Below are 144179 nucleotides of genomic sequence, written 5' to 3'. Positions count from 1 at the left end.
GCTGTTTACCCTTTGATTTTAAAATCTTGCAGACTTTAGTGTGGTGGGTGTGTGTAGCTGTGAGGGTATCGATTCGATTCATTCATATATGCCAACAACAACAGCATCAACAACAACAACAGAAAAATGGAACAACCGTTTTATCATGACGACTCGTTTCTCTCTGCTTATGGCCACCCAGACGCTGCTCTGCACGACTACAAGCGGCTAAAGCAGAACATGAGCGCCGGCTTCGCCGAGCCATACCGGAGCCTCAAGTGCCTGCGGCCGGACAGCGACTTCTACGCGGCTGGAGCCGGAGGAGCAGGGGACCCGGTTTCTCTGAAGCTCGCTTCTCCCGAGTTGGAGAGGCTCATCGGCGGCGGCGGAGGCGGCGGAGTGATCACCAGCCCGAGCCCGGGCACTGGCACCGGAGCCGGTGCCGCACCGGTCCAGCAGCACGTGTACGCGCGCACGATCGCCGAGGATCAAGAGTGCTTCGCGGACGGCTTCGTGAAGGCGCTGGACGAGCTGCACAAGATGAACCACGTGCCTCCACCCAACGTGGCTCTCGGAGGAGCCGGCGGCGGCTCCTCGTGCGCCGGTGCACCTGTGTTCCCGGACGCCCCGGTGTACGCTACGCTGAACAGCTGCCATCCCAACACTACCCTGCCTCCGGCGGCGAGCTACCCCACGGCAACTATCAGCTACCTGCCCCAGTACCACCACCACCATCAGCACCAGCACCACCACCACCAGCCCCATCACTTCCAGCACGCGGCCAGGCTCGCCGGCTTGAAAGAGGAGCCGCAGACCGTGCCGGACCTGCAGGGAGACGGCTCTCCGCCTACGTCGCCCGTGGACCTGGAGGACCAAGAGCGGATGAAGGCGGAGCGCAAGCGGCTGCGCAACCGGCTCGCGGCCACCAAGTGCCGGCGACGGAAGCTGGAGCGCATCTCGCGCTTGGAGGACAAGGTGAAGGTGCTCAAGTCCGACAACGCGGGGCTCTCGAGCGCCGCCACGCTTCTGCGCGAGCAGGTGGCACAGCTCAAGCAGAAAGTCATGACGCACGTCAGCAGCGGGTGCCAGCTGATGCTCGCGCCCAAAGTCAAGACGTACTGAAAATGGACATTATCGAGAGGGACAGTGACTTTTTTACAAAAGTACAAATGTTTGTGATGAAAATGCATTGTGTGTGTGTGTGTGTGTGTGTGTGTGTGTGTGTGTGTGTGTGTTTGGTGATGGGCCAGATCAAGTCTTACTGAACGGACAGTGACTTTAAAAGGTGTCAGTGTTGAGGTCTGCTCGCGCACAAGATCAAGTCTCCCTCAAAGGACAATGACTTTTTAAAAAGAGTGGTTGTGCGCGCGCGTGTCTGGAAGAGGATGCGGTGCAAAAAATGCATTTTTCATGCAAACAGTACTTCAGCACTTTTGTGCATTTGTGTGTGTTTTCCTGTAGAAAACTATATTGTGTTGCTGCCTCTTGTTTTGTAAAGCATTTCCTTACTAAAAAATACTTTGTTCGTCTGGTACTTCCAAATGAAATGAAATGAAATGCGTAGGAAAGCAATCCTGGGACTGTAGAAGCACTGACTTTAAAAAAAATGAGGGATAGAAAGAGAGAAAGAAAAAGGAAAACATCTTAAAATGAATTTGTTCACATGTACTTGTGCGTGATATCCTATGAATACATTACAGTAAGTTATTGTCACTGTTTACGTCTGGTTGATCCGGACAAAACACTGTAAATGTTTCTTTTTTGTTTGTTTGTTTTTGTTTTTTTGGGGATTTTGTATTTAAGTAAAAGCCTTTGAAACAACATCCAAATGCTTACGAGTTGTCTGTGATAAAACAGTGGTATTAATATATTTACATTCAAGATGAAAAATATGTGAGGTGTAAAAAAACAAAAAACAAAAAAAAAAAACTAGTCGTGCGTGTTCACGTGGGCAGCTTTACGCTCGCGACGTGCCCACGTGGGGGCAGTTTCTTGCTGACGTAGAGTCCAAATAAGGGCAGATGTGAAGCACGTGCGTCACTGGTGGTAGATGTGCCGGGAACCCCCGCCCACACAGTTTTTTTTTTACACTTTATTTTTTTCGATTATTTCCCCTTTGAAGTGACGTGCGAGTGAATGAGGCATGTTGTGTGAATGAGAGAAGCTTTTGGGGAATTTCCCCCCCGCACACTCAGCGCGCTCTCAACTTCCCAAAACAGTTTCAGCGAAAAGAAAACGAGATAAAAATAAGAGCGCAGGCCATTTTCCAGGTAGCTGGCACAAAATTAGAGCTATCGCAAGCACAAATAAGATAAAAGAGCTGAAAAACAGGTTAGAGAAACCGGAGAAAAACACGTCCTTGATCCTAAATATAGATAAATATAGTTGCTTGTATTGGCATTTTATACAGGCCCTGTATAAACGCCGGATTAGGGCCCTGTGGGCGATATGGCAAAAATAAAACATCACGATTCTTCAAGATTATTTGATACTTATCATGTATCACAACATTTAGCTTGTCTGGGGTTTCATAAAGTAAGGCAGCTGAATAAAAAGGAACAGTATTTGTCCACCACAGCTGTACATTTTAAAAATACTATTAAAAACTATGAATATCATGATTTATATTATATATCTCACATACACTGAACTACAGCCCAAGCTAATTAGAGCTAATTATGCTCCCTTTGTACTGTAGTATTAAGTTGGTCAGCATTAAGTACTATCTACATATCCACTGTATATGCTCAGAAAAGCGTATCGTGACGTAATATCCCGTTACTGAGAGATATTATATGGTCACACGGCCCAGCGCCCCCAACACACACAAGGTTGTTTCATATTGGCTTTGTATAAATACAAATACACGGTCTAGAGAGAGAACACGGATGACGTCATAACGGACAACCCGATAGAATTATGACGTCATAATATAATACATGCCTTCGCCTTATTCCCAGATAGCAAGCAGATATGGGTCCGCTGGCTTGAAAAGGTCAGCACCCCACTGACTGTATACCACAGCTGGTCCACATTCAGACCACCCAGAATATTGTCCTGCATACCCCTGATAGCAAGAGGATAGTGGACCACTGTTGGCCGGCTGATGGCAAAGCTGGCAGTCCACTGGCGTTTTGCTCAGCGTTTTCTGGGGGGGGCCCACCGGTGTTTAAGCAGAGTATTAGACAAAATTCCACTTATCATCGCTCATTTTCCACTCACAGACCAATTTACTTATACTTCATCATTTTAATCTAGAACAGTGTCACCAACAACGGATTTTCTATAAAATCATTTTATATCAGGCCTAGTCATTATTTTTTTCCTCAGTTGTTTGATATTTGTTTATTTTCTAAACTAAAAGTCTGAGTGCTTTTAAAATTTGTTTGAGGAGATTAAAAAACTAGTTAGAGCTTGTAAGCAGGAAAATAATTTGGCCAGCGGACCGATATATGCTCGCTATCTGGGTACAAGCTCTAACTAGTTTTTAAGCTCCCTGAACAGATCTTAAATGCACACAGACTTTAATTTAGAAAATAAACTTAGACAATTATTACAACTGAGAGAAAAAACAAATAGAAGTAGGCCTAATGTAAATGATTCTATAGAAAATGTTGTTGCTGACACTGAACCAGATTAAAACTATTTACTAATTTACTTAGTATAACTAAAGAAAAGAAGGAAGGAAAAATAAGTAAATCGAACTGTGATTCTCTGAAATGAGCGATGATAAGTGGAAGTTTGTCTAATATTCTGTTTAACCACCGGTGGGCCGTCCGGAAAACACAGAGCAAAACGTCAGTGGACCGCCAGCTTTGCCATCAGCGGGCCAACAGTGGTCCCCTATCCTCTTGCTATCAGGAGTCTTATGCCCCATGATGCTTTGAGTGACTTGTGAACAAAACTTCAGGCAAGGTGTAAACAAGACAAATGTTAAAAACAAAATTAACACCCTAATACGATAGAAATGTGGGAATAAATAAAAATAGAAATATAAATGATCTTTGTTGTTGGGATGCTTCAACGCTTGTGTGCTGATCTATCAACAGAAACCATAGACTGTATATGACAGAAAGCTGAACCTGTGTGAGAGAAACTGTTTAGTCAGAGGATTCTGTTTATAGCCTACACAGTTCTTATAAAGTCATTTTATTTCAGTATCAGATACAGGAATAAAACTGTAAAGTAGAAAACTGTTAATCGCTTAAGGTTTTTTTAAAATGACCACCACAGTTAGTGCCAGGCTAGCATGGTTTGCACATCACTGAATTCAACTTTGAGGTCAGTTCTAGTTTTAAAAGATACTGTAAGCTCACAGCAGTAACCTTTTTTTACTTTGTATGTCTCAGTTTTTAAGCAACCCCTTCTGTGAAGGCTTGAACTCAAATTCTGTGTATGATTGGATCATTAGCCTGTTAGCTTTCTGCTCATCTGCTCAGCCTTCTCTGGTGAGGGCTGAGCATATCTAGAGAATATAATGTGTAACCCTGTTAAAGACAGTCTGTTAGCAGCAACCAGTGTCTTTGGTGTCACAGGTGCTCACCAGGCTATTCTGGGTTACCCATTTGAGACATATATAATTTAATGTTATTACGTAACTGAACAACAACTCCGTGCCTTTTCCAAGGTAGCATTAGTGAGCCAAGCCCAGTCTGTGTGGCCATAAACAGAACTATGACAGCACCGTGCTAAAGAAAGCGCTACTCAGGAATCACTGCAAATGAGGATGGTCTTTAGTATTGCAGTAAGAAATGGCTCAAATATGTTTACCATGCTGTTACTTACAGAGGACTTTGTTCTGATGTGACAAATTTAAGATAAAGTGCTCCTCATACAACGCAGATTACGCCTCTTTCTGTGTGTTGGTGGTTGGACACACTCAGAATGATGGACAGAACTCATGTGGGGCATCGAATTGTGCACATCTAATGCATTTTCTGAAAAATAAAGACTCACTCCCAAAACTGTAACACATACAAAACCGATAATGTATTTCTCCTTGAATTGATGAAATACCTCCATCTAGTGGCCAGTATGCTCATTACATTTTAGAAATCCAAATTCTTTCTTCCTCGTCCTCCTCCACCCAGTACTAAAGTGAAAAAGGTGACAGGGATTTGGAATAAATATTCCCTAATATTCCTAATCAGTAATCAAATAGATTAGATATTGTAATCAATAACCAAATAAGTAGTATTGGCTAACAAAGAATATTAATTCTCTCACAAAGGGTAGGCCTTAGTCTGTCTGCATAGGAGATTCTAGACACAGGAAAGCCCCTGGGTTCACAGAGAGGCCTGTATGTACCTACTGACCCAGTGAAGAGAGGGGGAAGTTGACCTTAAAAGGTAAAGCAGACTGATAAAAACCGGTTGAAACCAGTTTTTAGGAGTGATCTCAACATGCAATGACCAAATTGATGGACGAAGAGATGCACCTATTAGAGAATGAGCTAATATCAAAATTTGATAAGGTGGGAGGATATCAAATTACCCCACATTAATGGAATATAAACTGTTGTTTGGAACACTGTATTTGCATAGTTGGGTCTCTCGAGACCCTGTGCCATCTGATGCTGAAATAGAGAAGAAGCTTTTTTCCCTCTTCCACAAACTCAGCGTCTGAAGACTCATTCCTTTTTGACATCTTTTGAGGAGTTAGACTTAGAACAGTTATGAGTGAAAGTGTTCAGCCAGTATTAAAAGATTTCTTTTTTTATTCATAATATTATGTTGGAGGCCTGGGGTTGAAAGGGATAGTCTCTGGTCCCGACAAAGGTCATGTCAGTCTCAACTGAGAAACTACAAGTTTATGTAACACCATCTTCTTTATTCGACAACTTCAGCATGTTTAACAACTTCAGATGGCAGGCTTTGACGATCAAGTACAAAATGCTTCCCAATCTTCAACAGAATGAATGAAACTGAGACAAAAACTACAGAAATTTCAGTGCATGGGACTACCGACTTACCAGATAACGTATTTAGATGAGGTAAAGGGAGACGGGAACAGTGTTAATGTGGAAATCTCTGTCTAAGGCTTGTAAAGGGGAGAAAAAGAACACCAGGGTTGCCAGGACTAACAAGAGCTCAGTGAGTAGCGTTAAGTGCTTCAGTAGTTCCCTGCTGTATCGGAGTCTATGGGGCTGACACAGCAAAGGGGTTACTGCTTGGAGAAGAACTCCTTGCTCTTCTGAACGTCAGGGATAATAGTGTCGCTTCCGGGCTTCCACCCAGCAGGGCAGACTGTAAATAAAATAAAAAATAAATAAATAAATATTTTATTTACAATATATTGGCAATAGCTGATTGGACAACATCACTGCACTTTTTTGTGTTTTTTTCCCTGCTTTAGCTCAAGTAAATTAGTGAAATTAGTGCAGTATAATGATTTTGTTCATTTTCTAAGTGAAAATAATCCTCTACTGAGAACACACGTCTGCACATTTTAATACAGTTACTGTTTTTTTTTGTTTTGTTTTGGTTTTTTTTTGCTGAGTTTAACATATTGGGGAAAAATTAAGCAGAAAATGAGGGCTGTGTAAGAGTTACAGCACATTTTATATTTTCTTTTTTCCCTAATATGTTAAACTCAGCACATGCATAGAAACTGTGCACTACTTGCAGAAAAAATGCATATTTAAATGTGTTCTCAGTAGAGGATGCATTAACAATTTTTTACTTAGAAAATCAATAAAACATGCAACAATGTGACGGGGGGGTGTTCAAGCTTTTGCATATGACTCAGTTACTGTGTACGTTAGCAGCAGTAAAAGCAGCATACTGAACTCACCTTCTCCGTGCTTGTCAGTGTGCTGGAAGGCTTGGACCAGCCTGAGGGTCTCATCAACTGAGCGACCCACTGGCAGGTCATTAATGGTGATCTGTCGCAGGATGCCCTTATCGTCAATCACAAACAGCCCTCTGCACAAGAGTGGACCAGACAGTTGACTGACAAGGTAAATGCTATCATACTGTTACAATATCATGCTTCCAAGTTATAAACAAACCAACAGAAGTCAGGTTGGGGACTATGCTGCAAGCTTATCAGTCTTTGACTACAAGTTCATGTCAGCTTGCATGTGATTATGTTGCACTCTGATAAATAACTTCAACATTCACATACCTGTATTACATGATATGTGTACCACTAAACAGCAAGCATAAGCTGACAGCGTGCATAAATCATATTCATCCAGCACTCAAACATTTACTGGCTCTTTTGTTCAGACTGAAAATATAGCACAACTGCATCAGAAGCTAACAGTGTAACCTCAGTACATACCTGTAGGCAATGCCCTCATCCTCCTTCAACACACCGTAATCATGGGAGATAGACTGGGTCAGGTCAGCCACCAGGGGGATTTTCATGGAGCCCAGTCCACCCTGTTTTCTTGGGGTGTTGGTCCTAGAGAGAGAGAGAGAGAGAGAGAGAGAGAGAGAGAGAGAGAGAGAGAGAGAGAGAGAGAGAGAGAGAGAGAGAGAGAGAGATGATGACACTATGGACAATCAGCAGACAGAACACTAATGATGTCACAATGGCGAAAAGGAATATTTCGTTTGTTTGCCAATCAGCAGACAGAACACTAATGATGTCACAATGCGAAAAGGAATATTTGGTCTGTTGTCCAATCAGCAGACAGAACACTGATGTCACAATGGTCAATTGAACACTAATGTGCTGGACCCCATCTGTACACATATCATTCATTTTTACACTCTAATCGTATAAATTTCATTAAATGAAACTTCAGTTTCAGCGTAAGTTTACTACCTTGTCACAAACTTACTGTTTCTGAGCTAAAAAAAGATATGTAATGAAAAAAGTCTAGAATGTTTCTAGCAAATCAGGCAGTTTGAAAGGTGTTTCAAGAGAAGGAACGTGTTAAGTGAAGGTCATAAGCAGTCCTAAACTCAATAGTTTTCTATGAAGCACCACCATACATCAGATTTTGAATTCACAGTCTGTTTAAATTAGTTCTGAATAATTTGAATACTCAAGTATTTGTTATGCAAAGGCCTTGAGATGAAAGAGGTACTGTTAACATACGGAAAATGTTAAAAGCTGATTTAGTTATAAAGGTTAAGAGTGCAACAAACCACAGAGCGATGAGACGATAAGATAAATGCCCCATGCAAATTGTGCGATAACAGGTTTTTACACCATGGAGGCACAAGTTTGAAACAAGTCATAACTATTATACATGCCTTAGATGCAACTCATCAGCTGCACGTAAGTGCAGCATAAGTGAAACGCAAGCAACTGGTGCTTCAGCTCAGTCATTTAACCACTTCAGGTGGAACATTCCTCTCTTTTTCTTCTTTTCTTTTCAAATTAAGTGAAAATTAAATAAGCCTGATCTGTAAAAAAAAGCAGCAGAATGGAAGAACAAGGCATGTGTCTAGCATAGCCTGTGTGAACTAATACACTGATTTAAACAGAAGCGCATCTATTCCGTCAGCTGCCTATTGGATAAATATTGAACTACAGTAATTAAAATTGTGGTTAGTTATTAAATGTATAGACTGTTTTAAAAGGTGATTTTGAGAATAGGTATTCAGGTGCTCACTGCAGAAGCACCAATGGGTAGTCAAAGTCTGTAAAATGCAGTTTGGGCCATCCTAATAACCTCTATTACTTAATTTACAAAAAAGACGTTCTTGATAATTAGACGGGAATTTGCATGATGATAATGCATATTTTAAATTCTCCCACTGTGCTCTCACAGTTAGAAATAGAACCTAATGGACATGCCCATTTATGTGAAGTCTTTTTGAAGTGTTCCTTGTTTCTCCTTTTTTCAATCAATTATTTTAAATATTTGGAAACACAGTGTGTGGTCTGTTATTGTTTATTAACATTTATACATTTCACTGTCCAGCATTTTGAAAGGTTCTGATTAATCATCAAAAACAGACAATTATTAATGCAACTGACAGTGACAGTCCTAGTTTGAATAAAGGTCTGCAGAAAGATCTAGAAAGCACAGCCGTTACTCTTTGCCCCTATATTCATGCAGCTCTGCCTTCTTGTCTGCTCTTGTTGGTCTTATCAGAGAGAAGCAGGTTAAGGAGGGCAAAATTAGATAAAAGCAGTGGCTGGCAAAGTTCCAGAGAGTGCAGTGAGTGACACGTACACATGTGCATGCACAGCACAGTGAAAGGTTCACTAGGTGTCCTAACGGTCTCCATTGTGAAAGCATTTGCTACTTGAAGGTTTAAAACTAAGAAATAAAGAAGTCTATATTTCCACCCTTAGTTAGCCCATAATACCTCAGGTTTGTCCCCACAAATCGGGCCTCATTCACCAACCATTCTTAAGAGGAAATGCCTTCTTAAAACCCATTTCTGCAGTTTTCACAAAGATTCTGAAATTCACCAGTGTTTTCTTATTTGGGATTTGTTCTTAGGTGAGAACAGAATCTGCACACACAAATCTGACACAGACGTTTTCTTAGGGCTTTTCTCAGTAACAGATATTGGTGAATGAGACCTTTTCTTATTAGGAGATCATGTTTGGCCCCATGAGACTAGAAACACTGCAGTTTCCACCCACATCCAAACAAAATCCAAACCAAAGCAGGCTATGCCCCAGTACTCCAGTCTATGACTATCTTTAGGACAAAAATGACATCTATATTGACTTCAGCTCCTCCTTCTCCCCCTTAAGTCTATCTACATTAAGTAAAAGTACCTTTCAGTTCAACTCTTTCTACCAGCTTGCCAGCTTCATCAGATGGCATACTAGTCAATATATTTACTTTCACCATTACGGTGAAAAACCACGAGCAAAGACACATACCATCTAACATACTGCAGTGGCTGGAACTGAAACGTACAAGAGGAAACCACTGAAAACAGGTAGTCACCAAATACACCTGAATCTGTCACAAAGGCATCATTTCATTCATGTGCGAGTACTCAGATTTTGAACAGTGGCAGCCTCCAGAGAGGTTTCTGCAAGCTTATCCAAAAAGCAATGGCAAAAAGACAACAGCGAAACAGAAAGTGAAGGCACAGGTAAATAAAACAAGCTGCCACCAAATGCCCTGTGTGGCCAAGCTGGTTTGGCCAGTGAAACAGAAACTGCCCTCCATCGATGCCAAAACATACTTGCCACTAGAAAATGCTGATTTTATGCCCTGGGTTAGAAGCAAACCTTTACTGGGGGTGTTTAGTACAACGAGTCATCTGAAATATCTAAATTAAATGACCTAAACAACCATGAAGTATTCTTCTCTGTCAACAGTAGTTACTAACACTTCACCCAAGCTGATACTATCCAAAACAAAAGCTAACATTATTAGTAACAATGTAACAATTAGATGTATTTTCTTTTACCAAAGTGTTTTGCAGCATATTTTATTGTATCGTTGCACTGTGACTAGCATGGTAGCTTGGACGTAACATAGTAGCTTGTGGCAAGAGCGTTAGTGTGGGAAACTGTAGAGCACAGCTTTTGCTTTAAAAAAAAAAATCACTTTTATGAACATTGCATAATGTTATGATTAATGCATACATTACCATATTAAAATATCTTATTTCTGCATTGAAAAATGTATTAAGACACCACTTTACCATATCTAACGAATTCTGCATTTTGTGTATCATCATACCCTAATTATTAGTAAACACAAACAAGATTAAGCTAATAATATAATAAGGTAAAGACTAGTTTTCACTCTGTTAATTCTGTTACACTGTACCTTTTTTAGTATTTAAACCAATAGCATCCAGCCCTGCAGATATGAAGGGAAATATTAGGTAAATAAAACGATTAAGTTTAGATTTAGAGTTAGCTACTTTCCTAACCGTGTTAGTTAGTGTAAACTATTCCTTCAAAACAAAAGAGTTAGTCAGTATTACAGATATGGTTACCTACAAAACCAACCAGTTTAGGTAGTTAGCTATCTAACACTCAACTCTTATTATATAATTATAATGATTATGGTTATGTCGCTACAATATGTGCTAACAAACATCTACCATTTAGCTAGCTAATTTAGACCATGTGCACTCTAGCTGCCTAGCTTCCACCTAAGCTTAAGCTCTGTCCAGCCTGGGGTTTGGCCTTAAGGGTTGCAGCTATACATTATGCTAGTGCTGAAATAAATAAAACTGATAGAGGCCTTTTTTCCATATCCTGTGTCCCATCCTGCTGTCCTGTGATGTTACTACCTCACATCTTTATAGGGAATGTGTTACCACTTCAAATCACACACTGTGGAGGGGACTGGAAATGTATGAGAAGACCTCACCAGGCCAGGTGGCTGAAGTGGGAGTCGGTGGAGGCAGCGATCACCTCACAGCCAATCTTGCGGAACTCCTCAGCACGGTCACTGAAGGCAATGATCTCAGTCGGGCACACGAAGGTGAAGTCCAGGGGATAGAAGAACAACACCACATATTTCCCTGTGTCAAAGAAAGCGTGAAATAAGATAAGATGAGAAATCTGCCAAAATTCCTCTCAATACATTACATCTATCTATGCAGGAGACAGAAAGTGAAAGAATAGTGAAAGAAGCAGGCATCCAAGCATAACAGAATGAATTAAATAAATCTAACGTCAGCTGTGGCTACACATTCCTGTGGCACCAATTAACACAACACACCTTAATCACTTAATACCTGACCGGTCACAGTTTAGCTAAACATGCATGGCTATATAAATACTACCTTTAAGAAATCATACCTAATAACTCCTAAATGACCAATGACTGGTCAAAGCCAACTATGCCAATCACTAACACTTTGGTCATTTTCCACTGGTTCTACATGTACAACAGTTTTCCCTCCATTTGGCTTCACTTTACCTCTGTAGTCGGACAGCTGGACTTCTTTAAACTCGCCATTCACCACTGCTGTGGCCTTGAACTGAGGAGCAGGCTGTCCAATTTTAGCGTTTCCAGCAGACATCTTCTGAGTCGATTGCTGCTGCAGGTCCAAAATAATTTAGAACAGTGCAGTTAGTAATCATACATCATCATATGTTATCATTATTGTTATAAAAGTCCCAACGTGGTATTCTCAGTTCTTCTGAAAAACTGCTTAACTGCATGTTTTATTTAAAAGGAGGTTATGATGGAGCTACCATCATACCATCGTGGCATGCCTGTCTAAGGTTTCACCATATTGTTCAAATCCTGCTGGGAGACTAAGGCTCTGTCTAAAAGCGCACACTACCATACAAAACAGCATGTCAAAAACAGTACACCACCAATAGAAGTCCATTCATTAGTGTAGTATGAGTAGTATAGTAGCATGTGGTTTTGAAAGCAGCTTAAAAATGCAATACTAGTATGGTTTTATTGGCAGTAGTGCCTTATATCATGTAAAAAACTGAATTTAAAAGAAACTACTGTACTATTTTTGAAAACTGTTTTGCTGATGCATTACATCTGTTCTGACCTACCAAACCTCAGAAAAGCAAAATGCAGTCGAATTAATCACATATTGTGAAAATGTTTTCAAGTACTGTGATATCTTTGCAATATGACCTGCCCCTACTGGCTTGGCATTTTGAACAGATGTACAATGGGGTACAAACAAGCCACAAACTGGCAACCAGAGGCAGACTTTCCATTACACAACAGTGATCCCTCTCTTTGTGGTACAACTAATATGTCTCTCCTTGATGACCTACCAAACATGCCCTTGATATCTGTACACTGAAGTAAATTTAAAGGAGAACTCCACCAATTTTTAAAAGTTCCACATTTGAAATGCACTGTTCTAGAGAAACTTGCTGAGTCAGAACTGTTCACAGTGGTGGTGATCGGAACCAGATGTCCAAAGAGTTTAATGCCTCTAAAACCTCCCTCACAGAAAGTCAATACACAAAATGGTTATGAATGTGCTGCCTGATATATTGTTTTATTATAGATTTGTGATAAAACTTTGGCTTAAAATGTCTTGTCAATCTGTTCATTTTAATCCAATTCATGGTGGAGGGGTACATGCAGGGTGTTCGAAGGCAAAATAGTCCCCAAAAATCCAGATTTTCCACCATTTTATCATCATCAACATTACATATACCAACTCAGAAGGCATGCATAGTTCACTGGTGGTTTTGGATAGCACATAATAGTTGTGTTGGTTATATTTGTGTTGTAGACATGTTGGCTTCCGTGTCCTATCACCACCACTGTAAAGAAATATTGACCCTCCACAACGAACCTTTTCACATCAAACCACTCTGAACGGCTTTGTTTACACGGAATTATGCAAAAAAAAATTCAGTGGACTTCCCCTTTAAGGCTAAACTCGTAACATACCAAAACCTAACAAGCATGCAAGAGCGCTCCCTCCCACCCACACTCGCAGCAAGACCACACACTGCAGGTCACATGCCTGTCAGTTGCTTTGCAGGGGCTTAAAGGAACAATGGGCTTCTCAAGACCCCTTATTCAACACTTGGATACAGCCAAGCAGCTCATTTCTGGAGGGATCAGACCCCAGACTAGAAGACAGGTGCATATCTGAAGCTAGAAAAGGTCAATGTGGGCCGTTCGTTGTTAACTTTTCTCAGAAACAGTTCACGCCCCTTCGTTGTTGGGTCGAGGACACTTGATACGACCTGGCACCATGACAAAGCACAATTTCTGGAGACCATTAGGCTGATGGTGTGGAAACCCGATAACTAGATAACTGGGCAGGTCAACGGACGAACAGATAGCGGCTAAGTCGGTCACACTGATATGAAGGCCACGGCTAGGGCGAGCTAACGACTTAGGTTAGCTAACGACAGCCAAAAGCAGTAACTTCACATTAGCCTGACTAAGGTCACTTTTCTAAACGTTCGGGTTTAAAGCAGGATAAAAGATCATTTTCCACAAATTTCTACATTTACAGCCCAAAGCTGCAGCTATGCAAGTGTTTCTTAGCAGCTAGCCACAGATAAGCTACGACAACATGCAGCTAAGAAGCTGCAGCCAGCTTCTTGTTCGAATTCCCCCGTTCCACCTTAAATGGTGCAGCGGTTACATGCTGGAGCCTCAGCAGCCAGCATGTAACTGCGGCACCATTTAAGGTGGAACGGGGGAATTCGAACAAGGAGCCAACTTCAGCCTCGTCCTGCAGCTGTGCAAAAAAAGCGAGAATATAAATCCAGTGCATGCATGAGAAACACAAACTAGGTGCTAATAACTGCAAATAATAATAATAATAATAATAAACGCATGGACCACCGCCACCACGCATGTGCAGAGCACTTTCTTTTGTCTGATAGTACAAACTTTAAGCTCTGAACCAGCCGAAGTTATTTAGCCTCGGTGGCCTCGCGTGATGCAACAGCGCTAAACTGCCATATAAACTTACATTTGGTGATCTTGAAAACTGAAAGCGGTTTTAGTTCGGCTGCTGCAGCTCCTTCTCTCAGTCAGTCTCTCCACACCGCACTCGAAGCACCGGCGAAGGAAGCTGCTCTCAGCCGGGGCTCGGGGAGTACAGCGGCGGAGGCGGATCTTGGGCGGACCCGCATATTAGAGGGCGGGGTTATGATTATCGCTGCTCACGATGCATTTAAACTGACACAATAATGAACTGCCTTTTAGGTCAGACAGGCAATTATTTATTATTATTAAAGGTAAAAAAGTCTACACAGTGATATTTAAGCGATAGGACACCAGAGGGAGTGTGTTATGGCGAAATAACATCATGGCTGTGATTTGGTCGCAAGCATGAGCCGTACATCATCACAGCCGTGATGTTTTTCGCGATAACACACGACCTCGAGTGTTTTATTGTTTTTATACAACAGTTAAATAAATAAAGTAAGAAATTAATAAACTGGGCCGTGAACGCGGCGTTTAATGTGTTTTAATGTTAGCAATTCCTTCCGCCAAATTATAGTTCCTTAAACAAGCAGCTCGTTGCTACGTCACACTCTAGTTTTTTCCTTGTCGGCTTGTTTTCTTCTATTCTATTCTTCTTGTTTCTTCCATTTCTATCCTTGCTCAGGGCGGTTACCTTAATTCTTGGTTCGTTATTTATACTTTCACTGCACTAATTCCTGTCTTACTTTGGCTTGAGCGTCTCCTACGGCTGTCAAAGTCGTTGCTTAGCAACGGCGTCTCAGAGGAGTGATACAGCTTCTCAACCAATCAGCTTGCGTGGCCGGAGCTAACTGTTGTATAATAAACGAATGACTTAGTAAGATCTTGGAAAACCAGGTCGTTGTGATGTCACGTCACGTCACAATACACTGTTCTGAGTACGTCCTGGATGACGTCATCGCTTAAAGAACACCGAGCAACTGCATGTTCCATCACAGAGAGAGCGTAATTAGGCCTGTTCGAGTTTTCGAGCTGTGCAGAGTGTGAAGTATGAAATAAAATGATTGTGTACATAGTTTTTGCTAGCGTTTAAATGTGCCACTGCTATTTCTTCTTTTCAACTTTTCAAACCTCAGAAAAACAAAATATTGTGACACATATTGTGATTATTTATTTATTTATTTATTTATTTAGCTTTTTGCTCTATCCGCTACACCTAAGCAGAAAAGGCAGCTTTTTTAAATCATACTGTTTTGTTTTTTGTTTTTTTGTTTTTTTTTTAGGCCTGTTTAGCTGAATTTCATGCTATGCAGAGTGTGAAGTATGAAATAGAATCATTGTATACATAGTTTTTGCTAGCGTTTAAATGTGCCACTGCTATTTCTTCTTGTTTATCACAACTTTTGAAACCTCAGGAAAACGAAATATCATAATGCATATTGTGATTTTATTTATTTATATATTTATTTATTTTATCTTTTTTGCCCTATTCCCTACACCTAAGCAGAAAAAGCAGCTTTTTAAAAATCATACTGTTTTTTTTTTTTTGTTTGTTTGTGGCCCTCAGTCTACATTGCCTTTTGGCCCCCTCAAGGCAAAGAGTACGTCTGGTTTAATGCTACTCATGGCAGCTATACACTGACATTTAAAGCTGGTAAGACATGTAAATTGTTTTCACTTTGCAGCCCTGGACTGTTAGGCTGTTAGGTTTGACACTGAGACACTGTCAGTCAAGGTAAGAAAATGCAATTTGTTCACACCCACACAGACGTTTTTGCTGAAATCTCTATTATACATATATAAAACCATAGTTTTTTTTTTTGTCAAAGTTCTGCACAGTTAAATAGTTAAGATGGAAACAAAGCAGTTCACAGTGATTTGATGTAAGATGGTGCTATAGGAACCAGAGCTTGTAAGAGACTGTTCTATGATCATTTTCAAATAAGGTTTTCAAGATGGAGAAGTTCTAGCAGGGAAGCAGGGATGGCGAACTGCAGTCCTGGAGGGCCAGCGTCCAGCACAGTTTGGTGATTTCCTTGCTCTTAACACCTCTACTAAACCTGGCAGAGTTGAATCAGGTGTGTTTGAATGGGAAAGCCACCAAACTGTGCAGGGCTCTGGCCCTCCAGGACTGCAGTTTGCCACCCCTGACCTAAAGAGAACATTTTCCCCCAGATTTTACTATCATGAACATCACATATATAAACTCAAAAGATGGGTGTAGGTCCACTGGTCATTTTGGATAGTACGTAAAATGGTTATAATTGCATTTTAGGCATCATGACCCCTGGTTCCTACCACCACCACTGCAAAGAAATCAGTCTGTATGTTTCTCTGTAAACCGCTATGAATGACTTTGTTTAAATTGTGGAGAAATTTTGAAAAATCAGTGGATTTCCCCTTTAAGCTATACTTGCAGAGTCAGTTTCTTTGCAATTAAATTAAGACATTCTGAATAAAAATGTCTCGATGACTTTGCATATCAGTGACCTTCCCCTTTAAAAGCGCTGCTGCTGGGCCTTTAAGAAAAACACGCTTGGAACTAGAACCAGAGCCGGTTCTCCGCTAGAACGTCGCACGCAGAGCGTCACGTGACAGGTTCGCGCCAATTCGAGAGTTTGCAACATCCGGGTCTCTTCTACTCTGCTGCACAGGTCAGATTAGCTCCGTCTGTTTGGTTTCTGTCTAAAGTCTGTGTTTCATAACTGTAGCTATGCATTTTGCAGCACAAACCTGCACTAATGAATCGGCACTGATCTGTGTTGAGATTCGGATCAGATATATGAAGTTCTGAACATGCAAACCTGCAGATTGTTGTCGTATAACACCCAGAGCGCCGGGCTTTTCAGGCTTTCTCTAACCTTTGTTTTCTAATGTAACCTTAGTCTTCTGAGAGTTCTGCTCACTACAAGCCACGAGCTGAGCCAGTTGGTCCCTTTTCGTTTTCAGCAGAGAGTATTCTCGTCTTTTGGTGATGCTAAACTATCAGTATTTCACCCTGTTTTTAGCAGCAGGGCCATTCACACACTGTGCTGTGCTGTGTGTCTCCAGTAGAGCTGGGATAAAACTCAATATCACGATATTTTCCGGATGTATCACAGTATCAGGTTATGTGTAAGTCTGAATTAATAACCTGGCATAGACCGTTCTGACACAAAACTACCTACTTTGTTGTTTTCCTTCTCTGGATTTTTTTAAACTATTCTTTCAAAACAATCTTAGGCGCCCAGTACATGACATGCATTACAGTTAAAGGGGCATTCCACCAATTTTTCAAAAGTTCTCAATAATTCAGTCCTTGAGATGTAAACAGAGTCATTCAGAGTGGCTTGTGTGAAACGGTTTATTGTAGAGAAACTTACTGACTCAGATTTCTTCACAGTGGTGGTGATAGGAACCAGGAGATCACGATGGCTACAACACAAATATAGCCATTTTATTTACTATCCAAAATGACCAGTGCACGTACATATGCCTTCTGAGTTTTATGTGTAATGTTGAAGATGGTAAAATAGTCATAAATCTGAAAATTTCTTTGGGGGACTATTTTGCCTTACAACACCCTGCAGGCACTCCTCATTGCGAATGGATTAAAATACATTTTAAGCCAAGCATAATCAGAAAACTGTCATAAAACAATGCCTCAGACTGTATTAATAACCATTTCATGGTTCGACTTTGTGAGGGAGCTTTTAGCAGTGGCTGCTTTTCAATTATACTGTACTATTTTTCAATTTTAATAATATTTTTAGAGATATATTCAGTAGATAATGAGCATTACATCCATGTCCCCCAGTATAACCCAGCTCTCTCTAATGTGACCATATCAGACAAAAACTGATTCATTAAAAAATGCTATGAAACATAAATCATTAAGTCTGATATTTAGTTGTAGTAATACATTCTTATTGTTCACAGTCTATCTAAAGTTTTCCGCTGTGTCAGTAGTTGAACTTCACAGTAGTGCAGTTTAATAAAATCTGAAGAAATGTGGAACGTTTTCAGAGATTAAGCTTTTTTTCTCTGCATCCTCTAAAGACATGAACCCATTGTCTTTTCTTTTGGGGCAGAATCAGCCACCTTTGAACAGCCATGGACTTGAGTGATTTTGAAACGGACAATTCAGTCAGCTGCCGTCTGGCCTCTGCTGTACCAGAGGCCTGCAAGAGCGAGGACTGTTGTCTGGGTATCGATGAGGCTGGAAGGGGTCCTGTTCTGGGTGAGGAGACATAAAGCCTTGCGTGTGATTAAATGTTTTGATTATTTCATCTGTATGATCCAGATGAGTAAACCGCCCATTAAGATTTTACAGTTTGCCTATGACTCTGTTCTTTGTCTTTTAGGTCCGATGGTTTATGGAATATGTTTCTGTCCTGTGTCCAGAAAGGAGGACTTAAAGGACCTAAAAGTGGCAGGTCAGATTAAAGTGCATGGATTTCCTTTGCTCTAATAATATACTGCATGTTGTATTTAGGGTCAAACATCTCTATAATATAACTTTACATGAGCATTTTATCCCTTAGAATTAAACAGGCTGTTTATGTTCCTGTGCTTTGAGACTGATATATGTAAATTATCTCTGACTGGTTGCCCTGGATTCAAAATTAGTCCAGGTAGAAACACTCCTTATAACTTCAGGGTGGGGTTAAACTGCTGTATGTAAACATGTTGGTTTTCATATCACAGAAACAATTAATTGATGACAGGCTGTTTTTTGCAGCTTAGTTTCCATATATGGACCGAGAAGTGAACGGTGTGCTTTGAAACTTTAGCAATGATTTTATACAACATTTAACTCTTATTTGGGAAAAGTGATGGAAATTCTGTTTTCCTTGATGGAGCTTCTTTAAATAGCATTTTTAAAATGTGGCACTACTGTTTTGTGTCTGTTCCAACTTTTCAAATCTCCCAAAAATGACTGTGATGCAGGTTATGTTCCATAAAAATGTCTTCAAGCCGGGATGTTATATTTTGCTATGTTGGCCACACATAGATGCATCCACACTATAATATTCTGCTGGTCTTGTGTGCAGATTCAAAGACTCTGTCAGAGACAGAGAGGGAAAATCTGTTTCTGAAGCTGGACGGAGCAAAGAGCTTTGTGGGCTGGGCACTTCAGATCCTCTCCCCCAATACCATCTCCACCAGCATGTTACAGAGGTACACACAGGGATCAGTGACGCATAAGGCTTTCAAAATGATGATAATGGGAAAAGAGATTATTTAAAAAGATTATGATGTGCCCTTTTTGTGTCTGTAATACTCTGTTCAATGTGTTGATATTTATTTCATAGCTTTTATCATATTGTAAATTAATTATTAATCAGGATCATACATTTTAAAAGCCTGAAAATGTCGGGTGTTGCAACACACATGAATGAAAAATATTAGATTTTTTAAATATTTGTGAGAGGGCTACAGACCTTGGCATTGTAACATGAATATGTACATGTATATATAGTTGGATGGTTGCACCACCCGACATTTTTAGACTTTATTAATAGCTAAAATGTATTTTATTTTAAATGCAATGAAAATGTATTTACATAAGGAGGTATAGTAGAATTACGTTGTATGTCATGTATTTTTTTACATTTATGAAATACGAAAAGAATGGACTTGCATCAATGTCAGTGACCCACTCACAGATACAGTAACATCTTTATCAGTTTGTTACAGACAGTAGGTGCTGTTAATTAGCTTGTGTTAGTTCAGTTAGTTATACTTTTGCCGCAGTACTTTAACATTAATGTGAATCGGAAATCACTTTTCTTCCTTTACATTATGCTTTTCTGAGCAAAACACGATGCTTGGGTGGCAAATAGTTGTAGGCGGGACATGATTTTATTCTTTAGGATTTGAATGGATCGTGAAACGTGGTTGTTCCGAAATGAACATGCAGTCAGACTCTGTCAGTCAGCAGAATCAAATGTTTTGTAGAAAAGCCAAAAATAAAATATAAAAATAAACACATTTCATCAACAATTGAATACGATGACTTTTTTTATTCTATTTATGTGATTTTTATTTATTATTATTATTTAAAAAAAAAAACGCAGATGAAGTGACACCTGTTAGCGGTCTAGCCTTTAATATCCACATTGCTTTCACTTTTCTTATGCTTTCACCACAAAAGCAAGAAAAAAAGACTTCAGGAAAAAAGAATTCGGGTCATCATTAAAATAAACCATGTATAAATGTAAAAAAAGTCCATTTTGATTTCAGGTTGACTTTAACTAAAAGGCCATAAGAGTAACATCCCCTTTAGCATTATGCAGTGGTATACACACACACACACACACACACACACAAACCAAAAAACTGTAGACACTGAGACACAGTAGTGTCCATAAGTACGCTGCAAACGTAAACAGACACAAAATACCAGCTCAACAAGTATTTTTTTTGGAACCACCCACACACGTGTCATCTTACTGATGATTTTGGTGGTTTTGCAATCAAAGAATAAATGTAATGTGATTTTGCATCAGTAGAGAATGTGTAATCTATTTCTCTCTCTCTCTGTTTTTGTTCAGGGCTAAGTATAATTTAAATGCTCTCTCTCATGATGCTGCCATTGGGCTGGTGCAGTATGCTCTGGACTGTGGGGTACAACTCAAAGAGGTAGGAACTGGAAAGATAATAAGGTTTAGTTTTACAATTGAGCCAATACTGGAGGGATCACTCCCAGCACAGTTGCGATTTTTAAGTACAGTAAATCAGAAGCATCTTCAATCACCTTGATCATTAGCTGATGAATTTGATCAGTGTGTAAACATAGGGTGAGCTCTAAATAAATGTGGCAGTTTTAACCTTCTTTTCTGTTCAAATAGCCAAATTCTTATACAAATAATATTCAAAAATCCCAGTGAGAAAATATTTGTATTGTTATGAATAAATAACAAATATGCAAAAGGTTTAACACGTGTTTATTGCATCTAGCTAACATAAGAGGCCATGTTTACCTGATCATGTCATGATTTAGTCATTTAACTTTGTGTTTGTGACAGTTAACATTTTTTGCTTTAGAAAATTCCATATACAGCTCTGTTTAGATGTTGCTTTCTGGGAGACACAATATCACTTGCGTGACTCTCTTTATTCTTGTCTATACTGCACAGCTTCATTAGTAAATAACTGGCCAGTAAAGGCTAAATAACACTTGTTATCAAAACAGTGAAGAATGTTAGCGTCTCTTTTCTTACAGGTGTTTGTGGACACAGTGGGGCCAGCAGAAAAGTATGAGCAGAAGCTCTCTCAGCGTTTCCCCGGAATTAAAGTGACTGTGCGCCCCAAAGCTGACTCACTCTTCCCCATCGTCAGCGCAGCCAGTATCTGTGCCAAGGTGACAACAATGCAATGCAGGGCTGAGGAGTTATTCATTTTAAAATTTAAATGCTGATTTTGATAGAACACGATTTTCAAATCGCCAGATCTGCGATTTTAATTAATGCGTTAGTAGCATCATTGTCTTAAGTTTTAAGAGGGGAAATTTAGCTCAGTAACTATGAGCTGCCTGTAGATGAGTTTGATGGGAACCAATTGACACCCCACTGATGTGCACCAAACAAAACCAAACCAAAACCTTCCGTCACCTCAGAAAAAGCAGTTCTACTGCTCCCCAGCCCATTACTGGGGGGGCTGTATACCCCTAACTGACACTTGGCATTTGACATGGTGACCTTAGGCTTAGTACATGTGGAGATCTTATAAACTGTATATGTGCAATAGATAACCTCAGCAGTGGGTACAATTGAAAGTAGCTGAAAGAATAATAATAATAATAATAATAACTTTGTTGATAAAGCACTTTTCACACTAGTGGCAGCTCAAAGTGCAGGTGGCAAAACTCAATAGTAAGATAACAAATATGAGTGAAAATAGAAATCATATAAGGCAATGTCATAGATCGAATTTTAAACATAAATAACAAAAGAGAAGTAGAGTTTTAATTAAATGCTAAATTAAAAAGATGCGTTTTCATGTTTCCTAAAAGTGAGCGCTGGGCTTGGCTGTCTAATAAAAGGTGGAATTGAGTTTCACAGTTAAGAGGCATAATAACTAAAAGAGGCCTCTCCTTGCTATCTGGATTTTATGGAAGGTATATGCAAAAGGCCAGTAACTGCAGATCTAAGATTGCATGCTGGAACATAAACAGACCAACATTTTGTGATATAAGCGGGTGCTAGGTCATTTAGAGCCTTAAAATCTAGAACTTTAAAATCCATACTAGAAGATACAAGCAGCCAGTGAAGTTCTTTCAAAACTTGGATGATATGAGCTCTTTTTTTGTTTATTGTTAGGATCCATGCTGCTGTGTTTTGTACAAGTTGTAGAAGATGGATTGGTTCATTAATTAGACGGACTGACTGGGGACACGTATGAGAAAACATCCTTCACACTATTAGAGCTGGATTTATTTTACTCAGGGTGCCTCTGTGGCCTAACATGTGGGATTCAACAGGCTGAGTCACACTGGATAACGTATTTGTGTAATTTCCCCAAATTCCCATGGATAGTGTTACACTACAGGACACGCTCAGTAACAACACTGTGCACTACCGTGTCTGTTAGCAGGTTTTGTTAGTCCATTAGCTTGAGATTAATCAGAACAGGACTACTATCACTGAGGGTTCAGGCAGTTACAGAAGATGATTTACTCCACAATTATTACTGTCAGACTGTAAAAACTACACACACTAGATTCATACTGGATTAAAATCACTCCACAATTATTACTGTCAGACTGTAAAAACTACACACACTAGATTCATACTGGATTAAAATCACTCCACAATTATTACTGTCAGACAGTAAAAACGTTAAAAAAAAACATTTTTTAAATAGCCACTGTCTTCTTTTCTGTCCTCCTCTACTTCTTATCTTCCTCTGTTAGGTGGCCAGAGACCATGTTGTGAAAGGCTGGAAGTTTGCTGAAGATCTGGGGGAAGTGGACTCAGAATACGGCTCAGGATATCCCAATGGTCAGCACCCACACACACCCTTCCTCTTCTGATTTCCTCACTGTAAACATGTTATATAAGCACAATAAGGCTGCACAAGACATTGTTTATGAATTATCACAGTATCATCCTTTCAAAGTGCTACAATATGAGCAAATGAGCTTTCTAAAAAAAACACACAATTACTACTACAGTGCTGTGAAAAAGTATTTGCCCTCTTCCCAATTTCTTTTATTTTTGCGTATTTGTCACACTTGACTGTTTCAGATCATCAAATTACTTTTAATATTAGACAAAAATAACCCAAATAAACTCAAAATGCTTTTTAAATGATGATGACTTCATATATTGAAGGAAAAATGTTTTTCAGCCCTACCTCGTCCCTATGTGAAAAAATGATTGCCCCCTTAGCTACTAAATCAACCAGTTAATCAAATTCAATTGACTGTTTGGTTCCATTTCACTGTCCACACCCAGGAATGATTACTGCCAGACCTGTTAAATCTAAACATCACCTAAATAGAACCTATCTGGCAATGTGAAGCACACTAGAAGGTCTCAAAAAGCAGCACAGGATGCCACGTTCGAAAAGAGATTCAAATACAGATTTAAAACAAAGTCATAATATAAGAGGCAAGTGTGTTGCATCTGAACTCTCTAGGACCAGGAATGGGCATAGATCTGTCCATCAAATGAGTCAGTCAAGATCATATTGAAGCTCACTGATTCTTCTGGATGGTGTGTGTGTTTTAGATCCGAAGACTAAAAGCTGGCTGTTGAAGTATCTGGACCCCGTGTTTGGTTATCCTCAGTTTGTACGGTTTAGCTGGAGTACAGCACAGACACTGCTGGACAGCAAAGCGGTCACTGTGCACTGGTAAGTCCACCAGCAGGGGGCAGTGTTTTACAGCTTGGCAAGATAAAAGGAAAGGCATTGGACTACTGTTAAGTAGCCCTATACATTTTTTAATGTCTGTATGTTGGCTGTTTAATGCCTTTATGGCAGGGCTATCCAGTCTTATCTGCATAGGGCCTGTGTGGCTGGGGGTTTTCATGTCAAGCAATCAGCAGCACACTTGTTTCTGATCAGGTGTGCTCCTGCTTTGTTGAAATAAAAACCTATAACTGAGTCCAGGCCCTTCACAGACAACACTAGACAGTCACATTGTGTTTATTCATAAGAAAATAATGGAGTAGGAATGTAAAATTGGACCAATCTGAAGGTAGTGATTCAACTGCATCGACTTTGTAAAGTTAAAATTGATTGCAGTTAGTCATAATATTCAGTAAAGTATGCGTTCATTTTTAGGCCAAAATATAGTTCACAGGCTATTTTCAAATGTAATTTTTTTGGCTGTCTATATATCAGTACTGTGTAAATATTTCATGCAGTCATATTTGTATATCTGGTGTATTTTTACTGAACTGTGCAAAAATAGTCAAATGGGGGAAAAAAATCAAATTGACCTGTGGAGAAATTTAAGACTTCATGATGCATGGAACCAATTTCAATTCATAATGTAATTAAAGGGCCCATATCATGGAAAGCTTTCCCCTTACTTTCTTTAAACAAGAGTTTGATGTAAACATAGTTAATGTTTCCAAATGTACCATTCTCTTCCCAGTCCATACATGGAAAGCAGTTATACCTTTATGTAAATGATATGTAAATTAGTCAAGCTGCATAAGCAATTTCTGATTCATCATTATAAATCAAAACTATTATAATGCAGACTTTGATTGGTTTAAAAACATAACTGAACACAGTGTTATTGGTGAGATTAAGTCAACAAAGACATTGTCCCTCATGCGCATCTTAATGATGTCAGCAAGAGTCGCTCTCAGTCAGGCTTGAGGCCTTGAAGGTTCCCGAATGGTCACCTTTCACTCAGTTTTACGGTGATGGGAATAACCAGTTCCAACTCCTGTACCATAGGCCTCCGTCATGTCTGGTAGGATAGATTGGAGATGGGCATAAACAAGTCCTTACATCATGTCACAGCATCCTTCTCAGGGGACATATCATAAGCCGTAGAGAGACACAAAGGTCAAAGAACTATATTCCTAGGTGGAAGAAATAGATTCTTAAGAGAAAATATTTTATATTAAGAAAATGCAAACTTGATTACGGGAGATTATCTGTATCTATATCAACCGGATTGTGCGATATGGGCCCTTATTTGTGTTATATTTGTATCCTATTGCAACACAGCCATTTTTAAATGTGTGCGTGCGCGTGTGTGTGCGTGTGTGTAGGGATGACGATGAGGAAGACGGGGAGAAAGCAGCAGCTCGGCAAAATAACACTTCCATGCTGTCGTACTTCAGCCGCAGCAAACCTACCAGTGCACCAACACGGGACACACACCGCTTCTTTACCGAGCGCAGATTACAGAGCATCGACACACTCTGAATACGCGTTCACACGCGTACACAATCATACAGACACACAATCAGAGACTGCAGAGGTCACAGAAATGTGCTCATTGTGTATAGATCTCAACCAACACTGTACCGTATGTTCTCAGAACCAGCTCCACAGCTTCAGCGCCGTCCAGAGTCTGCTGGACATGTCATACGTTTCATGTGTTTTATACATAATTTCTTAATGTTCAAGTAATAAATTGCATATTTTATACATTATGAACTTGGATTCATTAATGATTTCTCCCCACTCATTGTTTTTGTTGTTTATTTGAAAGTGAAAATTTCCCTTTTTGTACGTCATGCAAAATATTGGTGCTTTCCATCTTCTAAATATCTTTTACTTACCGAGAAAATGATTATAGGGGAATTCACCTGATTTTTCTATATTTCTGCTAAATTAAATCCTTGAGATGGAAACAAAGTCATTCAGAGTGTTTTGATGTGAAAAGCTTTATTTTAGAGTTCAGATTTCTTTACAGTGGTGCTGATGGGAACCAGGGGTCACAATGTCCACAACACAGATACAGCCATTTTATTTATTATGCAAAACCACCAGTGAACCTACACATCTGAATTCTAGATGTAATGCCGATAAAGTATAATAGTGATAAATATGATGGGGAAAAAAGCATTTCTAACACCTCTCAGCCCTCAAAGGCTGTTTTAAAGTACATTTTAGACCAAAACTCTAACTCATTATCATAAAACAACATCTCGGGCATCAGGCAGCATATTTTGTTAGTGTTTTATTTTGGGATTTTGTGTGTTTTTCATTTAATTTTTTTTTTCCTTAAGGGGAAAGTACCTTGTCCTTTTTGTACCTAGGCTTTTTTTTTACTTTCCCCACATATTTTCTGTTTTTTGTTGTTGTTTTTCCTTTGTATTTACTGTACCTTCTTGTACAAATAATAATAATACTAACCATTTCATGCAATAACTTTCTATGAGGGAGCCTTTAGGGGCTTTGACCCGTGGGTGGTGTTGATGTTTTTGTTACTCAGTGGTCTGGTGGACTCACCGCATTATTGTTTTTTTAAATCAATACAGCAATAAAAATGTATGTAAAAATATCAGATGTTTAAAATATCACAAGTGGTCAGCGTAGGGTCCACCCTCACATACACACACACACTAACAGCAGGCTATGTAGGAGGAGAACAGAGTGAAGGACACAGCACCTCCACACTCTTAAGAATCTGAGGTTCTAATAATAATAAATCACATTAATTATTCTTTTGGTAAGCATTGAAAACGGGTCCCACAGACCTGAACACCACACAGAGGTTAAAGCATTCAGATGTATTGAATATATTTCAATATTTGAAAATTTGATTATGTTCAAATATTAGTATTTAAATCCAATAGTTGGTATTAAAGGAAATCCACCTATCAAAATTCCTGCATAATTAACTATTTTATAAACAGAGTGGTTTGGAGTGAAATGCTCTGTTCTAGAGAAACTTACAGAGTCAGAGTTGCTCACAGTGCTGGTGATAAGAACCAGACGTCTGAAGAGTTTAACGCCTCTAAAAGCTACATTACATAAACATAATACATTAAATGGTTTAAGATATGCTGCCTGATGTCTGAGACAATGTTTTATGATACATTTTGGAAAGGATTTTATCCTAAAATGTATTTTTAAGAATGCATAGAACCCTTTTTTTCCACAGATGTATGACCATTTTTTCTTTATCAACATTACATATATACACTCAGAAGACTATATAGGTTCACTGGTGATTTTGGATCGTAAATAAAATTGCTGTATCTACGCTGTGGGCATTTTGACCCCTGGTTCCTATCAGCACCACTGTAAAGAAATAGGAGTTGGTTAAGTTTCTCAAAAGAGAACCAATTCACATCACACCGCTCTGAATGAGAGCTTATATTTCAACGATTGAATTATGTGGGGGTTTTCATCAGTCGGTGGATTTCCCGTTTATATACTTGAGTGAAGTACAGAGATGTGCTCACAGCGCTGTTCATCAAGGCTCCGCTCGTTCCTCCAGTACAGCAGGCGGCGCCACATACACCTTCAAAACAGAGTCAACAGAACCAACAAGCGCTTTCCGGCAGAGCCCAAGTGTGGTAAGTTAAATAACTTCACACATTCATTCAGAAATTAGCTTTATTTGGGTTTAATTGTCTTATGTGCTTATAGTTTTATTTCACTGTATACAGTGCCATAATAAGGTCCTTTGATTCTTCAGCCAGGTCAGCCAGCAGACTGCAGACTGCAGGACACCGTGCTGATATTTTATTAGCCAGTTAGCTAACCGGGCTGTAGATTTTCTCCGTTCCACCTTAAATGCTGCAGCAGTTCCATTCTGGCGCCTGAGCCGATGTAATAATAAATGCTTCATTATTTAAGGTGGAACGGCGAAATTCGAACGGGCTGGCTGGCGAATAGGAAGCTAACTTCAGCCTCGTCTGTCTGTCTTCGCTCCTTTGTGCTGATTTGTCGTCCTTATTGCAGATCAGTCTTCCTTCAGAGCTCAAACAACATGGATATTCGACCCAACCACACCATCTACATCAACAACGTCAATGATAAGATAAAGAAAGAAGGTGGGTGTAAAGGCATGCTCTAGCTCTCTGCTCAGGCTCTGCAGTTAATGAGTGCTGGAAGATGACCGCCTCAGTGCTGGAGACTGGATGTAACAGTACTCTACACTGCTGTTCTGTTGGGCCAGACTTGTGTAAAACCAGCCTCCAGTAAAACGTGTCGCTGCTTAAATGAAACATGAGTAAAGAAGAAGGAAAAAGTAGCCCACAAAATCCAGCCTGAGCCAAGAAAAACACCTCATGGAGTTGTAGGGGTGGGCAATATGGCAAAAAGACAACATGCGATACTTTTTCGCGATACTTTTTCACAATACACCATACACCTTTTGATATTTTTTTAGGTTCGAGACGTCTGAACTACTGAGCCTCTAAAGTACCACTGCAAAAAAATTGCAACAACACTGTGTTTTCTTGCATTAAAAAAGCATTTACAAGGGAATGTAAGTTTATTGAGAAAGTGGGGCACTCATATCCATATTTTTCATGTTCATCATTTTATCAGTGTTGATTCTATATGGTTTTATGTCTATATGCATTTATGAAAAGTAGAACTTGTGAATAAGTCCGCCTGGGTGTGCATTACAGAGCAATGCAACATTTGCATTAAAACAAATGAATTACAGATGTTTTAGCACAGTAATCCTGTGTCACCTTAACATTCTGCTCTTCTCAAGTCAATAAATGTATCATCAGATATCCATATAAAATAATATCCAGTCGAGTCAAAACGTCTTTCTGGTGCTGCTAATTTATTTATTTATTTTGAGTCGTCATGCATCCCTACCCGTAAGTGCCACATTTAAAAAAAATGCTGTCAAAAGTTTGACTGCAAGGACTTTTATTCTACATTCATGTCCAATTAAACAGGACTAATTATGCTTTTATTTAATGAAACATGCAGTTCTTCTGTGTTCTATAAGTACCCAACGTATGCATAAGAAGGTGTCACGATTTTATCATGATGACAATGAGTGTGTTTACATGCACTTAATAATCCGATAACTGCGGAAAATCAGATTTTGTCAGTAATCCGATCAACACGTTTACATGCACTTGAGTAATCAGATAATGGGAAACTCTGGGTCTACATGAGTCAGGCAGTAAGCAGATTTCTGCTTTGCAACCAGCCAATAGACTCACAGAAGAAGACGTGATGTAAACATAACTTAAAACTCAAACTTCATGCTGTTTTTGTTTTTAAACATCGAGCCGCTTTACCTGAAAATATGAACACACATCATCTAGAAGATGAAGAATATTTAAATCCTTCAATTCATGTTTGGATTCAGCGCCTCTCCAACAGTGTTTTGCTGCGTCTCGCGACATCGACCGTCTGATCTCATGCGTGCGCAGACTGAGAAATCCGATAGAAATAGGAGTACAAGTTTACATGCGCTGAGAAATCTGATTACTGAGCTAAAATGCAGCTCTCTTTATCGGGTTTCTTAATCGGATTTCTAGATCTGAGTATGGTGTTTACGTGACCATTTGAATAATCGGATAACTGCAGAAATCCGATTATGATCGGATTATTGAATGCTTGTGTACGAATGTATTCAAGTATAAATATGTGTTGTCATTTTAAAATGCTCAGAAAAGTGCATTTTTCCCCTTAGTGCATGGAATGGGGTACATATCACTTGCGAATGTTTGGTATTGACTAAAGAATCCTGTTTTTCCTCAGAGCTGAAGAGGTCACTCTACGCCCTGTTCTCCCAGTTCGGACAAATCATTGAAATAGTAGCACTGAAGACCATGAAAATGAGGGGGCAGGCGTTTGTCGTCTTTAAAGAACTTGCTGCAGCCACAAACGCACTGAGACAACTACAAGGTTTCCCTTTCTACAACAAGCCCATGGTCAGTATTAGAGGATTTATTAATGTTTATCTGTGGTCAGAATTCAGGGCACCTTTCACTGATAAGGCATTGAGGAATGTTATGAAGATAAATGGATGAGGCTGGTTGGAGATCAGAGCTGCTCCAAAAGTAACCATAAGTGAAATGGCATAGCATGTAAGCTAGTTTTGAAATATTTAAAGAATGTTTATAATGCACTGCATGTTCAAAAGTATCCAGACACTTGTGCTAATTAGTGAGTTCAGCTACTTTAAGGTGCACCCACTGCTAATCACAGGCTTTCTATTGCACACATACAGCTTGTATGAGCTCCATAGAAGAGCATTGACCCATAGTGTGGGATGTTCTGGAGCAGCTGCCCATGTCAAGTGTCGGCTAGAGGGGTATAAGGCCCCTGAGCAGTGGGCTGTGGAGCAGTAGAAGTGCATTTTCTACAGTGATGGAGCTAAAAATGAAAAATATTTAATGTTTTATCTCATCAACTTCATTATTTATTTTAAATGTATGCTCTTTCTGAAATTGGTGCTAATTCTTGTATACCATTCGTTTATAGCGAATCCAGTACGCTAAAACAGACTCGGACATAATCGCTAAGATGAGAGGCACATTTGGAGACAAGGAGAAGAAGAAGGAGAAAAAGAAGAAAGCTCAAGAGCAGGCAGCCAACGCTGCCAAGAAACCAGTGGTGAGTTGAGTTGCGAAGGTTAATAAGTCGATAAGAACAAAAAACAAGTCCACTGCTTAATGGGTTGTGTTTTCTGATAAACCTGCAGTGTTGCTTTTGATCTTATTTCAAAGTTAATGAAGTAATTTCCTGCATTTCATTGCTAATTTTTGATTACTAAACTTTGTGGACCAGTTTCTCAGACCCAGATTAAGCCCAAACCTAGATTAAAAGCAATTACCAGTGGTGATTCACCATTAGCACTGCAGTTTAGTCCAAGACTAGGCCTAATCCATCATGAATGTGTCTTTGTTTATGGATGGTGGAGTCTGTAAAAACATTTACTGGTGCAGTTCATTGGGTGTCTTATAGTGGTGCTTGAAAGTTTGTGAACCCTTTAGAATTTTCAATATTTCTGCATAAATTTGACCTAAAACTTCATCAGATTTTCACACAAGTCCTAAAAGTACATGAAGAGAACCAAATTAAACAAATGAGACAAAATATGAGACTTGAGGAAAATGATCCAATGTTATGTATCTGTGAGTGACAATAATATGTGAACCTTTAGGATTAGCAGATAATTTGAAGGTGAAATTAGAGTCAGGTGTTTTTTTTATTATAATTGCTGTAATACTGTATGAAAGTCTTTCAGAAACACTTTCAGAAACAAGCTTGCTCATTGTATAAATTCCTGACTGGAGGTTTAACTTGCTAAAAGTTGCTGATGTAAATATATTTTGACAGAATGCCTTGAACACACAGCCAGCTCCACCTGCTACAGTCCAGGTACGTGCATCCTTTAATTCTGTTGACATGTTTTTCTGACTTCCTTTATGGGCTGTTACATTATGCATCACTTCCATCTGTACTGTTTTACGGAACAGCACAGCATAACAGCACTGTGTTGAGCACCTTTTGTCCTCTTGTTTTAGGTTCCTGATAATCCACCCAACTACATTCTGTTCCTGAACAACCTACCTGAGGAGACCAATGAGATGATGCTGTCAATGTTGTTTAACCAGTGAGTACATTTTGAGCACTTTTCCTCACTAAATGTCTTAAATGTTTGGTTCAAAGGATTACAGTTTCCAGATTTTTCATCTGCAAATCTACTTTTCCACCACCCTGTAACTGTCATCTCGATGAACTGAACCATTATAAGTGATAACATCTGGTTTCAGTACAACCTCATTAGAGTGTGGTGAGTTTGAGTTTGAAGGGCAGAGGCAGTAAATCTTGTCTTAACATGTCTCTGCAGTCATTTAATTTTCCAACAATAAATGACTGGATTGTGCTTGAAACAACTTCTTCATCCCATCATTCCATTCCACAGTCAGATAATACAGGCATCTGGATAGATGTTGCCTGCTTGTACTCAGTTGCAAGGTTATAAAATCTTTTTGTCCAGCTGTTTTAGTCAGAAGTATGGAGTGTTTGCTAGGTGAGCCTATGGGTGAATGTGCCACTCATGTTAGTTAGCTAGCTTGATCCGCAGTTTTTTGGCACCCGTAACATTTTCCCTATATTGTACAGATGTACATACTGCAACCAACAAATGCAGATGAAAGCAAATGTCTGTAGCCTAATAGGTGACTAATAAATATATTCAAAGCTAAAGATCACTTTCCTCTGCCATGATGAAAGGAGAAGCTTGTGTAAACTCTGTCAGAACTGTTTCTGAAGCTTCCTTCATGTAATCATGATTTGAAGGGATGTGCACCTGTGATTTGAAGGGATGTCACGCTGTAGTCCTGGAGTGCTGCTAAAAGAATCACTTGTCTCTGAAATATCAAAAACCTGTAATATTTTGGGGTTGTTTTGTTACATCTTTTGAAAACGCCAGTTGTCTTACATTGTGTGAACAATTAATGATGAATGGATCAATACAAATGCTCCATAAATACTTTTGCACTGCCTGAGACGTTGTTATATGTTTTGAGAGGAAGTTTTGACCTAAAATATCTTTTTAAAAATGTACTTGGTGGGGAGTTGCATGCAGGGCGCTGTAAGGCTAATCAGACCCCAAGCAAGTTTATTTTCTTAGATGTATCACGACTTTACCATTATCAACATTACATATTAAAAACTCAGACACATGAAGGTCCACTGGTAGTTTTGGTTAGTAAATAAAATTAGCGCTGTAAACATTGTGACCCCTGGTTCCAGTCACCAACACTGTAAAGAAATGCATCAGTAAGTCTTGCTTAAGTGAACCATTTCACATCAAAACACTTTGAGTGACTTTGTTTACATCTCAACCACTGAATTAAGCAGAAATTTTGAAAGACTGGTGGAAGTCCCCTTTAAATTACCATTTTGGAGAAACAGTTCTTTCACTGCAGCAACAAATGTTAATGTCAGTAACAAATTAAAAAATCATTGGAAAAAATGCACAGTGGCGCCACTTCATGTCCCGTTGTGCTCCCTGCGCAGGTTCCCTGGTTTTAAAGAGGTGCGCCTGGTCCCGGGAAAGCACGACATCGCCTTTGTAGAGTTTGAGAGCGAGGCCCAGGCAGGAGTGGCCAAAGACGCACTGCAGGGCTTCAGAATCACAGCCACCTGCGCCATGAAGATCACCTACGCCAAGAAGTGATCACACACACACACAGGTCTCCCATGTTGGACTGAATCTGTGACCCTGATAAATGGGTCCTCCTTTTTTGCTTCCCCCACCTCTCTCTATTTTTGCTTACTAGTTTATTTTAATTGATTTTGTTTATATGTTTATGACTGTACAGGCTATTGGGTGTTCAGACAAGAGAGGGGGGGGGGTTGTGAGGGCTAATTATGTTGTTTTTTTTTGTTTTTTTTTATTTTGAATGCTAGAAATATTAAATGACTTTTATAAAACTTCTATGCTGCCAGCATCCTCTCTTACAGAAGGGCCCTTTAAAACCTTTCTTCCTTTCTTTGAATGTTAAAACTTTTCTTACTTTCACACATTTATGTATTTCACAAAATACAAATTATTGGTAAGACTTTATTATAACAGGCTCCTATAAATAGCAACTTAATAATTCATTAATAGTTTGAGAGTCATATAATTATTACTAATGCATTAATAAGTGCTACCATTCAAAGTAATGACAATATACTTGGCTACATACAAATAATTATATAAGTGTAATAAGTAAGATGCTATATGTTTGTAAATACATTATAAAGTCACAGCTTTTACTATATTAAAAAAAATATCACTTCATGATTAACTAAGCATTAACTGAACAAAAAGTTTATGCGTCACAAAATAGCGAGATTATTACTTGATATTTTCAATATTTTTGAGATATACTCAGTATTTGGGTATCAAATAACTAACCTACTATTATTAATGATTAGGTTTCTACAGATTTTGATTATTTTAGTGTCTCTAAGTCAATGGTTATTAATTCAAATGGTATCATCTGCTAATTGTTATTTACTTTCTGTAACAAAACTTAAATAATGATTAAGCTGCTGTTTATAGGGGACTGTTATGTTACAGTGTTACCACACTGTCATCTCAAAAAGAGATGCTGATAAGATATCAGTCTTAAAGGCACGGTCACAAAACCAGCCTTTACTTCTAAGAGATGGGGAGGTTGGAAAATGTGAATGCCTGTTTTTGGTTCATAAAACTACTCAAACATTATAAGTGGTCCCCAGGGGAAATACATAAAATGCAAGGAAAAGGTCAGATATGGGCCCTTTGATTAATAATTTAAGGATAACAGTAATAAAATATCAGTAAAATGCTAAACATCACTCAAAAATGGAATTAAATAAAAATTAATAAATAAAAACAACAGTAATATTTTGGTTTGAGGAAAAGAATCCAAACCCCGTCACAAACCAGGGAGCCAGCCGTATGTCTGGAGAATTGAAGTTCACTCTTGGGTGCAGGTACCAGACACCTAGCCAGCCCGTAAAACAATGGACTGATGCAGTTTTATAGCTGGACTGATTCCAAGATTAGGCCCAGCCTACACATGACAAGTGACAGGTGTGACAGACATGACCATGTAGGGATAAACAAAAATAGGCAGAACAGAATGTTCTAAATACAGTCACAGGACAGGCACACACAGTACTGAATATAATGACATTAGGAAACTTCTATGCAGAAGCCAGAAAAGATTCTCATTCTTTGTTTAAGGTAGAGCTTAATGGCATCTACTATATGCTGAAAGTGGCAGCTTTATATGCTGAAAAATATCTGTAATCCAAACGAGAAGACTGGAAAGGGTGGGCACAACTTCCATTTAAGAGGGAGAAGGTGCATGCTAGGAGAGACACAACTGCTACAAAGCAAGGGGGACATCCTTGGGTAGGACTGAACGCAACCATAATGAAGGCAGGTTTAATAGACACCTCAAGAACATCTGAAATTGTGCCCAAGATATCCAACCAGAAATTCTACATGGGACATAGCTGACTGTTGACCCCTGTCACAGGTCTGCTCTATATCATCATATATCTTATATTAAATTCTGCACAGAATCAGTCCACGTCTAGCAAAAATAAAAGAATGTATCTGATGCTGTATGCTCTCCCATAGCTCATCCAGGATTGCCTCCTCCTCCCGTAAACTGTTAATATTGTCCAGGGAGGGAGAATTTAGTGAGACAATTTTGTTATGAAGGATAGAGATTAATCCCCTCATGGTAGGCAGTGGTGACAAATAATCATCCAGGATGGCAGTAAATTTGGGAAATAAGGACGTGTTTCAAATGCAAAACTACTCATCTGAAGAAAAAAAAAAGATTAGATTTTTTTTCTGATAGTTGCTGGAAGGAAGCAAATGAGTTGTTTATATATACAGTACTGTACAAAGGGTCAGAGACCACATTTCATTTGTTTAATTTCCAGGCAAAATTAATATAAAATGATTCATTTTTAAGCATCAATGAAAAAGAGCAGAAAAAAACACCTATGAGCCAAAAAATTATGATCAGCTGCTTAATATGCTCTTGGTCCTCCGTGTGCTGCCCAAAAAGCTCCGACTCGTCGAGGCGTGGACTCTACAAGACCTCTGAAGATGCCCTGTGGTATCTGGCACCAAGACTGGCACCATAGATCCTTTCCTGTAAGTTGTGAGGTGGATGTGCAGCAGGTCGGACATATTTAATCCAGCACATCCCCAGATTTGGCGGCCTGGGCAACACTTTCAACTTTTCATCATGTTCCTCCAACCATTTCCGAACAATGTTTATTGGGGGATGCCATTGCCATAAAGGGGTGCACCTGGTCCATAACGATGTTTAGCTAGATGACATGTCAAATTGATGTCCACATGAAAGTCCAGAACCAGGGTTTGCCCGCAGAACACTGCCCAGAGCATCACACTCCCTCCACCAGCCTGTCTCCTTCCCACAGTGCATCCTAATGCCATCACTTCCCCAGGTAAACAACCAGGTAAACACCTGTACATCCACAGGATGTAAAAGAAAACAGGACTCAACAGACCAGGCAACCCTCTTCTGTTGCACCACGGTCTAATTCTCACATACTCATTGAAGGCCCTTTCGACCATGGACATGGGTGCTCTGACCGGTCGATGTGTTGTGACACATTACTCCAGTTACCATAATTAAAAACTTCTGAGACTTGTGCCACAGTAGCTGTCAGTTAAGACCAGACAGGACAGCCTTCGCATCGATGAGCCTTGGGAGCCGTGGTTTGTCCCTCCTCATACCACTGTCAGTAGGTACTCACTACTGCTGACCAGCAGCACCTCGCAAGCCTTGCCATTTTAGAGCTCAGGTCTTCACACCTGCCCATTTCTCCCACATCCAACATGTCAATTTTGAGAACTGACTGTTCGCTTACTGTCTAATATATCCCAGACCTTGACATGTGCGCTGTCACGAGTTAATCAACAACATTCACTTCATCTGTGAGTGGCCACAATGTTTTAGTATATACAACAGAAAGTAACAGAGGCCTCGACAACTAAATATAATATCATTTTTGTTCAGTATTTAGTGTGTCCAGTCTTTTCCTTCATTACTGCTTCCATTGTTTTTGAAAGACTGTCAGTTCTTCAGAGAAATCTGCAGGGATATTTTTCCCACACCTCCAAAGTTTAGTCTTAGAAGGTGGTTGTATTTTCTGCTTATTACAATCCAAATAATCCCAAACACATTCAGTGATGTTGAGGTCTGGACTCTGGGGTGGTCAGTCCATTGTTCTGAGAACACCAGCAGCTTCTTTGTATAATTTGCAAATAATGTTCTTTTTTTCCTATTTTAAACCAATTTAGTTCCAGTTTGTAAACCCTTCTTATGGATGGTAGATTATTTTATATCTCCTCAGAAACCTTGTGAAAAATGAACAGTTTGTACGTAACGATGGTTTTTGCACAGTGTTTTAGGCCTTTATAGGTTTTGATGTTATGACCATACCAGAAGGCACAGAGGGGAGCACAAAATAGGATTATTTAACACCAGTGCTGAGAGGATAAGTCTTTAACTCAAAATGACATTTGTTTCCAAACCTGTAGGATTGACTTCACAACTGGACACAAATTTAAAATCTGAATGAAAGTGTGATTTGATATCTGTCATGGAGCATAGAATGGAGAGGGTTTGTTAAGAGCTTATATATATAAAAAAATATATTGCGTCAGTGCAAATATTCAGTATTATAAAAATATATCAGTACACACAGTCCATATATGGAAAAGAAGCTGCAAAAACATTGGAACTCATTGTTGGAAATGGTAATGTAAGATGAATTATACTTGTTTTCTGTAAATAAAACAACACAAACGCTGTAAGTGGAGGGGAAAAAGTAGATGTGGCCCTTTTAAAAAGTAGCACAGAGTGTAGCAAGATGGAATACAGGTCACTCTCACTTTCAGACTGACCTTTTGAGGACCTGACATGTTCTTTCTCGTTTGCTCTCATCCAGACCTTGAAGGTATTCAGATACAGCTCTAAAGGAGCAAAAGTCCATCTTGTTGGCCATCTTGCTGGAGAACAGATGGTTTGGCCTGAGGGCCAAGGCCACTCTCATCTGGACTACTGAAATGGCCACTTTTGACACTTCTGCTTTCGTCCTCTACATTAATCTTTCATGGAGAAATGAATTCAAGGCTGAGCAATCTGTAGCACCACCGCACTGTCCTCCGTCGTCGTGAATCTCAGCATGTGGTGACAGTTTAATAAATAAGCAGCCTCTGCTTTTCTCTGCATCTGTAATACACTATTGATTTAACCGTCTGTACAAGGATGGTTTAATGATGCAGACATGCAGATCAGCATTTATAGGGATTAACTCATTACTATGACGACAGCAGCTTTAATTCTGCCTGCCATTAAAGCTGATGTGGAATTTGATGATGTTAAAAATGTTCAAAGTCATATTAACCCACTAATGTTCATATCTGAGATGGTACAGTTCCTATGGTCTGTACGTTGTCTGAGCTTGCCTGAGCACAAATCTGGAAAAAAAATTCAAATCAAGCAAAGCATATGGGTGAAAAGGTTTTACACTGAATTTATCATGTTAAAGTATTTTGGCTACAGGGCCACTGATTATTAACTAAACAGGAGAAAGTCCAAATTTGGTTAAAGGTATGAAAATTAAGGGTGAGCAGGGCACAACATTACACATTTTGTTTTTTTGTTGAACTTGAAATATTTAAGTTTGAATAATTATGTTTTTATACAAGCAACATATACATCTCTGCTATCAACCAACACTTCAACTTTGTTTCTAGCACCTACTGTTCATGTACAATTCCACCGAAAGTGACGGGACATGCAATGTTACACTTTACCCCATGGGTAGGGTTAATTGTAACAGAGGGTCAGTTTAACACTTGTTAGAAAAGTCGGATGAATTAGTGCAAACAAAGTGAATTCAGTATGTCGCTATGATGATGTGTTGTAAGAAACACATATATTTTCCAACCGTACTGCCTTATATATCATCTATCTATAAAACAGACAGCTCAACTGATAGATACACACATCACATTAAATATGAAAACTAAAACGAGACTGTGTCTCAAACAATGACAAAATTATTTTTTTGTCCAGTGAAGGGCAGCAAATAAAAAACATCACACATCAGTAAAATATGGAACATTGTTTCTGAATAACTACAGCTTTACCAGCTGTTAATGTCAATTTCAATAATATACTTTTTTAAAACCAAAATAATAACACCTGAAAGATACTAATGAAGTAGAAGAAAATCACTGTTTATAGATGTTTTCTCTTTTTTACTAAAGGTGGCTTAGCTGTTACACCATGTTACAACTGACCCCACAGTACGGAGGCTGTACTTAAGCCTGGCTAGCCACAAAATGGTTCTACACTGTAGGAAACAAGATGGTGATTAAAGTAATACAAGGTTGGATTTTGTGATTCACACAAGCAGCTCAGATCTCTTTAAAACACTCAAAACCAGTCACTCTGAAGTTTTGTGGGAGACCGTGGCTAGGAAATGTGGTAATGTGCCCAGAAGCTCACGCTGCTTGACCTTCTTTATCAACATAAAAAGTCTGTTTGGTTGTTCCCCGCACGCCCCTACATGTAGTTTAAATAATTCCAATTGGCATTTTTAATGTTAGATGTTCATACCAAATCTCAGCACTTTAGACCATTCGGAACAAGTTCTGTGGCATTTTGTTCCTCATACTACATTTAGCTGTTGATATGAGCGGATCTCATTACAGCCATCTAACTAGACTGTAAACAGTGGAACAGGGCAGATGTTGATTTGAGGTTTAAATTGATGTAAATATTGCGATTGTTCATCTAAACTACATTGTTCCCTGCATTGCATCATCCAAAACATTTATTTGAGTTGAATAACACCAGTTAACTTGCCAAAACAACAATTGTTTTAGGTTAAACTGACCAATTGTTTTTTTTTTGTTTTTTTTTTACTGTGTACAGAAGCTACGCAGCTGATTTCTTAAACAGAGTGTGTCCTATTGCAGCAAACTAATCACTGGAAATGAAGAGTTAGTGTCTATTATTGTTGATTTGCTCTAGTACTTAACTACACTCTCAGAAATAAAGGTACTAAACTGTCACTGGGGTGGTTCCCTCAACGGCACATCACAGTCCCTTTAGTCAGGGAACATAATTGTACCATAATCCATTGAAATTAGATTAGAAGTTGTAGAGTCCACACACCCCGTCTCGTCTCCAGGCTTTTATTTTATTGTTCTGTTTTAAAAAATTAGGTAGTGAAAAGTATAAATGAAAGGTATAAATAAGTACTTTTCACCTGGAAAAACTTATTTAAGGTGCACAGTTCGACCTTAAAACCACTGTTGTACCTTTGAGGGCACATTTACATTGTTTGTGCCTTGATGAATGAAAAATGTATCTGTACAGAACCTTTATTTCTAACAGTGTACAGGCAACAATGTGGCAAAATTGTAAAGGTTATTTCTTTCTGCAAAACAACTTTGCATGTCTAACAATAACGTCATGAGATTCACATCATGATAAAATATCTGCTCTTCTACTCTCACAGCAATGTTTCAACATCTAGTGTAAATTCTTCTGAGAAGAGCAGAGACTGTTACTGCAGCAAAGAGGAAAAAAGCAGAAAATATATTAAACAGAAAATTACACATAAACCTCAACCAAATATAATATTACATTTTGTTTCAGTATTTAGTGTGTTCACTCTTTACCTTTATTACTGCTTCAACTTTTTCAGGAGAGTCACTTTCAGTTTCTCAGAGAAATCTACAGGGATATGTTTCATATCTCTAAAGTTCAGTCTTAGAAGTTGGTTGCTTTTTCTGCTCACACTTAGACTCATTAGTCCATAAAACCATAACAGATGTCCAGTTTTGGTGTCTTAGTGTATTTTTTTTGTCTTTTCTCAGTAAGAGCTTCTTAACAGCTACACATCCTTTCAGACTCATAGTGCTGAGTGTCTCACAGTGGAAGGATGGACAGAAACTCTTTTTTCAGATCTGAATCCAGAGTAGAGCTTGATTTTCTCCTCTCTCTCAAAGGTAAAAGCTTTAGGTGCTGTTTATCTGATGGGGACAGTTTTAGTGTCTACCAGGTCTTGCACAGTTGTTAAAACTCCTTTTTTCTCTATAGCTTTCAGTAATTTATTTCAGTAAACTCCAGCTTTGGAAACTCCAATATGCAAGTTGATCTAATGGTCTAATCTCATCAGAAATATCTCCATTTTAGCTGGAAATAAATGAAGGGTGGCTTCTGATTTTTGCCCTGTACTGTATGGCTTACTTTGCTTGGTTGAAGAATTGTTTTTTTTTGTTGTGAGATTGTACATGCTGGAGGGAGCTATGCTAAAGTCTGTCTCTATATGTAGTGTTTTTTTTTTTCCTTTTCCCATACAACACCTGAAAACACATCAGTGGCTGTTAGTCTTCTTTCTTTCGCCAGTGGCAGTTGTCCCTTTTATCTTGCACTAGGCTCTCTGCCTGGAACAAAGGTTCAAGGTTTATTATTAAGTGTGTACTTTTAAATCAGTTAGGGATGCATGCTGTTTTTACCATTCAGACAGTCTGAGCGACTGCTTTTCCTGATGAGAAGCTGCAGTAGTGCCTACACTTTTATTTGATGAAGATGTCTGTCACTACTTACTTTATATCACATCTGCAGATGGGTGAGAAGTCCAACATGAAAGAACTGCTCGCTCACTCGCGCACTCGCACATACACGCACACATTTTCAGATTTCTCTCCAATTTACTCATGTGGTACATTGTGTCCCGTCTAAAAGCTGCAAGCAGGGTGACAGATGGCCGGTGTGTGCTGTTAGGTATCCTAGCGGTTCGTAATCATACGCCTAACTATGGATGCAATGCAAGGCTCATTTAATTGCCTGTGTAATTTAGTGTGTATGCAATTTGTCCATGTGCAGAGAGCGACTCTGAAAGGCTTAAAAGGTAATTATGTGAAGGGAAAATGGTAAAGGGGGATGTGTAAGAGCTTATCTACAACAGGCCTAGATTCAAATGAATACTGGACTAAAGGCTCACCACCCAAGGAAGAAATCAGACAAAGAAAATGCAACCAACTTCTAAGACTGAACTTTGGAGGTGTGAAAAATATCCCTGTGGATTTCGTTGAAAAACTGAAAGTGAGTCTCCAGAAAAGAATGGAAGCTGTAATAAAGGTAAAGAGTGGACACACTAAATACTGTACAGCCTGATATTATGTTCAGTTGTCCTGCTGATGACATCCCATATAAATTAAAATAATGTGTGGCCACGACTTAGTAAGGCATGGGGATGAGATTCTAATGCGTGACAACGACTTAATACGGCATGGGAATGAGATAATTAAGTTGTGACCTTGACTTAGTAAAGCCATACTACATCGTGGCCACTCATTAGGATCTCATTCCCACACCTGACTAAGTCATGGCCACGACTTAATTATCCTGTTCCCACACCTTACTAAGTCGTGGCCACTCATTATTTTTATTCATACAGGATGTCACCAGCGTAGTTTTATGTTTTTTCCTGACGCTGAAAAATGAACTTTTACTTAATGGCCATTTTGTCTGGGTGGTCTCTGAGTTCTAAAATTACAGATTGTAGTCTATCTATTTCTCTGCATCATTTGTTAGACCCCTCCTTTGCAATGTTCATCAATAAACAGGATCCCACAGGACTGAAAATGACTACTGGTGAAGGACTAGAGGATGACTAACAAACTGTGCAGCAACAGATGAGCTACTGTCTCTGACTTTACATCTACAAGGTGGACCAACAAGGTAGGAGTGTCCAATAGAGTAGACAGTGAGTGGATAAAAACTCCAGCAGCACTGCTGTGTCTGATACACTCGTACCAGCGCGACACAAACTAACATATTAGTGCTGAGAACGATCCTCCACTCAGATAATGCCTGTTTAGTGGTGGTCCTGTGGGGGTCCTGACCACTGATGAACACACTTCAGCGATTCACTAGATATGTTGTGGTTAGAGTTCCATCATTTGATGAGGAAGAGGAAGCTTCTTCTGTCTCTCCTTAACTCTGACCTCAGCATAGTTACTGAATGACTATACTCATACACTCTAATTTTTTCCACAATTTCATCTTAATGATGGAAAGAAAATTGGGGTCAGTTAATCTAATCGGATTACAGTGATCTATGCATTTATATTAAATTGTATAAGAAACTGTGGAGAGAGTGATTAACCTGGTTTTGAGAGGATTCGTTTTCTTTGAAGTGAAAATTTAATCTTAGACCTTTTGGAGCAAAAACTCTCATCCATACACATCCTTTCAGACTTGTAGTGCTGAGTTGCCCTTTCCACTTATTTTCCTTTGAAGTTCCTCATCCTTACGCAAGTGGATTGGTTTTCTTACATCTAATATCCCCAGAAATATCTGGAGGAAAATGAATAACTTGTACTTACTGGTACTTCTGACTCTAAGTGAAATAATTGAAGGCTTGTTTCTTTTGCACAGTACAGTATATATGGCTCTCCTGACAAAACGTAACCGAAGAACAGCTCACTGCTATTCCAGATGAACTATTTCCCCCTCCATTCCCAAGAATAGCCAGATGGACTCAAAGGCTGCTTTCTAAACAAAGGCCTGGATTTGGCCTGAAAAAAATCACACTGCAATCAGAAATACTAGAATTAGCATCCGTGCGTATTAGCATCTGTGTCCTAAATGAGGTGCAGTGGTTGTTTATGTACAGCTGTAGCAGTGGACCCTCGCAGTGTTGTTTATGAATGAGTTTTCATTTCTCTGGCGTTGGTTTTATGAGCTGTGCAAGCCTGAGGCTCATTTATGAGGATTTATTTATACATGAAAGTAGCTACTGTTTGGTGAGATTTATTTATACATGAAAGTGGTTTGAGGGCCGACTGTTGTCGCTCCAGAGCTGATTTTATCTCTCGGTGTACTTTGGTGAAAATAAGTGTGTGTGTCTCCGTAACTGATGGAAGGAGAGGGAAAATTATTTAGGCCGATTTCTTATTTATTAGTGCAAGGTGTGTAAATTTTGTCAGTGTCTGGGAATGAAGTGGTCAGTGAGTGTCAGTGTGTGTGTATGTGTATGTGTGTGTGTGTGTGTGTGTGTGTGTTTGCAAGAGAAAAAATTTTCCATGCTAAGGCTACAATCTACAAGTCCATAAATCCTCTTTTACGTTTGTTTCTTGGCTTCCTCATCTTCCTTCAAGACTTCATCCTGTTTTCACCCACACAAGACATCAATCATGACAAACAACAGCAGCTGAATAGTCAAGTGACTGTCCCAAAAATCTAACTTTTCCCCTTTTCCCCCAGTGTAGACAATCAGCTGAGACATGTTCAGTGTCTGAGGTTTGCTTCTTTAGTTTTGCACCAGAGCTATGAGGCTAATCTTTTTCTTTACCCTCTAAAATAAATGATAGTGATGATATTCATATTGCTGCCTAATTACTGTACAGCATGCTCTACAGCAGGCATGTCAAACGGGAGACCTTCTCTCTGAATTCAGCTCATGACGGCCTGGCTAATTATTTGATGAGCTGAATCAGGTGTGTTAATGAAGCAGTGTGCTGAAGTCTGCAGTGTTTTGGCCGTGAGGACTGGAGCCTGACACATGCTCTACAGCAAGGGTGTCAAACTTGTGGCTTGCAAGCCAGGGTCAGTCTGATTATGGGTCTTATCTGGACCCCCACATGAATTTAGAATCAATGTTCTAATTCAGAATCCTCAATAATTATCGACCACAATTGACCATTTGCTAAATGATGATTGATATGACTCTCAACCAGTCATTGCTTAGCAACATGAAATGCATGTTAACATTCGTTTTTTTTTTATATAGGTTGCTAGATGATACGCATTGTGAATAAAAAACAGATTTCATGATATACAATGCAAGATAAAAGAAATGGTTTTTGTTTAATTCAAATTTTATTTAAAAAAATAAACACTGCACAGCTCTCGAAACTGGAAAAAAAGATTTGGTTTGCCTTTCTTGGACGCTGCAAAAAATAGCATCTTGTCAAGTAAAATGATCTTAAATCCAGCCAATATATCCAATATTTGTCCTGTTCAGGTTATTGTAAGCTCATTTAAGATTATCTAACTTATTTACAAACATTTCTTATCTGTTTTAAGAAATATTATTTAGTAAAATTATCTCACTATACTGGCAGATAATTTTGCTTGTTTTAAGAAATCTGCTAGTGAGATAATTTTACTTAATAAAATTACTTAAAACAGGTATAAAATGTCTAAAAATAAGCTAAATAATCTTCTAATAAGTGCACACCATCTCAAAATAAGACATATTAGATATGTCGACTAGAATTAAGATAATTTGACTTAAGAAGATACTGTTTTTTGCAGTGGATGGTTGATTAGCCATTTGAAATGCCAATCTAGAACAAGTGAAATCATCCTCACGTTCATCTCATGTCAGGGAACACTTCAGTTTCCCAGTCGAGAGCAGTAACGATAGGCAAAGAGTGGCAGACCAAACAGTGACAGTGTGCCAATACTTTATCCAATACCTGAGCTAATAACACAACTATGCTAACTCATTTAGACATCATCCAAATGTGTCAGTTACCAGAGCAAGAAACGTGAAGCTAAAGTTAGCTAGGCTTGTTTGAATTTTCAGTTCCACCTAAATGGAACAGCAAAGTTAACAACTCGATTTGAGGCTACAGTGATGAAGTGTGCAGTTTCACGGTGCTAAATGGTGGGGCCACTTGTTAGCTACATTAGACTCGTATCTCCAGTGCGAAACTGAAGAAGCAAACCTTAGACACCAGACATGTCTTGACAGACTATAGAGTAAACTTGACTGACTTGACTTTTGGCTTTAGAATTGTGCATTCAATTTGATCCAGTTACCTCAGTCACTTATATAACATTTTATAACCTGTATGCCAGGGTTGGGGTCAGTTCCATTATTTCAACAGTCATTCAGGAAAGAAATGCAATAAAGCTAATTGAATGAATCACTGGCAAAACCTGCTACAGGGAAGTGAACCTGTGAATGTGAGTCAATTGGTTTGGCTTAAATGAAGCCTCGCTGAATGAGCTGAAATGAAGCTGTTCCCAAGCCCAGCATATCTTTTTTCTTTTCGGGGACAAACTGTCCTTTCTTGCTGTATCGCCACCTGTGTTAAAAGCCTCCAAGCCTCACTGATGCACTGTAAATCCTTTTTTGCTGTTATATCCATGCTATTTTATTTTCCACAAGGTCAGAGAGAGATTTCAGTAATCATAAGTACAACGGCGGCGCTTCAGATCAAATGACTTTGTTTTTTTTTCTAAGCTTATGGGATTAGTGAATAAAAGTAAACGTGAATGGAGTTTCGACTGAACGGACTCAGATGTGCTCGAGATTGGCAGATTCTGCAGAATGAAAGGAGGCCATTCGGCTAGAGATGGAATGTAATGAATTACAATTGCTCTCAGGGCAATACTTGAGTACATCATTTTACTTATGGTTTTTTTTTCTGGTTTATGAAACTATTGAGCTTAGTTATTTACTTACAGAGTAAAAAAATCTGGAAAAGTTTTTCACAACTCAAGATGTACTTTTTTACATTGTATTTTACAATAACATTTTACAATATCATGTTACAATAACAAGCACAACAACTTTATTAATAAAGCTGTCACATATGTTCTACTGCAAAAGGCTGTTCGCTGTCTAAGCTGAAACTCAAGGTAAATTAAGGGATCAGTTTAGTCAGGTGGTGAAACTTTGAGCAGTGGAATAATGACAACTAATAGATTTACTTGTTTTCAAGCAAATTAGCACAACAATAGCAGCATAGTAAAAGAAGAATCCCCCATTTTTTTCAAATGTTCAGCCTAATTACATCATTAAGATGTGAACAAAGTAATTCAGAGCAGTTTTATGTAAAATGCACCTTTCAAGAGAAACTTGGTCAGAATTGTTCGCAGTGGTGGTGATAGGGACCACATGCCTGAAGTGTTCAATTCCCCTCTCTGTGGTTCTTAATGGATGTGAAAGCTGGAAAATAAACAAGGACAGAATAAACATAGGCGCCTTTGAACTCTAGTGTTGGCGAAGACTTTTAAGAATTTCTTGGAATGCAAAGAAAACAAACAAATGGATCCTAGACCAAAGCTTCATCTCACACTCAAAGCCCAGATAACCAAACTGAAGCTCTTACTTTGGACACATTCTAAGAAGAATCAATTCATTGGAAAAGTCCATTATGCTTAGAAGAGTTGAAGGTAAAAGAGGAGGATGACCAGATGCATGGATACAATCACAGGAATCATGAACCAGGAGAGGCCTGGAGACCCAAACAGAAGTCAGGATGTTCTGGAGAAACACTGTCCATACGGTCACCAGGAGTTGGAAAAGACTTGATGGCACTTATTAATAATAATAAAATAAAGGCCACCTCACAGACAGTTATTACATGAAATATAAATTGCTATATGAGTAGTTTCCCCAATGCCTGAGACACTGTTTTACAAAAGTTTTGTGGTAAAGTTTTGGCTGAAAACATTGTTTAATCCATTCAAGTCCAAGATGTGCATGCATGATGTTAGTTGGCAGTACAATCCACAAGAAAAATGTTTTTTTTTTTTCAGATTTACCACTATTTACTTTCTTCAACGTTACACATGAAAACTCAGAAGACACGTGTAGGTTCACTGGTCATTTTAGACAGTAAATAAAATGGCTATATTTGTGTTATAGACATTGTGACCGCTGGTTCCTATCAGCACCACTGTAAAGAAATCTGAGCCTATATGTTTCTCTACAATGAGCCACTTCACATCAAACCACTCTGAATGACTCTGAATACATCTTTGCCATTGAATTATGCAGAAATTTTGAAAACTCAGTGGAACTCAGTAAAAACTCAGTGGGAATTTTCAGGACTCCCTCCACCCCTGCACTCAGCACACTTTGGAAAAATATACCAACTACTGAAGTCCTGTGATCAAAGCCACAAGGATAGAGAGAACAGAGAGCAGTGAAAGAGAAGGCACAGAAGAGTGACAGCGATCCCCCACACACTTATAGGAGTAATGGAGGAGTAATGGAATAAGAGTTAGAAACAGAGAGACAGAACATTAAGCATGCCAACAAAGGCCAGATGAAATGTCCCCTAGATGATGTAAATCATTAACATTGTGATGTCGTGGGGACATTTTGCTGGTCAACACGAAGAAAAATGTTTCGTTAGACAGGAAAAAAGGTATAGGAAGTGAAAAAAACAAATGATTAATGTTCGGCTCCTGAGCTTAGCCTTGGGTCAAGTGTAGGACAGCAGCATTTAGCAGCAGGACATGGAATGAAAAAAAAGTGTGTTGTGTGTCAGAAAGCAGTGACTTTGATTTTTTCCATTTGTGTTTTATTAAGTGGTTGAGCAGTTACTGATCTACTCCCTCGCAATGGAGTTTTCTGCATAGAGATGAGGCTAACATGCTGATCTTATCGTACTGTTACATAAACTTTAATATGTTTATTTGCCTGAAGGTACACTTGTACCGTATACTGTGGGTAAGAATGGTTACCAAATAACTAAAAATAAATGGGAAAAATGCTTACACAGGCATTCTGGCCTAAAAACAGCATTTAATGTTAGTCATGTTTTGCAGGATTCTGTAGTGCAAAACTGCACCCCTCAGCTTTATCGGTTTAACAGAATTCACAATTTTATATCCTTTTTGTGTTTTTTTTGTCCATCCTCACTACAACACAGAGCGGCATTACACAAATACATCATACAACCATCAACAATTCAAACAGCCTGCCTTTTGTATCTGCTCCAAAGTGCTTGTAGTTTCTTTCTGACGGCTGTATGATGTGAGCGAGCATGCTGACAGCAGATGCAGTGATGTTAAATTCATTATAGTCAGAATGTTCCTTTAATAAATGTTAAATGAATAATGGTTCATTCTGAAAGCAGCAGTTTCAGCTGATGTTTGTGAGTAAAGTTCTAAATGGGCAAAGAGAAAGACTGGAAATAGGCTCAAAAAATGACAAAGCAATCTATTACTATCTGTATGTCATCCGCTAACATACTCTATATGGCCAAAAGTATGTGGACACCTGACCTTCGCACCTATATGAACTTGTTGGACATTAATATGGAGTTGGCCCCATCTTTGCAGCTATAAAAGCCTCCACTATTCTGGAAAGGTTTCCCACAACATTTTGGAGTGTGTCTGTGGGAATTTGTGCCCATTCAGTCAAAGGAGTATTTTTGAGGTCAGTACTGATGTTGGATGAGAAGGCCTGGCTCACAATCAATGTTCCAATTCATTGCAAAGGTGTTCAGTGGGGGGCTCTGTGTAGGCCACTGGAGTTCCTCCACACCAAACTCATAAAATCATGTCTTTAAGGACATTTTTGTCCACAGGCGGGGCAGCTGGAACATTAAAGCAAAAAGCATTCCCTTAACTTTGTTAGCACAAAGTTATAATTGTCTAAAATGTCTTGGAGGTACATGTGATGTATTTGTAACCATTTCATGTGAAAACTTTCTAAGAGGTGTCTTTTAGAGGCATTCAGACATCAGACATCTGGTTCCTATCACCACCACTGTGAACAATTCTGACTAGAATGGCGTATTTCACACCAAAGCACTCTGAATGACTTTGTTTACATCTTAAAAAAATAATTATACACAAATTTTGAAACATCTGTGGAATTCCCCTTTAAGGGATGCACATAGTGCAAGCACAGATGAGGCTTGATCTTGGGGATCAGGATCTGCATCGCATGATCCTGAAATCACACGCAAACAAATGAGAGAACTGTGTCAGGAGCCAAAATGGTGCCTGAGCAACTTGAAATAATGTGTCATTGGTGCAACGCTAAAATGTACGCTAGACCTCTGATATCGTGTGTCATTCTGTGGTAAAAAAACACTTTTTCTTTATGACAAAAAACAAATGCTTTCAAACACTGCCACTGTCGCATAATGTGCTGAACAAAAATGCTCCAAAGCCAATACTCTTTGTCCTGCGTACATTTTGTCCTCAGATTGTCAGTGGATCCCCTGAATGATGAGGTCATTTTGCAGTCAAAATATGAAAAATGTTACATGTGATAAGCAAGCTAGCACTCAAATAAAAGCTGCATCAAAGTCTATATCACTATTATATACCAACACAAGCTACTCAAACTGCAGCCTAAAACTGCCAAAGCAACTTAAAGGAACAATATGTAATATATTTACTGTACTAAATCATAAAATTAATTGGAAAGGAAATATGCTAAGTTTAAATACTGTCTTCTCCGACATCAGTGCAAATGCTGGTATGTTCTCCTTTGAAATTTCCATTCCAGAGTGGAAAGTCTGTTTGTGGTTTGGCCTGTGATCCTGCCCACTACCCATTTCCTAGTACCATTGCCACACCCTCGGTTGCCAGATATGAAACAAATTGGCCAGCAAACATACTGGATTAACAGAGACAACTTCTACATGCTTCTAAAAAGGTCTCTTACAGAGATGTAGCAAAACGCAAGTAAATATTGGCGATGCATTTGAAAGACGGAGACAGCGTAAAGCCCAGAAGGACTTCTAGTTGATTTTGCTAATTTTCTCCAGAACAGGTAAGCACTGAGCTTCAGCTAAGGTTACCTTAACTGATCCACATGAGCTGGTTTATAATTTGCAAACAATAAAAACATTGCAAACGTATACATCAGCTGATCAACCTACAGTGTAGGACTTGTCATCGTTTGCCATTGTCAAAGTTTGTTGCACTTGTCTCGCGCTTATTCGTGTGGGTTCAGTGTCTTCAACCTGGCAACCCACGTGAGTTTCAATTCTGGGGATGAGGTTGCGGGAGCAGACAACTTTCTTCGGTATTTTGAATTTGGACTGCAGGACTCATTTGATATAAAAGCTTCCTTGTCAGTATTATGTATTGTTCCTTTAACTACTGCCCTTGACAAAGCCTACTCATTTACTCATTCGTATGGAGTATTTTGGTGAGGTTGCCAGTCTTATGATGCCAGTTCAATCTGCAGTGTTAGCTTCAGTGTAGCAATATTTGTATTTTGGCTCCTAAATGACCTCATAACTCGGAGGATCCAATAACAGTCAGAGGAAAAAGGATGTGACCATGATGAATAAAAAAAACATTCAGTTCTGTAATGGTGGACACCTTTGACCCTGAGCTCCTAATATGGGCATGACGATGACTACAGAATAACACGTGACTTCAGACGTTTATAGTACACTCTTAAAAATGATGGTTCTTCAAAGGTTCTTTAGTAAAGAAATTGGTTCTATATAGAACCATAAACGCTGAAAGAACTCTTTACATAATTAAACGGTTCTTTGCATCATGAAATGGTTCTTCAGATTGATGGACAATGTGCTGTAGATGGTTCTGTATAGAACCTTTTCGAAAAGGATCCGTTACAAGCTTGACATCATAACAATAGAAGAACGCTTTTCAAAAAGGTTCTATATAGATACGGAGTCGCTGCTGGAGACATCCTGGATAAATAAAAAATAATGCTTGGCCATGAGTAAGATGTGGGAACAAGATAATTAAGTCATGGTCACAACTTAGTAAGGCGTGGAGACGAGATGCTAATGCATGGCCACGACTTAGTAAGGTGCGAGAACGAGATAATTAAGTCATGGGCAATACTTAGTAAGGCATGTGAACAAGATAATAAAGTCGTGGCCACGACTTAGTAAGGCGTGGGAACGGCATAATTAAGTCATGGCCACAACTTAGTAAGGCATGGGGATGAGATCCTAATGTGTGGCCACGACTTTGTAAGGCTTAATAAAGCGTTATCTCATTCCCACAACTTAATTATCTCATTCCCTCGCCTTACTAAAATGTGGCCACGCATTAGGATCTCTTTCCCACGCATTAATACAGCGTGGCTACGCATTATTTCTAATTATATGGGATGTCATCAGCGGGGCTCTGTATACAGAACCATTTTCTTTACTAAAGAACCCTTGAAGAACCTTCTCTTTAAGAGTGTAGACCTGTTTTCTGCCTTCACGCCAAACAACCAGAGCCCTACGAGCGTCATCCCTCAGACTCAGTTCACTCAGACAACACTGCCCAAGTGATCTAAAAAACCACGACTGACCCTTAACAGCCTCCCTGACTCAGTCACATGACCTGAACTGACCCTGGTGAGCTATTAGCGTGAAAGCGCGGCGGATAAAAACATGTTCATCCACATTTCCGCAAGAAAATACAGCCACTTATTTACTGACCAGGTCATTCATCATCCTCAGCTCATCTCTCACAGAGCGGAGCTGAACCGCCGCTAGAGGGAGGAAAGCAGACAGTCTTTCGCTCACAGCCGGGAGGAGAGGGAGCTCTAAGAGCTGTGCATCACCGGACCTGCGCCGGCTCTTCAGGGGCTACTTTTTAAAGAAATGCCGCTAAAGTGGAACACAACTGTTATTACGGGCAAAGCCAGAAGACCGAGAAGTCCATCCAAAAGTCGGTAAGGTGTTTGTACTTTTTTCCTTTTCTGGACACAAACATGAGGTTTATTTCCCTCACTTGTCTTCTTCCACTGATGTTCGCCCTGTAGAGCCTGGTTTAGTTCAGGATTAGTGGACATTCTGCTCTTTTCTCGAGCCTCTCTTTGATGAACTAGTAACTGGTAAAATAATGTGATTTAAATTAGATTACATTTTTACAATATGTTTAAAAAGTTTTAGTATTTTCCTCTGCAAAAACGAGGAAAAAAAACTTTTATGCACTATATTATTATTATTATTATTATTATTATTTGAAACGCTAGCTTGCACGCAGCTATCGGCTATTTGTACCACAGTGACTTTGCTGTGTGCGCAAAGATTTAGCGCCACGAAGATAAAAGCGCGTGTAGATCCGCCGCAGCGCCACAGGCCTGACTAGTTATGAATAAAACAGCTGTTAGAATTGACTGTATCCAGCTAGAGGTGGGCGATGTGGCAAAATGTCATATCAAGGTCCTTCAGGAAGAGATTTAAGTAGTGCCACATTTTAAAAATACTATCAAAACTATGAATCTAATTACTCTTCAACATTTCAGACACTGTGCTGCACTAAATCCAATTAAACAGGACCAAGTTATGTTCCTTTTAATCAAATGTGCTATTGGGGTGTATTTTTTAGGAAACAGACTATATGCTGGATACACTCAGAAAAGCATACTGTGATGTAATTTATCACCATAATAATACATATAGTCACATTGCCCAGCTCCAAGTGCAATTCAGTTCAATTCATATTTTCATATTCAGTTCAGTTCATATTCAGTTCATTATCAAAACACACACACATGCATACATATGAATATATATATATATATATATATATATATATATATATATATATATATATATATGTAAAGAGAGAGAGAGAGAGAGAAAGAGAGAGAGAAAGAGAGAGAAAGAGAAGATGAGTTTGAAATACAAAAGTCTCAGGGCTCTAATTTGAAGGATATTTCATAAAAAAAATAGGATGAAAAATTAGGATGAAACAGTTTAGTTTTTTTTAACCAACTTACAGAACACTTGTTTTTCTGTTCTCATTTTTAGAGAACTGTAAAAGCAATTAACACATAAAAACACACTAAAACCATCTATAATGTAGATTGTTTCTACTGATGAGAGATTTCATACTGAATAGAAAAGCTTCAAGGCTTCAGGACAGTGTTTGAATACTAACAATTTTCAGCATGGGCCATTTAGTGAGACAGCATCTCACGCATTAAGCCTGTAGGCTGCTGAATATGGCTTTTGTGTTAAGGGAAAAATATTTATGTGAGGTACTCAAGGTGAATAGCCCTGAATAAAATAGTTATTCATAATGATGAATTGTGAGGCTTTACATTCTAAACAGTTTAACTACAACATGATTCATTAGAGAATTATGTCCAGTCAATATCAGGCTGAGACAAAGCAAATGTTGGCCTTCATTTTGTACTGAATGAATAGATTTTCATTTGAAATCTGATGTGCAACAAAGTCTGGAGGACAATCTTTAAGATTATATACCTTTATAATCTATATATATATATCTTAAGCAAAAGTTGAGTGTAACATACTGGAAAAATGATAAAATATAAAATGTGCCATAACTTTTGCACGGACCACATTTTATGTCTTTTTCCAATAAGTTAAATTCAGTAAGTAAAGAGTAATGATGCATTAAAATGTGCAGAAGTGTGTTCTCTGTAAAGAATATAATAACTTCTTTTCACTTAGAAAATCAACAGCCATTTGACAGACAGACAGACAGATAGATACCAAAAAATTGAAGGGTATCAACAAAAGATAGAACAAAATAGAACTGTACAAATCATAAATGTAATACAATATAAATACAAATATGTTACAAATACATATACATTCAAATTACACTGTTAACCACAGTGGATCTCTACATTTACCTGCAACTTGCTCTTTAAAGAACATGAAAAAACATAGGCTCCACGACTGAACCTTGCAGGACACCTTTCTCAAGACAATGAACATGACATGAACCATTTGTGATTTAATATCTAATATCTTGCTTTTCTAGCTTGAGATACAAAATACAGGACAAACTACACAGACTCCAGCATGATTTTCTGTTTTAGATTACAATACCATTTTCTTAATCTTTGCAGGAAATGAAGAAATGTCAAGAGAAGGATGAGATGAGTAAGAGCAACGCAGCTAATGTAGCTTAATCCAGTACAAGCAATAAAGAGCAAAGATGGGGGAGAGAAACCAGACGATCTTGGCAGTTACATGGTCTCAAGGCCAGCCTTTAGAGAGCCCTCAGGACCCTTTTGTGACAAACTATGACATTCTTTTGGATTATGACGTTCCCCTGGACGAGATCCCGGACACGACTCAGGGCAGAGCCTTTTTTGTAGCTACCATCATCATCGCTGTTGTTCTGGTCAGCATCATGCTTGTTTGTGGGATTGGGAACTGCCTCTTCATCGCCACATTAGCACGTTACAAAAAGCTACGGAACATCACCAACCTGCTCATTGCTAACTTAGCAGTGTCAGACTTCCTGGTGGCAGTTGTGTGCTGTCCATTCCTGGTGGATTACTATGTCGTTAAGCAGCTCTCTTGGGACCATGGGATCGTCCTGTGTGTTTCCATCAACTACCTGAGGACAGTGTCTCTCTACGTGTCCACTAACGCCCTGCTGGCCATCGCTGTAGATAGGTGAGTGTCTGCTTTTAACAGTATCATGCCATGACCTCCTTCGAGTCCACAAGCTACCCAGTGGGAGAGGCCTTTCTTTGAAAATCTGTTTGGATATAAGGCATAAAATCCAAAAAGGCAATGTTCTTGTTAGAAATAGTTCTTGTGTTCTGCAATAACATGAACATGAGCATGAAATGTGCTCTACAGCCTATCAAACAGCTTTGCAGAGTGGAATAAATATAAATCCAGTAAAGCGTAACAAGAATTTAAAAATATGTTAGTTAGAAGAATTTTGAAGACCGCAGGTTTTGTTCTGGATTTCTTTGTGTATGGATTTGTTAAATTCCATCCGCAGCACACCTGATTTAATTTAATGAAGTATCTCAATGGTAAGTGTAAGTATTGAACATACTTTAAAATTTAAAATTTTAACCTAACACACTGACAAACATTCAATCACAATGCATTGTCTAATTGTTCATTTATGTTTATTCTAAATGTTTACTTCCCAGATAATTTGCTGCACACATCCTTTTTCATAGCAAGACTTTTGAACAGTACTGTATGTGTAGATGTATATATTGCATATCATCTTGTCTTTTGGTGCACTACTTTACAGAAGTGGAGTTAAAAGATCTCAAATGTTTTCTTATTTTTATGTCATGAAATGAATTGGTAGACAAAACACATTTGTTCCATTCTTAACCGAAGCAGAATCCTTCAAAATGTGGTTAGATCTAAGCGATGAGATCATCACTGCGTACAGCAGAGTCTCTAAACATTTTTAATACAGATGGCCTTTGTCATGAGATTTATGAAAATCCATGGTTCATGATGGTTCGGTGGTTATTGGAGTTCTGCTGAACGCTGACATTTGGATGAAGAATTACACGACTGTCGTTTCAGAACACTGAGACATTCTGTGAGCTTAGACATAATGAAGGTCTTTCTAAGGATTCTTCCACTGACGCATCCAGAGGAACAAAGTACGGCAAGCCCCCTGGATACGATAATCTGAGAGAGCCAAGTAATATAAGAACCAGCTCTGTTTTGCATGTAGATGTCACATACAAGTTTTGGGCGAATCTTCAGTTGCTTATCTGTAGTGATTGAATATTGATACCTGTTTTCAAGAGAAAACAGACTTATGTTCCACCCACTGTGATAACAAAACAAGGGTTTTCACATTGGTTCAAACAGGCCAACCTCATTACACCACCATTGGATAAGGCAACTCAATTCAGAGATTTTCAAAGCTGGTATCGAGTGTCTAATGAAGGTACTCTGTGTGGTAAAAATGAGAAAGCCTTGATTGTGCCATGGCTGTGTGTTTCATGGATATGGACGAATGGTTTAAACATGTTAAACATGTGGAGTCCAAATAAAGTGTCATAGGGAGGTCATGTACTTTGCTGAGCTTAGGCTCCAAGTGAAATCCATGTTCAGCTATTTAACAACATCTATGTATTTCTATTCGACAGGTACATGGCAATTGTGCATCCTTTGAAGCCACGGATGAAGTACCAGACCGCCTACTGGCTCATATTCGGGGTTTGGATCATCCCCATCCTGATCTCCGTCCCCTCTGCCTACTTTGCCACGGAGCAGGAGTACCCTCACAGCACTGTTGCCCACGACAACAAGATCTTCTGTGCCCAGATCTGGTCTGCAGATCAGCAGCTACTTTACCGCTCCTACTTTTTGTTCGTTCTGGTCGTGGAGTTCCTGGGGCCTGTGGCGGTCATGGCAACCTGCTATGCCTGCATCTCGCATGAGCTGTGGTTCAAGAATGTCCCGGGATTTCCAACTGAGCAGCTCCAGCGGCGGTTGCGTCGTCGTCGTCGAACCGTCGTGGCACTGATTGCTGTGCTGGTGGCCTACGTGTTGTGCTGGGCACCGTACTATGGCTTTGCACTCTTGCGTGATTTTTATCCAGCGCTAATCACACGGGAGCGCAACTCGCTGGTGGCGTTCTACATCATTGAATGCATCGCCATGAGCAACGGGGTCATCAACACTCTGTGCTTCGTGAGTGTGAGGAACAATGCCGCCAAGTGTCTCAAGGGGACGAAACTTGTGCAATGGCACGCCGTCTCGAGGACCAACGCTACCATCTGCAAGATGGCAGAAGAGGGTGAAATCAGGACTTCCTCAGTTAGAATGACAGAAGAAGTGGAATGTACACAGATAAGGTGAAAAAATGGAAAGAAAGCAGAGGAAGGAAGAAATCGAGAGAGTGTTCCTGGTGTTGCCGTTTACATTGAAGCCAGTGAGGTGTTTTACTTACACCAAGGGACAGATTGTGGCATCTTAGGTTCCATTCCTGATAGAAATTCTCATATTTTAGGGTGACAGTCCAGTTGGCCTAGTTCAGAAAGGGTAACTGGTGGACATAGAAGAAATATGTCCTTTATAAAACTGAGGAGGAATCCTTGTAGTGGTAAGATAGATCGGGGTTACTTAACTGCAGTCCAGCAGGGCCCCAGTTCTACTGTTCCTGATTCAACACATCTGTTAATTATTGGGTTCAGTAAAGCTTTGTGCTGCTAGAATAAAACTGAAAAGAAATACTAAAGAAATCATGCATAAAGATGAAGTAATATACCCCAAAACAGAGCCTTGAGGCACTTTATGGGGTAAAACAATACACAATGAATGGAAATCAACAAACTGTGCTGGACTGCAGCTCTCCAGGACTGGAATGGCATTGGCCTTTATTCATTGCCCTTCTCTTGTGAAGCGGGCACATAGTTCAAAGGACATCAGCTTCACAGGGTGCACAAATGAAAATACCTCAGAACAAACAAAACTCATCTCCATCCTTTTTTTTCTGGAATTTAACTTTGCCAGAGCAATCCAGTAGATTCAGGCATCTTCATAGAACATTTGTGGTACAGCTAGAATTAAGACTAATGTTCTGCTGGCATCTTCAAAACTAAGTTTGTGATTTGCCTAAAACATAATATCGGAGGTATGAAGGATGAATCCAGGTATACACAGCAGAGAAACAAAGGTAATCCCAATGGATTCCAGTTGTCACCAGGTGTAAATAAAAGCAAGGGCAACAAAATCCAAAACAAAGTCCTTAAAGCATGTAGGCCATAAAGCAGTTAAGCTCACACTTTGGCTTCCTCTGAAATCTTGCACGTCTATCAATAATAAGTAGTGTGCCAAAAATTCCAGAAAGCTTAGTGTCTCGAAAACCATAGTATTCATCAAACAGTAGAAAAAAAGCACCTGGATGCTGCAAAACATCTGCTTAAAACTGGAAATGTGCGAACATTGGACACCACTCAATCCCATAATTCCAGCAGTACAATGGAGCTTCTGAGGCAATCGATCAACTTGGAGAAGATGGCTCATCTCCCAGCTCAGGCGCAGGACGTTAACTTTATAAACTGTGTCATAAATGAAAAGTGGGAATAAAGTTTGCCCTTGACTACAGTTTTGTCTTCTGGGTAAGGAAGCTAATCTGCTACATTCTGCTGTAAATAAAGCGTCAAACACTGCAGATGCAACAAAAATTCTGCAAGCAACAGCTCAATTTATGTCTATTATTGATGTTTCAAGTGTTGCAACACCACTGCAATGCATTTTGTGTGTGTATAATAAAATAGAAAGTGAATCTGATAACATTGTGAATTTTTGACAGCTCACAGTATGTTCGTTACCAAAGTGTGAAGTTTAGAGGTCAGATAGAGAGCAGCTACTGTGGCTGTTCAAAAAAGTGCACACTTATTTGGATGCTGTACTAAGTAAACAGGATAACTTTATTTGAAAATAGACCACTAAAGTACATCATTCTGTAGTCTGCGTAATGTCCATATTAGGAGCTCTGAGTCTAAGCTGTTCTTCTCTATGTGAGACATTAATACAGTGAGTAAATATATTTTTTCTTCTGTATAGACGAGCAACAGCGCCTAGACCAGACTTTCCCTGCATTCAGCACTTATCAGTGGAATTACTGTAAGGCCAAAAGACACTTCAGAAGTCCACAAAAAGAGCCTTTAAACAGGTTTAAACAGAAGAAGCCCAGGGTTCAAATCTAATAAATACATGCCTGTGAACTTCAACAAAAACTCCAAGGAAGATATTTGTCTTTCATCTGGATAGAGATTGGAAGTGCACTGCAAAGTCAACACGAGACAGGCTTAAAAAGAATGAAATGGATGTCCTTGCGTGGCCCAGTCAGAGTGCTGACCTTAATCCAATTGAAAATCTGTGGCAAAAGCTCAAACTTGTTGTCCATCGTCAATCCGTAACTAATCTCACCCAGCTTTGAGGAATTTTCCATGGAGGACTGAGCAAATATCCTTCCGTCTCAGCGCGCAAAGCTAATAGACGCTTATCCAAAGAGTTTACTTGCTGTGATAGTTGCTAAAGGTGCTTCAACAGAGTGTTAACCAAGGGCAGATGCTTTATTTATCTGTTCATATCTTATTTATTTTTGGTGTTTGAGTGGCTCACAAAAAAATTCAACAACGAAACTGAATCTGTGTTGTGAAATGTGGGAAAAGCAGATGGGGCATGAACACTTTTTCAAGGCACTGCAAAAGTGAAAAAATGCATGTTGCATAGTGAACTTAACCAATATTTTGTTATATTGTTTTCCTGTGCAACCAAAAGTTAGAGGTAAGGTCCATTCACTGGAGTCCCATATAATTAGTGAGTGCATTTTCAAGGCTTTTTTAGTATGTAAAACGCCTTTTCAGCAGTAGCATAAAAATGCCATTGGGAATGAGTTTTTACAGCCTATATGTAAAAACTTGTAAGGAGAGAGGTCTCTACAGGTATGGAAAAAATATCAAAAAAATAATGATAATAAGACAATAAATATATGAAAGACAAATGACAATAAAAAAAAAGAAATTGTAGGGGCACAATCCATATTCTGTGTAAATCCCTTGATTATCATCATTATTGCAGTACTGTTTCACTGTCCTGATTTTCTCTCACAATGGCCTATTCTCCTTTCTATTATTGCATTGTGATGATGCACTCACTGTGACCAAATTACAGCTGTGATATTATTCATGGTAACACACGCCATTCTGTTTTGTATTGTTGAATTATTTTTAATTATTTAAGCATTTTTAAGGCCAATTTCCCAAAAGAGCTTTTGAGGGTAGACAGTAGACAAACCTGAAATGCAATACACATATGATGTTACTTTTCCATCGTGTTATGCAGAATTTGTGCCACAATGAAAAGAAAACCCTCTATTACACTGTTTTCATTTCGCTTGACCTCTTTATTGAAAAACAGTGCATGGGGATTTGCATTTAAAACAAGCACCCCGAATACAGAATTTGTGTCAGAACTGAATACAATCCGCCTTGAAGAGTAATGAAGGCACAGCTGTTGCATTCCACCTTGCAGTACTTCAAAGAAAGCTATATCAATTTCCACATGTACCTGTTTAAATGCAGTCTCATGTGTACACTGCATTTCACTGTTTTGATTGCAATTCAATGAGGCAAAATGTTTAAAGTACAGAGAAAAAGTTAAGCGATGTGAAAACAGTGTAATAGAGGTTTTCATTTGGGCACATATTCTGAATAACTCTATGGAAAAATAATGTTAAGTGAGCATAACATTTACACTGTAGTGTTTGCTTTTCAATTTGGCACAAATTCCTCTCCATAACAGTCTATATTCTCTGTAAATTGAATATATTTTACACATATTAGAGTAGGCTGAGCTGCTCTCAAGATAGCAAACGGGCTAACAGGCTCCTCAAATAATATTCAGAGACAAGCTTTGTAATTTGGTCTTTACTAAACGACAACATACACTGCCATTCAGGTGACGTCTTTTTCGGGAAAGGCCTTGCTTATTTCAGTAAGACGATGCCAAACCACATTCTGCACGCCTGCATGCAGTCCAGATCTGTCACCACTGAAAACATTTGCTGCATTATGAAATGAAAAATACGACAAAGGAGACCCCGAACTGATGAGCAGCTGAAATCCTACATCAAACAAGAATGGGAAAACATTTCACTTTCAGAACGACAGCAGTGTCTCCTCAGTTCCCAAACGCTTACAGTGTTGTTAAAAGAAGAGGTGATGAAGCACAGTGGTAAACTTGCCCCCGTCCCAACTTTTTTGGAATGTGTTGTTGGCATCAAATTCAAAATGGGAATATATTTTTCAAAAAAACAATAAACTTTCTTAATTTCAACATTTGATATGTTGTCTTTGTAGTATTTTCCTTTAAAAGTATGATTTACATGATTTGCACAGCATTGCATTCTATTTTTATTTACATTCTGCACAGCGTCCCAACTTTTTTGGAAATGGGGTTGTATTTTAAGCAGTGAAAAAGTTGTAAAGTGGCAGTTTGTTGGGGGACATTATAATTTATAATGTTGACGCATCTATAACACAATATAACAACATTAATCCAAAAGGCATGGAAAGGGAGGATGGGACATGACTGTATTTTTAAAACGTACCTAAAATAAGACAATTGCTAACACCTCTTTATGCAGAGAAAGTAGTTCATGCTTTCATAACTTCTAGATTAGACTACAGTAACGTGTTACTGTCTGGCTGCACTGCTGTATCTCTAAATACAACTATCTCGGACTAGTTCAGAATGCAGCCGCCCGTGTGCTCATCAGGAAAAGAAAGTCTTGTATCACCTAGTCTTATTCAGCTTAAACTGGTTTCCTGTTACGTTCCACATTAACTTCTGACACTTAAAGCTATTGATGGCCTAGCTTCGGCTGGGTGATCAGCTAAACCAGCACCAGACCAGCACTGACTTCACTATGCTGACTTCAGTCAACCACCCTTTTCTCTTTACAATAGCATTGTAAAGTATTAAAGTCTTAAATCTTTAAGAACAAAACATCTCCACGTGGTTGCCAAGTAGAGACAAAATCCTCCTTAATCTAACTAAATGTGTGAAGAACTAATCTTTAACTGAAGGAGTTATCCTGGCTGGGTTCCTCAAGGCTGCAAGGTCATTGTTAAGATCCAGAGGCAGTGGAGCTAACACATGCAGATGGGCAGTTAGACTCACAGTCACGACCATCCTCACAGCTGACTGCCCTGTCACAAGGTGAAAAGGTGTAAAAGGAGAAAGACCTAAAAGGTAGCTCCAGGACTTCATTAGAGAAACTAGCTAGCATGTCTTTATTTTCATGTTTTTTTCCCTTCTGAAGCTCTTTATCCTGTAATTATGGATGTTTCTCTCATCATCGGTGTGAGCTCTGTACATCTTCAGCGAGAAACTATTGAAAACTACTAAATGGCCCTTTACTTCTCATGTAAATGTTTTTCACTTAGGGGTGTCAGAGTGGAAATAAGGCCCAATCCCGTTTCTTCTTTTTACCCCTACCCCTTGTTTGCAAGTGTCACCCTAACCCCTTGGAACTGAGCTGCAAGGGATAGTGGTTGAAATCTTGCTGTATGAAATGGGACAACCCTCAAAAACATTGCTTCATTAACAGGCTACTAGCGCTGCTCTGTAGGCAACCCGGCCCATCTTCAGTGATAGCAGAGAAGGGAAAAGTTCAGTGACCTCGCTGCTGGGCTTTAGTTACATTTGGGACATCATATGCCTTCAGAGGGGGGTTAAGACAATTATTTATTATCGCCCATCCCTAATTCTTGGGTGATATGAAGCTGAAGTCAGCTATTCACCAGCTTCTTGCTTGAATTTTCCCGTTCCACCTTAAATGGTGCAGCAGTTACACTCTGGCGCTTCAGGCCTTAAAATTGCTGGACTATTTAAGGTGGAATGGGAAAGTTAGCTAGCTAGCTACCAAAACATTAGCATTCTATTCGCGATTTTTTATGCTTGTTATGAAGAAAATGACCATAATACATTGAAACGACATTAAACTAAGATAATACGACAATTATAATAATTTTAACAGAGAAAATTCTCACATTTGTGGGTTTCTTTGGTCGCTCGCGCAGCCATCTTGCCGGTTTTTCTTTTTTTCTCATAACACTCCGTTTGGAGCCTCTGAAAAACCTCCATTTGGAGGGTCATGTAGCCCTAACACTTCACCCTACCCGTATATCTAAACAAAAAATGGGGACACCCTAACCCTAGACAAAACAGAGGGCTAAGAGCTAAGTGGTAGGGGCAAGGGGTGAAATGGGATTGGGCCTAAGTGTCATATTCCTGGACTTTGTGCATAAAAATGACCCAGGAGTAGTGTTTGTTGAGCTTCTCAGCTTCTTCTAAGCTTCAGGAAATGAGTTTATACATTTTAGATTAACAAGACCTTTACAAAAAAAGCAGTAACCACTAAATCAGTGGTTCTCAAAACTTCTCAGTGCCCTGCAGATGGTTTACTATTCTGGCTCCCAGCATGCCTGAACAAAGCCAAAGGAAAATGATTGCTTAGTACAGGTGTGTTGGGAGCTTGGTTGGAGTGAACTGACCAGTGGGCCCTGAGGACTAGTTTGAGAACCACTGCACTAAACAATCCTTAATATCAAAGATATTAAAAACTCACCTTTGCGATATGGCTAATCTCTGCTGGTGCCTCATGGGATTCTAATAGTATGTTAGCGCTAAGCTAACAGAGCTGCGCATGAACATTTTTTGACCTCTCTAGATTAAAGACTGACATTTGTTGTGAAAAATTCCATATGTTTTATTTGATGCTTGTAACAGGCTTTAACAGATATTTTATCTGCATGTAGCAATTGTACAGTGACCTTTTCAGTAAAAAGCCTTGACATAAAATTTCTAAAAACGGACTGAAACTACCTGGTCAGGCTATCACTTGTTTTCATAATCACTGATGACAGATTTTCCAGAGGACATGGAGCAATTTTTTTCTCATGAAATTAGTTCCTCTTGTTGTAAATCTAAATGTGATTGGCTGATTTCACTGTCTCTTCCTAAGAGTCTTTGTTGGTGGTGAGTTGGTTGTGTAGGGCCTTCAGTTCAGTTCTAAAGTCCAGTGGGAGAGGCCGCTTGGCTGTAGTTACCTAAATACCAGAGGAAAAACAATTGTGATTGAATTTTCTGTTGGGCATTTTAAGATTTTAACCCTTTGTTTCCAAAAGAAACAATACAATAAGTGTAGGACTACGATACTTGCAACGTTTAAATACCTCAAGCCTCAATAATAATACCTCAATAATAAAAATGAGTAAAAAATGACATGTATTTTATAATTCTTGTAAATAATTAGCTTTTCTCTTGTTAACAATAGTTCCAATATGGAGTTACTCTACACAGCTGAATAATATATTGGTAAAATCTCCTTATTTGTGTCATGTTACTGACATTAGGGACCCTAAAATTAAGAAGAGCATTACTTCATTAATAGTCTACTAGCCGTGCTCTGTAGGCGACCCTGCCAGTGTGTAGTGATACCAGAGGAGGGTAAAGTTCAGCAACCTCTCTGCTGGGCTTTAGTTACATTTAGGACATCATATGCCTTCAAGGGGTGGGGGGTGTTTATTATCTAATTAACTAATTCTTTAGTGATATTAAGCTGAAGTTGGCTATTCACCAGCTTTTTGTTAGAATTTTCCCATTCCACCTTAAATGGAGCAGTAGTTACATTCTGGCGCCTTAGAAGTCAGTACTACTGGACTATTTAAGGTGGAACGGGAAATTAGCTAGCTAGCGACTGAGAAATCATAGTATCAGCATACTATTAGCGATTTTTTATGCTTGTTATGAAGAAAACGACCATAATACGTTGAAACGACATTAAACTAAGATAATACAGTGGTTATCGTAACTTTAACAGAGAAAAATCTCACTTTTGTGGGTCTCTTTGGTCGCTTGTTTTTTTTCATAACACTCTATTTAGAGTGTGCCTCTGAAAAACCTCCGTTTGGAGGGTCAAGTAGCCCTAACACTTCACCTTACCCCTCTATCTCAACAAAAACCCCTAGACGTGAACACGCAAAACAGAGTGCTAAGGGCTAAGCGATAGGGTGTGAGGGGTGACATAGGATTGGGCCCAAGACTTTGTGTCCAAAATGAATAATTCTGTCACCGCTTTGAATTATGGCTACTCAATATTGATGCTTAAGTCTGCGGTGCATAGTTATTGACTCCAATACTGCACAATCATCTGACTTTACTAATGTGCAGATCTCCTGAACAAAGAATGGAGCCTAGTTAGTGAAACCAAGAGGTTGTTGTAGCGAGTTAGAACTGATTGATTGCAAGCAGTGGTGGACAGTAGCCGGCATGTGGGGGACTGGGGTCTGTTAGTACCTCTGATAGCACTACTTATGCAATTTTACCACCGTGACTCATGGATAACTACGATAACTTAATAATAGGCTTCACACATTACATTAGAGGACCATTTTGAAACACAGCAATAATGAGGAAACATGAAAATTATGCTGTCATTTGTTTTAATTCAAGGTAATGTTTGTATGGAAGCCCATAAGATCCTAGTTGCATCACTGGATGCAAGTGTCCCTGTTCGAGTTCATGACTTGTTGTGGACAGTAAGCTCATAACACTATGATGCTGACTGCACTGCGGGAGGTGGCTTATTTTTTATTGCTGTGTTATTGATTCATTTCTCTGAGAACAGACAACATTCAGCCTAAACCCTTCGTTCAGACTTGGGGGTGAAATGAAAGTTTACTATAATTGAATTCTGGGACTGAAGACCAGACAGAAATGCTGACTGCCTTGACACACTGCCCATTGAGTAACTTTCCATCTGGTCTGATTTAAAGCCTAACTGAGATTTACAATCACCGTTTTAATGTTATGAAGTGCAAATCCAGTAAAACAGTAGATGCTTTATGAGTGACATTCCAAACCATTAAGCAGTTTTGAGACTTGGTTTGTAACATGGGACAGAGTTTTAAGGGCCTTATTAAAGCTGTAATCTGCTCACTTTAGAACAAGATTTGTTTAAATGGCCTGTTTTAACCAATATTGATTTTTGGCCTCAGAAATTCAGTTTGAATGAGTATTACTGTTGTACCAATAAAATCACACCTGAAAGACCGAATTTTAATATGTCAAAATTAAATATCTACATTTTTTCCACTAGTAAAGAATGTAATTTTTAATTGAATTGGCACAAGAGAAAATTAAACTGTCCCTCCACATAAAATTTACTTTTATTATGTAAAAACTAAAAGTCAGGTTAAACTAAATTAATCAAACAACACAAAAAAGAAACAATCAAGCCAACTTCAAATCAATTTCAGGACAGCTGATTTTTTTTCTTTTTTCTGAAATCAGAGTAGGTCCCAAAACCCAAAAGAGATGTCAGGAAAAGCCTTTTTTTGCATTCCATTGGCTTTTAGTCTAGCTAGCCGTTCTCCATCCAGAAAATCAATCCAAATCATTTCCATGGAGACAATAAAGGCAGAAAGGCGGCACTGATTGAAAATAATATTCCACTGGGCTTTTCAATTCCAGCCAGAGTGAAAAGCTCTCACCTCTTTTGACGCAGTAATGGCTTCCATTGAAGGTGTGCATTTGAGAGCTATAGCCTCTTCATTTAGGACACACACTGCATTAACGTTACACTATTACCATTAATATTAAAGCAAGACTGAAGGCACTCAACCTGAAATCCAGAAACATGTCATTACACGTGAATCTGGTTCCATAATTGCAGTCTGAATGTCTAATTTGGGTCACAGTTAGGGGTAAATAACACTAGCATGCATGAATTGACCCCAGCATTTCTTTCCACAGGAATGAAATGTGTTCTCATTTCATACTTATTACTGCTGTTTGCATGCAGTTAAACGGCAAAAGAGTTATATTGCGAGAGCAAAACTGTTACTTCAGGCTACTTTAAGGCTACTTTAACACCAGTGTTGAAAACATTCCAATATTTGCAGTTGTTTATAGACTGTCTAAGAACTGACAAGCCAAATGAACCAGAGTGAATGGGGAGAGAGAACAGAACAATCTAGAATAGTGTAAACAGATGAGAACATTTTAGAACAGGTGCATGGGCAGAACAAGCGGGAGAACATCCTGTAACAGTGTGCATGTAGAGAACATTCTATAGCAGTGTAAATAGGGGAGAACTTTCTAGAACAGTGTGAATGGGAAGACATTCTAGAGTCAAGGAAATGCAAGTATTGCACACCAACCAGACGTTTCTGTTCAGTGGTTTTTGTTTGATCAGTGCTCTGGCCTTTAGACTCCATACAGCTACACACAAAAACATTCAAGAACAGTGTGAATGAGGGAGAACATTCTAGAACAGTATGAGTGAGGGAAGAACATTCCAGAACAGAATGAATGAGTTACAACTTTCTAGAATGGTGTGAATAGGTTAGAAACGTGTGAGTGGAGAAGAACACTCTAGAACAGTGTGAATGAAGGAGAACATTCTAGAACAGTGTGTGCATGTGGAGAACATTTTAGAACAGTGTGAATATGGTGAGAACATTCTAGAACAGTGTGTATAGGGAAGAACATTCTAGATCCATGCATGGAACATTAAAACAGTGTGAATGGGGAAAAGATTATGTAGAACATGTTTAGAACACTCTCAAACATTATGCATGGAGAGAACATTCTGTAACAGTGTAAATGGGGGAGAACATTTTAGAACAGTGTGAATATGGTGCGAACGCTCTAGAACAGTGTGAATGTCGGGAGAACTTTCTAGAACATATGAACGGGGAGAATATTCTAAAACAGTATGAATGGGGAGAGCATTCTAGAACTGGGTGAACAAACAGAGTTCTAGAGCAGGACTCCCCAAACTTTATGTCTTGGCCAAAGTGGAATGCTTGGGGTGGACAAAGACGAAAAGACAAAACAACATAAAGACGGTAGGTGATCACAAAGTTTTTATACTGTACTAAAATAAAACTTTAAAAAGTTAAATAAGATTTTAATAAGTGGATTTAATAAGTCATACATGGTTTATTCTTTCATTGGGTAATGATTCAGGATTAGGGTAACTTTGTGGTGGCCACACAATGTTCTCATGGGCTGCAGGCCTCACTTTGGAAAACCCTGTCTACAGAATCAACAATCACACAAGTAGTTACTAACTGGTAATGAAACCTTACTGTACACGTCTGGCACACCAACCAACCAAGCGTTTGGACTCGTTGGTGACTGTTGGGTCAAGGTTCCTTTTTTGATATTGATTTTGATTTTATGAGGAACCTGGAGCATTTGGGCCAGTAATGGTAACTGAGCAGTGGCTCATGTTTCCCTGCTATATCCTTTCTGCTCATTCCTGTTTAGAACTACTACCTCCAGACAGAAATCTACAATTAATGACGTATTTATTATACTCCAGAAGAGCAGACTGTTTAGAAGACTGTGCTGAATATGTAAATATCTGCTTTCTATTCATTTTACTGTATTTGTAACCATATTGAAACACGTTATATTTCTCCTCAATGCTAATCTAGGTGGATTTGGTCTCTTGTACAGATTACAAATGAATATGTATCGGTATCCCTATAGCTAATATACAAAATACATTAATAGCATAAAGTACTCAAATACACATTAATTTAACACACCATCCACCTATAAAATCACACAAAACACTGCAGTTTCAATTACTATTTAATAAAATCTTACTTATCGACCCCTTACATAATATGAACCACAGACAGACAGTAAACAGGGTTTTAATATTACTAAAATAACCAAAAACAGGTTTAAGGCTTAGTATAAGAACACAGAGACAATGTAAAAATATTGGGTTAAAAAACAATAATTAAAAAGGAAACAGCTGTAAGTGCATCTAAATAACAGAAAAATAGGCACACATTCACATGTTGGCTCTGAAACCACTTACAGATCCTTACAAGCCTCAAAATTGAGTAATGCCTCCAAAACGGGCCTGACTTCAACATTAAAAACCAAAACTCACAATAAGCACACTGATCTGCCAGAAGAAATCTTTCAGAAGTCTGATTCAGTTCAGCAGCCAGACGTGTTCTAATCAGAGCGGAAAAAAGGATCAACAGTGAGCCTCGACAGTGGTTTTAAAAAAGCTTTAGGAAAGTGTTTTTTGTGAAGACTGCAGCAGTGCACCGGTCACCACATCTGATCAGGGTCACCACTTTTTCCAGCCTTCATTTTTCAATTTTCAAGTTTGAAAGAATAAAGTGTATTACTTACAGTTCTGAGCATATAAATCCCTTAAACACAGTCTTCCTTCACTTTTGTTTCTGGAAATCTGCTCTCTCTTTGCCTGGTACATTCAATTCATGTTTGTAGTGAAGAAGCTAAAGGCTTCCAGATGATCATACATCAAACTACTTAAGAGTTCTCAACTAGGCTCAGTTTTTCCACACAATTAGAAGAGCAGAAAAGGTTCTTACAGCACTCTTACCCTGAGAGGTGTTCTGTTTATAGCCCAATGTGGACTGTACTGTGCTGTACTATACTGTGGAGGGAAACCCGACTTGCCCAACCCAGCTAATGAATCAGTCTTCAGACATCATCAGTGACATTTTAAAGCAAAGCATTGGCCAAAAAATTTAATTTACTCAAATACAAATTTAAAAATGCAACTGATCAGCCAAGACAATTTTGGTGTGTAAATTTTCTACTTTAGTTTTGCACTGGAGATAAAACGCTGACAAACAACGAAACTTTCAGCCACATGTTAGCATCATGCAAACTGCTAGCCTAAATCATCACTCACTTGCCCCAAACAGTAGCCACCTTTACATACAGCCTAATAATCCGTTACCAATCCGACTAACAGCTCAATTGGGACAGAACACATCCATGTACACACCTCATTTGGAATAGGCTAGTCTGATTGAGTCCTTTCGGAATCCAATTTCTATCCAATTGAACGAGGTGGGTAATCCTGTAAATAATCAGTTAAATAGAAGAACAATAACCATGTTAACGCCTGTATCCGATTACATTCCCAATCGGGCATTTTAAGTACGTTCTGCACATGTGCGTCGCATCATAGCGGAAGTTTATAACGTTCAACATGGCGGGAGCAGAAACTGGTCAGCAGAGGAGACGTTTAAAAGACGGCGGTGGGACGGGCGTCCAGTTTATGTGTCTCAGAACACGACGTCTTCCTCTCGGCCTTCTTTAATAAGGACATGTGAAGGACGTTTTCCTGAGTCTGACATCATTTTAAAGACAACTGACACAATTAAAAACACAAGCACTGCTCACTGCTGCTCGTCTCACTCTGACTGGACTCACGTGATGCTCGTTGTCAGGGTAGCGCCTACACTTTGGTGGTTCTCTACGCATGTGCATAATTTTGGATAAGATTACTTGTAGTATGCATGTAAACGGAGACTTGCCATCAGATTGTTGAGTAGAGTGAGATATAAACACCCCAGTCTTAATCTACAATTCGCATGTATTCAGTCGGATTGGCAAAAATCTTTGCATGTAAACACAGCCAGTGTTGCTAAGTAATCTCAAACAGACTTGCTTATGTTGTTTCTGACACTTTATGACATACTGACATCTATAAAAATGGACAAAAGTATATCATATAGCATCTGTATACATTCCCTTTAATTTTTTCCTAATGAGGCAACCCATGTGAGCAGTGTTAGCACCAGGTCCACAGGCTGGCTGTATCAATGTAACCTACGAACATTTTCTACATGTTAATTAGGTGTGTAAGTTGCATAGCTAAAAATAGTAGTAGCAGCCATCTTGAACTCTGAATGTTGTCTGTATTTCAGTCCATTTTTTAGATAACCGTATGTCATACAATGTCAGGAAGCACATACAGTTTCAGCATGCAGTACACAATGCTAACAGTTAAAGGTGGATAAAAGGTTTCACTGCTTGTTGGCTTTACTGGCCTTGTAGCTCCAGTGCAAAACTAAAGAATCAAACTCCAGACACCAGTCAGGTCTTGGCTGATTGACTGCTTTTGGGGTAAGGAAAAGTTCTGTGTAAATATGATTTTTGGCCAAACATTTAATATTATAGGCAGGATCTAAACTCTGCCAAATGGTGGATCTCCAGTTAGGAACCCCTGCTGCTTGTCCTGTGCTGGGTTTTAGTTACTTCTTCCTCTTCAGAAAAGCTTTGGCCTCCTTCTGCAGCCGTTTAATGTCCTCTTTCCCACTGTCATCTGACTCGGGCACGTAGTCAGAGTCTTCATCCACTTCCTCTTCCTCACTCTCATCATTAATGAAGCTGTTCTCATAGCGGTCTTCATCATCATCATCTTCATCATCTGGCGCAGACTTCTTTGCTGCAGAGCCAACAAGTGAAGCAATGTCAGAGAATAACAATGAATGATTTTACTACCAGAAATACTGTATTAGAGAATTAACTATTAAGTCCAATCAACAATGCTAATAAGACTAAACACAAATGCAAACTAGAACTGTGACAAAAAGGTATTTATTATTTATTACCAACTTAAACTCTAAGCCTGTTATTAAGTTACTAACCTTAAGGCTTATCATTAAATACTGGTAAATACTAAAAACGATTCAGTAACTACTATGAAACTGTAACTGGCCATCGTTCCTTGGATTTTAAAGGTGCAGTGTGTAAGATTTAGGGCCATCAATTAGCAGAAATGGAATACAGTATACAAAACCATGTTTTCATTTGTGTACAATCACCTGTAACTACAAATCATTGTGTTTATGTTAGCTTAGAATGAGCCCTTCATATCTACAAAGGGAGCAGGTCATCTTCCAACAGAGGCTGCCATGTTGCACCACCACATTTCTACAGTAGCCCAAACCAAACACTGGCTCTAGAGAATGCCTTTCATGTTTTTATATTGAAGCCGCAGCTTGAATTTGGTGGCGCTATAGCACCAGTTGGAGGACGCAGAAAAGAGAATGAGTGGTTGCTGCCGGTGCTGACTAACCATTTTGTGTTGCGACTTTGAGAACCCAAATTCTGACAAATGGAGGATCATACTTATTATTTAGCACAAGAAAAAGTGAGGAAGGGTAAATCTGTTAAAGAAGCGAAAACATATGGCAACCATAGGTTCTACCACAAGCTTAGAAAGGGAGGGGGATTCAGCTGGTTGCAATCAGCAACCTCACCACTAGATATCACTAAATCTTACACACTGCACCTTTAAGGGCTTAAAGCATTAGGTTATTATATTAAAAAAGTAAACAACATTCAGGTTTCATGATTTGCTGCCCCTACTGTTTTTAGCAATTTGTTTTACTTTTGCTATTTCAGTAGAAAAAAGTATGTATTCAGTGTCAGACGTGACTATTTAAAATTACTTAATGTGGTGATGATACAGGCATGTTAATGGGTGGCTAATAAGTTTCCATTAACTGTTAGCTACATTAGCCTCACAGCTTCAGTCAAGTTTAATTAAGTAAGTACACGCATAGCTAAAAACACGAGTGGCGTCCAGCTTGAATTGTATCTGTATTTTTGTCCATTTTTACAGATACAGTATGTAATATAATCTCAGGTACATAGTTTATCTATATAGTTTGTAGATACAGTGTAAATGTATTTATTAAGGTTTCCTCCTTGATGTTCTGAGGATTTAGTCATGCTAACATGTTAAGTTTCCATTACATGTAAGCTACTTTTTCCTATTGCTTCACTTAGTCTGTCCACTTTTACAGGTAACAAAATGTCATGCAATGTCTGAAACAACATCACACAAGTGTATTTTAGATTACTGACCAATGGAATGTGATTATTTAGGCATGCTATTAGGTGGCTGTGTGTTTCTATTACTTGTTAGCTACATTAGCCTACAGCTTCAGTTCATGTTAATCAGGTGGGTACATCACATACCTAAAAACAGTGGTATCTTGAAGCTTAAATTTTGTCTGTTTTTGTCCATTTTGATAGATAACAGTGTGTCATACAGTGTCAGAAACAACAAAGTCTATTCAAGATTACTTCACAACTTGACATAATGATTTATGCCAATAGGTAGCAGTAAGTTTCCATTATTTGATCTACATTAACCTCATAGCCTCAGTTAATGTTAGTAAAAATGCCACATAAAGTATGTCACTAAAAATAGCAGCATATTGAACCCAGAATTTTGTTTGTATAGATTTTTTTAATAGATAAAAGGATGTCAGTGTCAGAAAGCAAGTCTATTTGAAATTACTTAACACTGTTTGAGGCAACTAAGAATGCAAACAACACGTGACTGTCTAGATTTGACGTCAGAGGGAAAAGTGTAAATCAGATTACATCAAATTGAAGTGAAACTGCATGAATTATATCCATCCGTGTGAGCAGTGTGGTTGTTTTCTCCACACTGCCTGTGTGAATGTGCTGTGGTTATTTCTAAGTGTTTAATTAGATCAGCAGCATCTGCCTCCAGTGGGGCCTGTTGATTAGCCATGAATCATAATGTTCACGCAGGCCTGTGCCATCTGTGGCCCGAGCACATTCCACTTTAATGGACCTGTCTGCTGTATAATGTAGAAGAATGCTAAATCTATTATTTATTCAAAAGGACTGCATTTTTATCTGGGGCAACTAATGCACACATTGGTTGCTTAGGTTTATTGTAAGAGATGGCGAAGGACAGGGTAAATTGAGTTTGGGCATATGTGCATTTGTGTGTGTTTGAACCATTAGCTCTGCCATCAGCCTTTTTCATTGTGTTTGCCAGTGTGTGTATATGCACTTGTGTGTGTGTGTAAAGACTTCAAAGACATAAGACTGACTTTAAAGACACAGAGCAGCCTGGTATGACTCAAGGTTAGACAAGTGAGATTACTCCAATACTGAGAAGCAGAACCACTGAGCATTTTTGAAGCTGGATGTGCGCGAGTGTGAGACACAACCACATTTACACGGAGCCAAAAGGGAGATTTTCTCGCTCTGCAGTCATTAGAGTCATTAGTTTAATCGGGACTGGGCCTCCTTTTTAATGTTTTCAGGTTTTTTTGTCTTTTTAAATGTTCTTCTATATCAGAGCCAAACGCAATACAGTTATTTGGACACAGGTTTCCCCTATAACAGAAAAACGATATTCTTCAGAAAAGAGTTACAATTATGGGTGTAAAAATGCAACAAAGAGTTGATTAATTAAAGTTAGTGCTTATAAAAAGCTTTTTAAGACCTCAACAAAGAAAAAATAACATTATGCACACAGCCAAACTACCTACACAAACTCAGATATGGCACGTATTAATGGCTGTTTTATTTAAACTGATTGGTTCAAAATCAATCAAACCCACGTCCTTCTTGCTGTGAGGCAACACACTGTGCCACCATGCCGCCTGGTTTTTAGATCAGATTTTTTTTTAATACATGCAGTGGTACATGCAGGGTGTATTGATTGCACATCTTTTCTGTGTTTTTTATCAGTTCTGCCACCCTCGAGCCCCTCATGGTTGGTCAACTTCTGACCACACGAACAACAGCAGCTGAATATTTTTGGTTGGCAGACTAATGTGAATTAGGTTAATGTATACAACTCTTTTCAACCTGCTCTTTTGCACCTCTAACATCATAAGACATTTTCAGTCATTTTATGACTTTCGGTTTTAAGGGGAACCCTCCATCAGTGCATCGTGAAGCTAGACTCGATTATTTTCAATAACAGTAGTAATCAATAAAATAAGTGCTCGTCATGGCCATAAGCAGCAGGGGGACACCAATGTCTAGACCTCGGCTGTTTTGAAAGGGTTTTCTGAGATTTAATGTGGAAACAACGATGAGACCACACGGACAGTAGTGACGGGTCCTCAGCTGACCTCGAAACAGATGTGGCTTGGCTGACTTATTGGGGAATTCCCCTGATTATTTAAACTTTCTGCATAACGAAATCAAGATGTAAACAGTGCCATTCAGAGTGATTTGATGTGAAATGCCCCGTTCTAAAGAAACTTACCGAGCCAGAATTGTTCACAGTGATGATGATAGGAACCAGACGTATATAAAAATACTTTTAAATACAAAAATCCAAAAAACTCATTACCGTCTATGATCCACTACTGTGTAAATAGTTCCTCCTGTTATGTTTGTGTATTCAGTGTATTTTTAACAATCATTCTGAACCGTACCAAAATGGCGAACTTGGAAATTTCCTATTGCAATGAATCGTTTCCTAAAAAAATCATGATTAAAACGACACGTTATGAGGTCAAAGATTCACAACCTCTACTGGCAGTGTAATTTATTCAAAGGAATATTAATGAATGCTAAAAATGCTAATGAGTGAATGAAAGCCCAGAGAGCAGTTGGCAATATTAATGCTCAACAAGAATCATGTGCTCAATCACCTGGCTACTAGCTTCCGTTCATGGTAGAATTTACTAGTGGAGTATTCCTTTAATCTTTGTGGGAAAAACTGGCTCAAAAAAGACAGGATGCTAGCCTTAGCTACCAAGTACCTAAACCAAGCCATTGTCTTACTTTTGGTTCGTCAAGAGCCCATTTCCTTGTTTATACTTATTTCAATCAGGATATCAAAAGGAAGCCAGCATACGCTCTGAGCTACTCCACCCTCTGGTCTAGAAGCTAAGCTTTGTGCACAGTGGGTATTAATCATAGGGGCTGTGGTAATTACAGTCCACTGAGGGGCCACTCAAAACCCTGCTGTTAAGGCTGCCTGATCAATGCTGTTGCTTAAAGCTTCAATTCAATGTTATTTAAATGGCCATGCAGTGACAGGGAGACAGAAAGAGATGGAAAGATGTGTTGTTGCCATGGTGTTTTTTTTCCACTTCTTTCTCTTATTCTTAGGTGGTTCTTGTTTGGAGGGTGTGTGAGGGATATTGGGTTGATCTTGGGTTCATATTTGCCATGCACTGCACATAATGTTTTTTACAATGCATTACATTGTGTCAGTGAGAAATACAAACCTGGGGGTTGTGTGTGTTTGTACTCTTTTTTGTGTAGAGGATTCTTTCTGGAAAGAAAAAGACAGGGACAAAATAGTTTTAAAGACATCTGGAAAAGTTTTCAGAAGAGATAACCACCTGGTAAAAGACATTGAAATATGGGTTGACAGCGTTTAGAGCCTTTACTTGTTAACTTATTCTTTTAATTAATTCATATTCCAATTACTTTTGATGCTCTAAACTAAAAGTGGCAAAATTAACTCTCTGGAGTAATATCATTAGAAAACAAATTAAAAAAACAACAAGGTATTTCATCTCAAAATGATAATGCTGCACTAAAGTTGGAAGGAACCTATGGTTAACAGCTAGTTGCAGACTGTGATGTACTTTCAGAGAAAATTGAGAGTTACAAAGAGCAATTAAAAAAAAATCAATATTGCTTGAAACACATTTGATTTTACCACTGGTTAACACAATTAGTAACTAGAATTTTTCACTACCTCACTTCCAAAAACATTGGGACACTGTGCAAAATGTGAATTCAAAAAATATAATTATGAGCAAATCATTTAAAATCTATATTTAATTGAAAATAGTACATATATAACATATCAAATGTTGAAACTGAGAAATTTATTGTTTTTGAAAAATCTATGCCCATTTTGAATTTGATGTCAGCAACATGCTTCAAAAAAAGTTGGGACAGAGGCATGTTTACCACATCGCCTCTTCTTTTAACAACACTCTGTAAGTGGGAATACATGGTATCAAATATTTGGGAGGAGACCAACTGCTGTGGTTTTGAAAGTGAAATGTTTACCCATTCTTGCTTGATCTAGGGTTTCAGCTGCTCAACAGTTCAGGGTCTACTTTGTTGTATTTTTCATTTCATAATGCACTAAATGTTCTCAATGGGTGACAGATCTGGACTGCAGGCAGGCCAGTTTAGTGCCTGGACTGTTTTACTTTGGAGCCATGCTGTTGTAATACATGCAGAATGTGGTTTGGCATTGTCTTGCTGAAATAAGCAAGGCCTTCCTTGAAAAAGATGTCTGGTTGGAAGCATATGTTGCTCCAAAGCCTGTTTATATCGTTCAGTATTGACGGTGCCTTCACAGACGTGCAAGTCACACATGAGATGTATATTAATGCATCCCTTACCATCACGGACGCTGGCTTTTCAACCGTTGCCGCGGTGTACACGATTTCCAATGTTTTGTTGTCCTTGTCCCAATTTTTTTGAAAAGTCTTGCTGATATCAAATTCAAAATGGGCATATACTTTTCAGAAAAAAAAACAAAATTTCTCAGTCAACATATGATTTGTTGTCTGTGTAATATTTTCAATTAAATATGGGGTTTAAATGATTTGCACATCATTGCATTCTGTTTTTATTTACATTTTGCCCAGTGTCCCAACTTTTTTGAAAACAGGGCTGTATATAAAAAGTTCTGAACACTTCAGATGCTTTAGCCTCAGAAGTAACTCCTGCTGTTGCTGTGCTACAGAGACTGCTGCTTAAAAAGACAGACTGGGGTTCAAGCCTATTAAATGTACTTATGACAAGAACCACAATTTGCTTTCTTCCACTGTAGCGCTGCTTGACTAAAGGTAATTAAAGTAGCATAGCTACTTCATTTAATATAGGCTAGATTTTAATGATTTAACTGTTAAAGTGCATTGTGCTCATTTGCACTAACAGCTACTTAATTCTAAGTAGGTTACTCAGCATGGTATCAGACTCAGTATCGGCACGTACTTAAAAATATGTACTCGTACACGTACTTGGTCTGAAAAAAAAAAAAGAAATGGTATGGATGCATTCCTAACTTGAAGTGATCATAATCTTCATTAATAGTCTTCTGATTGGTCATTTATGAAGCATGTTTCATGAAGTTGAAATAGCTGCAACTCGTGGCAGTTTTAAACAAGTTTCAAGCGAGCTGCAGGAGGCTTTACTGCAGCTTACTTAAAGCCTCCTGTATGCAACGAAAGTGGAATTTAGTTTAATGGCAGTTGCATAAAATTTTCACCATATAAAGCCAGCCTTAGCATCAGCTGGGAGAACAGCTAGCATTTTCCCTTGTTCACATTTCTGAGTGTGACATTCCATTAACAATACTCACCTATAGCAGTCAGTCCCATAAGGGCACTCAGGCCGATCATCATCGTCATCCTCATTGCCGTTACTTTGCTCTTCCTCAAAGTCATCATCTCCTGGGTGACTACACTCTTGGAAATGGACTGGATTTTTCCTGGTAAAAAAAAAAAGAACCCTGCTTTCAAACTGCGTAGAAAAGATGTCAAGGCAACAACATACAATACACAATTCAAATGAAGCGCATTTACTGATGAAATCAGAATAATTAACACAGATTATGCTAAACACAAAAAACAGAGTATTCACTCTATGCACACAGAATGCCTTATTATTTTACCAGTTGACACATTCTGAACTGTTTACTTCAGAAGGCCTTTTCATTTAATTGCATTCTGTTTTGACTTTTATGTGTCAGTAAGGTAGTTAAGCAACATGGAAAGAACCAAAGGCAACAGTCTGGAAAAAATGTCTGAGCAGGTGCTTGATCAGTTGAAAGTACATCCAGCTCTTGTCATCGTGTTCACGGTTTTGCGCTTAAAGAGAGTAGTCTGGTGAAATAAATTACATATGATCACAACAGTGACACTGCCAGGGGTAATGTGAAGAGAGGTGATCCTTCAGCTGCTTTCTCAATCAAAAGATCTTAAAAAGATCATTTAATGGATAAAAGATGCCATATAAGATTGTAGCCATCTCCAGAATCCCCTTTTATTTGAGGAGAATTTACCTTGGGCTAAACTAGAAACTATTTAGTGTTCTTTATCTGTTAGCATTTGCAATAAAAGAAAAAAAAAATAAAGTAACTAGAGATAAGAGTGAGTGTAACACTGGAGGTTTCCTGATATCACAAATAAAACCATTTAGACAGACTGAATTTAAATGATATGATTTCTAACTAAAACCAAAAAAAGGGACAAGGGCTTCAAACTGAATTAAAGAAATCAAAGCAGTTAGCCAAGACGTGTTTGATGTCTGAAGTTTGCTTCTTTAGCTTTACAATGGAGCTAGAAGACCAACAAGTAGTTTGAGCTTACAGCCAGCAGTTAACACTGTCCACACTGCATGCCTAATTAATCACACCTTTTCCTCAAATAGCATCGAGTTGTTGAATTGTACAACATGGCTATTCAAAGCCGTTTACAAAAAATTTGGGATGCTGTGCAAAATGTAACTAAAATCAGAATGCGATGATGTTCAAATCATTTAAACACTATATTTAATATAAAAATATATGCCCATTTTGAATTTGCCAGCAACATGTTTCATAAAAGGTGGGATGGAAGAACAAAAGACTGTAAAGTGGCATCAGGCTAAAAAAAACATTTCACAACTAATAAAGTTAATTGGCAACAGGTCATTAACATGACTAGGGTATTAAAAGAGTCTTTCAGAAGTAAAGATTGGGAGGGGTTCACCACTCTGTTAAAGACTGTGCGGACTAATAGTGCAACAATTCAAGAATCTCAAGAAACGTTTCTCAACATAAAACAGCACAGAATTTGGGGATTCTTTTTGGAAATCATGGATGCCGTGTCCTCCGGGCTAAAGAGGAGAGGGACCATCCGGCTTGTTATCAGCACAAAGTTCAAAAGCCAGTGTCTGTGATGGTGTGGGGATGGATTAGTGCACATGCCATAGGCGACTTGTACATCTTGGAAGGCACCATTAATGCTGAACGATATAAACAGATTTTGGGGCAACATATGCTGCCATTGAGACAACGTCTTTTTCAGGAAAGGCCTTGCTTATTTCAGCAAGACAACGCCAAACCACATTCTGCATGTATTACAATAGCATGGCTCTGTAGTAAAAGAGTCCTGATAACCCACTGATAACATTTGGTGACTTACGGGAAAAAAAATAAAATAAATAAAATAAAACCCTGAGACCCCGAACTCTTGAGCAGCTGAAATCCTGTATCAAACATTTCACTTTCAAAACTACAGCAAGTGGTCTCCTCCGTTCCCAAATGATTACAAAGTGTCATTAAAAGAAGATGTAATGCAACACAGTAGTAAACACTTCTCCGTCCCAACTTGAAACGTGTTGCTGGCAGCAAATTCAAAATGGGCATATATTTCCTCGGTTTTAACCTTTGATATGTTGTCTTTGTACTACTTTCAATTAAACGTAGGGTTTAAATGATTACATCATTGCATTATGTTTTTCTTTACATTTAGCACAGCGTTCCAACTTCTTTGGAAATGGGGTTGTATGTGGACACTCCTACTTTGTGTTTTCTGGCTATTTAGACAAATGCTGGCAGTAAAATGGGCTTGTACTATGTGCCTGAATGCACAATGCAAACTGTGAAGTTTGGCAGAGGAGGAATAATATCCTGGTGCTTTTTTACGGCTGGGTCCTTTAGTTACAGTAAAGACAAAGTTTAATGTGCCAGTGATGATATTTTAGTAAACTGTGTCATTAAAACTTTGTGGAACAGTTTGGGGAAGCTCCTTTGCTGTTTCAGCATGACTATACCCCTGTGCAAAGCAAGCTCCACAAAGAAATGGTTTTGTGTGAAAGAACATTTGGCCTGCATAGAACCCAGACCTCAACCCCATCCAACACCTTCAGGATGAAATGGAAAGCCAACTGCTAGTCAAGCTTAAATCATCCAACATTAGTTTTAACCTGACTAATGTGTTTGAATGAAAGTCCCTGCAGCCATGTTCCAAAATTTAGTGGAGAATCTTCCCAAAAGAGTGGAGGCTGTTACAGCAGCAAAAGGGGTACTAATCCCGTATGAGCGGTTTTGGAATGAGATGTTACCAATTAATGGTTAACGCTGTTTTATTGTTTTGTTTACATTTGTATTGTATAGCATTGTGATACATTTGAACTGAACTGAATTATAATAAATAAATGCACATGGATGTGATGTTTCAGCGTCCACATACACCAGGGGTGCTCAGTCTTTTCCAAGGAAAAAGAAAGACAACAATAAAAATAACCATAACAACAATTATAATAATAAAAAAAACACTCAGGTGTGCCCTTGTTTGATTAGAATGTAAGCTTGGCCCTTTCCGGATAAGACCGGGCACTCCTGACTTACACTATATAGCCAAACATATCTACAATAAACCTGCTTATATGGTTTCTGACAGTGTATGATGTACCGTTTTCCTTGAAGTCTCATTCTATTGTGAAGCTGTGTAAATTAGAATTTTTACTGAACTACCGCTTTATGACATGTTTTGTACCTGTAACAGGAGGCGCCATAGGGACAAGGTGTCCGGCGCTGAACTCTGGGCTTGCTGCTGCTGGAGCTGATTTCCGAAGAACTGGTCTTTGCGCTCTGCTTTCCGTTCTGCGAGGGCAGCTTTTTGACCTCTGAGTTTCCAGAGTCTCCTGCCTCTGCGGTTGAACCTCCAGCCCTGGACCTCGGAGCAGCCTCTGCTCTCTTCCTTCCTCTCCCTTTCCTCTCTTCTTCAGAGTCTTCGCTGAGTCTGTCCTCGAGTGACCTTTCTTGGCTTGGTTTTGGTGCAGGAGCTTGATCCTGTTAGAAAAGTCAAAGCTTTAATCACCTGCTCCTTAAAAACACTGCAGCACAATAATAATAATAATAATCGTCAGGCCTAAACAGATTTCAGTCCAGTCACCTTCAATATCAACCAAGATAACTCCAGTTAGGCCTGTGCCTGGTGTTAGTTAACCAAGTATGGAGGGTGAGATATTTCTGAGGAGACTACATATAAGATAATCCACTTGCATAAGGAAAGAGAGTCAAAGGAAAATTAGTTTCCAGAACTGCAGTTAGAAAAAGGATTAAAACATTCAGAAAAAGTGGGACTCCTAACAACCGTGCAAGACCTGGTTGACCACCAAAACTGTTACCATCAGATAATCAGTATTTTCATCTTGAGAGAGAGGAGTAAATCAAGTTCCACTCTTACTACAGATCTTATAGAACCAAAAATCCAACATTTCTTCTGAATCTAGGGTATTAATAGGAAGACTGTTCCCCATGTGCTGCAGTAACAGCCTCTACTCTATTTAGAGGGCTTTGCACTAGATGTTAAAACACTGCTGTGAAAATATAACTGCATTCAGCTACAAGAGTATTAGGTCAGGTAGACATTAGGGATACACAAAAAGAGGGTTTGAAATGTCAATTTTGCACAGCAATAGTGATATCATTATCATGTGACCCTAGTACTGATTTTGGATGATTAGCTCTGGATCACAAACGCCACTCCAACTCATCCCAAAGGTATGTGATGGTGATCCATCCACTCAGGAGAAAGCAGTTCCAAAACAGGTGCTGGGTCCATAGTGGGAGGTGCCAATTATGTATCTGGCTTGTTCAGGCACAAATTTAGCCCAGCCCATGCACCTGTTGTGCTAGGGATGCTGAGAACAGGAGAACTTCCATCAGAGCCAGTGGTCTCACCATCAGAAGAAAAGCAGTATGGGAAAGACTGAGACTTCCATGAAGTCCAGCAGAGACAGTAAAGACAGAATGACATGGAGAAAATTTACAACGGTATAAACCTTTCAACACTGCAGCAAAGCCACAAAGCCCCCTTGTAAGAAAATATTTCTGTAACACGGCTGGTATGCATGTGTTGCTGAAGCTGCAGAGCTGAAAGATGGTAGAGTTGGCTGAAGGTCTTCAGGTGATTATATTTAAATGATGAGAATTGGAAAGGTTTCCATATTACACATATTTGTATTTAATTACCTTCTATGCTCTCCACCACCCATCGCTTAACAGCAGTTATTGCATATACAGGTAGCCACATATGCTAACGGTGACACCAGCACAGGCTTTCTACTACTTTCTGAACGTGAATCACGATTATATCATTTACGCAAATATAATGCAGAAAATAATCATTTGTTTAAATTTACATTATCATCCAAGTTTACTGCTCATAGACTTGAGCAAATCCATGATGGCTCTAGTGCAACAAGTCAGCAATCAAACCTGTTTTCTTCCAACTGTACGTTTTCCATATTTATGTTTAGCTGCAATTACATAAACAGTTTTAGCCATTTTTCATGGCTGTCTTGGACTTTTGTACAGTACAACTGTATCTTTAGCTCTTAGTGTACCTGGCTCTCCTCTGTGTCACTGTTCAACTTCTTCAGTCTCTTTCTGGGCTTCTGTTCCACATCACTGGGCTCTTCGTCATCTTCTTCATCCTCCTCATCTCCTGATGAAATCTTTTTGGTTCTTGCCCGTTTGGGCCCTGTGGCTCGTTTAGACTGGGCTGCAGGTGCCTTTGAGGCAGAAGCTTGTGCTGGAGCTCGCTTAGTAGCTGCTGCAGAGAAGAACAGGAGAGCAAATAAGTCACATTAGGATCACATCAATAAAACAAAATAGTGCCTTAGTGTGATTATGAGAGATAAACAAACAAAGGCAATTCACCAGCAGGAAGTCAGTCATCTGTCTTTGCTCATAAATATGACCGATGGCTCTTTTAAAGGGGAATTCCAACGATTTAGATTTAATCATTCAGATATATGTCCAAAACTGAAAGCAGCTGTCTCGGAGGCAGTGTTGTCCACTGTGTCAGTGCTGAGGTTTTCTGCTACTTTTTTCTAACGTCGGTGTCGACACAAAGGATTATGGGAAATGCAGACAGTGTAGGAAACATCTACACTGCTTTCAAAAAATGGCTAAATGGAGGAACCTCAGCAGGCAGAGTTTTATACAAACATTAGATTTTTCCAGCCTTTCCAGGCCTTCCACCCTCAGGTTACTGTTTGAGTAGGCAGTGTTATTATTATGTTTCAAACACAGCCATAAACAAAGTAATTCAGACTGGTTTGATGTGAAATCGTTCACTGTGGAAAAAAATTACAGTCTCAGTTTTCTTTTCAGTGTTGGCGATGGGAACCAGGAGTCACGGTGTACAAAAATATATCCATTTTATGTACTATATAAAACCTACAAGTGTCCTCTGAGTTTTTATATGTAACATTAATGATGATGAAAGAATGATTTAAAAAGGAAAAAACTGTTTTCTTTGGGGATTATTTTGCATTTGAACGCCGTGCATGTACCACTGCCATACATTAATCCCTTTTAGGCCAAAACTATCTCAAAACTATCTCTAAACTTTCTCAGGCATCAAGCAGTGTATTTGTAACTAATTCATGTACTAACTTTCTGTGATGGACCACCACTGTGAGTAAGTTTTTCTAGACTGGAACGATTTCACAATAAAAAACTCTGAATTACATCATTAAAACATTAGAACAATGAACTCATTCTGAAAAATCAGTGGAATTCCTCTTAGAAGCCCTAATAACCCTTAGAACATATGTGTCAGGATTCAGTCCTGGCAGACCAAAACACTGCAGGCTTCAGCACGGTGCCTCATTAAACACACCTGATTCAGTTCATCAGCTAATTAGCAAGGCCGTCATGACCTGAATTCAGAGCGCTAGATGAGGGTAAACACAGCAATTTCACCTGGAAGGTCCCCAGTTTCACATGCCTGCCTTAGAAGTTTACAGTTTTTATAAGAAATGACAAAATGTAAGGATGTTTCTTTTTCAGCAAAAACATTCTTTAGATTTAAAATCTAATAACATATCTCCTCCTGAATACGTCCCTAACAGGACTGAATACTTCAACGAGCCACAACTGAGGAATAATTCATTTAAAGAGCGATGAACTCTCGACTTCAGCCTCTAAAGTTGATGGAGTTCACTCCACTTAATTACAACCTAAACAGCGTCAGGGCCTGTGTTAATGGGATACAGCATTAACCCGTAAGATTAAACCATACTAAATGTAGTTTACCCAATTTTTGGAGTAGCTACAGATTATTGTGATGTGATGAAAATTAATAGATTAGAAATTACTTACAGACTCAAAGCCTAAAAAATGATTATAGCTGAACGATTAATGTTTTAACATATCTTACTTTCAGCCCATTTCAACACAGTGACGGCTGAGTGGAAACCTGGAGTGATAAAAGTCCTGAGACAATTATTAGCGCAGTCAGAATCATGTGAAAAGGAATCATTATCAAATTCTTTTTCAATTCCTTGAAAAGCAACCAGGTATTCATTCTGGGGCAGTTGGACATCCTGCTCCTCTTTTCTCGAGGCTTCATATTCGCCAACTTCTTATTAGACCTTTCCGTTCCACCTTAAACGGTGCATGAGTTATCTTAATGCAGAATGAAACTGCAGCACCATTTAAGATGGAATTTAAAATTTGAGTAAGAAGCTGGCAAATAAGAAGCCAACTTCAGCTTCATCCTCTTTCCCACAACATGCTTTACTGTTTCCTTTTGTTTACTACAACCTTAGATCATGAAGAAAATGAAGAGTTGAGGTGCAGAGCGGTGCGGGACATATTGGAAACATTTTTGTGCTTACAGCAGCTGGTGAGTTGCATTGACATTGTTGAAGACCTTTTAATAATCCTTTAAACATCAAGGCAGGTCCAAACTTAAGAACTTAACAACTTAAGAATAAAATGTGCTTGCACTGTTTATCATGTTGTTACTGAAAACAAAGCCTTATCACGTAATTTGCCTGGGGTTAAAGGACACTTACACTCCCCTCTTGTACCAAAAAACATAAGTAACATTACTAATAATGAACAAATGCTATGAGGCAGCAGTCGGCACTACATAAAGACACTATAACGATTTAGCTTAAAATACATAAAAATAAATAAATAGTAGGCTTAATTTCTGGAAATGCCCTTTCTGTCTGGTTTGCATTTACAGTACTGTGCAAGGTTCCCTTTGCTGTAATTTTAAGAGAACAAAACAAAACCAAATAGCTCAATTAAAACAAGCTATGCCAGACTGATAAGACATTCTTCTGGAACAGAACAACCGGTTCCCATTAGCATTCAGTCACTGTCAGCCACACAAGGTTTTTATTGCTGAACAGTCGTTTATTGCACCTTTAAGAGAAATGAACAGGCCCTGATCATCACCGGTAGCAGCGCTTGGCAGTGTGAGGTGAGTTTAATGTTGCTTTAACGAGTCGCACAGGTGTTTCATTAGAGCAGAGAGAGAAAAGTGCAGCAGCGATCCAGACACTGATATACAGCGGCCGATTCTCTCCAGGGTAAAGCACTTATCATCGTGTGCGTGTGCAAACACTTGTCTGTCAGAGTACTAATAGGAGTCGCCTGTGCAGAACCTGTACCTGACCTAAATCAGCAGCTGCGATTTCCTTTCCACACGTACACACTCACATTTAAACCCAGCGGTCATTTGTATTAGATTTCAATAGTGCTTGTCCTGCTCTAGAGTCGGGTTTAGCCTTTTATAACCCAGTGAATATGATTTATAGGGTAGATTTCTATTTGTAGCACATGTTCCTTCTGCTGCTTTACTCACACTGCCAGAAACGACTCTATATTAAAGGCTAAATGAAGCTAAGCGATAAAACAACTGTCTTAACTCCACAAACTACAATAAAGTGACATATTAAATCGATCAGTTTGCAAAAAAAAGATGTCACTAACAGAGGAAAAAGAGTGATGAAAACAGCAGCCGACTAGCGATTAGGGAATTGTAGCTGGCCTTTGGTCAACTATTGCGAATAGTTATACAAATACAATTTAAGACATAACTTCCAGAAGATAGTCATGTTCTCACTTGCACTGTGTGCCTAAGTATGAAAGAGGCTACAAAAAGATGGGAAGAAAGGGAAAGAAAAAAAGTGAGCAGATAAAAGGTTGTAGCAGAGGCAAAAAGCACACAATGATTTTAAAGTTTTGAAAAATATCATCATAAATGAACACTTTACTGACAGTTAGTGCTGGGTGACATAGCATCATCTGTACTGCTATACCATGATTCTGATTTCAGTTTTAGATACATTTTGAGGGTATATTGATAGACAATCCATGATGTAAAATAGTTGTGTCCTGGTTGCCAAGCAGTTTTTATTTTTAATTCTATTTTACTTAACATGTTATCATGAGGTGGTATTACAGAAACACCCAACCTCTGAAATTTTATTTTATCTGTTTAGGCAACATGGCAACTTCAGTTAATTGAATTTAGGGCAGCAGCTATTACAGTTGATAAATCAGTCCTAACTTTATGATAAGCCCAATAGTGTTCTAACTTCTGTTTCTATCGTATTCAGGCAACTGTAAACAGGCAGCATAACAAGTTCACTATAACCAGCATAATGACGTTACATTTATTCATGCTGCAAAACGGTTGAGCTGTTTTTTTTCTGTGGTTACAAATCCCGGACACTGCAGGCATGTTCTCCACCATTCTGTCTTACTGTCTTCATGTGTTATTGTTGAAAACCCATCAAGCACGGTCGGCTAAAGCTTTGGGAAACAGAAACTAAAACGGGTGAGCGGCGATGCTCTGATAAACAGCACTAAGCGCTGTCGGAATACTCTTAACTTCCGTTTTTTTCCGGTCTTTAGTTTTGTTTTAACATTTTTACAAAAGTAATGGTAGATGTCCATCTAAATAACTTACATTTTATACATATTTGATTACGTTTTAGCTGTGTGCGTATCGGGAGTTGCTTGTTAAAAGACTTCCGACATTCACAAAAATGAAATTGCTCTGTTGTTGGTTTTAATCAGTTTTCTTTAGTTGATTTTCCTTACAAATGCAAGTAAGTCAGTGAAACAGTCAGTTTTTTTGTTTCAGTGAAATTAAGTGAGCTGTCAGATTTACTTCATGAGTGTTTATTTGGTCAATGTAATCTCGCTGAGTAAACAAGATGGCATCATCTATTTGAATATTATTTTACTTTTTCTACTCACTCTCTTCACGTTGTCTTTCCCCAGCCTATTTTCCACTGCGTGTGCATCTTTCTTATACTCCACAGTTAACTGCCTAGCCACATTGTTATTGGCTATAAATGCAAGTTACCATGTACACTGCTGAGTGTAATTCTACGAGAGCTCAGTAGCACAGTAATAACAAAATTATGTAGATCTAATTTAAACCTATTTGTTTAAAGTTTGTTCTTTAAAAATTTTACTTTTAAACTAAGTTCTTCTTCTACTTTAATTGGAAAAACAGAACTATATTAAGTTGAATATTGAAGTAATACATAAAAAGATCAGTCCAGTTAATAAAAACTTGTGTGAGATTTATTTGAATTCACTGAGTAGTTATTACTCAATTGAGCATCTATAGCTACTTAACACAGCTGTATGGAACCACTAACATTTTTAAGTTAATCTAACGTCAAGTGCAACTTAAGGCAGGATAAGATACTGTAGGATAAGATTTAATTCCTAAATTTTCTGTAATACAAATTTGTAAAAAATCTTATCTTTACTTTGTCAGATCACAACTTGGGACAAAAGATAGGAAGCTTCTGTAGTGCAGTCCCAGGACCAGACAGTCAAGGTTAAATTTGAGAGGGGGGGTGTAAAGGGAGGACACTCTGGAGCTGCTTTTAAGCTGTACTACTCTTCACATACTCCTAATGTAACACAGCTGGGCCTTTGAAACATACAATATTTTTTGTTCATGTGTAGTATGAGAAATGTAGGCAGCTAACATAGCCAGTGCTGGCAGACTGAGATCTTATCAGCGTGCAAAACAACACACGGTATCCGTCAATTTACTAACTCCAGCCAGTTTCCTCTAAGTCTAAGTGAGTCTAAGTGCTGCTGTGTAATAAAACAAATCCGTCATGAAAAAGGTCATGACGAATAAAGTGCTCGGTAAGGATATACCAAGATAAAACAAAAAAATCATACTGAAGGAGAAAGATTCATATGAAAACCGAATTACAGAATAAAAGTGTGGCACTAATCTAAGTAGACAGACGCAGAGGCCAGCAGTGAAGAACGGTGAAGTAGTGTTGTAGTCAACACCACTAGAGACAACCCCGAGCCAAGACTGAGACACAGTAGCAGTTCAGTCCGAGTCAAGATCGAGACCAAATTAGGAGTTTTTAAAGAATATGAAAAAAAGAAACGTTTACATATAAATAATATACATTAAATAATATAAAGAAACTATTACTTATTATTATTATTAGATTATCATCTTAGTCCAACTTTGCATTGTAACTTTCGGAAGTAAATGATGGTTAAGGTTGCTCTCTTCTTCTCTGAAACTAATTTAGCATCATCACCTAAAATCAACTAAATATAAACCAAACAATATACAGTGGAGGAAATAAGTATTTGATCCCCCACTGACTTTAAAAGTTTTAATACAAAAAAATAAATGAAACGTCTCATAATTTTATGCCAGCTTTATTTTAACAGTGACACATAGAATATCAAAAGAAAAACTGAGAAAATTACATGAAATGAGAAATAAAAATTAATTTGAATTTCATTGAAGGAAATAAGTATTTGACCCCCTAGTAAAACATCATTTAATACTTGGTGGCAAAACCCTTGTTGGCAAGCACAGCAGTCAGACGTTTCTTGTAGTTTTTTATAAGGTTTGCACTTCAGGAGTAATTTGGCCCACTCCTCTCTGCAGATCATCTCCAAATCCTTAAGGTTTTTAGGCATGCATTCGGAAACGCGAAGCTTCAGCTCTCTCCATAGATTTTCTATGGGATTGAGGTCAGGAGACTGGCTAGGCCATTCCATGACCTTGATATGCTTCTTATGGAGCCACTCCTTTGTTTCCTTGGCTGTATGTTTTGGGTCGTTGTTGTGCTGGAAGACCCATCCACGACCCATTTTCAGTGCCCTGGCGGAGGCAAGGAGGTTGTCACCCAGGATTTTGCGATACATGGCCCCGTTCATCTTCCCGTCGATGCGGTGAAGTTGGCCTGTGCCCTTAGAAGAAAAACACCCCCAAAACATAATACGTCCACCACCATGCTTGACGGTGGGGATGGTGTTCTTAGGGTCATATTCTGTATTTTTCTTCCTCCAAACACGTCGAGTTGAGTTGAGGCCAAAGAGCTCAATTTTGGTCTCATCTGACCACAGCACCTTCTCCCAGTCTCTCTCGGAGTCATTAATATGTTCATTGGCAAACTTGAGGCCGGCCTGGACGTGAGCCTTCTTGAGCAGAGGAACCTGGCATGTACTGCAGGATTTTAAACCATTACGTCTCAGTGTATTACCAGTGGTTTTTTTGGAGACTGTGGTCCCAGCTGCCTTGAGATCATTAACCAGCTCCTCCCGTGTAGTTCTTGGCTGATTTTTAGCCTTTCTCATGATCAGTGAGACTCCACGAGGTGATATCTTGCATGGAGCTCCAGGCCTAGGTCGATCGACAGTAATGTTGTACTTCTTCCACTTCCGAATAATTGCACCAACAGTTCTCACCTTCTCATCCAGCTTCTTACTTACGGCTTTGTAGCCCATTCCAGCCTTGTATAGGTCAACAATCTTGTCCCTTTAGTCTTGCCCATGGTGGAGATGTTGGAGTGTCACTGAGTCTGTTGGCAGGTGGCCTTTTATACAGGTGACAATTTGGGACAGGTGTCTCTCATGCAGGTAATGACTTCACTGAGATTAGGGTGTGTCAGTGGTCTGTGGGAGCCAACATTAGTCATGGTTTTTAGGGGATCAAATACTTATTTCCCTCAATGAAATGCAAATTATTTTGTATTTAAATATTATTTAATTTTCTAGATTTTCTTTTTGATATTCCATCTCTCACTGTTAAAATGAAGCTACCATAAAAATCATAGACTGTTTAATTATTTGTCAGAGAACAAACTTTCAAAATCAGCACTCAACTGTCCACCTGAACACAAGACTAAGTCCAAATGATGTTGAGACCAGCGATCATTATACTGAAAGTGTAATCAGAGTACATGCTGGCTAGTCCACTGGATCAGAATAAATTTACATAAGATGTGTAATGTCCAATAAATATTAATGAATGTATTAATGTATTTATACTGAAGGAAAGCACTGAATGGATTACTTCTAAATATAAAGCAGATGCGAGAGTCAGATAACACTGCTCATTTCTTTAAATTTACAGTCAAAAACAGCCATCAGGTACATATTATTAAATTATTACATATATTTCTGAGGAGATTCGATATGACATAATTATACACTTTCATGAGGAAAAAGATCAAAAGAAAATGTGTATAATAAGCGAATGAAACATATTATAATATGTATATTATAAAATTACACCAATATTAAAACATATATAATATTACAACATATTATAATTACAAACACACAAACAAACAAATAAATAAATGCCTACTATCAAAAACTTTTGAAAAGCTGTGATGGGCAGAATACGGGGCAGTGGTGTGTGCCTTGACCTATGCTGTTAGCATTAGCAACCAAAAGCCAAGCAGATGTGGAGATGGCAGAGGTGATCCAGAATGCAAATGAAGCTACAGGTCTGGCTCTGTTTCAGCAAAATTACCATGATAAGATCAAAGCTGCTGATTGTGGCCATTAGAGGCCATTCATGTTTGTTCTCTCTCTGCCTCGCTCCCTCTCTCTCTCTACTATGCCAAGCGTGGCCAGTGTGTTTCCCTAACAACCATTACTAATGGTGTATGCTGTCTCACAAGCACGTTGCCACTGGTACTGAGCTCAAGACAACTGATAGTTAAGTGATCTTTCCACGGGAACGCTGCACCACTGCCGTGCGACAGTTGTCATGGGAATGTTACCTTTCACTGTCGATGGGCTCTGGGCTGCAGGAGTGGCGGCTGTCATCCAGGCAGGCAAAACTCTCTTTCTCTGAGGGGTCAGAGGGGCAGATTCAACTGCTTTAGCGGGGCTGGTAACATCAGCATCCTGCACACATAAAGAGAGGCATTCAAAAACCTTAAAAACTGTAACAATAAAGGATTTTTCCAAAGTCTTAACTATTATAAAAACATTTGGAAGTATTCAGTTCTTCAAAACAAACACTTCCATTAATCCACCGAATGTGGGAAGTTTTGGGAAAGTATTGTCCTCTTGGAAAACAGAATACGAGGTAATCCATCAAATTACTGCTAGGAAAGTTCTCATCAATCCCAAACATATCCTGTGGTTTAGAAGGTCACAGAATATGGAGACTTTGTTATCTTTTGCCCTCTCGATTTATGGTGGCATTGCTATCTCTAAAATATCTGGAATACCTCGTTATTTCTGCCTGTACACGGCGTGTAATATGGCTCTACTACAATCTGTGTAGTGTACTACGATCTGTCAGACTTTAACAAATAAACATTATAGAGCCGTTTTGCCCCCTACACTTCCTGTAGTGTATTATACTCTGTCAGAATGACCACACGGATCACATAAACATCATACAGCCATACTGCCCCCTACACTTTCCCTGTTTTTCCTTTTCTGTGATGACCAGTCAGATCACAGTGAAGCTGGGCCTCCATCAATAGCTGCGGAAGAGATTAGTGGCTGCAGACATCAAGTAAGCTGAACTCTTTGATTTAATGTCTTAAACAAAAAGTATTTTTTTTAGATTAGCTTGTTTTTACGAGCAGCACCATGTTAGTCAATCATAGATACTATTCTAAAAGGACAAATGCAAGAGCTTTATGCCTGTACATAGTTTCATGACAGATGCCAGGCTATGCTAGACAACTACTTCATACAGTAATATTCAGTATAGGGAGGAGGAGTAATGCAATTTTACCACAGGACATCTGTAACGTTCATGACCAATTCACAGGGGATGTGAAATCATGATTTAAATGATAGCGACGAAAGCAGCTTCTCGTCTTTACGCCAGACAAGAGAAGAAAACACGTCAAAACATTTAGCTCTTATTTAGCTGTTACTGTTTATTAAAACCATCTACCTGGCAGTCTTAAGTGAATGCAGTCTGTCATTAGCATTGTCACTACTTTGGGAATTTACAGCCAACAGGCAACACTGTTTATAAAATAAAATCTATTCTCTGTTATTTCACACTTTTTAATGAGAGTATTGTTCACTGAGGTACACTGAGGTAGAACAATACAATTCAGCTTCATTAGAACCACAGAGAACACAAGTTAATGTTCCTTTAAGTGCATGAAGACTCCTTTTACATAGGACATGATAGCATTTTTACTAACAAGCAATTCAGACAGGATTAACATAATGTGCTGTGATGTCATTTCTACAGTTAGTTTTAAAGGAAGTGAAAAACAGTCATCTATTCTCAGAAATACACTATATGGACAAAAGTATTGGGACACCCCTCCTAATTATTGAGTTCAGGTGTTTCAGCCACACTCATTGCTAACAGGTAGACAAAATTAAGCACATAGCCTTGAAGTCTCGATAGACAAACCAGCAGATGAGCTCAGTACTGATGAGCTCAGTGACTTTAAACATGGCACTGTCATAGGACGCCACCACTGCCACAAGTCTAGCTAGATCTGCCTCTGTCAACTGTAAGTGCTAATATTGTGAAATGAAAGCATCTAGGAGCAACAACAGCTCAGCCACGAAGTGGTAGACCACGCAAATTCACTGTGCTGAAGCGCACAGTGCCTATGCTCTGTTGAATCACTCACTAAAGAGTTCTAAATTGCCTTTTGAAGCACCATCAGAAAAAGAAATATGCATCAGGAGCTTCACGAAATGGGTTTCCATGGCCGAGCAGCTACACATAAGCCTAAGATCAAAATGCACGATGTCAAGCGGGGATGTCATAAAAGCTCCTGTGGGTGTAATGTGTAGGTGTCCCAGTACTTTTGTCCATGTAGTGTATATACAGTGGAGTGCCCCTGCCAAGCAACCCAGACCTGTACCTGTAGGAAAACCATACAAACAACACCTGGCGATTTAAACGACATTATCACATGATGCTGAAGTCAGCTTATTACATGAAATTTCCATTCCATCTTAAACCTGTGCCGGTGCCAGAGTGTAACTGCTGCACCATTTATGGTGGAACAGAAAATTATAAGCATTATATCCAATATATCGCCCACAAAAGAGCAAAGTGCCAAGTGTTTTTTATTTTTTATTAGTTTATTTGCTATCCCCACTTTCACTTACTCATGGTTTGAAAGGCCTGAAAGTTAACTGAAATGTATGTCATTTACTGGGTGTTTGAAACTGTGTGAAAGAACAGCTGAAAACACATAAAACACAAAAATGAAAAAAAATGAAAAAATAGCAAGTTTCCTTTCTGGAAATGTGCTTTCTGTCAGGTTAATATTTACAGTACTCAGTAAGATTCCCTTTGGTGTAATTCTAAGAGAGGAAAACAGAACAAAACAGCAGTCAAAAAAAAAGCTGTCAGGTTTGTAAAACATTATTTTAGCACAGACCAGCAGGAAGAATGAAAATCTAATACTGTGATATGTTCAACAAACACTGACTGATATAAAATTTTACCAATATTGCTAGAACTAGATAAATGAGGGTGTAGGTGAATGCAAAGCCCACCTGACTGCAGGAGGTAGGGTCAGGTTTGTGTGTGTCTTCATCCTTCTCCTCCTCTTGGGCTGTTCGTGTTGACTCAGTCGTGTGAGACGTACTGCTCTTGGCCTGGGGATTGTACTCTAGTGTCTCTTGACTCACGCAGGAAGGGTTAGACTTCTCCTCTGTTTCCGTCTGTGTCTCCTCTTCAAAACTCTGGCTGTTGCTGTTTCAGATAAAGACACACACACAAAGAAACAAGCACCCTATGACTTTTAATTCTCCGTTGGGATCCCAACCAAAACAAAGTAATACAGGAGATAAAACTGCACAACATAGAAACAACACTAGTATTGCGATTATATTGCTACAGATTTCAAAGCATATCAAAATATATGTTTAGAACACAACGCTGTTAAATCATAAAAGTAATTGTGCACTCAATTGTACTAAGCTGGATTTGCTTGTTTTTACATGCACACTGATTACACTGTTGCTGCTGTGACAAAAACGTTTATCTCCAAAATGATAACTTTACAGGAGAAGGATAAAAACAAACATTCTTAAATTTGAATAGAAGAAGAATCCTCATACAATGCAATGATATAGCTCAAGCAGACAGTGATTTATGAAAATAATCACACCAAACAATCCACAATCCCATTACTCTACCACCTTAAATAAGGCTGATTGTTGGTTCCACATTTTATCCTTTTCAATCACTGTCATTTTAACAACATCTTGCTATGTGATATATGTATATGAGGGCAAACTGGAGCATCTTTTGCAAATAAGTGCAGTTTGAACACCCCCAGTCAAATGTAATGTTCTGTTTATTTTCTAAATAACACCTTCTACTGGAAACAAACATACTATGGTGTTTGTCTCAACAATTTCTATTTATTTGCTGAGTTTACCATTAACATTGTGACACATTTGCTATACATTAAGTGTGCCTTAGGTTTTGCACAGTCTATTTTTTTTTCATGATAAGTTCAGCAGATAAACAGTTACTGTGCAATAAAATGTGCAGAAGTGTGTTCGCTGTAGAGAACGTAATATGACCAGGGTGCACAAATATTTGCAGTCGACTTTAAGTGAGGCATTAGTGCACTGGCACATGTTTCCATGCACAGAAGTTGACTCATCAGTTGCGACTAAATGTTTTGGTGCCATATTTCCTAAAACTGACGCAGAGCAGAAATTTACACATGGCTTTGATAAGTACGGGCTACTGTGATTGGTTAGAGGGCTCATTTGCATACAGTCATGTCCTGCAATATCAGTACTGCATTATGACAATTAACAAACGGTATATTGTACAGTCCTAGTGGAGGTTAACAGGACAGTCCTAACACACCTGACACGGTTCACCCCTTAAAATCCCAGGCTTATTATTCATCTTCTCATTTGCTATGTGTGAAAGTAACACTCATCTCCACAGTCCCAATGAAAGACACAAATTTTTAGGTAAAAGCAGAGAATGAAGTGAACTACAGCACTCACTCTTTGTTGTCATATATCTTTCAGCTTGCTGTCAGGCACCCATGTCAAAATCTGGACTGAATACTTGCGCCTGCTGTCCAAACAGTTTTCGGAACAATTGGCTGAAACCCTTTTCTGTTCAGAAATGTTTTGGAAATGCTAGATGTGTGAAATATAAGCTGAAACTGCCCTTAAAGTTAAAGGCTCCTATGTTTTGTTTACTTGGTAAAGAGCTCTTATATTATGTGGAGGATCTTTAAACTTTAAAAAGGTAACACTAATGCATAGTGATGACATAACCCTGCCAAAAATCTGGTATGGAAGATGTCATATGCTGTCATAAGTTGTCATGACTGGTATTGTTCAGTAACAGCGTCATATTACCATTTCCGGCAATTGTCATGATGCCATAATGTTAGATGCAATGACAGCTAACTAGACTACGCTTACCAAAAACAAAACAGATGATTCATCAGATTGATTCGTAAAAGCAAAACCTCAAACTCTTCATGTTCCTCAAACCATTCCTGAACAACATGTGCAGTGTGGCAGGACGCATTATCCTGCTGAAAGAGGCCACTGTCACACGAATGCTCAGAGGCAGGGTTTCCCAGCAGAACACTGACAAGAGCATCACACTGCCCAGCTGTCCACATGATGTAAAACAAAATGGGACTCACTTGACCAGATGACCTTCTTCCATTACTCCAAGGTCCAGTTCTGACGCTCGCCTGCCCACTGTATGTGCTTTTGATGATGATGGACAGGGGTTAGCATGGGCACTCATGCAGTGCAGAAACACAGCAGGGTGAGACGCACTGCGTGTGGTGACACATTCCTCCCGTAACCATCATCAAAAATTTGGTGACCTCTGTCGGTCCAGACCAGACAGGATACCTCACACATCAGTAAGCCTTGGACAACAAACACGTTACTGCTGGTTTGTGGTTTGTCCTTCCTCAAACCACTGCTGACAGGTACTCACCACTCCTGACCGGGAGCACCCCACAAGTCTAGCCATTTTGGAGATGCTCTGACCCCGTCGTCTGGCCCTAACGATTTGGCCCTTGTCAAAGTTTCGCTTACCGTCTAAAATATCTCTGACCTTGACATGCGCTGTTGTTTTTTTTTACTGATTTTCTGAGTAAAATTGTCAGACAGAATCTCTGAGAAGTGAGTGTTCAAGGTGGGGGAGTTGGGAGGGGATGGTGAAACGTGACATTATTGGTTAATATAACACCCTTTTGAAAAGGGTTCTATATAGCACCAAAAAGGGTTTTTATATTGTAACAAGCCTGACATCGTAACAATAACAGAACCCTTTCTTGCAAATGAAATACAGGGGGGCAGAAGCTGAATATTACAGTACATATAACAGTACAGTAATTACAGAGTTTTTTTTCTAATATTAGTATTTGAATATTACCCTTACCCAGGTAGCCGTTTAATTCTTATATTTCGTTTAAAAAAGCAATGACTTTGAAATGGGTGCAAATCAGCACATCTTGGATCAGTTAGTCATGAAAGCACAGCTGCACCAATTAGCATCATTTAGTGCTCTCCATCTGTGCAGGCTATATCAAGGGTTAAAGGAACCGGACCAGACAGTCGCGCAAAGACAGCGTAATTTCAGGACATGAGATGTGGGAAACGAAAACAAAAAGAACAACAATCGGGTTACAAGGTCTCCCATGAGTGAGAAAATGCGAGAACAGATGGATCTGGTCATGGGATCTGTTTCACTTTACCAAACGGCACACATTGTCAGATCATGTACTCAGAGCAAAGCATATGGAACCAGTTAAGATAATGTACAACACTGACAGCAACTGGAATCCCTCCTGGGTTAGACTTGATGGGAAATTAAAGTCTAATTTTCCATACTTGAATTGAAAACCTATGACGGGGGGAGTCGAGTATTTCATCCTTACTGGGAGTAGGAAAGTGAGAGATGTGCGAAAACAGAAATATTTCCACAGTTGAATGTAAGACAGCACTGAAATGACGCACACATGAATCACTTCTCTTTCTTTTAGAAACATATAATGTTGACATGACTGTTTTGTAAATTCTGAATTGAATTGATTAACTAATTCATTAATTAACTGCTTCCTGCTTAGGACAACTGATTTGATAAAAACAGGGACACAGAACACTCTACTAGCACAAACAGGAAAATGTGATGTCATCAAAACACAACACAGCAGTTTAGCCCCACACACTCGCACTGAAGCCCAGGGTCTTCGGAAGAGTAGGATGTGCCCCTGGGAGGGGGTGTTTCTGGGGGGCTGACGTGCTGTGTCAGATTGTTCTCAGCGGAAGATGCATTTTGTGCTCTGCTGTTACGCCTGAGATGCCTCACGTTTTATTTCAGGTTCAGGTCAGAAACATCATTCAAACCAAGAAATCACAAAAATAAAGAGGAGAATTCAAAGGACAGTCTGCTGGTTGATAACTGGAGCGCTGCAGTAACAGCGAAGAGAAAGTGATGACAAAGTCCGAGGAACTTAATTTACTTGGGAAAGAACGGATTTAGATAAGAATGACTTTTTTAGGGCTGAGATGAAACACAGGGGTCATAAGCTGAATATGCAACATGTTTTTTTCATATTAGGATTCATCATTTTTTTCAATAACAACACATAATGTAGACTAAAATATAAACAAGACATTGTGAATATTCCTAAATATTTTATTCAAGATTTTAAGTTTTCTGGGATGATGTTATTAATTGATAAATAATATTCTGTAATTATTTATTTATTGTCATTTTTTGTCAAGTTGTCTGCCTTGAGATTTGGTCATTATTTTTAAAATATGAGGCATTCTGGATATGAACTTTATTAAAACTTCATTCTGGATATCAACTTTATTAAAACTTCATTCTGGATATTAATTTTATTAGAAATTCACTCTGAATATTATTATAACTTCATTTTGGATATTACTTTTATTAGAACTTTATTCTAGATAATAATGTTTTTAGAACTACGACTGATGTTAACATCATTAGAACTTCATTCTAGATATTAATTTTATTAGAACTTTATTCTAGATATTAATTTTATTAGAACTTTTTTCTGGATATAAACTTTACTATAACTTCACTTTAGACATTATCTTTATAATAACTTCATTGAAGAATTGATTTTATTAAAACTTTGTTGTAATATTAATTTAATTATAGCCTCACTCTGTATGTCATATATCCTTCTGTTATTTTATTAACTGAAATCTATTGTTTAAAAATATAAATGTCTTAATTTTTTACAGCTTCCTGCAAAATATTTTAAACATATGAAGCTGCAGAGCACTAGCATCATATTAGGATGATTTTATACATGTATCTGTAATCAAACTGCTTTTAAATTATATAAAACACTGATTCCTAAACTTTGAAGAGTCGTTGAATGATTACTGGAGATTTTATGGCCAAACGACCCTGCTTCCTTTGACTCACCAGACAAGATGGAGAAAATAAAGAAAATAAATATTCTCTATTTTGGAAATATGTAGTATGAAATATGTAATATGTTTAATTTCTTAGTCTCTCCGTTTGTAGAGGTAAATACTGGCTTTGGGTGAAACTGTGCTTTCCAGTGAGGTCAGTGGCTGCTTGTTTATCGCTGTGGATGGGGAGTTACCTGAGTGTGCTGTCCTCCGTTATGACCCGCACCCTGAAGATGTATTTCCCAGGTAGGAGGGAGAAAATGGACCCCTCCTTTAGGCAGTGCCACTGGTCCTTCTCTAGAGGCTCAGAAGGTGCTCCCAAAGACGTCTGAATGAAACAGGGGTTCAGGTGTGTCTGCAGAGGACATAAAAAGCTTAAATCTGGGTCCTATTGTAAGCTGTCTCTTAAAAACAGAGGTGCCAAAAAGAGTTCTTTGAAGCGTTGCAATAGAAGAATTACTCGGGTTTCATAACTTTTATATACATAGTTAATTAAAATACTCAACTGAAACCACTAAATTAAAAGATTATTTAGGAAACCATGGTGGCTCTTCACAGAATCCTTTCTAGAACCTTTATTTTAAGAGTGCAAGACGGCTCTGATCAGATTTTACCATGGTTAACTTTAAAAAGTGATAGCCGTAGTGGTGCCGTGCTGCGTGGGGCGCAACCTAACCTGGGGTAAAATGTAACACTTTATATGTAGTTAAACATGTTCGAGTACCTGGCAATTTCTGCTATTGCCATAGCAATTTTTATAGCAGTTAGACAAACATTTCTCAATATTCACTATTAAAAGTTTAAGGTACAAACTCACAAATTCATCAGAACTGTAATTGAGATATTTCAATTTTAACATACTGATACTTGCTGTTCTATTTGTGACCAAAAATTAATATAAAATTTGCCACATTTGACGCAGCCTCTATTTTTACTAATTATATTTATTTTAATGCATCCATTTTTATGTATCCAGGCTGGAAGGATTGTCAGATTAAACCATAAAATTACAGTCATTCATCGTCTTTGCATAGACCTACCAGACTTTTTAGTGACTGTTACAACTAGCCCTCAGTAGCTTACAACTTACTTAAACAACAAAGCTGATATCTAGTGTAATAAAGGATATCAATAAAACTTGACAGCCTGTGCCACCAGTCAAAATAACAACATTATGATATAATGTTGTTTCCATTATATTAATATCAATCTTTCTTCAAAGGTGCATTCGTTCATGAGTGTGAAAACTCATCCGAAAGAATAAAGAATTATCAAAATAGAATAACGAAACTGATTGGTTGGACTGGAACATGGTTGTGTTTACTGTAATTTTCAGACCCACTTCATGCTTTAATGTGCTCTCTTCAACTGCACACCAAAGGCATAGACCTGGCACTATATTGTCAAGTCTTATGTAATCTTATATAGCTATCAAGCATGTGTATTACCCACTTTGTTCAGACAGGTAAATGGTAATCCTCTTACTATATGCTATATACATCTGCACTTTCTAGTAGTCTAGTACCTAAACTACCACTCAAAAGTTTTGAATCATAGTTCAAAACACTGGAATCACTGATTTCAGTTATATAAAACCAAACTGGTTGCAAACAGGTATGTAACATGATTCTAATATGTTCATCCTGTACAGGTTTAAGGCCATTAGAAGACAATTAGGAAACTGTACATAAAAATGTAAGAAAGTTTAGATGTGTTCACAATGATGAACAAAGCTGTATCAGATTCTAAAACATCAGAGAAAGCCGTACGGCATCAAGAACTGCGTTGTAATTTGACGAGTATCCAGAATTATACTACAAAAGTGGAGATCAAATCTCAAGGCAGATAACTTGGCACACAAAATAAAGATAGCCGGAATATACTAATCATTTCATTCACTCCTTGTTCCCAGAATTATTAGACTATTGAATAAAATGTCAAAAAATTGGTCAAATTCTTGTAATATTTATATGAATGTTACACACAGCATTACTGTATAAGAAATAATAAGTAATGATTGCAACCTTTTGAATGGTGTAATGATACTAATAAATGATAGTAATGAAAGATTTTGGTTGTATGTTTCGTAAAAACGAGTGAATACTCTACATGTTTTGTAAAACTGAGCAAATCCACTATAACTCCAAAAGTATTTAGACACCCCTTCCCATTACACACACATTTTGCTTTTATAATCTCCACAGAAAAGCACTGGCTAATAGAATGTGATAATCTGGAATAGACATACATGAGCCTAAGATCACCATGTCCAATGCAAAGCATCATCCGAACACAGTTCCACTGCTCCAAAGCCTTAGAGCTTTGGTTTGTGGACCAGCGGAACTGCGTTCGGATGAGTTGGAGTGACCCAGAACGAATAATCCAACATCAGCACCTGACCTCACTAATGCGCTTGTGGCTGATTGCAATCAAATCCTCACAGCATCATCTAGTGTAAAGTCTTTGCAGTAGAGTAGAGGCTGTTACTGCAGCAAAGGGTGACAAACTCCCTGTTAATACTCTTGATTTCAAAAGAAATGCTGGATGAAAAGGTGTCTACAATCTGTTAGGCATGTAGTGTTGCAAGCCATAATTAACTTTTGACAACTGTCTTATTTCATGCAACAGCCATAATACGCAAGACGCAATGAAAAAAATCACCAAGCCAACCATAACACAAATAAATCAAAACATAAAAATGATTAAATGCTCACTGTCATGAGCTCGAATGTGGTGTTGATTGCAGAGTGTACAAGCCAAAGCACTATTGATTGGACTGTGTACCAAAAGAACATCTGCTGCCCAGTGAAAACTATAGCCAGGCCAAATAAGAGTTCTTTCAACCATCCCCTTATTTTTCACCACAGTCAGTGATGCTCAAAAAAAAACACTGCAAGCACATATAGGGAACCTTTGAGCTGGAAGGAGGCAACTTTGAGAGAGAGAGAGAGAGAGAGAGAGAGGGAGAGAGAGAGATGAGTGAGGCAGAGAGAGTTGAGTGAGGCAGAGAGAGTAAGCAAGAGCGAGGCTTTGTAATCAAAAACTTTTGATGTCTTCGCATCAAAGGCAGCCGCTCTTATGGGCGCACTCCAAAATGACAAAAGACCATCATCGTCAATGAGATTGGACAACAAGCTTACGACCAAAGAAGGCAAGCTGGAAGTGAATCATCCAACACATACAGGTTTGAGGCGCAGCTGGCCGTCCACGTTCTCCAAAACACCATGGTTTCTGGACACTCTTTTATCACTCACCTGGTTAGGGAGAGAAGAAGATTCAGGTCAGATGATTTCAGTGTGCAGACATGGCAAAGACACAGAGGTGTCAGATTACTGGGTATGTCTACCTTGTACCTTCATATATTGGCCATTTTATCAGAAACATCTACCATATATTGTACTGTGAAAGGCAACACCCTTCACTGTTTCATTACCAGTCAAAATAGCCATGAAGCACATTTTTAAGAGATATCTCTGTGATTAGATATATTCCACTTGCATAGGGAAGGGGAAAGTCAAAGGAAAATAAATAAGTCCAGACCCCAGAGTCCAGACCTCAACATCACTGCATGTGTTTGGGATTATTTGGATCGCAATAAGGAGAAAATACAACCAACCTTCAAGACTGAACTTTAGAGGTGTTAAAAATATCCCTGTAGATTTCTTTGAAAAACTGAAAGTGGGTCTCCTGAAAAGAACAGAAGCTGGGCAATAGAGAGGGCAAAAACACTGTTACGTTACCACTCTTACCTTTTAATGTAAGTCACTGTAAAGAGATTTTATTCCAAGTGATTTTAGAGCATTTCTATCGGTCCATGCATCATGAAATTTATACATAATACGAAGGACAGCTGTTGTGTTGAAATGATGCAGAAAACTAAAAATCGACAAAAACAGAGATACATGGTTTCCTTTGGACAGCAACGATGTACCTGTTCAGGTTTCTGTGTAATGTTCTGTTAAACATTTTGCTTCCGCTTTTTTCCTGATGCTGAAAAATGAATAACTTAATGTCCATTTTGACTGGAAGGGTGGCCTTTGTATTTTGCACAGTAGTGTAGGTGCACTTTGTAGGTTTACAGTTACTGACCGTAGCCCATCTATTTCTGTACAATTTATCAGCTCCCCCTCTATCCCAATCACCAATAGAAAACAACCACCACAGGACCACAACTGACCCATATTTGGATGATGGACCATTCACAGCACATGTATGTAGTGTTGTAGTACAATGTCGGTCTCAACACCATTTGGACTCTGTCTTGTATCAATCTTGCAGTAAGATTGACTCTTAAAGACATTGTAGTCAAGATCAGACATGTGCAAGAAGTATTACTGAGTATCAACAAGGCCAGAATAAACAGAATAAAACAGTCCTTTCTCTTCCTCAGTGGTTCCCAAACCTTAGTAACCCACGGCCTAGACAAGCACAAAAGCTTCCACAGACTCAAGCAACAAGAGCATTTTTTTTCTGACCTGCCTAATGAGAAGTCTGATGTTTGGCAGCTACCGAGTGCTGGACTTCAGGCTGATGAGAGGAAAGCCAAGGAGCTCTGGCTCAGTTCAGCTGCTTTAGGTACATATTCAGTATGTTTAGTCTCCAAGTGACAGGGTACATTTTTGGGTTTTAAAGCTTCATTTAGTTTTGGTTATGCTTGCACTTGACTTTAGATGGTGATTCTAAACACATCTTAGAGAATAAAAGACAGAACAACCTCAGCACTTTTAGTTACAATGCAAAGTTTGAATAAAACTATATTAATAATTAATAACGTTTCACTACATATTTTTACATTTCATATTTAATTAAATAATAGTGAATGTACAATTAACTGTATATATTATATTTAGAAAAAAAATCTTAATCCAGTCTTTGTCTTCTCAGTCACTCCTGGTCTCAGTCTTGACTCGGACGTGTCTACTAAAAGTCTTGGTCTTACTCAATGTGTCCCGGTCTTGACTCAGACGCTGATCTAGCAGTGTTGACTACATCACTACATGAATGTCATGTCAGTGTGAGTGGCACAGACAGTTTATCAGGCACAGCAACATTGCTCATACACTGAGAACATTTACAGATGAGCTACAGTAAACCTGAAGGTGCACCTTTATAATAGGTGTTGCTAATAAAATGGCCAATGAGCTACAAGTCAGGCATACTTTATAAACCTAATAACTGCATTAATCAGTTTAGGATAAAATGCTCACCAAAACATTGAGTTTTTATGGAGTGTTATGAAGTTAGACAACCAGCTACAGCTACAAGTTAGCATCTGTGAGCAAAAAGTTTTATACACACAGTTTCTGGTAGCCTCTAATTCAAACTGAAGTGAGTTTTAGGATATTTTAGAAATTAAAAGAAAATTCCACCAAATTTTTGGCAAAATTTATCATTTTCAATCATTAAGTTACAATCAATGAGTTATTAAAAAAGTCAGTTAGAATGGTTTGACATGAAATGCTCTGTTCTAGAGAAACTCACAATTTTTCACAGCAGATATTAATGCCTCTAAAACTAGGGTGTCTAAACTTTTTTTCTTGGGGGGCCAATGTGCATTATTTGTGTTAGGCGGAGGGTCAAAAAGACAAAACGAAATATAAATAAGATATATTGTTCAAATTGAGCATTTAAACATGTATTTTAGAACATTACGCTAAATCTTGACAGTACAAAACTTTGATATACAGTTTCGAAAGAAAACACAGAATTTAAGTTGTACATAATGTAAATATATGTTTGTTTGGTGTGGAGATGAGGTTGGGGTAACTTTCTGGTCCATGGACAACACTTTGAGCAGCTACCTCACAGAAAGTTGCAACACAAAACGGCTATGAAAACACTGAGGCATTGTTTTACAATAGTTTTGAGATCAGGTTCTGGCCTTAAACATGGTGCAGCAGTTACAGTCTGCACCACGTAAGCTGAAAATCAAGTCGAAATCAATTCACAGTGCAATGGTACACGCAGGGTGTTGTAAGGCAAAATAGTCCCCATAAAACATACATTTTCAGATTTTCCACTATTTTACCATCATCAACATTGCATATAAAATCTCAGAAGTGTAAGTCCACTTGTCGTTTCACATAGTAGACATTGTGACCCCTGGTTTCTATTACCGCCACTATAAAGAAATCCCTCAACAATACACAATTTCCCCTCAAACCACTCTGAATGATTTTGCTTTCATCTCCAGAGCTGAATGGGAGAAAAGATATAAAATGTTCACGGCTTTACAATACACTCACACTGTAAAGTGAAAGTCCTTTTGGAGGCTTGGTGGCCACTGGCTAGGGTATAAATATGCAATGTATATGGTGCCATCTTGAGGACTGAGACAGTAATTACTAGTGAAAAAAAATAGCTTCTTGTGGGTAACCGAAAGTAAAAGACGTTGCAAATGCCTACTCCTAGACTCTGATCCTATCTGCAGCCCTGTCCAGTCCACTTGCACTGCACAGTTGTCCTAAATCACAACATTTGCTAATCATGAAGTCCTTATTGACCTGAATCAGATGTGTTAGATGAGGAAAAGATTAAATTGTGCAATGCAAAGCAGGTGGGACCTGCTGGGCTGGACGTGGGCAAAAACTGACAAGCAATGACTGGGCCTGAAAAGGGGGTATAGGACACTGTTTCTCAAATCTGGTCCTGGAGCCCCACTTCCCTGCACTCAACCCATCTGATCCAACTAGTCAGCTCATTAACAGCTCATTATTGAGTTAAAGTCAGGGAAAGCACTAAAAATGTACAGGACAGTGGGCCTCCATGACCATGGTTGAAAAACACTGGTATAGGGGATGGTTTACGACAGGGCTGCCCAAAGTATGACCCACAGGCTAAAGATGGCCTATAAGAACATTTGATGTGGTTTGATTAGGAAAGCTACCCCAAGTTACCCCCCATCAAATGAAAGAATAAACATTTTGTATTCTGTATAAAATTTATTAAATTCTCATTTTCTTTTTAAGATTAAGTGACCCTTATTAGTTCCACAAAGGGGAAATTTGACCTCCACATTTTACCCATCTATGTAGTGAAACACCACATACACACTAGTGAACACACACACTAGGGGCAGTGAGCACACTTGCCCGGAGCGGTGGGCAGCCCTATCCGCAGCACCCAGGGAGCAGTTGGGGGTTAGGTGCCTTGCTCAAGGGTACCTCAGTCACCTACTGTCGGCTCAGGGGATCGAACAGCGACAAGAACTATATTTTGAGATATTTTACTAACAAAACATAGTGTAATGTTATCAAATACATTTTTAAAACTCTGTTTGAAACCTGCCTACCTTTTTTACTTATATATAGTTTCGGCCCTCAGCCTCCCAAAAACACCGAGCCCCCCAGAACAAAAAATGTTGGGCTTTAAGACATCAGGATAATCCTCTAAATTGTGGTCATGACTCACTCCAAGGAATGGTCCTCTTCCAATGACAGTCTCTCCGTAAGGCAGGTCAATGGGTTGGCCTCCATCCACTTGCTCCAACTCAAACCCCGGCATTCTGAGTATGGAAAGGATGCATTAACAACTGCACCAGCCAGCATACATTAATTAAACATTCACGCAATGCCAGATTTCACAGTCTGACACAGCAGAACTCCAACAGAGTTCTGTGCAATGGCCTATTCAGCAGTTCAGCAGCATGCAGCATATATGGCTGTGTCTCTAATGGACAGCTCTATGTGTACAGCTTATCTTTAAGGAATGACTGGCTGTGGCGCGCAGCCTTAACAGCTTATTGGATTCTTGAGCTCTCTTTGTATAAATATACACAAGCAGCCGATACATTTCCGAGACTGGCAGCTATCGCTAACTAAAGTGGCATAAAAAGACTCTTATGCGAGCCACACACCTGGTGGGTCCCTTGGGTAAAGTTACATGTACTTCCACAAAACAAACCCCGTCCACATCGTGCACGCCCTCGCAGAAACTTCCGCGTGCAAAAGCGGGATACGGAGCATGCGCAGTATGCAATTTTCAAACAAGGCCGCTGAACAAGCGACGGGTAATCTTATTTATTTATTTTTTTCGCAGAAATCATTAATTGTTTTTTCTTCAATTTTTTAAAATGTATTGGGGTTAGGAAAATGAAAAACAATAAATAGAATGTAAGGAAATATTGTTTTGCACAGTCACGCAAAGCACCCGCGCATGCGCAGTGGGGATGGGCGTTGTAGTGACGCCATCGCTGTAAATAAACAATACTCGCAGGCATTTAAACGGTCGGCCGTCAGGAGAGAGAGGGAAGGGAGGAAAGGGGAGCGGAGCTCGGAGAAAATCGGGTAAAGCTTGTGATTTTGGATCATTGTTCACACTTGATCGATTATATGACACATGATTCGTATGCGCTGCTTTACATAAAGATAAGTCATGGCTTGTTTGGCTTGTTTGCTAGCTAAGTAGCTTATTCGCCAGCTTCTTGTTCGAATTTTCCCGTTCCACCTTAAATGGTGCAGCAGTTACATTCTGAACCATTTAAGGTGGAACGGGAAAATTGAAAAAAAAGAAGCTGGTGAACAGGAAACCAACTTCAACCTCGTTGTAAGGGACGTTATTACCGATCATTTCCTCTAGTTTTCTTTAAAATGCACCCGTAATCCGTGATGAAGAAAGCATGTTTTTGGCATACCTGCTCTTTCTGCTGTGTAGATACAGCTGATGGAAACATACAACAGTGAAAGTGTAAAGACACCTCAGCACTAACTGAAGCACTGAAACCGAAAGTAAGTGGACTTGCACTGCAGTTCAGCTCATAGACAGAGGTGGTGTGGGGGGTACATACATCATCTAAATCGCTTATCCGTCTGGGTCGCGGTGGGGTGCTGGAGCCTATCCCAGCAGTCATTGGGCGGAAGGCAGGATACACCCTGGATAGGTCGCCAGTCCATCGCAGGGCAGACAGACAGACACATTCACACTTAGGGGCAATTTTAGCATCTCCAATCAGCCTGACTGCGGGAGGAAACCCACGCAGACACGGGGAGAACATGCAAAGTCCACACAGAAATGACCCTGGTCGCCCGGCCGGGAATCGAACCCAGGCCCTTCTTGCTGTGAGGCGTCAGCGCTACCCACTGAACCACCGTGCCGCCCGTGTGGGGAGTAATTCGTGTCAAAATGGAAAGCAATCACTTCAGAGGAAAAACGTCAAATGTACGGAGCCCCACTGGTGACATCCTGTATAAATAAAAATAATGCGTGGCTACGACTTAGTAAAGCGTGGGAACGAGATCCTAATCCGTGGCCACGACTTAGTAAGCCGTGATCTCGTTCCCACGCCTTTACTAAGTCGTGGCCACGACTTAATCATCTCATTCCCACGCCTTACTAAGTCGTGGCCACGCATTAGGATCTCGTTCCCAAGCATTAATAAGGCGTGGCCACGCATTATTTTTATTTATACAGGATGTCACCAGCGGAGCTCCGTAGGAAATGTAATGCACTCAGGACATTTATTCTCCACAGTGAGGTGCCGAATACGTGCCAAAAGGAAAACCAAACCCTCTGTTACATTGAGTTAGCCCCGCTTTACCTCTTTACTGAAAAAAAAAAAAGAAATGCTGAATCTCATGCCAGAACTGAATACAGTCTGCCTGTAAATGTAAAAAAGCATGAATATATTGTTCTGTGCAGTACTGAAAACAACGTTAAATCAATGTAATGGATCTTTTACTTTTAATTTCCTGCGTGTTACTGTTCAAATGCAATCTCATGTGTGCGTTGCATTTCACTGTTGTAGCTGCATTTCAGTTAACTGATCATCACATTGATTTATCAGTCTACTCAGGCTTTAGCGGAGCTCAGTAACACTGAGATTAATAACTGATCATCACATTGATTTATCAGTCCACTCAGGCTTTAGCAGAGCTCAGTAACACTGAGATTAATAACTGATCATCACATTGATTTATCAGTCTACTCAGGCTTTAGCAGAGCTCAGTAACACTGAGATTAATAACGGATCATCACACTGATTTATCAGTCTATTCAGGTTTTATCAGAGCTCAGTAACACTGAGATTAATAACTGATAACATTGATTTATCAGTCTATTCAGGTTTTTTCAGAGCTCAGTAACACAGATTAATAACTGATCATCACGTTGATATATTAGTCTACTCAGGCTTTAGCAGAGATCAGTAACAGTGAGATTTGTAACTGATCATCACATTGTTTTATCAGCCTACTCAGGCTTTAGCAGGAACTTCAGTGTTTGTAAAGAACCTAAAGATCCTCTTTGGAGTTCATCAAATAAGCTGATTTTAAAATAGTAAATAAAACAAGCACTGATGGTGTTTCTTTTGAAGATTGTAGGTTCTATAATTTTAAATTTCTGCCTAATTAATTGATTGAGCTGTAAACAAAGTCATTCAGAGTGGTTTGATGTGAAATGCTCTGATCTACAGAAATAATGAGTCAGAATTGTTCACAGTGGAGGTTTTGGGAACCAGATGTCTGAAGAGTTTAATGCCTCTAAAAGCTCCAGGTTGTGACATGACATGGTTATGAATATGCTGCTTGATGCCTGAGAGATTGTTTTGATATATGGTTTTGGCATTTTATACTCCATTTACTGTATGGTAGAGAGATACATGTATGTTTTACCACTATTTTAGCATTATCAACTTTACGTATTGTAAAGAAATCCTAAGTTTTAAGTCAGTAAGTTTCTCTACAATGAGCCATTTTACAGCAAACCACTCTGAATGACTTTGTTTACATCTTACTCATTAAATTATGCAGAATATTTAAACAATGTATGGAATTCCTCTATGTGCATGTGCTCCATTACCTTTTGCAACTGCTATCTTTCTAGCATGTTTCTGAACATGATAGGGTTTGTGTTAACACTTTGTGCATTACTTTTGTTTTGCTAAATTCAAATGTGATTACGTTACAGCAATTTTCATTACATAGTGAGTTCATACTGTGAATTACATTTACATTCAATTTACATTCTGTGTCGACAGCTTTGAGCCTGCACATCTGCATTCCTTCTGCACCCCTTTTTTATTGTTTAGAAATGACAAAAATGTAAAAAATGGTTTCATTCTGCAAAAAAGACTATACACCACAGTAACTTTCAGTCAAATTCAGAATCTGCAGAATTTCTTCACTCAATGAGATCCGAGTGAGAAATAATTAATATTGACAGACACCATGTTTTTGTTATCACTGGTGATGCTTTACATCATATCTGCTTGTTTATTGAAACAGAGGCAGTACAGAACTGGAGAGCTGAGGGATGCTGAGAGAGCATGTCTCTAGAAGGAACAGCGACGCCTGGGCTTTCTGTAAAAGAAGCCCCATCCTGATCTCCCAGCAGAACTTCACAGAGACGCTGCCCACAGAGATGAGCGTGCGAATCTTCAGCGAGCTGGACCTGAGGAGCCTGTGCCACGCCTCACTTACCTGCAAGCAATGGAACAACATTATCGAGGGCAGTGACCACCTCTGGAGGAGCCACTGTCTGAGCGTACTGGCTGTGTGTCGCAGAGAGGTGGACGGGGACAGACAAGACGGACTTTCTTGGAAGGTTGGTCACTCCGAGAGATTTGTGCAGTGAGGTGCTGTACTCTAAGGAGCATTCTGGCTGGCTAAAAACAATTCCTCTGTCAAAATACCATTTACAGTCAGAGTTTTATCAATCAGAGGTGGACAGAGTGGCCTAAACCCAAACTCAATTAAAAGTGTAGTTACTTACTGTTACTAACTAAAATAAACAACTTGAATAGAAGTACACCATATGTCCAAAAGTATCCAGACACTCCTTCTTGTTAGTGAAATTAGCTACTTTAAGGTGCACTCATCACCGTAGGTCACCATGTCCAGTGCCAAGCTTTGGCTAGAGGGGTATAAAGCCCCCCAGAGTTGGGCTGTGGAGCAGTAGAACTGCATCTCTGGAGTGATGGAGCTCCATACAATACCTTTGGGATGAGTTGGAGCAATCCAGAACTGATCATCCAACATCAGCACCTGACCTCACTCATGCTCTTGTGATTGAATGAAATCAAATCCTCACAGCAATGTTCCAACAATGTTCTAGTGTAAAGCCTTTACAGAAGACTCTTTATTAATAGCCTTGATAACAAAAGAAATGTTGGATTAGCATGTGTCTATAAACCAGGTCAACGAGGTAAGAGGTTCAGCATGTTCAGCGTTAGAATGCTGCTTATCTCATTTTATTGAACCTGGCTAATCAACACGCATCAACATTTAGTGTGAATCCTCTGCTGGTAAAGACGCTGGCATGGAAATTACTCTGTATTGATGTACCACGCCTTGCATGTGTCTCTCTGCAATTAATGTACATTATTTTAAAAATACATTTTAGGCCACACTGTCATCTCAAAACTATTACAAAGTAATGTTTCATCATCAGGCAATTTATTCATAAGCATTTCATGCACTGACTTTCTGTGAAGGAGCTTTTAGAGGCATTAATCTCTTGAGACGTCTGGTTCCTATCACTACCACTTGGAACAATCCTGACTCTTAAGTTTCTCTAGAACAAAGCATCTCACAACAGACCACTCTGAATGACTTTGTTTACACCTCAATCATTTAATCATACAGACATTTTAAAAAAATTGGTGGAATTCACTTTCAAGACTAAATATGAAAATGGCTGGATTGGTACAGTATACACTGAAAATCAAATCAAATATGATTTTAAGCTTAATGTAATAAACTAACATAAGTCTAAAACAAGATACTGAGTGACACAGACGTCTGTTACTTCTTAGCTACATTGGCCTCGTAGCTCCAGTGCAAAACTAAAGAAGCAAACACCAAGTATGTCTTGGCTGATCACTACATTTGGGATAAGATGACATGTGATTTGTTTATTTTCCAGTGAGCAATTCCTTTAATGTTCTTAGCTGGAGTTCATGAGTTTTTTTGACTTTCTCCCAGGTGACTCTGGTGCGGAACTACCAGAAGGGCTGCGTGAAGAAAAGATGGTTAAAGGGCCGCTATAGCAATATCTGCTGTGCTGAGGATCTTCCACCAAACAGCATGTGTCCTCTAGACGTGGAGACATGGGGGGAGATCCTGGAGGCTGAGCTGGAGCGATAGACACAAGAGACTTTTAGGGTGAGGGTAAAAGACTGAAATACTGTCAGGACTCCCTCCTGAGAGCAATTACGCCTGAAACACTTGGTCATTCATTTAATGTAATGACATTTTGACATTGTTAAGAACATTTTTGTAATCAGTGTTCAACCATGCTTGATGAATGTCACAACTGATGTATGTTGGTGTCAGCTATGTTGTTCACCAATATAGGGCCCAGTTAATTTATTGTTATTTCTATAAGGACAATGACATGAGGCCTTTAGTCGGACAATGACTAATTGACGCATTGTCAGAAAATAGTAATGTAATTGTAAATCATACTTTTACAAATGGAATAAGGACAGTACCATTTTAGATTTTGTTTCTCCAATTAAGAAAATAGCATTTTTAAGTGTTTGATTTTAAATCTATACTTGAGGCTTAAAAAGTGAATGTTTGTGTGCTGTTAATTTAAATCCTGGAATATAAAGACTTTTATTCTGACATTATTCTTTAAAACACGTTATTTAAAAATATATGACCTGTATGTTAATTTATGTTCAATTTCATTTGAACAGCCGCCTTATTTTTTTCATGAAATCAGTGTTTCAACTCTTAGTACCCTTATTGGTTACTACATGAAACACTGTAATAAAACATACGAGTTGAAATGCTGAATACACAGATGTGTTTTATTACAACACTGTAATTACACATGATTATTTTCTTATTGTCCTTACTTTTCACTATTAACAGAGCAAAAGTTACTTCTACTTTTACTAAAGCAAAAGAGTTGTACTCTATGTAGATGTTGTGCTCAGTGTAATGGCTATAAGGAACCACCAGCGCAATCCATGTACTGTGTCTTGAAAGGGGAATTCCACCATTTATGCAGAATTTCTGCATAATTCCTTTGCTGAGGTGTAAAGAGTGGTTTGATGAAGTGGTTGGAACTTACATACTCAGATATCTTTAGAGTGGTGGTGATAGGAACCAGGGGTTGTGACATCTACATCAAAAATATAGCCATTTTATTTACTGTCCAGAATGACCAGTGACCCTAAATGTGTCTTCTAAGTTTTCATATGTAATGTTGATAATGGTAAAATAGTGGTAAATCTGAAAAAACAAAAATTGGCTTTGGGGACCATTTTACCTCGCAGTGCCCTGCATATACCTCTCCACGATAAATGCATTTTAAAATATACATTGTAGGCCATCACTTTTTCTCAAAACTATTGTAAAGTAATGTTTCAGACTTCAGGCAGGGTGTTTCTAACCATTTCATTATATAGTTTGCTATGAGGAAGCTTTTAGAGGCATTGAAATCTGGGGACGCCTGCTTCTCATCACCTGCTGTGAACAATTGTGACTTAGTAAGTTTTTTAGAATGCTGCATTTCACATCAAACCCCTGAACATCTTTGTTTACATCTTAACTATTCATTTATGCAGAATTTTCATGTTTCATGACAGAAATGACCGTCTGTGAGGCCTTCAGGCTGTTCATTAGCTGTGAAAGAGAATAACAGACGTAGCCTTGAACAATATTGGCCTTCTTGTTGAGGTGCATGCATCATAGGGAGTTATAGAAAAGACACACAGGCTAACACAGTATTCACTAGACCTGGGTCCTGTCTCATGAAGCATGTTCAGCTAAGACAGAGTTCCAGATTAAGGAACAAATGCAACCGCTGTTACTCGTTTTGATGATGCTAGTTAACAACTTTATTTGTTGTCTAAATAGTATGTCAAAATAGTACACCAGCAGCAGGAATACATTCATTAGCACAGTAGTACATATGTATAGTATAGTAGAGTCTATAGTCTATAGTAGAGTATGTGGTTTTTGATGCAGCTTGTGATTAATTCCAGTGCTCATGCATGAAAGCATTTCTGTTGAACATCCAGTCATGTGAAACATGGAGAGGAAAAACAAGAAATCATACCATGAAATAGGAATAAAGCATCTAGAAAAGTGCATTTTCGAAAGAAAATGCAGCGATTGCGCAGTTTAAGCTTGCTAAAATGTAGCTAGGCAGTTGCTATGGTATTCCAAGTGGTTGCTAGGGTGTTGCTAGGTGGTTACTATGGTATTCCAGATGGTTGCTAATATGATTTTAGGTGGTTGCTATGGTGTCCTAAGTGGTTGTTGCTAGAGTGTTGCTAGGTGGTTGCTATGGTATCCCAGACGGTTGCTAATATTATGCTAGCTGGTTGCTGTGGTGTCCCAAGTGGTTGCCAGGATGTTGCTAAGTGGTTGCAACCATACCGCAGGTGGTTGTTTGGGCTATTCCAGTGGTTGAATTGGTATTCCAGGTGGTTGGTAGGTGGTTGCTGATGGTTGCTATGATATAGGGTGTTCCAAATGGACTTTGCAACACCCTATACCTTTTGCTCCCCATTCATTTCTATGGGAAGAAAAATAGTCATTTAATGATGATTGCATGAAAACCAACATCTGATCAAAAATCTATATACAAACAGAACATCCTGATCAGACCGAACATTCTGGAGTGGAATGGTGTCGATATCTCAAGAAGAAGAAGATAAATAAATAAAATAACAGTGCAGTCAGTAATTATAACGGCAAAACTCAACATCATCACTGCTATTATGTTAATGGTGTTGATTTTAGCTATAATAATTGCATTTTAGTCTTATATTTTCCATAGAGAAAAGCCCAGAGTTCCTTATTTGGGAATGACACCTTTTACAAAATGAGGCACATCCTCGGAAAGGGCAAGTACAAACCTACACCACCTGCTGGTTGTTTTTGAAGCACTTTGATTCGACAATCATCACAGGGATATTTTTGATAACAATGATAAAAAGCACATTTAAAATCGCTTAAAGCACCTCTGTGAGTCATTGTGCGACCATAAAAGCACAGTAGCTACGAATGCAAGTTAATAGCAAATCATTTAATGGCTGAGCCACATTAGTGTGAACATTAAAATAATTGAACTACAATTCCCAGCGCTTGGTTCTGGCTCCGCTTCGTGGGACGTACGAACGTGATGTCATCCACGCAACAGACTTTGTAGTCCGTTAAGGGGTAGCGTTGGTTTTTCTCTTTTACAGGGAATTAAGGATTTGGGACACTGACACTGTTGAATATAACTGAGTAATATGGGTGGCGTTACTCGGTGTTGTACAACTCTTAATGTGCAATTCATTGTTAACCTGCGTTTTGATTGCAAACAGCAGGGGGCGATCTGTCCGCTCTACTTTCCTTTTGAGTTTTGCAAGTAACGATACATGAAATAACACGGAGGCGTCACTCTTTTTGCGTGTTTTCACGTTATTTTTTAATCACAATTAATCCATTTAAGCAGTGAAACGTAAACAAAACGTCATAAAACATTACGTCAAAGAATGTTGTGACCAGAGAAACCGCCACGTTCTGAAGAGCTGGTGGGAAAATTCAGCGAGTTCAGCCGGTTCGGGTCCTCCGTTCACAGACAGACACAGGTGGGTCAGCTAGACTAAACCATCGTCCAGGAAAATGTTGCTACTTAAGTGAAAGCGACTCAATGAGATGTAAAAGAAGCTACAAAAGATGCTTAAGTTATTAGTAGCAACAGGTCCAAAAAACTCCTCAGGTATAATTTGTTATTCTTCTCTTTTTGGGATCCTTTTGGTCGAAAATAAAAAATAAAATGGTCACAGTGACAGCATAGCAGTCCAAGAATGAAACCAAGAATGAAATTTAACCAGAAAAGACTTAGAAACTAAAGGCTGAAGTGAATGGCTGAACCTCTTTCCTCATGCTACTCCTGAGTACAACTAAAGTATTATTTAACCTGAACATTTGGAGTAATTGAGTACTGTTGGGTGATTTACCACCACGTTATTGAAATAAGAATATATGGAACTAGAAATGTATGAAAAACACCCATTCATAATTTCTGTGATGCAATATATCCCAAAACTAAAAAGAGAAGACCACACATTGGATAGCAAAAGTGAAAGAAGATTGTAAAATTTAATACGAAAAATATTTTTCAGAATTACAGGAATGGATAGATAAAAATGGAGAAAAATGATCTCAGCAGGTTAACATGTTCACACAAACGCACATAACTTCTTACACAAAGGCTGAACTAAGCTTAAAGAAAGTAAGCAGGCCAAAACTCTAAAGGGAGAGAGAGGGAGAGAGAGAGAGAGAGAGTGTGGTGGAGGTGAGAGCACCTATAGGTGTCTTCCCCATCTAACACAGACTTTGTCAAAACACTTATAGCTTTACGCCAGGGGTGTCCAGTCTCACACTCAAAGGGCCGGTCTCTCCCTCTCTCCCTCTCTCTCTCTCTCTCTCTCTCTCTCTGCCTCTCCCTTTAGAGTTTTGGCCTGCAGGTTTTCATTGCAGGAGCACACATGATCAGTTGTTTAAACTCTGACTGATAAAACGAGTGGAATCAGGTGGGCTCTTCTTGTTTGGCACAAAAACCTGCACCCACACCGGCCCTTTGCAGGTAAGATTGGACACCCCTGCTTTATGCAAATTACATGTACGATAGACTGTCTTCATATACAGTTGCTATGTAATAAACCTATTATAATGCAGGTTTGGGTTGACTCAGAAACTAAACTAAACACAGTGTCATTGGTGAGATTCAGTCAACAAAGACAGTGTCCATTGTGCGCATCTTAATGATGTCAGCAGAAGTTGCTCTGATTCAGGCTCGAGGCCTGAAGGTTTCCGAATGGTCCCTTTCAGTAGTCCTATTCTATAAAAAGATTTAGATTTGATTATGGGAGATAATCTACATCCCTTCAGTACCATGCTATCAAAGTGTCAACCTATACTGAACTACAATGAACTGAGTAAATATAACTTACTCCTCCCTTCTGTTCACATGCTAGTCATTTCAGCTAGAGGACCACGAGCATATCTAACACCGCCATTTCATTTTTATTTAAGCAAATGAATTAGCAGTACAAGCCTAGATAACTAGCTGAAAGAAGGTAATTGCTATAAATAAAATGAGCTGTACACATCCTTACCTCAGCATCAGTAACACTGACTGACTTTCTCTGTTCAGAATAAGACTCATTCTCCATCAGTCTGCTGACCACAGCCACAAAGCATGGTGCGTCTGAATTTCGGGTACTTGTTTCTGAGGTACCTGATGATACTCCTCAGTGGTGTAATACTGGTAAGTAAAGTCATGTTGGCCATCTTGCTGATGACATGCACAAGTGGTTCCCATTAAGAATGTCTGATCACCACTAATTTTCTTTTAGTTATTCCAAAGCTAGAATCCCAATGCCAGTCATTCTAAAAGTCATACTATACAAATAGAAATGAAAAAGATGGTTGTGATTTCAACAGTGAACACCAGTAAATGTGGACATCAGAAAGTGTATTTGAAAACCTTTGCATTAGTGTTATCTGCCATTGATCTGCCATTGCAGCAGAGCGTTCACTCTGTCTCACTCCTGCACCATCTGTCTTTAAGAGGAGTGCAGGGAAAAGGCATCAGGAAAAGTGGTTCCTACACAGTTTTCCTACATAGTTACGTACAACAATCATGTTGTTTCAGCATTGAATACATATTTGATACAATGTACTGATTATTAGTTAAAAAAAATCAATATTTTCAGATGAGGATCAGTTCTCAAAGGGAAATGTTAAGATTAGAAGTGTAGATGCTTCAGTTTTAATCCACCCAACTCATACCAGATTATTTAAAGTGGACACGTTCTGCATAATTATATTATTAATACACTGCCAAAGTCATTCAGAGTGTTTTACTGTGAAATAATCAGCTCCAGAGAAACTTAATGGTTTGCAAAATGGGCAATAGGAACCAGACGTTCAAAATATTTAATGCCGCTAAAAGCCAGATCAGAGAAAGCTTTTACACACAATGGTTATGAATGTTACCTGATGGCTGAGACTTTGTTTTCCAATAGTTTTCACATAAGATGCATTTTTTTAAAAATGCTCATTGCAATGCAACTGGTTTTGAAGAGCAGGAACACTGCAGTATTAATATATGCTAATTATTTTTATTATTTTAGAGCTTTTGATATTCTCTCATAGATACAGTATACAAATACATTTATTTATGGACCATAAATTTTGCATTTTGTGTTTTTTATTTCAAAAATAAAAAGAAGTAGAAGATAGTCTGGGTCCCTGGGGGTCATGATATGTACAAATATAGCCATTTTATTCACCATCCAAGATGACAGATTTAATCTGCCTTCTGAGCTTTTGAGTAAAAAAGCAGAGCAGAACAGCCAGCATGCTAGAGTGATGTAGAAAGTGACAGGAGGCTGATAAACAGGGTATGCTTTGCTGTCCTGGTCTAGATCAGCGGATTAGTCCTGTTCTGCCTGGGGATCTGGATCAAATATGGTGCTGCATCCTTCATCGAGGTGATGGGCTCGTTTTCCAGTCAGCTGCTGACCAGCAGCTACATCTGCATGGGAGTAGGTGGAGCTCTGTGTCTGCTCGGCTTGATCGGCTGTAGCGGAGCATGGACCCAAAACCGCTGGCTCATCTTACTAGTGAGAGAGAGACATTCATTCATTCATGCATGCCTTTATCCATGTATCCATTTATTAATTCGTTCACCAACTAATTTATCAAAACACTCAAACTTTATTCATCCAAAGTCACATCCAGTCACGTAATTTATTCATGAATTTATTTACTGATTATCAGAACTCTTACATTTATTTAACCAAATCACATCTCTAATGTATAATTAATTAATTAACCACTTCATTCATTCATTCATTCATTTAATTCACAGAGATTTTATTTATGTAAATCATATCTGATCAGAACAGTACATTTAGCTTACCCAGAATATCTGATTCATCCTTTCATCTGTTCATTTATTCATTTTTCTACACCATTAAATTTGATTCATCCAAAATAATTCATTCCTTCATTCATTAATTCATTCATTGACCAACTAATTTTTCAAATCCATCCAGTGTTATTCATCTAAAATCATTATTAATTCATTCATTAATCAATACATCAGTTTGGCTGTTCATCCACTTTTCACATCACTCTCTTCTCTCTGCAGTACTTCTTCATTGTGTCCATGATGTTCATTGGGCAGATTGTGGGCACCACTGTGGTCATACTTTACAAAGATGTGGTGAGCAAATCCCATCATGACTTTTTCACTACTCAAACAACTGTAGGACCACATAACAGAATCACAACACTGCATTAATTTTTCCAAACAGAGTGGCAAACTCTACACACCTACTCTTCACAATGTACACTTTGAGTGTAAGGCAAGACCTACATTAGTGCTGCTGTTAAGTTCATCCTGCTTCCAGGTGACCTCTATGATTCGAGAGGCCAGTAAGGAGTCACTGATGACGGCGTATATGGGGCCTGCAGCCACTGACCCCATCTCTAGAGCCTGGAACAGCATCATGATCGAAGTAAGACCTGCCCGTCGACTTTAGCACTTTAGTATGAGTTCTAAAACAATGGTTTTGGCACAGTGGTTTGATGTGGCACCTAAAAGCTTGACATCGTAACAGCAGCAGAACATTTTTTGGTGCTATATAGAACCATCTTCAAAAAGATTCTATATAGAACCATATAGAACACATGCTCCATCAATCTGAAGAACCATTTCACCACACCAAGAACTTATGGTTCTGAATAGAACCATTCCCTTTACTAAGGAAACCTTGAAGAACCGTCTTTTTAAGAGTGTACTTAAGCGATAGTTTTGTTGTGAGTTATAATGCGATGATTTCCATTTTTGTGTGTGCTGGTGTTGCAGTATAAGTGTTGTGGATTTGAGAGCTCCATCAACGACTTCAAGAGCTCCATATTCGGCACCAACACTGGGCTCCTGTACCCAAAGACCTGCTGCGTGGATATGAAGTCACCAGAATGTGATGGATTAGACACTACACCCAGCCTGGTCCATCAGCAGGTACTAATTTTGGAGAGAGAGATTTCATATCTAGTTTTATTTTATTCATTCAAAAGTTTGGAATCATTTGTCATTGTATAACTGCAATAATAACTTATACAATGTGGATATTGTAGGTAATATAGGTTTCATAAACTAGACATCTAGATGTATTTTGTTTCGTTCAATACTGTAAATATTTTAAGAACATGAAGTTTTTTTTAAATGATTAATAATATATTGTAATGATCTATTTGCAATAATTTTTGTCACAGTATCTGCTTTGAGTGTTTTCTAGTACAAGACATTCTGGACATTAATTTCATTAGAACTTTATTCTGGATATTTATTTTATTAGAACATCATCCTGGATGTTAATTTAAAAAAGAACTTCATTCTGATTATAAAATTTATTACAACTTCGTTCTGGATATTAATTGTATTAGAAAATCATTCTGAATATTCTTTTCATGAGAACTTCATTCCGATTTTATTAGAATTTCTTTCTGAATATTAAATTTGTCAGCATTTCAGTCCAGAAATTCATTTTCTGTGAACTTCTTTCTGGATATTAATTTTATTAGAACTTTTAAGACAGCTTTCTCTGTCTTTTTAGAAAGATCACTTGGGCTGTTTCATTGTCTAAAGTCATGGTTTCCTGTACGTATGTGAACACGCCAAATTAACTCAAACCCCTCGAAACAGCCCCAAAAACAAACAGTTCGTTTGAAGTTTGTTTTGTAGTTCGATTGTTTTGTGCCCTGTAAAAACAAAACGCCCTCAGTCTGCTTTTGCTTTGCTTTATGATGAAGACCTCGAGGCTTATCGTACGCATATAGCCACCGTGTTCCAGCACTTCAGCGGGTAAAAACTGACCACCAGGGATCATTTATAAGGTTCTACTCAGGATAATTTATTCCAATTTTGCACAGTGCACTTAGGCCAATCATTTCAGCGTGGCCAATAGGAGAACAGCTGGTAGGTCTGGTGGTTAGATTTATCAGAGAACACTGCCCACTGCGCACACCATGAGATGGTCTGAACAAGAAGTGGCCCAGAGTCCTCTTTATAGCTCACCTACATTGTGAACACAAAAAGAACTGAGGCCATTAGCAGTTGGTTCCCTTCCAGGTTCACTTTAACAAAACTCAGGTGGAGTCATTTAAAAAGAACTGTATGTGAAAACACCCTTAAACTCTGTTTCTCCTTCTCAGAGCTGCATGGTGAAGCTGATTGAGGTCATTAAGGATAAGAGCGTGATCATCAGCGCCATCGCAGCCACTGTGTGCATCATGCAGGTATGAACCCAGCTCAGCACACACAAATTTACTCTCTTACTTTAATTTATTTACATGTTTGTTTGTTTGTTCATGTGATTCACATAATGGTCCATATTACTATGAAGATGTATTCATTTGAATCTGTCCATATTACTATGAAGATGTATTCATTTGAATCTGTTCTATAATCCTGTACAAAGTGATTTACAGCTATGCGTCTTGGCAGTTTGTATGCTTTAGCTTGTAAATATACTATATAACTTTAATACATTAACAAGTAGTAAAAATATCTTGTTTTCAGTAAATTTATTGATGTTCCATTAGAAGAAGGTTTAGTTCATCTTCTTCATAATGCAGCTTCTCTGCATTGGTGATATCTGTTATTGTGCTTCCTTGAGGTTTGGAAATGGTGAAAGGAATTCTGACCATAATGAAAAATTTAACCATCACTATGTTTTAAACATTGCTACTCACATCCTACGGTGGTGCCACAATAGTCTTACAGGTACAACGGTAGTCACTGTAGATACCACGTTTAAGTCTGAGACCAAGACTGAGATATTTTTCATCTTGCACTATATATCATTTCATTTTGCACTAGTATGTCTGTATATACTATCTCATGGTGTTCATCTTTATGTCTTATTTATCTTTATTTTCTTTTTTATTTACGTCCTTGCTGTCAATACTAGAGCTGCTAGGTGGTTTTTAATTGTGTTTAAACAATGAAAATAAAGATCGATCTATCTATCTATCTATCTATCTATCTATCTATCTATCTGAATAATTCATTGTTGAATGATTCATGGTTCTGATTTGCAGTTGGCCTCCATGATCATTTCCGTGGTGCTGTTTGTGAGACTTGGAGTTGTTCTTTGCTGAGGCACAAACCCTACACACACCATTCACAACCTTACAACAACCACTCATTAATAAAACTCTTCAGCATAGAAAAACTAGTTTAGTTTTTTTTTATTAAAAATGAGTTGTGGACACTTTTTCATGAGATCAGTTCAGTTACTCCTGCTCCCTTTATAAAGTACATATATAAAACTGGGAGTGTCTGTGAAATCAATGCCTTGTCACTACAACTACTGTAAATACTGTAATTTTAGCAATAAATGTACAAATATATAAGTGTAATTTAGTTTTATAATATACATGCATTTCCTAATTTTCCTAATTTTTGTTTGGCAAAATACTCACTGATTAAAGTATAATTGGAATAATATTTTGTTGCTTCTAACTTCCATCAACTCAAAAAGACTGTCCCTATTGTAACACACCTACGTCACCTCATGAAGATCTTGATAATTACTCCACATGTAACGTCCAAAATTAATTAGTGAATTCAGCTACTTTAGGGTGCTCCCATTCCTGACACAAGCATTCAATTGCGCAGCTTGTATAATCTCCATAGAAAAGCATTAATCAACGGAATACGATCCTCTGTAACAGCTGGACATGAGGTCACCATGCCCAATGACAAACAGGCAGCTGCAGGGGTATAAAGCTCCACACCAGTGGACTGTGGAGCAGTGGAACTGTGTTCTCTGGAGTGAAGGAGCTCCTTTAGAACTATTCATCCAACATCAGTACCTGACCTCTCTAATGCTCCTCACTGCAATGTTCCATCATCTAGTGTAAAGCCATCTCAGAAGAGTAGAGGTTACTGCAGCAAAGGGGGATGAACTTCCTATTAATATGTTGGATGAGTTGGTGTCTTCAAACTTTTGGACATATAGTTTATCTTAGTATAGAGTTTATACTGATGCGTTTGAGCCATAACAAACCCAAACTGTGTAACACTGTGGCCATTCTGGACTGGAGTCCATCCCTACGTCATCTCTTTGTAGGGCTGGGTACTGTTCCAAATTTTCTATACCCATTCCTTGAATTTTGATACTGAATCTCAATGGTACTTTTTTGGTACCAAAAAAGCAGGTCTGGCTTAACTACAAATGAGTATGAAGTGCAGGAATGATTATATTAACTGATTGCAACAGATTACAGAGTAATTAAGAAGCAGCATCGTTAATAAGATGCATGTGGAACACAGTTTAGACAGCCAATCACCGCTCTAGACTTTGGAACAAGCATGCTATTGGCTCAGCGATGCCGATAGCACTGACTGCTTTGTAATTCTGTAATTCAGTATAAAATTATTGAATTTTAGTAACCAGCCCTGGGTCTTGGGTGTTTTCTCAGTACCCAGAACACAGAGGAAGGATTAGAAATCTTCGAAAGAACATTCTTGAAAAGATACCTTGCAATGATAAACTTGCAAGAACATGAGACACCCTATAATAGTCTGAGATGTGCTGTGTACTAGCTGTTGTGCAATAGTCCAAGCCCAACTTCAGTAAGATATCTTTAGCAATACACTCTCATTTGGTGCTCTTGAGCAGTACTAAATCATAGTGAAATCAAAGATTCTCCACTGAAATGAAGATTTAATCTAGGACTAGACTTAATCCTTGTACAGGAATTGACCATATCAGACTTTAAACAGTTTTTCAAACTCACAAAACATATAGATTATAGACATATAAGATCATATCCAAAAGTTTTGGCGCTCTGGTCATAATGCACGTTTTGTTGAAAATAAGTTAACAAATCCTCTACAGAGAACACACTTCACATTTTAATGCTCAAGTAGTGTTTATTTCCTGAATTTAACATACTAGAAGAAAATAAAACAAAATGAAATTATATTAAAAACTCGTTATAAAGATATTTAGTAAAATTTAAGTTAAGAAAATATTTAAGTTTGTTCCCTGTAGTGGGTGTATTAACTTATTTTCAGTTAGTTCAACACAACCTGCAATTTGAATGGTATTCATACTTTTGCATAAACATATAGTGCATGTTTTTTTTTTTATTTATTTGCTGAGTTTAACACAGTGGAATAAATAAAACAGCATTTTGTGACAAAATGGTAAATTCAGCAAATAAACAGTAATTGTGCACTACAATGTGCAGACGTGTTCTCTATGGACAATGTGTTAACTTAAGTTCACTTAACATCAACACAACATGTCATTTTACCAGTGGAGCTCAAACTTTTGCATACAACTGTATATTATAGATCATCAGTGGCAAAATGGACTCTGACACTCTATAAATGTGTTGTTTTATATAACTACAATGAAGTTAATTTCACTGAGTAAATAATTTGAAAGTGTTACCATGGGCTGGTCAACTTAACAGCCTTTCATTTGGTCTTGTTGACAAATCACTAACAGAAGCATTCTCGTCCTTCGGGGGGGATCAAGGTCAGTTGTTTTAACTGTTTTCGGTACCTTACGCTCTTGAATATTGGAATGCACCTCGGTCAGTGGAAAATGACGTGAAGCAAGTTCACAAGAATGCAAGAACGTATATTGAGAAACATCCCTTGTCCTGCTTCACAGCCAAATGTCAAAGGTTACTTAGTCTCCCCTCATGTCTTAGACAAGCTGATGACCTCTGAGCCCACGCTGACACTCCGTAGGCGCTGTTTATGTTCTTCAGGTGATGATTTTGGGTCCCTCACCTCAGGGAACGATGGGATATCAAAACTCGGAACTGCCAGGAGCGACATACCTGACGGTGCTTTGCCATTGGTCATCGGGGTCAGGACCCTGGCCTGGTCTCCAATTGGCTGAAAGGAGAAGAAGTCCGGTATGGAGCGGTTGGTGGGAGCTGGGGGCTTTATCATGCCGAGATTAAAAGCACTTGAGCGGGTTGCTTTGGGTCTCTCACGTGGTCTTTCTTGGTTGTGGCCCGAAGGTTCTTTTGGTAAAGGTGCTGGTATCTTTGGCACTGGCGATTGCTTCTTCTCCATTTCATCTCCCTCCGTCTTCTTCTGCAAGTTCTTTGGTCCGTCTTCGTTTACTCCCTCATTAAACTCGTTCAATAGCAGTGCAGGCAGTGCAGGATTGATTCCTCCACAACTGCAGATGGTGCTCTGGGTGTCCTGTCCCAATCCAGATGGCAGTGACCCACCAGCACCTCCACTCCGCCCTACACAGCCCTCCGCCTCCCCCTCCCCGTCTGAGTAGGAGGGGTCAGGGCTGACAGAATGTGTCAAACGCTGCAGCTGGGCAGATGTTCTGCGGAAGGCTCCGCCCACAAAGCCAGTAGGAGAGGGGGCGGAGCTTAAGAGGCGGTTGAAAAGGGCAAGGTTGTGATTCCGGGTTACAGATTCTTCCAGATTCTCGGCAATCTCCTCCAGTGGCTGGAAGTGCATCTCCTCTTTGGGGATTCTGAATTTGGAAAGTGGGGAAAGACAGTTTTGTGTTTAATGTTTGTAAAATTCTTAAAATATGACTCAAAGTTTCAGCTTCAACTTTCTGTGTCACACCTGTATTTATTTGCAGTGTTGTTTCAGAATGTGTTTTATTGCATTGTTGTTTAAAAGCCGGATTACCTAAAACTAGTCAGCCAAATATAGCAGCTCCGGACTGGGGTTTCACATGTTTCTGTTGCACATTAATGCTCTTTCATTCTATTATTAATCTATAAATTTTGTCCCACAAGTGGTAATAGTTATTGTAACTCATTGAAATTCTTTGAGAGCTCATTTTTCCTAGCAGTTTATCTTACCAGACTTTGTTGTTGATCATGTTTTAAAGAGGAATTCTACTGATTTCTACATAATTAAATAGTTAAGATGTAAACAAAGGCAGTCAGAGTGGTTTTATGTGAAATTCAACTTGAGGAAGTTCGAATTCTTCACAGTAATATTGATACGAACCAGACGTCAGAGAGTTTAATGCTCCTAAAAGCTACCTCGCAGAAAGCTATTACATGAAGTGCTTACAAAAACACATCCTGATGGCTGTGCCTTTGGTTTACGATAGTTTTGAGATAGGTTTCTGGCCTATAACTTATTTTTAAAATACATTCAAAGCAGAGAGGTACATGCATTTTGAGGCAAAGTAGTCCTTAATAAAAACTTATTTGTTCAGATGTATCACTATTTGACCATTATTAACAAAACGTATGAAAACTCAAAAGATGTGTTGGTTCACTGTGGGTGTTAGATTGTAAATAAAATGGCTATATTTGCATTGTAGATGTCACAACTTTTGGATCCTATCTTCACTTGTGTAAAAGAAATCAAAGTCAGTTTCTCTGGAATGAACCATTTCAAACCACTCTGAATGACTTTGTTTACATCTCAAAAAAATAACTGTGCAGAAATGCTGATCTATCAGTTCAGCTCCCCATGTACACAGCTTTTAGGGCACTTTTTCACTCATGATCACCCTTTCTTTTTAATGAATAGAAATTTCTTTGAGTGCACAAAGAGGATCACATTTTTCTACCACATCTCACTAGCTGAGTACGTCGACCAAACATGACAAAGTGCCTTCCAATTCATAATTCATGATGAGTCATTTTTAACATGATCTAATTCATTTTTGTAGAGGTATTGTTTAAGTCTTTTTCACTCATTATTTGTATCAAGCTAGAGGTTTGGGGTTTATCCATTCTAATATACACTAAATAGGAATTATTTCAAATGAAGGCAAAGTTTCATGGATTTCTGTGAATGGTGTCAAAAGAAAAGCTACAGTCACTAAACCCGTTTGTAGTTTTAACCTTAACATTTAGTAATGTTGTCACAGCTGTAGCAGGTTTCTATTAAATTGCTGTAGACTCACGCCATGTCGAAGGTGGAGCCCTGAAAGGAGGGTTTGCGGAGGACGAAGAGTGTAGCGGCTGTGTAAGGCGGCCGAGGGTTCGAATCATTCCAGTAACGGTCACGCTCCATCATGGGCAGATCTCCATACATCTCATCTACTGCCATCATAGACACCTGGAGAGTGAAACATAACACACACACACATACAAATAGAGAAAGTTATTACCTGAAATGGTTAAGAATACACTGTTTGATGCCTGAGAAATTATTTTACCATAGTTTTAATGTAAAAACGTTCATGGTACAGAGGTGCACCGTGTATCCAAAAGTTTGCACACATCCGCTTATCCAACATTTCTTCTGAAGTCAAGGATATCTACTGTTCTATGATGGTTTTACAATAGATGTTGGAGCACTGCTTTGAAGATTTGATTGCTTTCATCCACAAGAGCATTAGTGAGGTCAGGTACTGATGTTGGATGATTAATTCTGGACACTCCAGCTCATCCCAAAGGTTTTGGATGGAGCTTTATCATTCCAGAGGTGCAGTTCCACTGCACCACAGACCAACGCTGGGGGCTTTATACCCCTCGAGCTGATGCTTGGCATTAGGCATGACGACGTTAAACTCATGTGCTCTATAGCGTCCGATTCTTTTGGCAGTGCTTTTCTGTGGAGGTAATACAAACTGTATGCGTGCAGTTGAACACCTATTTCAGCAAAATGTGCATCTTAAAGTAGAATTCACTAACTAAAAGGGCTGTCTGGATACTTTTGGACATATAGTGTACATGCAGGGCGCTGTGCGACAAAACAGTCCAGAAAGAAAAGCTGATGTTTTAGATTTACCACCACTGTACACTAAAAATATGTTTAATGATTAAAATTTGGGTGGAGACACAATAAAATGTTACAGGCACAATTTCTAACTTTACCTTCTTTTGACAACTGACAGTCCTATTTGGTGAAGCTAATGAATAGAACAGTATATCGTTTGCAGATGTAAATTACAAAATGAATGTACTTTTGTGGTTAGAGAATAATTAAACATAGATTCATTACTAGAAATGGAAAATCTGTATTATCTGACACCTATGCAATGCAGTTTTTGAGAGAGTAAAAGATTATTTGATTAAAAGTGTATTTCAGTGACTGAGTGACATACAATGAATAAATGAAGGAATGATTACCTGGAAGTTCCTGTCTATGAGCCAGTTGGTCTCAAAGTCATCATCATCCTCTCCAAATGGGTTAATGAGTTGTTCTGCCACCTATTTTCAAACATCAGTCCATAACTAAACAACAAAAACAACATGCTAAACAAACAAAACTTTGAAAATACATACCACATACTAAATGATGGAGTAGATCATGATCAAGGTCAAACCATAACCAAAAAATGAGATTCAGTAACTAATACACACTCAAATACAGGGTCATTAATTTTTAGGTCAGTACACTTTTTCCAGTACTGGTGAAATTCTCCTCACATTCTGGCACTCTACTCTCTGTGACTGTGACCAACATTCAACTAATCAGGACAAAGAGACATACACTGTTATTATGATACTGTTATTAATCCAGGTTTAGTTACTCAGACTGTGATTAATCCAGGTTTAGATAATCAGACTGTGATTAATCCAGGTTTAGATACTCAGACTGTGATTAATTCAGGTTTAGTTACTCAGACTGAGATTAATTCAGGTTTAGATACTCAGACTGTGATTAATCCAGGTTTAGATACTCAGACTGTGATTAATTCAGGTTTAGTTACTCAGACTGAGATTAATCCAGGTTTAGATACTCAGACTGAGATTAATCCAGGTTTAGTTACTCTGACTGTTATTAATCCAGGTTTAGTTACTCAGACTGTTACTAATCCATGTTTAGTTACTCAGACTGTGATTAATCCAGGTTAGATACTCAGACTGTTATTAATCCATGTTTAGGTTTTATTGTATCTTATTAGAACCACAGATGACCATCCAATCATCAGCAATAAACAAATTGGCATTATAAATGTATATCTTGTAGATAGCTTGTATTAGTAAGTCTCTAATTTTATAGTTATATAGTTATATTATATCAACCCCCCAAGTGGCGAGTGATAGCTCTGGTTCTACCCTAGGCATGTGTTTTGGGGGTGTGCCTCTGGAGGGAAGGGACTGTATGGAGGAGATGTATTTGTTTTGCTGTTGAGTTTCAAAACAGCTGGCTTCAGCTAACTTTCCCCAAAATCAATGACCCCACCTTCAAGCAGGAGAGTACTGAGGAATAAAGACGATAACAACAAATAACAATAAAAAGACATAAAGGGAAAGAAAACTGAGGAAGGCACTCATGTGTTGATAAGCTTTTCCTGACCTTCAGCCAGCCAGCATAGAAGAAGAATTGGAGCAGAGTGAAGATGGGCACATAGAGGTCAAGGTCATGGCCTGGGTAACCCTGGCTGGGGTCCAGAAACTGCCGGCCAATCAGACACACCAGGAAGAAGCTGTAGACGGCCAGTGTCACCACCTAAGAGAGAAGCATAGAGGGAAGGTTTTTTAGTTGTTTTGAGTTTTATGTTAATGCTGAAAATGAAGACCTCTAAAATATACATTTTCCTTTAAAATGGCTTAATTTGCACATGTCCATCATTAAAAGACTGACTTGCTTTCTATGTTTAGGTGTGTTTTACAAGCACTATACTGACCAGTTGGCAACTTTAACACTTTACTGAAGGGCAGCATTAATAAGGCTACATAACACCTGCGTAAGCCTTTAATGACAACTGACATAAACCTACATAGACATTTATAAAGGCTTATTCCAACAAGCGTGTGTTGTCAGTGAAGTCACAGCAGTCATCTGAAGCTGGTTGGAATAAGCCTTTGTAAATGTTTATGTAGTTTCATGTCAGTTGTCATGAAAGGCTTATGTAGGTATCTTGTAGCTTTACAAATTCTGCTTTCAAAGCCTTTTAAAAATTAGTCATTCATATGTAATAATTTATCAATGTGTAAAAATATGTAATTGTACACCGTCACCTACATATACACCCTTTTCTCACCTGTGTGTAGACGAGAGGCACACTGATCATGTCGTAGTGGAACAGCATGCTGCACTTCCCTCTGAACATATTCAGCTCCTGCAGATCATTATAAAACGACAAACAGGCAAAATTATAAATGAGTTTTCCACTGCATGGAGACATAAAGCAATACACTCTCATATGGTACGATTATGGGTTTTATCTTGTTTAAAATCGTTGTACTGTAAAACTAGTGTGTCCAGTTTATGAGTGATCCAAGTCTAAATGTTCTAAATTTCACAAATGTGTTAATGATTATTTTGATTGGTTCACTGATTAATTAATTGTTTGATCACCTCCAGCAGCAGTTTGTAAGTGTTGTCGTCTTTGATTCTGCCCTCAGATCGAGCCGCAGCAGCCAGATTAGTGAACCACACGCATGGGATCCAGTATTTATTATAGGGAGAGTGTAAACTCTCAAACTTCTTCCTCTCCTCCCGTGTCATAAAACCTACAGATAGAAATAGAGAGAGGAGGAGAGAGAGAGAGAGAGAGAAAGAAAGTTACCATTTCTTGTTATTTGCGTGCTGATCGATAATCCAATAATATCATAACCTTTTTGCTGTTATGTCATGACTGTTTGCGTCTTTGTTTATCTTCATTCAAGCAATTTAGCATTGCTTACTCTGACGCTGTACTGAATCCTGGCTTTAGCACCATTTTGCAGTTCTGTTTTCTTTTGCTAATAAACCCCAGTAAAGAGTAACCTCAAGCGTAAATACAGCCATGCTGTACTTGTTATGTTAATGTTAACCTGGATAATGTAAATTTTAACATCAATTAAATAGATGGATGACAAATTAAATGATAAACTAACATAAAGTGTCTTAGTAATGTGTAGGGCTACCAGAACAGCTTCTGTGCACCTTGGCATAGATTCTACAGGTCTCTGGAATTGTGCTGGAGGGATGGAGCACCATTCTTCCTAAGGATATTTCCTCAACGGGTGTTTTGATGATGCAGAAGTACAGAAGAACACTGTCTAATACATCAGTCCAAAATCCCCCACAAGTGCTCAATTGGGTTCACATCTGGTGACCATGAAGGCCATGGCATTGAATTTACATCATTTTCATACTCATCAAATCATTCAGTGACCCTGTGTGTCCGGTGGAGGTCTCTTTCAGGATGACAATACTTCCTCTGTATTATCATCCTGGAAGAGATGACTTTAATTATTAGTATTTATTTGAGGTTGTTGTAATATCCAATGACAGCACAGGTTGAACAACTTTGCTTACTGTAATGATTTAATTATGCAAAACCGAGACATAAACAAAGTCATTTGATCTGGGCTGTCATTGGATGCCACAGTAACTTCTTTGAGGATTTTATTAGAATGTACTTGTTTCTGAACTGGCAGCGGCAGCACATTTCATTATATAGCAGTATTTCTAAAAGTACTCTTTATCTGACTACCACTGCTATGATAATGCTAATTACTGCAACTGCCTCTATGGGATTTGCTATGTTATGTATAGCTAATGGTGGAGTACATTCCCACCTAACGCAGGGTTTTATATTACTCACAGCAGCTTTAGCTTAAACACTGGAATTTGAAACTTGTAAGACGTGCATGTAACATGTTCTTTAGTTTGCAATTTTTCTGTGAATTTCTAAATATTTCAACTTAAAGCCTAAAATTACTGTGTTAGCCTGTTAGTGATCCGTCAAGCCGGCTTTTGATCAAAGTATTCTTTTGTGTATTCTTTTAATTTTTTACTTTTACCTGCCGTTGTTTGTTGATGACTGGTTGATTGATTTGCCTGGATTTTGCCCATCTGCTGAGCTCTGCCTTTTAAAATTCATCCAGTGAAACTATTTGAAAAGCCTAGGAGCCTGAAGAGCTGCCTCTTATTGGTGAGCTGAGTCAGTTGAGCTGACTCATTGAAAAGAGATGGAATGGCCATCACTAGTCTGGAAGTATCTGCACCCGTTGATTCTCCACTCATTTATTCAGGTTTTTCCTTTAATTTCTCACTTGGCTGTATTTTATAAAATTTGTTAGCCCGACTTGGGCCTTTACTTAATTGATAGTTCTGTCATTGGGAACACATATTGTCACTATGAAAAGAAAATCAGATCTCTCTGTACTAATGTACATTAAAGTTAAGAGCATTTTTCTTTCTTCTATGAAGTTTCCATTAGGTTTGTTACATCAGTGTTGATACCAAAATACATGTGTATCACTAATATGCTTATTTTCTTTTTTAATACATGGCCCAATGCTTGAAGGGGCCTTTTACTGGCACTGTGCCTGGCATCCAAAAAGGTTTTATCTCACTTTTCTTTAGATTTTTCCACAATCACCTGCTTCCACCACATGGTCCATGGTGGGGAACCGTTTGAAGACAGCGGTGCTCACAGAGCGCAGGATGAGCAGGGAGGCCAGGCTGGCATAGCGCATGAGTGTGCGGCGGAGGAGTCGGCCGCGCTCATCTCCGCCCTGCAGGCCCCCTGACAACACACACATGATGCTGTCTGGTAGAGGGATGGACGTGTACTGACTCCACCAGCGGTTGACTATCAGTGTCACATAAAACCCTGCAGAACACCAAAACATCAGCATGTATATAAAGCACTCAGAAAACCCTTACAGTGTCCAACTGGACAAGGCATAATGACCCCATATTCTCCAAAAAACCCAGATTCTCCAAGTTGACTTTATACTCTTAGAACTGACAAATGTTCAAATCAAACAACTGTGTTATATTGCTTAAATAACACATATTACCATATAACGTACTATTCCATTTAACCAAAAACTGCAGTTGCTCAAGATTTTGCTGTCAACCAAGTTGCCACATCGTCATGACAGTACTGATACGTACCTAGTACAAAAGACATTGGAATAAGGCTGGCATAGTGGTTGCAGTAAATGGAGAGTTTCTCAAAGTACCTCTTCTGCTCATCCAAAAGAAAAAATCTGAAAAGACACACAGACTCAATTCAAGTATTATAAGAGAGCATATAGTATATTTACAGTGTTTTCTTTTGTTATTGTAGGAATCCAAGGAATCTTCAGTTTAGCTCAATTTGGAATAAACCGGAGCTTCTTAAAGTAGCCCCTATTACTTAAATGGCCAAAATACCTGAAACCACTATTTTGTTGAGTGTGTATTTAGTTGTACCATAATGGGCTCTATATGTCCAAAAGTTGTATTTTCTCATTTGTAAAGCACTTTGAATGACAGCAGTGTATGAAAGGTGCTATACAAATAAAGTTGCTTTGCCTTGCCTGAAAGGTCTGTGGACGCCTACTCCATTTCTACGCCCCCCGCTTTGCTGCAGTATTAGCCTCAATTATTTCAGGAATACTTTACACTGGAGCTACACTATTGATTATATTAGTAAAAGCTCCCCTTGTGGAGAATATTCAGACTACTAAAAGCTTTATAATGACCTCTCAATACACTGTTTTTTATTCAAATAGCAAAATAATCACTAGGCTGATTAATGGAGAATATAAATTTCAATCGATTAGTGTTTTTAAATCAAGTAATTATGACCCCTGTTTTCCACTGTATGTTGGAACATTGCTGTGAGGATTTGCATTCAGCTACGAGCAGTAGTGAGGTCAGGTACTGATGCTGATGATTAGTGTGGGTCACTGCAGCTCATTCCAAAGATATTGGAAGGAGCTCCATCGCTCCAGAGAACACAGTTCCACTGCTCCACAGCCCAGTGCTGATGGGCTTCACACCCTTCTAGAAGACACTTAGGCATGGTGACCTTAGGCTGATTCTTTGGAAATGCTTTTGTATGGAAGCACTTAAAGTAGCTGAATTCACTCATTAAAAGCTGTCTACAAACGTGTGGACATTCAGCGTGACTAAGGAGGAATTCTCACCTGTATGTAATGCTGATGCCAGTGTACATGATGAAAAAGGCCAGCACCTCTTTGTACAGGACTTTATAAATGCTACCCCTCCAGGCCAGCAGCAGCTTGGAGAAGCCACAGAAACGTGCGTTGGCCACACGGGCCGTGTACGTCACCGTCATGATTAGATAAACACTGAAAATAAGCTGAAAATAAACACTTTAAATTGTGAAATGTCAGCAAAATATACAATTGCACTTCATATACAAACAGCAGATGATGTGGGATATTTCCAAAAGGAAAGAAAACATCCAAAGATGCACTTGGGGAATACCATTGATTTTTAAAAATGTATGCATATTTCAACCACTGAGATATCAAGAAAGAGTAGTTTGATGTGAAATGCACTAGTCAAGAGAAACCTACCAAGTCAGAATTGTTCACAGTGGTAGTGATAGGAAACAGATGTCTGAATATTTATTTATGGTGGAGAGGATACATACAGGGTGTTGTATAAAACTTTTTTTTCACTATTTTGCCAACATCTACATGATATATAAAAACTCAGAGGACACGTGTAGGTTCACTGGTGGTTTTGATGGTAAATAAAATGTCTGTATTTGTGTTGTAGACAATGTGACTTCTGGTTCCTATCACTACCACTGTAAAGACATCTGAGTTTCTCTACAATGGAGCATTTTACACTAAATTATTCTGAGTGAGTTTATTTACATCTCAGTGACTGAATCATGCATACATTTTGAAAAATCAGTGGAATTCTCCTTAGATAATAGAATAATATTAGAATAGCTGCCTTTTGAACAAGTCTACAAAATGCACAAATAGGCCTGAACATGACACAGCAGCTGATGTGGGACTTTCTAAATAAACAGGAAACAAGCAAGTAAGCAAACAAACACAAGTCAGTAAATAAGCGCTGTGATTATTGATTGTATTGTTAAATGGGTAATCTACTGATTATTTTTGCAATTGAGTAATTAAAGCCAAAATTGTATATCGACAACAATACCAAACCATGCTGAGCTTTTCTGAGATACTAATTTAATGAATTATCCTTTAAAATGACATTAAAAAGCATTATTGTTCAACTACTTATATAAACACAAAAAACAGTTGTATGCAAAAGTTTGAACAACTCAGGTCAGATTACATTTCTTCTTGATCTTCTGAGTGAAAATAAGTTAACATCACATTACAGAGAACACACTTAAATATGACAAACTATAAAATGTGCCATAACTTTTGCACAGGCTGCATACATTCAGCACATAAACAGCAATTGTGCATTACAATGTGCAGAAGTGTGTTGTCTGTAGGATGTGTTGACTTATTTTCACTTTAATTCACACAAAAATCAACAAAGCATGTCATTTGACCAGGGGTGCATAAACTTTTGCACGCAACTGTACACATAGGCTGTTGAGAGGTCAGTTGAGGGGATGTGGGCACCGCAGTGAAGCCCGTACTGCTTAATGAGAGAGTGGTTAATGCCTACATCTCTTGCTTGGGGCAAAAATGAAAAAGAGAAAGAGAAAAACAAGCCAGTGTGCTCTTTCCTGAGATGGAGCGCTGTCTGCTCACTGTGTGCAGCAGTGCAGTGTAAACAGCAGGCAGTATGATATAAACTCAGTGAGCTGAAGAGAGATCCCCCCCGTCCCCCCTGTCTGTCTCTGCCTGTTAACCATGATGAGGGCCTGTTACATAAAGTACACACACAGCAACACAAACCTACTGAACAGCCACACTCGTTTACTCGCACTGCAGGAGCACATTTCAGACCGACACACGTGTTTAATGATTGTCCCAGTCTGACCTCTCTGAGAATATACATCATCAGCCATCATTATCATCAGCTCTCATCTTCAAAAATATTCCTGAACAATAATTGCAGTCCAGAACATCTATAGATTACAACAGTTTAGACTGCAAAAAGCTATATTGTATAAAACTAGAATGAAAAAAAAGTTTAACTACAAAAAATGTTTGCAATTGTGTATATATATATATATATATATATATATAGATATATATATATATATATATATATGTAATGCAATACAGACTGCAAAAAATCTGAGAATGGCATGAAAAACCTGGATGGCAAAAAAAGTCTACAATACAGAAAAAAAAACAGATGCAAGAGCTACACTCTCAGAAAAAAGGTACTAAACTGTAACTGGGGTGGTACCCTCTCAGTACCTTTGGTCAGAGAACATAACTGTACTATAATTTATTGAAATCATATTATAAAGTTGTATTGATTCCACACACCCCGTCTTGTCTCCAGGCTTTTATTTTATTGTTCTGTTTTGAAAGATTAGGTTATTAAAATGTAAAAATACATACTTTTCACCTGGAAAAACTCATTTAAGGTGCACAATTGGACCTTAAAACCAATGTTGTACCTTTGAGGGAACATTTACATTGTTTGTACCTTTGTTTGAACAAAAATGTACCTGCACAGATCATTTATTGTTATTTTTTCCTTTATTTCAAGAGGCTTGATTCACAATAAATAGCAAAATTGCAAACAAAAATCTAGAATGAAAAAATGCTAGACTGCCAAAAATCAAGAATGCAAGATAACTAGAATGAAAAACTCAGATTGCAAAACATGCTAGATTATATGAAACCTACAATAAAAATAGATAAAAAACTAAACAAAAACTCTAGATGGCCAATGTATGTATATATATATGCAAACAAATCATAATAAAAGTCTCCATTTCTAACTTTACTAACTTTGCCAATATATCAGTCACAAATAGACATTTATTAAATATATTTTCTTAGCACTTGTCCAGCAACAACATCCAACTGAACATGCCTGATTGGAATTAGATAAGATCAGCAAAACAACAGACATTTTGAAAAATATTTTATTACAAAGAAATCTGTGTCAGTTTGGAGCATCCCTACCTTTGATCAGAGCAGTGTTGGAGACAAGTTTCAGCTAGATCCTCCTCACAGCTCTACAGGGCCATTTAAAACTCTGCTGCTCCTCCACTGCCTCTTATTTGTCCAGCTCACCACCCTTCCGCTTGTTCTCTTCACTCTCTCAGCATTTACTCCTGCTGCTGCACCACCAACTATAGCTTATCCCAGCAGTGTCCAGGCAGCACATACAAACATACAGATTACACTACAGATCTACATTTATATGCATGAAAAAAACTTATTAAATAAAAATGTTATGTTTTCTTGCTTCCATTATTAAGCCTGTTGTAGTTCAAATGAAAATGAGCCTAACTATATAGCACTTAGTACAAAAGGCTAACTTGTATTAATTTGCTAGCTGGTTTAAACCAGTGTATGATAAACACGTATAAGTGGTTGGTTGAATTACAGAATACAAGTCTCCTAAAAAGAACTGAAAATGAATTAAAGGTGTAGAGTGGACACACTAAATACTGAAAAATAGATATTATATTTAGTTTTTGAGACTTCTGTTAAATATGTTTTCTGCTTTTCCTTGACAATGAAAAATAACTTGTAACAAAAATAACAATGAAGAGTAATTTGTATTTAATGAACATTTTGACTGGAAATATATAAACACAGACATTGTTGTCTTGTGCAATAGTCCCATTTTTTTTTCTTGCACTGCCTTTAAATCCCTTATTATTCTGCTGGAGCCCCTTCAGCCCAGCAGGGGCAGATCAAGCTCGTTAGCACGCAAACTCCTGCTGATAGAGACCAGCCCAAAACACATTTTGCCAATGTTGCAGACAGACATGGAGTGCTGTAAAGAGAGTTTATTACAGACCTGTAACAGATAATACAATAATACATGTTGCATACTGTGTTTGTTTGTTAAATACACATGCTATTGCAGAATTATCTGATTGATATATATATATATATATATATATATATATATATATATATATATTAAAACACTTTCTATGAATGTCACATTTGTAAGCATCTATAAACACATTTATAACATGTTATAATGTATTCATAAGGCATTATAAACATGGAATTACACTGAATTACACTTTATAGCCATGTTTATTATACATTATGAATTGTTAATATAATGCATTATGAATAGTCTTAATAACATGTTATAATGTCAGTGCCAAAGAAGTCAGTCCCAGCTTGGAGAGCATAAAGTAAACACAAATACCAAGCTAACGGTGGTGTACATTAACTTTCCCACATTGGGTAAAACACTGATGGCAGCACTAGTTTAAACTCTGACATTTGAAGCCTGTAATGTGCTTTATTGTGTATGTTTTAGTGTTTCAGTAAATTCCTCAGTAAATACTTCAACTTGAAGCCTCACCCTTAACACTGGAGGAGGCTTTAGTACAGTACGCTTCACTTTACTGGAGTGGACAAATATGACTTATGAGCTCTTATAATTAGTTATGATCAGTACTTATAATGTATTATGTTAACAATTCATAATGCATAATAAACTTAGCTATAACGTATAATGCATTTTTATAAATATTTATAGCTATGTTTATAATGTCTCATGAATGCATTATAACATGTTATGAATGTGTTTATAGATGCTTACAAAGATGACATTCATAGAAAGTGTTACCATATATATATGTATATATATAAATATATATACAATTTTTTATTGAAATAAAAAAACCTTACAAACATAATATAATATAATATAATATAATATATAATATAATATAATATAATATAATATAACACATGGGCTAAATTTCAGTCACAAGGCTGGTTCCTTAACCTCCAGCCCACTTATATTTTATGTTTTTAAGTTGACTTGAGCGATTAGAAACACTCAAATGGTCAGCCATGACTTTCTGATTCACTGGGCATTACTGTAAATATGAGATGAAGCACAGGCCAGAACCCCTCAGTCATCCATTGTTATGAGAAAGACCAGAGAAAACAGCAATAATGTGTGACAAAAGGTTGTTGAGCTGCCAAATCAGGTAATGGCTACAAGAAAATAGCTAAGCAGTTGAAAATGCCCATTTCCACTATCAGGGCAGTAATTAAGAAGGTTAAAATAACTTGTAATGTTAAGAATCTGCCAGGAAGAGGACATAGATCTATATTCACCCCACGCACAGTGAGGAGGTTTGAGTGGACAAAGAATCTCCACGGATCACAGATGAGGAATTGCAGACATTACTTAGGTCTTGGGGTCAGAACGTCTCCCAAACTACAATCAACTGCCACCTACATAACCACAAGTTGTTTGGGGGGGTTGCCAGAAGAAAGCCTCTGCTGTCAACAAACTCAAGCTCCTACAGTTTGCCAGACATTACTAGAACTTTCAGTTCTTTAGTCAGAGAAGACCAAAATAGTATTTGGCAACAAACACAAGAGGTGAGTTTGGTGTGGACACAAAGATAGCCATGTAGAAAAGTACCTCATCCCCACTGTGAAGTATGGTGGTGGAGCTGTGATACTGTGGGGCTGTTTTTCTTCTAAAGGCCCTGGACAAATTATTTAGATACATTGTGTCACAGACTCCATTGAGAACCAGCAGAAATAAAATCAAAACCTGGCTGGCTCAGGTACAAAGCTGAAACTGGGCCATAGTTTGGCTCTTCCAGCAGGACAATGATCCAAAGTACACCTCAAAATCAACACAAAAATGGATCACTGACTACAGACTCAAGGTTTTGCCATGGCCATCCCAGTCCCATGACCTAAACCCCAAAGAAAACCTGTGGGATGAGCTGAAGAGGAGAATCCACAGTGTTGATCTCTGAATCTGAAGGATCTGGAGAGGTTCTGTATGGAGGAATGGTCTCAGATCCTTTGCCATGTCCAGTCTCTTTAGGGAGGCCGCACAAAGTGTTAATCTATTTCCTGGTAAGATTTAGGGTTTTGTCAATCAGGTCGGATTTTTGTTCATATTTTGGATGAAAGATCAAAAGGAAAAGCAATGTTTTTATAGCCAGTTTTGCTCCTGTTGGCTAAGGTGCCAATATTTGTGGAGGGCACTGTATGTTGCATTCAGTTAAACAGTGATTGTGCATTAAAATGTGCAGAATGTCCCCTAGAGGACGTGTTGACTTTACACTTAGAAAATTAACAAGCGTCATTGTAAGGGGCACCAACATTTTGCATTTACAACTGTAAATAAAAGTTTTATGTTTAATGGAACTGCTTACTACCCACTATTATATTAAAATAAAGAAAAAGTAAAGCAGTGAAATTGTCACTACTGTTTTCAATCATGTTTTTAATATTGAAGTTTTCTTCCACCAAAAAAAAAGTAGTTCCAGCAGCTATAATCATACAAATTTGGTGAAAATCCAGGCTATTATCATCTATAACAAAGCAGATAGACCACTTTTTAACCAGACTGTGTGTGTCACAAGTTGTTTTTGGTGCATTGTAGAGAAACTTATGGATTTTGTTACAGTAGTGGTGATGGGAACCAGCAGTTACAATGTCTACAACACAAATTTAGCCATTTTATTTACTATCCAAAACCACCACTGAACCTACATGTGTCCTCTGAGTTGTTATATGTTGATGATGGTAAAATGGGGTATATTTGAAAAGAAAAGGAAATGATCTCTGGGGACTATTTTATCTTGACTATTTTGGCCCAAATGTACCTCTCTGCCCTGCATGTGTTTAAAAAAATACATTTTAGGCCAAAACCTCTCAAAATGATGGCTCAGGCGTCAGTCAGTGTACACCATTTTCTGTAATAACTTTCTGTAAGGTGGATTTTTATTAAACTTTTGGGATGTCTGGTTCCCATCGCCACCACTGTGAACAATTCTGACCATCTGTAGTTTATCTAGAATATCTTTCTTGTTTTTTACATTAACAATGTAATTATGCACAAATGTTTGCTTATAGTAACTGGAGTAGTATTACTGCTGCTGCAGTATGGGTTAGACTCCAGCCGTGTCTATATGGTATGTTCTGATGTGTCTACTTTAATCCTCATTACTCTCTGAAGTGGTCCACTGTACCCGGCTGGAGTTCTTGTTTGTGCAGGTTATGGTGGAGGATGAAAGGTGGTCACGGTCACTTCACATCTTTACAAATTAGCCGAAGCTGTCAGGTCCCTGCTTTTACTGCCAACCTCCCCTAAACTCAGTGTTTAGTGCTATAAATCCTGCACTGTGCACACATACACTGTAAAAAAAAAAGGTCTAATAAAATACAATACAATAAAATAATAGTAACATATATAAAAGTATAATAACAGATAAAAATACACATAAAAAGGTTCAAATTCATTTTAATTTGACATGGAAAAATAAAAAATCATATACAATTTTTAAAAATAATTAAAAAAAAGAAAATTATTACTTTTCAGTGTATCATTAAATTTCATTTATTTATATGACAGTACTTTGCTATTATCTTTAAAGTTATGAAGTGCCACTGACTGCCAGTGTGATTCAAATCATTTTCGTAAAACAGTAAATATATGTTTTCAGCACATTCAGACAATTGTAGGTTTACTAGAGCAAACAAACAACAGAAAGACATGTTATATGTTTAACTGTAAACAGTGCTTTTATAAGTGGATTGTGTGCATTTGAGTGTCAGGACTGACTCCAGCACATTCAGTTAAACTAAATGATTACCTGAGCAGAAGCGACAGAGGCTATGAATGGTATAAACATCTGATCACTGATCATGTCACTGAAATGAAATAACAGGAGCAAAAACATTTTGCCCATAGAGAACAGAAGTGATTATGTGATTATTGAGTGAGCCTCGCAGCACATTACACTACACTGGGAAGAGTCAGGGCTGGGTTTGAGGATGGAGAGAGGGGAAAGCTCCCGCTGCAGTCACTTCTCATTACATTTCTACTGAGATTAGGGCTGGAGCTGCCACAGAGACGGAGGCCAATGGTCAAGCTGGAACAATGAGAGTAAAACAGCGGTCAGAGACAGAAGACGTTTTTGTTTGGAAGGATTTCTGCAGTTAAAGCAGTGCTTGGTGGTATATACCGTACTGTAGCACTGTGCGTTGTAATTGGAGTACAGTGCTATTGCTTCTCTGTTAAAGCATTAGTTTTAGCAGTATATTAAAAATGATAGAAACTGACATTTGAAAGGTTGTATTCATATTATTTTTTACTTAGAGGATCACTTACAGCTGGGGTGGTCTTTGCACTAGGCAAAAAATATGCAGTCGCCCAGGGCCCCCCATGAAATTGCGAAGTAGATATATTGTGTGTTGATGTTAAATAACCTAATTGCAATTGTTTTATTTTTATTATCTGTCATTATATTATATAGTTAGTTTATTATGTGGAATTATCTCACTATTTTGGCATGATAATTGTACTTGTTTCAAATATATTTCTTAAAAGAGGCAGAATTATCTGCTAATATGGTAAAATAATTTTACACAAGAAAATTACTCAAAATCAGTAAAAAACATCTAGAAATAAGTTAAAGGGCCCATCATGGAAAAACAAATTTTCCTTGTTTTTTTTTTTTGATAAGAGATGAATGTAGCATGTAAAGATTAAAGTTTCCAAACTCTATGTCCATGTAGTCCATATATGTAAAGCAAACTGCAAAAACAACCCATACTGAATGCATTGTTTCATGTTCTGCTGCACTCATTCACACTCAAGTTATACGGAGTGTTTCAGCCCAAACTGTTTTTTGAATGAGGCACAAAACAAAGCAGCCTATCAGCACAGAGATCGTTTACATATATGAGTCTTAAAGACACAGTAACAAACACATACATACACACACACACACACACACACTTACTAAACTGCTTATCCTTCTGGGTTGTGGGGGGAGCTGGAACCTATCCCAGCAGTCACTGGGCGGAAGGCAGGTTACACCCTGGACAGGCTACCAGTCCATTGCAGGGCAGTGACAAATACAGTCTGTTTAATTTTAAGGGGTCATGTAAATATGAATTTTGACTCTTTTGGTACCTAAACCCACAAAAATGTTGGAAATGGGCCTCGTGGACAAAACAAAATACAAGAAAAATATAGGATATAGATATATACTCTTACAACAATCACAAAATGAGAAATATTAGAAATATCAAATAGATTTAAGACGATTTCACTTGCCAAATATCATTTTTAACAGTGTACACAGTTGCGCCACTTGGAAGCCCATTCATTCAAACGTGTATCTGGAGCCCCGTTCTGAGAGCCCCAGAATCACTAAATCCGCCCGTTTACAACATTTGTGTGGTTTTATGTACTGAAAATGGTCATAAATCATTTTTAGATGACCATTTTTATATCTCTCTTTATCCCTTCAGGCAGGTTTACACTGCAGTAATTGTCATGATAATGCTGTTGCAGACAGAAATCGCATGTGAAAGAATTCTCTGATGGTGCGTTAAACTCGGTGGCCTTCGACCGCAAAATCTCCACTGTGTTCCATGCTGCCTCTGTGAAACAAAGACAAAGGCTGCGACTGAAATGTACTTTTAGTATGCAAGTGCACAGTGTCCACACATGCCTGGACACACTACATCCCCCATTTTACCAATGACCGCACGTCCTTTCACCCGTGAAGTCTTGTCACTAGATCCAATGTTCAGAGTTTTACTCACCAAAATGATTTGGTGGTACTTATCAAGTACTTATCAGTGTGTTGACAAGCCTGTCGCAATTTAATAAGAATTCAATAAGAGTTATCAAAAAACACACAAAGAACAACCAAAAAACACTTTAGGAGACGAGAGGAGAGTGTATGGCTGCTGCTATGCCTACACCTCAGCACAGAATCTGCCTGCTTTCCATTAGAATGAATACTTAACAGTTACACCACCATTAATGTTAATCCAAGTTTTAGATTTTAAAAATCAGAGATGCAGTAATTCATTATAATAACATCATTAATAACATCAAAAATAATAAATGACAAAGCATATGATGTGTGCTACCCGCACATTTTCTAATACGCGTTATGGTACTCAAAACTAATTCTGAAATTGTGAAATGACACCTTTCCGCTTCAAACAGCTCTTCAGCTCCAGTGGAATGGGATACGACACTCTACTGTGGTTGCACACTTCGAAATTTCTCCCAATGAAGTAAGTCATCCAGGGAATTTTGGCATACTGTTTGATGAACACTACCTGTTCGGACAAACTATCTCCGTACTGTACAGTATGGAAGCACGCCATTTCGGACACAGCTAGAGACTTTAAAAAATTCTGGCAGTGTCAGGAATGTTGGTGCAAAATCTGGCAGTGTGACCACTGCTACGACACATGGCTAAAATCAACCAATCAGCAGCAACATAAAATAATGAACGCATGCATCCAAGCAGGAGAGAAATAACATATATGAAGGTAAAACTTTTTTGCTCACAACTTTAAGAATATTAGCTTGTTTTTAGTTTAACTCATCAGTTCACATATAGAGTGACCTGCAGTGAAATAGCAGAGTGGACAGAAAAGTAAGCCTAAGACCTCACTTTGGAGAATGAGCATTCCATGTAGCCCCCACCCCCCATAAATTTATCACTAGAAAATCTTTACTGTATAATCTGACATGAATTCACAGTCTGCATCTTGTGCAGTATGACATGCAGCACGCATAACAGATGGCTATAATCGCTTTAGACTTAAACAGGCTGTTTTTGTTACTGTGCCTTTAAGACTTCTATAAGA

General features: G+C 38.6%; 9 protein-coding genes across 16 annotated transcripts in view; 6 read left to right on the top strand and 3 right to left on the bottom strand.

The window, feature by feature from the left end:
* junba (JunB proto-oncogene, AP-1 transcription factor subunit a) overlaps window positions 1–1800 on the top strand; it is a 2180-nt gene extending 380 nt beyond the window's left edge. The window contains exon 2 of one of the 2 annotated variants that reach the window (XM_036560355.1): window positions 182–1800. In XM_036560355.1, coding sequence (XP_036416248.1) covers window positions 220–1101 — 882 coding nt within the window. In that variant the 5' untranslated portion in view covers window positions 182–219 and the 3' untranslated portion in view covers window positions 1102–1800. The other variant, XM_036560354.1, reaches the window with a different exon arrangement.
* A 3985-nt stretch (window positions 1801–5785) lies between these two features.
* Window positions 5786–14433, bottom strand: prdx2 (peroxiredoxin 2). Of its 2 annotated transcripts, none has more exons than XM_036560336.1 (6): window positions 14295–14433; window positions 11792–11912; window positions 11237–11390; window positions 7264–7386; window positions 6772–6902; window positions 5786–6224 (listed from the first exon to the last, which is right to left on the bottom strand). In XM_036560336.1, exons 2-6 carry the CDS (start codon window positions 11892–11894, stop codon window positions 6142–6144), a joined length of 594 nt encoding a protein of 197 aa, XP_036416229.1. In that variant the 5' UTR covers window positions 11895–11912; window positions 14295–14433; the 3' UTR covers window positions 5786–6141. The 2 variants fall into 2 exon arrangements, with proteins under 2 accessions (XP_036416229.1, XP_036416230.1); XM_036560337.1 differs by having other exon boundaries at window positions 11792–11909; window positions 14295–14420.
* Window positions 14434–15958: 1525 nt separating this feature from the next.
* rnaseh2a (ribonuclease H2, subunit A) lies at window positions 15959–25857 on the top strand. Of its 2 annotated transcripts, none has more exons than XM_036560335.1 (9): window positions 15959–15986; window positions 18322–18470; window positions 18595–18666; window positions 19285–19411; window positions 20788–20875; window positions 21459–21596; window positions 23148–23235; window positions 23968–24091; window positions 25471–25857. In XM_036560335.1, the coding sequence occupies exons 2-9, from the start codon at window positions 18344–18346 to the stop codon at window positions 25625–25627; spliced, it is 921 nt and encodes a 306-aa protein (XP_036416228.1). In that variant the 5' UTR covers window positions 15959–15986; window positions 18322–18343; the 3' UTR covers window positions 25628–25857. The 2 variants fall into 2 exon arrangements, with proteins under 2 accessions (XP_036416228.1, XP_036416227.1); XM_036560334.1 differs by lacking the exon at window positions 15959–15986 and adding an exon at window positions 16798–16905.
* Window positions 25858–27679: 1822 nt separating this feature from the next.
* Window positions 27680–33523, top strand: snrpb2 (small nuclear ribonucleoprotein polypeptide B2). The gene is made up of 7 exons (XM_036560350.1): window positions 27680–27732; window positions 28121–28212; window positions 29894–30066; window positions 30620–30751; window positions 31478–31519; window positions 31666–31754; window positions 33167–33523. Exons 2-7 carry the CDS (start codon window positions 28149–28151, stop codon window positions 33324–33326), a joined length of 660 nt encoding a protein of 219 aa, XP_036416243.1. The 5' UTR covers window positions 27680–27732; window positions 28121–28148; the 3' UTR covers window positions 33327–33523.
* An 18456-nt stretch (window positions 33524–51979) lies between these two features.
* prokr1a (prokineticin receptor 1a) lies at window positions 51980–57671 on the top strand. The gene is made up of 3 exons (XM_036560353.1): window positions 51980–52117; window positions 54275–54830; window positions 56294–57671. Exons 2-3 carry the CDS (start codon window positions 54364–54366, stop codon window positions 57006–57008), a joined length of 1182 nt encoding a protein of 393 aa, XP_036416246.1. The 5' UTR covers window positions 51980–52117; window positions 54275–54363; the 3' UTR covers window positions 57009–57671.
* A 10646-nt stretch (window positions 57672–68317) lies between these two features.
* On the bottom strand, window positions 68318–107506 carry aplf (aprataxin and PNKP like factor). Of its 4 annotated transcripts, none has more exons than XM_036560343.1 (11): window positions 107432–107506; window positions 106210–106303; window positions 101982–102053; window positions 98994–99154; window positions 93892–94090; window positions 91170–91296; window positions 82686–82894; window positions 80831–81126; window positions 77650–77778; window positions 75545–75591; window positions 68318–70965 (listed from the first exon to the last, which is right to left on the bottom strand). In XM_036560343.1, exons 2-11 carry the CDS (start codon window positions 106300–106302, stop codon window positions 70772–70774), a joined length of 1527 nt encoding a protein of 508 aa, XP_036416236.1. In that variant the 5' UTR covers window position 106303; window positions 107432–107506; the 3' UTR covers window positions 68318–70771. The 4 variants fall into 4 exon arrangements, with proteins under 4 accessions (XP_036416236.1, XP_036416235.1, XP_036416238.1 ...); XM_036560342.1 differs by lacking the exon at window positions 107432–107506 and adding an exon at window positions 106655–106738; XM_036560345.1 differs by lacking the exons at window positions 75545–75591; window positions 107432–107506 and adding an exon at window positions 106655–106738.
* Window positions 106986–112528, top strand: LOC118800170 (F-box only protein 48). 2 transcript variants are annotated; one of them, XM_036560347.1, is made up of 4 exons: window positions 106999–107084; window positions 107452–107525; window positions 110019–110337; window positions 111717–112528. In XM_036560347.1, exons 3-4 carry the CDS (start codon window positions 110047–110049, stop codon window positions 111876–111878), a joined length of 453 nt encoding a protein of 150 aa, XP_036416240.1. In that variant the 5' UTR covers window positions 106999–107084; window positions 107452–107525; window positions 110019–110046; the 3' UTR covers window positions 111879–112528. The 2 variants fall into 2 exon arrangements, with proteins under 2 accessions (XP_036416239.1, XP_036416240.1); XM_036560346.1 differs by lacking the exon at window positions 107452–107525 and having other exon boundaries at window positions 106986–107084; window positions 111717–112457.
* A 4389-nt stretch (window positions 112529–116917) lies between these two features.
* On the top strand, window positions 116918–121922 carry LOC118800165 (tetraspanin-16-like). The gene is made up of 7 exons (XM_036560339.1): window positions 116918–117015; window positions 118178–118375; window positions 118906–118980; window positions 119168–119275; window positions 119626–119781; window positions 120975–121058; window positions 121863–121922. The coding sequence occupies exons 1-7, from the start codon at window positions 116947–116949 to the stop codon at window positions 121920–121922; spliced, it is 750 nt and encodes a 249-aa protein (XP_036416232.1). The 5' UTR covers window positions 116918–116946.
* A 2560-nt stretch (window positions 121923–124482) lies between these two features.
* Window positions 124483–133747, bottom strand: best2 (bestrophin 2). The gene is made up of 9 exons (XM_036560338.1): window positions 133596–133747; window positions 132577–132671; window positions 132056–132289; window positions 130042–130196; window positions 129725–129802; window positions 129037–129189; window positions 127863–127943; window positions 126692–126846; window positions 124483–125287 (listed from the first exon to the last, which is right to left on the bottom strand). The coding sequence occupies exons 1-9, from the start codon at window positions 133745–133747 to the stop codon at window positions 124483–124485; spliced, it is 1908 nt and encodes a 635-aa protein (XP_036416231.1).
* Window positions 133748–144179: the final 10432 nt, after the last annotated feature.

Source organism: Colossoma macropomum, unplaced genomic scaffold (assembly GCF_904425465.1).
Source record: "Colossoma macropomum unplaced genomic scaffold, Colossoma_macropomum, whole genome shotgun sequence".
NCBI lineage: Eukaryota > Metazoa > Chordata > Actinopteri > Characiformes > Serrasalmidae > Colossoma > Colossoma macropomum.
The sequence above is the reverse complement of the archived record's forward strand: the minus strand, read 5'-3'. Positions and strand labels throughout refer to the sequence as shown.

Bases quoted from the DNA above. Each gene is read 5' to 3' on its own strand.
- prdx2 (XM_036560336.1), bottom strand. From the start codon at position 11,894: ATGTCTGCTGGAAACGCTAAAATTGGACAGCCTGCTCCTCAGTTCAAG. The intron at 7,387-11,236 runs GTGAGGTCTTCT...CTCTCTCTCTAG, and splicing joins CACTTCAGCCACCTGGCCTG to GACCAACACCCCAAGAAAAC. The intron at 6,903-7,263 runs GTATGTACTGAG...ACTCTTGTGCAG, and splicing joins GATGAGGGCATTGCCTACAG to AGGGCTGTTTGTGATTGACG.
- rnaseh2a (XM_036560335.1), top strand. From the start codon at position 18,344: ATGGACTTGAGTGATTTTGAAACGGACAATTCAGTCAGCTGCCGTCTG. The intron at 18,471-18,594 runs GTGAGGAGACAT...TTTGTCTTTTAG, and splicing joins TGGAAGGGGTCCTGTTCTGG to GTCCGATGGTTTATGGAATA. The intron at 21,597-23,147 runs GTGACAACAATG...TTCCTCTGTTAG, and splicing joins CAGCCAGTATCTGTGCCAAG to GTGGCCAGAGACCATGTTGT.
- snrpb2 (XM_036560350.1), top strand. From the start codon at position 28,149: ATGGATATTCGACCCAACCACACCATCTACATCAACAACGTCAATGAT. The intron at 28,213-29,893 runs GTGGGTGTAAAG...GTTTTTCCTCAG, and splicing joins TGATAAGATAAAGAAAGAAG to AGCTGAAGAGGTCACTCTAC. The intron at 30,752-31,477 runs GTGAGTTGAGTT...ATATTTTGACAG, and splicing joins ACGCTGCCAAGAAACCAGTG to AATGCCTTGAACACACAGCC.
- prokr1a (XM_036560353.1), top strand. From the start codon at position 54,364: ATGGGGGAGAGAAACCAGACGATCTTGGCAGTTACATGGTCTCAAGGC. The intron at 54,831-56,293 runs GTGAGTGTCTGC...TCTATTCGACAG, and splicing joins CTGGCCATCGCTGTAGATAG to GTACATGGCAATTGTGCATC.
- aplf (XM_036560343.1), bottom strand. From the start codon at position 106,302: ATGCCGGGGTTTGAGTTGGAGCAAGTGGATGGAGGCCAACCCATTGAC. The intron at 94,091-98,993 runs GTAACTCCCCAT...TATCTGAAACAG, and splicing joins ACGGAGGACAGCACACTCAG to CAACAGCCAGAGTTTTGAAG. The intron at 91,297-93,891 runs GTGGGCTTTGCA...TTATGTGTGCAG, and splicing joins ACCCTACCTCCTGCAGTCAG to GATGCTGATGTTACCAGCCC.
- LOC118800170 (XM_036560347.1), top strand. From the start codon at position 110,047: ATGCTGAGAGAGCATGTCTCTAGAAGGAACAGCGACGCCTGGGCTTTC. The intron at 110,338-111,716 runs GTTGGTCACTCC...ACTTTCTCCCAG, and splicing joins AAGACGGACTTTCTTGGAAG to GTGACTCTGGTGCGGAACTA.
- LOC118800165 (XM_036560339.1), top strand. From the start codon at position 116,947: ATGGTGCGTCTGAATTTCGGGTACTTGTTTCTGAGGTACCTGATGATA. The intron at 118,981-119,167 runs GTGAGCAAATCC...TCCTGCTTCCAG, and splicing joins TCATACTTTACAAAGATGTG to GTGACCTCTATGATTCGAGA. The intron at 121,059-121,862 runs GTATGAACCCAG...TCTGATTTGCAG, and splicing joins CCACTGTGTGCATCATGCAG to TTGGCCTCCATGATCATTTC.
- best2 (XM_036560338.1), bottom strand. From the start codon at position 133,747: ATGACGGTGACGTACACGGCCCGTGTGGCCAACGCACGTTTCTGTGGC. The intron at 129,803-130,041 runs GTGATCAAACAA...AATGATCTGCAG, and splicing joins CTTACAAACTGCTGCTGGAG to GAGCTGAATATGTTCAGAGG. The intron at 127,944-129,036 runs GTCAGGAAAAGC...GTTTGAAAATAG, and splicing joins TCTATGCTGGCTGGCTGAAG to GTGGCAGAACAACTCATTAA.